At 41.7% G+C, this 144,179-nt stretch overlaps 2 protein-coding genes across 2 annotated transcripts; both read right to left on the bottom strand.

Annotated features, from left to right (window-relative positions):
• Positions 1-42,622: 42,622 nt before the first annotated feature.
• LOC122460029 lies at positions 42,623-91,501 on the bottom strand. The gene is made up of 10 exons (XM_043513791.1): positions 91,441-91,501; positions 63,833-63,910; positions 63,136-63,197; positions 59,551-59,715; positions 56,205-56,269; positions 54,595-54,658; positions 52,588-52,637; positions 49,254-49,313; positions 48,327-48,374; positions 42,623-43,000 (listed from the first exon to the last, which is right to left on the bottom strand). The coding sequence occupies exons 4-10, from the start codon at positions 59,654-59,656 to the stop codon at positions 42,773-42,775; spliced, it is 621 nt and encodes a 206-aa protein (XP_043369726.1). The 5' UTR covers positions 59,657-59,715; positions 63,136-63,197; positions 63,833-63,910; positions 91,441-91,501; the 3' UTR covers positions 42,623-42,772.
• On the bottom strand, positions 89,878-142,838 carry LOC119855082. The gene is made up of 9 exons (XM_043513851.1): positions 142,775-142,838; positions 128,374-128,581; positions 123,845-123,956; positions 122,667-122,741; positions 115,960-116,048; positions 108,591-108,753; positions 108,318-108,395; positions 107,350-107,432; positions 89,878-91,505 (listed from the first exon to the last, which is right to left on the bottom strand). The coding sequence occupies exons 1-8, from the start codon at positions 142,836-142,838 to the stop codon at positions 107,364-107,366; spliced, it is 858 nt and encodes a 285-aa protein (XP_043369786.1). The 3' UTR covers positions 89,878-91,505; positions 107,350-107,363.
• Positions 142,839-144,179: the final 1,341 nt, after the last annotated feature.

The raw sequence follows: 144,179 nt of genomic DNA, 5'->3' as shown, positions 1-144,179 counted from the left end.
CACTTGCTCATGAGGATCACTGCGTGTGATGGGATATTCAAATCACACACTGGACCAGGGTCAGAAAGGGTTACTAGTCTTCACTGCAGAGTGGTGCTGCAGTTGGCACTGCTGTGCAACATCTGTTATAATGTCAGGTCTGAAGGGATGAAATAAGCAGAAGTGGAAGAAGGGGAAAGCAGATTTCATGGGGCTATTTTCCCTGGTAGAAGAAGGAGGTCTCTTGTAGTCCTAGGAAGGATTGGATCCTAGATCCCTGAGAACTACAGTAGAACTAGAAGAGAGTGAAGGAGCAACAGAGCTTCCCTGAGGGGAAGAAGAATAGTCTGTAGCCTGAGTTTATTTCTACTGGAGATGGAATAACTGGCCAAATTTCCTGCAACAGCTGGGAAAGTCTGAGGACCAGATGTACATGCTGTTTTTCCGGAGATAAATTCACACATTTGAAAGCCCAGTGAATGGAAGAGACTTTCCAGGCCAAAGGAAAGCCTGGGAATGGATGAGAGGGATTATACTGATTCTTGTGTGTCTACAGCTAGCCCCAGTCTATACCCAGCCCCAAGAGCTGACCTTTTTTTGAATGCTCAGTTTATCACTTTGATAAAATAGGTTTCTCCTTTAAACCTCCCTGTGGCAAAAATTTTCCTTTTGGCTTCTGCTGTGGTTTTTCTTGTCCTAAATTTCAAACACTGCATTTACCATTGGGCTGGAGGGATCAGTGTGTAGCTGCTAACTAAAGGTCCATCAAAGTATTATATGGAATCACTGAGGCTGAGGCTATTTGTGGGGTAGTGGAAGAGGATATAACCTAATATCCATATCTAATTTTGGGAGGTGGACTGAGACTGTAAAAAGTAGAAGTTATCTGAACTGGATTTAAACTTGTCTTGCCATTCTCTTCCAGTATCCTACTGCCTCAATAATGAATACAAGGACTTTATAGGGAACACATTGCTTCATCTTCCCCAAAAATGTTAAAGGAGCTCTGGTCACTCACATTCACTCTCTTTTTCTCTTTCTTTCTCTCTTCCTTCCTGGAGATACAAAACCCATTCAGGTGAGGGAGACATTCTACAACTTGACACAGAGATAACCAGCTTTTAGTTTCAGAGCCAGGTTTGATCTTCCCACGTGCGATTGCTCAGGTATCTAAACTATACTGTGAAAGAGAGGTTGAGAACCTGCTTAGCAGGGCTGTCTATGCTGTCAAGGCAAGTGAATATTTTGCTTATCTTTTATTTCAGGATTTCTTCTCTCCTACTGTAATTTGCCAAGAAGCAGGATTTGAATTATGACAATGTGACCAAGGGCTTGGCCACTGTTAGTGAGGGACAGTGAGTAACTGACACACTCTGGGCCTGATCAACTCTCATGGAAGTCAATGGAGGGGAATGATGAATTGCAATTTCCATGCAATAGTAACGCAACAAGCAAGAGGGTATGCACCACCCAGGGCATTGAGAACTGACTGGCCAAAAGGGAAGAAGCCTGATGCTGTTGCTATTTGTGCCCTTTATAGATAACATTCAGCAATATAGCTAAAACAAATGAGTTTTCCCTGTACATTCTCAGTGTAGTCTTGAGGAAACAGTTCCATGAACTTCCCAAAGATCATGTGGCTGATGAGATCTTTTATTGAGAATACTTAGCTCAAGCTTTTGTTTAGCTACAAAAACTCATTAATTTATAAAATGTGAATTGTGGTAGGGGAAGGGGAGGAAGGAACACTGCTGTGAACTATATTTTGCAAAGGTTTGTGAACTCAGATTTATTCCGCAAACCCAACAGAACAGACAGAGCGTTGGAAAATCTTCAGGTGTTGCCCATCTTTAGCCTGCTTATATTAATTACTGAAGGCAATCTCAACTCACGAACAAGCTGAGTTAACTGCTAAGTGATTTAGGACACTGGGATAATTGTACCTTCATATTTAAGAGTTTAAGTAACAATATTTGAGTTCTTATTGGGCTGTGAAAGCCCACTGACTTCAGTGAAGTTGCACTGTCCTTACTAAGAGAATTCAACCATTGGTTTAAATTCACACATGGTTTAAGAGGGTGCATCCTCAATTACTTCTGCTAAGTCACATCTACTTACGTCAGATCTGAATTGAGCTCATTGTCTTTAAGAACAGACAACCCTGTGAACAAGGAGTTGAGAGCTTTGCCATCCTATTAAATGATATCTGTTCATATTGTATTGTCATGTCAGACAGAACCTATCCTGATTGAAGTCCTAGGAACCTAAGCCACATGATCAGACACATGCCAAGGATAGGGAAAAAAGCACTTGCTCTGTTTGAAGAGACAGTTAAAGTAAACTGGAGTTGAACAACACTGATTCTTGCAATTTTATTTTTGTGTTGGCTGAGAACACTGGCAGTTTGTACTAAGAGTTGCAGTATCTTTGTGAATAAATTAGGGTATTTACTATTTATGATCCATCTATGGTCAATGTTATGGATACACAGGGGCAACTGTAGGTATATATTTGTACATAAAATAGAGTAGTATAATTTTGTGGACTCACACATCTCTGCTAACAGATATATCGCTTAGAGATTACTAATAAAAGATCACTATCAGCTCTGCTATTCTGTGGTATCTTAGTTATCTCAGTGATTTCCTGATACTTCGGTGCGATAGCAGTTGCCAGTTGTTCACTTGTTTTAAAATGGTGGTTCCTGAGTTGCGTGAAGTCATGACAGTAACATCTGGGCTGACAAAATAAGCAGACCTGAACAGAGGAAGCAATTCTGCATTACTAGAATGAGCTTTCCACTACATCTACAAACCCGTTTCTTTCTCTGTTTTCCACTCAAAGTCTCTAAAGAGATTATTAGTGATAAACAGATATGAATTTCCACAGGGTTTCTTGTTATTTCCAATAAGCTTTAGTGAAAGCAAAGGTACGGGGGGAAATGCCTCTCTTTTTTGTGTAGAAGAGATTTCCAAAATAGCCATAGAAGTACAAACATTTGTATCACTGTCACACTTTGGCTTTTTGTGGAATTTAGTTAGTAATACCCATTGTGGACCTAAATGGAATAATCATTTTAAGCATTGTTTGAATGCCTTTCCTTTATAATATTAATAACGCATGTACATTTTTAACAATTTCAGTTGTTCTGTTTGGCATGGTAGGACACTAAAGAATATCTCAGATTTATAGTCTTGACTCCACAGACTAATAGTCATCCCTTTTTTGATACTTTGCTTTCTTGGCACAACTAGTAAATATTTAACAATATACTGGCTAAGGGACTATATTGTATGATGCAAATTAATTTCTCTTCACACTGCTTATAGGGCTTTTTTGTTGTGCTCTGTGGAGATACTACATACACAAATGTACAGTATTAATTTGTCAAAGTTCCTGATGTCTGGCAAGAGTTGGTGGAGAAGATGTGCATAAATAACTTGGGAACATCCAAATTGGACAGCTATAACAAAGCAGACCTCATTAGTCTTTAAATAATATTTACTGACCCTCAGTGAAAGGCCTGGAAAACCTACAGCAAGTTTTCTCAGTGCCAGAAGCATTACAAGGAAAACACAGCAATGATTTGTCCCTATTACACCCAGTCCTGACCCAGAGTGGCCTTTTCTGACAGCAAGCACAGAGATATATTTCAAACAGCATTAAAAAACCCCAAACCTCTCTCTTTAATTGATATCATTTGTTTTAACCTTATGCCTCTTCTGGAATGTGGACTATCAAAATCCACCAGGCTTGTGTTGCATCCCGGACTGTCCAATCCCATCACTTTCTCTCCATGCTACACACCCTTTTAAGAGATAAAGTTTAAAACCCCAAGTCTGTCATGTTTGAAATCTTTACCCTCTCTTAACAAACAAAATAAGTTGAGGTGTCTCTTACACTTCCTTTCCTGGTCTCCCCTGCCTTATTTCCTCTCACGTCAATCCCTTTTATGGCCCCTTTCCCTTTCCTTATCTTTTGGTTTAGTGAATCCCCCTCCTAAGTAAACCTTACTCAAAGAATTAAAAATAATTGTGGAACTAACATAATATTTCAAAACCATCCACCTATTTGTAAGTTTTTTCCCTTTCCCCTACCCTCTGTCTGTCTTGTCTATTTTAATTGTAAAGTCTTAGGGGCAGAGACGGTCTATTGCTTGATATTAGTAAATGCATACCACAATGGAGTCTCATTCTCAATATGCTCTTCGGCACTAGCTATAAATAAGGCCCTACCAATTTCACAGTCCTAAAAATCATGTCACAGACTGTGAAATTAGCCCTTCCTCATTAAATCTAATCTCCCCCTTGCTGCTGGGAGTACCCCAGCTGGGGGGCTCCTAGATGCAAGTCGCTGCCGGGCTGGTGAGGGACACGACTGTTCTTCCCCTGAAAGGCTAGTGGGGAGGGAGATCAGACCCACCTCTGAGTACCTTTTAGGTTGGAACCATCTGAGTTACACCATGATGAAATTTCAGATATAAACATCTGAAAATGTGAAATTGACCAATTGTAAAACCCTCTGGCTGCGAAACTGATCAAAATGGACCATGAGTTTGGTAGGACCCTACCTATAAATAAATAATAATACAATTGAGAGCAGCAGATTCAATAAGATCTCAAGGAAAATAGTGATTTTTTTCAATCTTAATCCTCCTTATATTGCTAGAACACATGTAAGCCCTGTGACCTAAAGCTCTCTGGGTAATGAGCTCTCTGCTCCCACTTGTCAGTGAACAGGGAGAATGACCACAGAACTGCTTCATCTGCATAAGTTATTTTACCCAGAATGCTAGATGAGCAGAACTTCCACGGGGGAAGGAGCTCTCTTCACGCCCATCTATAAGTGAACAGCAGATGAAGAAGAGGGAAGTGATGTTGTAAAGGGATATTTGCCTATTGGACATTCACACTAGCAGGCGGGGAACAAAATTAACCAACTGCCAGAGTTAGTGGGTGTGGGTGTGGTGACAACTCCCTGTCATTTGCAAGCTCTGAACTAGAGGCAACTACAGTCTCTATGCTTGGGAGCACAAATCTACTGCTCCCTTTGTGTGCTTTCATGGCTTCTCCTTGCTTTGGCGTTCAGCGTAGGTCAGGCATACAGGGGAAGCAGGCTGCACTATCGGACAATGTGGTGCAAGCTCTACACTCCCCTTGCACCTTAGAAGGGATTGTTCTTCCCCATATTCCCCTGGGACAGTGTATCTTCATACTACCCCTTACTCAAGGCAGTACCTAAGTGACAATCTAGTGCTTACTGTCTAAGCGTTGTTATTTATATAAGAAATAAATGCTAGTGTAGAAATTACTGCAATTTCTAGGCTATTAGGAGAAGATATACAGGATCTGTGGCATTTCTAATCTACATAGTTCCATGTGGAGGCCCCATGCTTCACATCTGACCAGCAAGCCATAGCATTATCTGTCCATGTGTCTGCCCCAGGGGCTGCTGGAAGAAGGTGGAATAGAACTAGCATTGCTGACTCTATCTAGCCAGGGATACTCTCCCACTAGGTGAATCCCCACCTGTGAAAGGAATACAAAGAAATTTTATCACAGGCCAATTTGGTCTTGAGAGCTGGGGCACTTCCACAGATCCATTATTTTGAAGTTTGTTATAAATACTGTAAAGATACATTTCCACATGAAAGAATAAATACACACTTTGCTTTGAAACTTTAACCTACACATTTGTCAGATGCAACATTACACATCTCCACATGTCAGCATTTAGAACCTGTAGGGCTGGAACCTGCAACCATAGGTTTCAGGCCACTGAGGTCTCTGCATCACCACAAGAGGCTGAGGCTGGACTCCTGTGGGAGGATGCTTTGGAGCTGGGCTCAGCAGGAAGTACCACCAAGCAGGACTGGAGTGGCGGCCTCAGACTGGCCAATACCAGTGTATAAACCAGGAAGTCATGAAGGGGAGCTGTCGGAGGAACAATCTAACTGCCTGCCTCTGCTGCCGACCTTGCTTGTGAGACACCCTAGATTCTGGTTCTGACCCTGCCTGCCTCCTGATGCCTGACTCTTGGTTTTCCCTCTGGCCTACCTGGACTCTGACCTCCTGGTACCTGACTCCTAACTCTTGCTCCGACCACTAGGTCTGACCACCCACATCCTGGTTATGACAGCAGCAGTCTATTTGACTCCCCAAGTCTATAAAAGATTTAGCCACACCTGAGAAGTTTCACACTGTAACAAATTCTTAACTTGAGTTCTTAAGGACTCCTGATCCATATTTCATCTCAGAGTTCTCTCTGGATAGGGCAAGTAATTAAAATGCAACAGAAATTAGACAATTTTATTATAAAAATGTACAGGATTTGCCATCTTACAAATACGATCCCACACTGGAGATTGTAAATAACCTATGCTCATTCAGACTTTTTTTTAATATTGTAGAAATCTTCTAAAATTTTGATGATGAAATGAATTGAGACTTACATGTAGAATAATGTGTAATAAAATCTCCTCCCCTGTGGACTCAGGGAAGACTTGATGTACTGTATGAGAGGGCATTGCAGAGATAGAGCACCTTCTGGACAGCCTGGGATGTTTTATGAGATCTTACCACTTTCCCTCATCTTACTTTTTCTGTGATGGACGAGTCTAATAAATCATTCCCACTAAAATATGGAAAGTCTAGTGCTTTTGGTGCTAAATCACTGACATTAAAACCTTAAAACAATTCTCATCTTGCAATGACATTGGTCTGACCAACAGGCCAGTGGTGTTCTATTATTTTCCTTGTTGGGCCTGTCCTGTAGTAAGTGATTTCTGGGTACCTGTCTCACTCTGTCAATCTTTTTCCTCACTTCCCAAGGTGGGTATTGTAGTTTTAAGAATGCTTGATAAAGATCTTGTAGGTGTTTGTCTACATCTGAGGGATTGGAACAAATTTGGTTGTATCTTAGGGCTTGGCTGTAGACAATGGATCGTGTGATGTGTCCTGGATGGAAGCTGGAGGCATGTAGGTAAGTATAGTGTTCAGTAGGTTTCCCGTATAGGGTGGTGTTTATGTGACCATCTCTTATTTGCACTGTAGTGTCCAGGAAGTGGATCTCTTGTGTGGACTGGTCCAGGCTGAGGTTGATGGTGGGGTGGAAATTGTTGAAATCCAGGTGGAATTCTTCAAGAGCCTCCTTCCCGTGGATCCATATGATGAAGATGTCATAAATGTAGCGCAAGTAGAGGAGGGGCGCTAGGGGACGAGAGCTGAGGAAGTGTTGTTCTAAGTCAGCCATAAATGGCAGTGCCATTGACTTGAAGGTATAAGTTGTCCCCAAATCTGAAATGGTTGTGGGTGAGGACAAAGTCACAAAGCTCAGCCACCAGGTGTGCTGTGGCCTCATCAGGGATACTGTTCTTGACAGCTTGTAGTCCATCCTCATGTGGAATATTGGTATAAAGAGCTGTCAAGAACACCATGTGCAGTACTGAGTAAGTCATTTGGTCCTTCCATATATACTGTTTTGAATTAATCAGATACCAAAACTTAGGTGCAGCTACATCATTACAGCAATTGTCCTCTCTATGTGTGTACAATTGTTTTTTCCCTTGAGTCTTTAGTGACCCAGAAAGTTACAAAGTTCTATGCTAGGTACCTCTGCTAATTATTGACCTTTATAGCTCTAAGATTCAATCAGATACAATGTACCAAAAAAGTACACACAGGTACACGGCATAAAACCATAAAGAAATCATAACATCAGCATTTCACTTTTTGTTATGTTTCATTTTGGGTATTTTCAGGCAATCCCATAGAACGAAGGACATATGGAAAAAGCAAAGATCGCTGGGTTTCCTGGTTTTTCAGGTTCTGGAAGGCTTCAATCCAAGTCACCCTCCTATGTGGGGAGGTAATGCAGTCTCTCACACGGTGCCCAAGAGTGCACCATTATTGTAGAGTTTCCTCACGAATCCTTTCTTTTGGGGAGGGAAGTGAATGCAATGTGGCTGTTGTGGGTACTGATGTAAAGGAGGCTTGCTATCAGTCAGAAGTTTCTAAGGTTCCCATTTCCTTTGGCGCAACCAAACAATCCTATTCATTCCCTTTAACTTCAGTTTCACTATCAATGTTCTTTTGCCTTCTGATTTTCTCTTGGTATTGCAGTCTCTGCTGGGGTGTGTAGAAGAGCTCCTGCAATATTGGATTTTCCTTGCATTTGTCACCATAGTTAATGTGCTAAGCACCAGTGGGTGACAGCTAAGTAGCCCAATTTCAGTAAGGTCAATGGATATTGAATAACAGCCATTTTCCTTTAGATTTGATGTCCAAATTTAGTCTTTTAGCTTCTTTAATTTCCCACGTGAAATAAAAATATATATTTTGTTAAAAGTGGTCAGTGTAATTTAAATATTTAAAGTTTATTATAAAACTGGCCCTTGTGCAAGCAGTATGAGTGTGGTTCATCTGTGTACAAGTATATACACATACTCAATAGAATATATATATATATATATATATGAAACCTCTGAGTACATGGTTAATCTGTGTAGGCATATTATACATATATAGTAGAACTTCAGAGTTACGAACTGACCAGTCAACAATACACCTCATTTGAAACCAGAAGTACACACTCAGACAGCAGCAGAGACCCTCTCCTCCTCCCCCACTATGTTAACTGTAAATTACTAAAAAAAAAGGGGGGGGAGTTTTTAAAAAATTGACAAGGTAAGGAACTGTTTCTGTACTTGTTTCATTTAAATTAAGATGGGTAAAAGCAGCATTTTTCTTTTGCATAGTAAAGTTTCAAAGCTGTATTAAGTCAATGTTGAGTTGTAAACTTTTGAAAGAACCATAACATTTTGTTCAGAGTAACGAACATTTCAAAGTTACCATTCCAGAGATGCTCATAACTCTGAGGTTCTACTGTATAAATCTGATACAATACTCATGTTACTGTGAGTAACATGATTTGAATATATTCAATATGTATATTGAATACATATATACTGTTTATACTCAATCTATTCTTGGGGGTTGACTTCATTGGCAACATAGAAAATAAAGCTAAGCTTTCTCCCTGAATATGACTGTTCTTAGGGTGTCTCCACAGTGCCTCTGACCATACCCAGTGAATACATTCCACCGCTCTTCTACAGCTAGTCTGGTGCGGTGCTACATAGACACACCTGATTAAACCTCAGAGTCACTCAGCAAAATTACATCTATACGTTGGTCAAGCATGTGATATCAGGATACGTTGTATACATGTATGTTATGCAACCCTTCACTTAGCTCTACAGAAATATAGTATAAAGCAGAAGTATCTTATGAAAAAATAAAGTTATTTGGGAAAAAACTTGATCTACTGTTAAAGACCTGGGATGCAGTACACATTTCAGACCATATATCAATTCATGTATAAATCTTAGCTGTCACAGGCTTCAATTTTATGTAATGTGTGGCTGATTTATATCACTGAAATGGAAAATAAAAATCTGTGAAGTATTAAAGGCACAGAGAAGCTCCCCCCTCAAATAATAGGTCAATTACTCACCCCTAATTAATGTATAAATGGGAAATGTCCAGGGCTGGTAAGTCATCTAATTTCTTATTGCTTTGAAGTTTTTCAAAAGGTTTATCAAAAGATTTAAATTTTAGTCCCTAATATTAAAATCAGAGTGTATGAATGGTGCAATTTAGTATCAATGACCTTTCCTCCTCCACATTAACAGTTATCCTTTCTTTGGACCCCATTTCTGAGTGGTGGCCTTAGTTCTATGACAAAGTACCTATATAAGAGTTCTGTCTCCCTCTACATTCCTTCACTGGTTTGGATACACACAAGCTATCCCCCAATCTCTAGGAATTAAGTTATTCTACAAATTCTGCCCTTTACAATTTCATAGTTACTGCATATATCTGTTCTTTCACATTAGGTAAGTGGTTAGTAAAGTTCTCCCCATCCACCCTCAGAAGCTATTCTTGAGTCCTTAAAGGCCTTCCATCAATATTTCTTTCTACAAGGTTCTAGCTGGTGGCTTCTCCTTTGAACAATTCTGTGGAATTAAATATAAACATTAGGCCTGTGATCTACACCAAGTGGTGATGTCTGTCTCCTTGAATTCTTTACTTACATTATATTATTATTTAGTGAAATAGCAGAGTGAAGGAAAGCAGCTGCATTACAGAGTTCTTGTTAACTTTTTCTTCTTAAATGTATATACTGATAGTGAATGAAGTAGGTTTCAAAGGAGGATTAGAGATGATAGAATTCAATTAGCCTCTAAAGCCTGAGGGGAAGTTGAAATGCAAATATACAAGAAAAATTATAGAAAGATTAAAAGGTTTCTGAAAGCTTCAAAATCAGCAGTTCTGATAGTTGGATAAGAACCTGTGTGCCTAGGATAAAAAGCCTGATTTAGGCAGGAGCCATTCTCCTGATGCAGGGAGATTGAGCTAGGCAGAATCTGCTCCTGAGACTGGAAGCCTGAGCTAAACAAAAACTGTGCTCCCAGGGCAGGAACCTGGGTTAAGCAGAAAGTAAATTCCTAGGGTAAAGAGCCTAAATGGAGGTTCTGGAAACAGAGAGGTTCTTGGGGAACCTACCAGCCAGGGAACATGGAAAAAATACTTCAGGACAGGGGAGGACTCAGGAGGGAGAGTCACGGTGGGCAGACAGCCGAGAGGCCCCTGCCTAGTATTTGGGGTGGCCCCTTTGAGAGACCTCCATGAACCCCCATGTCAGAGGGAGACTCCACTCAGGCAGCATCAGGAGCATTGAGGTGAGAACAACCAGATGAAGTACCTGGATGGAGGTGACTACTAAACTCAAGACAGGTGACAGACAGACTGGGACTGATTGAGTCCCTCAGCCAGGAAGTTGAGATAAAACATGTCCTTTATGCCTGTGCGGGACACTGTTAAATAAAGAGAGATCCTCCAGGTAGGTTGCCCTTTAATACCAAAAGCTGGTCTGCACTTGTTCATGTTCCGCATGAAGAGAAATCAAGGCAGGACTCACCTGCACTGCCATGCCTTATTGTATGGGGATGTGCTGGTGTATGCTGTCATGTTTGAAATTTCATCCATAGCTACAGTACTCAAAGTAGATTTATCTTATTCCAGTCATGATACTGAAGGGTTTTCTGAGTAGTGAGACTAATTTTAAAAATTATATCAAGTCTCAAGAGGCATCTTCTACTTCTAGAGCCACATTGTAAAAGAATTAGACTCCTTAAGTCTGTTTCTTCAAGTAGCTCTTTAAAGGGTTCAGTGGAAAAAAATAATTTGGCTTTATTTAGTTCTCTCTTCTTGAGTTGTGCTGTTCTATATAGAGGTACATTAAAGTATCTTGAATGTGACTTTTCTTTTTGGCCTGGCTCTTAAAATGGCTTTGCATAAAAATTGAATCTGTTTTTCAATGCTCTGACTGTGAAACATTTGGAAATCTGACTTTCTAACCCCAATAGTGCATGTTTCATTATATCAAATGTGACTGTAGAGTAGCTTCTGGTGGCTATACATTGTAAAGAGTCTGTTTCACTTGCCTTATTCATGGGGAAAAGGCACATTATAGATTCATTGTGAAGAAAATTGAATTTCACTCTTCCCTTGGTCTGTCCTTCTTTTCATAGGAAAGTCAGTTTTGCACTATTCTTGTCTCTAGGGTGGCAATTGCTCTTCATTTTAAAGACAGGAGAAAACCAGAAATTTCATGTATTTCTTAATCAATGAAGTGTCTGGCTTAAAATCATGAAACTTAAAAAAATATATATATTTACCCTCACATTGTCAAGCTTTTCTCTGCAACCATTTGGCCTAGAAACCTGCATTGGGTTTTAATGAATGCTGAGATTCTTGCATGTTCACAGGACTTCAGGAGACAGGGCTTTAAGAAACACTCCAAATATCACAAGAGTTGGCAGTACTGATTATGAACTAAAATGTGTTCCCTGAGCCAGGCCCTGTGATTTTAAATCAGGCTCCATGTCACCCCCAGAACTGGGGTTTACCAGCTCCTGTAGCTCTGGACTCATCCTCTAGCCCCTTCCACCCCCCCACTCAAAAGGACACAAACTATAATGTATGCAGTGTTGTAGATATTTGGTCCCAGGGTAGAGTGTTGTAATAAGCCATAAATCCAGTGTCTCTATTCAATACAAAACTTTTAGTGTCTAACAAAGTTATGACTTTACGCTCCCAGACTTGTCTTTTGAAGGTGTTGTGCAAGTTTTCTTTGCGGATGAGCACCAAGAGGTCAGATAAAGAGTGATCACTTTGTCAAAGTGTTCACTCACCGGTGATAGGTGTTTTTATCTTTTAGCATTTTTCTGCGAATTTGAGAGTGTTGTGAGTGTCTGGTTTCCCCCCACATAGTTATTGGGGCATTTAGTGCACTGGATGAGGTACACCACATGTTGATAGGTATGTGTAGGACTCATGGATCTTGGAAAGTTGTGTGTGCTGTGAGGAGTGTTGATTGTTAGGGGAGATTTTGACAGCCCAACAAAATGCCTAGGCCACTGCCAGTGCTGGAATATTGATTATTATGCTTATTTCCAAAAGCAGCTGTAAGGCCTTTGTAGCAGCCTTAGCATAACTCAGCAGGCCAGGAGGGGAGGGAGAGTGACCACGAGAACTGAGCATGATCCTGTGCCATCCTGTCTTGCTACTTTCAAACTGGTGAAGTAAGTGGTTTTGGAAAGACTGGAAATCTGTCTGTATTTGACTTCTGTTGTGTGTGTGTGTGTGGGGGGGGGGGCATGAGACTGTGGACTCTGCAAAAACGTATCTATATAACTAATAGCTTGAAACTTCTTGCTTAACAAATTGCTTGCTCAGTGGTTATTGGTGATTGACAAGCTATGTGACTTTTTGAATATAAAAAGAGAAAGATCTGAGTGATTTGGATTTGACCTTCTGAATATCTCTTGAAATCTCCAGGCGGATAGCTGGCCACTTAAACTTTGTCATTTGACCACACAAGGCCCCTCCAGACCCTGGATAACTATTGTTTGGGGGTGCTTTAACACTTTTGCATATCTCTGTGTGCTGGAGATCTAATAAAATAATAATTTTGGAAAAAAGCACTTTGGGTTTATGCCAATCTTAAATCAATGGAGACATAGCCCATCCATCTGATTGATTTCCTGATACCACCTCGCAAAGAGTAAAGTTAAAGAGTAAAGAGCTTTGGGTTGAGAGAACCGCAAATAACATTGAGCAGTGCAGATATGTCTACAGGTTTTGCATCTGTTCTGGCAGGGTGTGGTGCTGCTTGGAGTTGGTGGGTCCTGGTCTGTGGGTATCTTGCTTCTGATGGTGTTTGGGGATTGTTTGAAGGCCAGAAGAGGGGATTCAGAAAAAGATTCCTTTCAGGATGTGGTTCTCATTGAGTTTGGGTTGTAATTATTTGGTCATAAACTGTATGGATTCCACTGTGGGGTGGTAGGTGACAACTAGAGGTGCGTGGTCAGAGGGGGTTTTATTTCTGTATTTTCTTGGGGTATTTGGATGGACCATTCCATGATGCAATCTACCCCTCTGGAGGAATGTCCTTATCTAGTGAAAGCAGGTTTACATGTGTTAAGGTATATATCCCAGACTTTCTCCTCAGCATATATTCTCTGGTATCTGAGTGCCTGGCTGTAGAGAAGAGATTTCTTGATGTGTTTGGGGTGGTTACTGGGTCTGTGAAGGTAGGTGAGATGATCTGTGGGTTTCTTGTATATAGTTGTCTGTAGCGTTCCAGTGCTGAAGCTGATTGTGGTGTCCTGGAAGCTGATGCTAGCATGGGATTGCTCAATGAGAGTTATATTAGTGGTGTCAGTGGTTGAAGTTGTGATGGAAATCTGAGGGAGTTTAGGTCATCTGTCCAGAGGATGAAAATTCAGGAAGTTGATGCTAGTGTGAGGATGAAAAACTCATCCTCTAGGCAGATGACCTAAATTCCCTTTTAGATTTCCACCACAACTTCAACCCCTGCCACCCATCCATTAAACTCTCCCTGGAACCATCCCATCCGCACTAGGCAGGCCATTGGCTTTATACCAGACAGTCCTCTTCTTGGCTGGTTTGTTTCCACCATCCATTACTAGGACAAAATTAGACATGGTTTTGTCCAGTATCAGATGGGGGGACACCATTTTGAATAGTAAGCCACTCTGTCCCCACTAGTGTGACATCATACGCACGCTGCATTCGAGATCATACTGGTAAGGACAGGGCAGGGCACTCTTGAAATAGCATCCCCTATGATATGCACACACTGTGTATACCAGGTGACACTGGCGGAGTGGCCCATGCCATTCCCAGAAGTGCCACACTTCTGGGAATGGTATGGGCCACTCCACCAGTGTCACCTGGTATACACAGTGTGTGCAATATCATGGGGGATGCTATTTTATATATATATATATATAGCATACTGATAAAATTTGCAGATGACACAAAGCTGGGTGGGGTTGCCAATACTTTGGAGGATAAAGCTAAAATGCAGAGGGATCTTGAAAAATTGGAGAACTGGACTACAGACAACAAAATGAAATTCATGGAAGACAAATGTAAGAACCTGCACTTAGGAAAGAAAAAACAAATGCACAAATACCGAATGGGGGAAAATTGGCTTGACAGCAGCACTGCTGAGAAGGATCTGGGACTTGTGAAGCATAACCTCTGCATGAGTCAGCAATGCGATGCTTTTGCAAAGAAAGCAAGTCAGAGGTGGTAATAGTACCACTCTACTCAGTGCTGGTTAGGCCTCAGTTGGAGTACTATGTCCAAATTTGGTCACCAATATATAGAAAAGATGTAGCAAAACTGGAAAGGATGCAGAGGAGAGCAACAAAGATGATCAAAGGGATGGAATGCAAGCCATATGAGCAAAGGTTGAAGGAACTGGGTATGTTTTGTTCGGAAAAGAGGAGATTGGGGGGATATGATAGTGGTCTTCAGATACACAAAGGCTGCCGTAAAAAAAATGAGGAAAAAAAGGTTCTCTCTTGCCACAGAGGGTAGGACAAGAGGCAACGAGTTCAAACTGCAGCATAGCAGATTTAGATTAAATTTCAGGAAAAAAATCCTAACTGTAAGAATAGTAGGACAATGGAACAGACTTGGGAGGTTGTGGAAGCTCCTTCACTGGAGGTTTTCAAAAGGAGGCTGGATAGCCAGCTGTCTTGAATTGTTTAGACACAATAAATCTTGTATCTTGGCAGGGGGTTAGACTAGATGACCCTTGTGGTCCCTTCTGGCCCCCTCGGTTCATGGCTCAAATGTTGTGATGGGCAAGTCTGCAGCTGGGCTCACTGGGTAAAAGGTTTGAAGTACAATAACGTCCTCCTGTGAGAGTCTGATTTAAAATATCCCTGATAAGAATAGGGAGGGTTTTAGCATGAATGGAGCTTCCCCAACTGCAGTGAAGCTATTGAAGGAATTGGTTTTTTGCAAGCCCCTACCCACAACAGGCAAATAGCTTGAAAGGCTACTACTGCATGAAATGAAAGCCCTAATGGATTATAGAGCTCAGCTCCTGGACAGTTGCATCAACTTCCCTTGAAAAGCACATGACAGAGGTTTTCAAGAGCTCTGGCTTGTACAAGAAGACAGAAAGGGAAACTTTTTTTCTTCTTTTCCTACACAACCTAGCTACTAACAGACGACCCATGAGAAATGGGAGTGATGGTGAGGGTAAGCGTTGGAGGTGGTGAAGATGGGAACATGAGTGGGAACATGAGACAGTGTCATTACAGAAAGATAGGGATTCAGAAGAAAGAAGAGGTGGAAGATGGTAGGAAGCAACTGGTGGAGGCAGTGTTAGTTTGTGTTTATTGGTTGTACAACTAGAATTGTTTAGAGAAAAACTCTTAACAAGGAAGCAAGTGCCCCACTTTCCAGTTCACAGTTGAGAAAGCTCCTAATATTATAGAGGAACAAACAGCAAGATAAGGATATGTCCTGGGATTGAATGTGGGGGAGTTGAGAGGAGTTGTGCTGCTGGACAAGGAAAATAGCAGAGTGGAAGTAGGAGAGAGCTGACTTGTAGTGGACATAGTCTCAATAGTCATGGGATTGTCTCCATAATGTCAGCAGCAAGAGTGAAACAAACAGAAGTTGGGGGTAAGGCAGGATTGGTGAGATGGTCCTTTCAGGGAGAGAAGTGAAAGAGTCAGGCTGATGAAGAACGTTATCTCCCCTCTGTAACAGGGGTGTTAGGAGGTTAAATGCATTGACTGTCAGTCATTCAGCTACTACAGAGATGGGGCCAAAGAAAAGCCAATAAGTAAATTCTATCCCCTTCTTCCCCTCAAATAAATCCTCCAGTAATACCAAGGAACATCAGACTTGACACTTTTCGGAGAGTAAACACAGATTTCAGGCTTTGTGTGTAAGACAGTAGCAAAAAAGTGCACAAGTCCAGGCTGATTTTCTCTATTAACATCACAACACAGGCTGAGAGTTAAATGCCAGAACTCTGTTTCTGCTGGGTCTCTTTAAACCCTGCTTTCAAGGTAATGAGCTCCAGCTAATAAGACTTAACTGACTATTGGATTTCTTCAACGTGCACTTCAGCAAAACAGCAAATGCCTCATGGGGGGGCACTGCAGAAATAAACAGCTAATTATGCATCAGTCTCAGCTAAACTGCTTTGTTTCAAGGCTTAACTCTGAAGAGACTTGGGACTCCTGTCAAATTCATGGGGAGCATGCAAGGAGCAAGGTTCCATGTCTGTCAGAAACTCATTGTTCAGTGCCATGTTCTGACACTTTTCAAACCAATTACACAGCCTAACTTCTGGAATACATGACATGCTGAAACTGTTAATCCCTTTTTCATTGCCTTTGACTACCCTTTGGCTTATTTGTCATGTGTCCTAATCACAAATTAATCATGTGGAAAAGCACAAGACAAAGCAGCCTGGGTGAGCTGGAAAATGCTTTAATGGAGCCTCATTTGGTGGCCTCGCTGTTGGCATTCTAGAGAAACGGAAATTTGCTTTCTTCTCCCTGAGTTGCTTACACAAACCCATCAATCTGGACAACATGAATGCTTGTTATTTTCCTAAGGATTTGTGAGATGTCCTTCAAATATTTTTTTAAACTTTCTTTCTCTTGAACTCCTTTTTAACTTTAGACCCAGTGACCATGAAAGCTTAATTTATACTCAGGCTGGTATCTATTATATCAATACTATCATCAGATGTGTTTGACTACAATGGAAAGCTCTAATGGCACTGAAGTGTTGTATATAAGTTCTTTGGAGATAGACATCTTCTCTGTAAAGTTGCTAGGTGGTGGTCACTTCCATGGCTATTGGTACTGGCTAACATTGCACCAGCAACTATCCGACGAGATGTTGGACAATTAGAGAGTACATAAAGATCATGGCAAATACCACACGACCACTCCTCCGTGACCTAGAACACTCCCCTCAATGCTGACTTCTGGTCTCATGACACAGCCCTCTTTGCGGAAGATAAGGATGTTCTCAGAAGATCGTCTGAAGCCTGGTCAGCTGCTAACATACCAATATAAAAAAATCTGCAAGTGCCAGGCTTCTTCTCCACATGGCGTATATGGACAGCTCTTAATTCGTATCTGCACTCAACATGATACATATACATACATATACAAGATACATATATTTACTCCATAGATGGAAAGTGAGGGAATTACTGAACTGCAACTGTTGTGTGGTGCTCTGGGCTGGATAAGAGACCTTAAGATCCACCTTTAGTCACACCATTGAGTTCAGTGTGACACTATTGCCATACGAAAAAAGAAGGTGGCACTGGTTGCATCTATGGCTCAGCACAAATAAGAAATAAGTAAATGCAGTTTTCTAATTAAAGCAAGATCACAGAAGGGTATGAATCCAATGTCTCTACAAGTGTATGCTCAAAGCTATCAAAGAATTCCCCAGTGGATCATGTCATGGTTCACATTTATCCCTGGTAAAAAACTCCATTGACTTAGTTGGAGTTACACAAGGCATCCATGAAGCACAATGGATTTAAATAATCCCTCTTCATGATGTCAATATGATGAACAATAAAGTTAGCTTAGAGTGCAGTGTTGATGGTTCTCTCATTGTTCTACTTCTTGGTTACTCAAATTAGGAAGCATTTAAATCCATCTGTTGCAAGAGCTCCACCGTGTACAAATACAAATCTGCAACACCTGCCAAAGTCCTTCAATACACAGTTCAGCCAGAGACAGAGCTACCTCTTCCACTTTCCAGCTCTAAGACGGTCTTCTCAGAAGAAGTGACTGAGAGTTTGGCCTGTTTTTATTTGTTATAACTTCTTTTCTTGTGTGACTGCCAGTTCCAATCACTTTCAGCTTTCTTCCCATGTGAAATGCTTCCCATGTTTCTGGTATCTTCCCCCGCCCACACACACACTTTTGCTCCATAATCACCAGAAAAGTAATAGTAAAGTTTTCCAGCAACATGCACTTGTTTTGTTGCAAGAACTCCCTGACATTAGTAAGGTATTTTAATAATATCTTTACAGTAATGCAGAGATGCTGGGATGAAATTCACCGTTTCTGCTCTTGAATAACCCACAGAAAATTTCTACTAATTTCAGCGCAACATTTCTGATCAAAATTCTGATTCATCTGAAATGCACCACACACTTCAGTGAGCAAGACTCACCTCAGACTGTGATAGCAATCGAGCTGAGCCCCAGCCTTGGTAGGAATGCCCCACTGAGCTCATGGAGCTGAAACACGGATTGTCGTACAATTCTCTGCGAGGTGACACCTCAGAATGGAAAGTCAGAGCCCAGAAGAAGAATGTTTGAGTGAGTGAAGACAGGGAGGTATAATACACTTCAATTACAGGCTTAAAAAGAAGCAAATCAATAGAACAATTGTAAACTGCCTTGCAGCTGGTAAACAGCAAATATGCAGAGATACCCCCTATGTAGTTCACAACTACACAGAACATCAGCTGGGCATGTTAGGAATTATACATTTTAAAAAAAAACTATACAATAAAACTAAAATTGTGTTACCTTGCTTAAGTGCACACATTTTGATGAGGAAAGTTACACAACCTTCTATCAAGTTAGGCAAAACTAGTACCAGTAAAAAGGTAATTTCACAAGTTTCTAGTTCTCATGGTTTTTCTTCCATTAAAAATGTCCACTGAACTGAGAAAATAAAAGGATTTTTTACAACCAAGTTCCTAAGTCATGTACAAGGATAATAAACCCTTCATACTGGGCATTCTTAATTAACTTCTACTTGGACAGGTCACAATAATTTACAAACATTAGTGAACTAAGCCAGACAAAGCTCTTGTAAAGTAGGTAAGTGATGGTTTTCCCATTTTACAGATGAGGAAACTGAGTCTTAAAGAAGGTGACATACCCAATGCACACAGTAAATTGTAGAGTCATGACTAGGACCTAGAACTCATGACTCTCAGTCCTGCTTTTTAGCTGCTAGGCAGTGTTCTGCCAAAAAAGTACAGTATAGTCAGCTTGAATGTTCTAAACAGAGGGACAGGAATACACTCAAGATCCCAAGCTAGCCTCATAACATCCAAACACTCTCCTGTCCCTATTTCTGGCAAAATGCCTCCAGTGCTCCTTTTTATATTTTAACACTTAGCTATGTGTCCTAAGGGTTATAAGGGTGGCCTCTCACACAAGTAAAGTAAAAAGCAATCAGCAGGTGCTGGCTTCATCTTATTTGCTTCAGACCATCCACTGGGCAATTACTCATTGAAGAGAATTAGCCTTCACTTATCACGGAGTACATTTTCGCTGGTTCCATTTGCAAATCTCTGGAACTTGTCACTTGTTCAATTTTGGCCCATCCTTTCTCAGATAGTATGTACTAGAAAGTTAACACTTCTTTTGCCAAGGGTTCTGCTTGTGAATGACCATCAGCAAACATACATCTATTCCATATACACCCCACAAAGACTATTAATAGCCCTCAACAGGCGTATCACATTTCATATCTTTGAAGCAATGTATAAAGGCTACATAATCACCTCCCGACCTTGTGAGGTGATTAAGTACGATTATACTTTCCTGTACAGGTGGGGAAGCTGAGGCAAAGGAGCAAAGAAACTTGCCCACAGCATCATTAGAAGACCCAGGATTAGAACTTGTGTTCTCCAGATTCTTAACCGTATGCTCAATGCCGTCATACCATGCTGCCTCCCTAAAATACTAAATACACCGTTATACTTCCTTGTCTAGGATGGTTGTTTCTTGCAGTGGGGGTACATACACAAGTATGTAAAAGTACAAGGCATGTGTATAGTCAATCATCTCTTTCTGCTATGTTTTACTGCCCATAAAATCTTTATAATTTAACTTGTGATAATTCATTAATAATTTCATTTATGCATAATTTATTCTTAATTTAATAGTTAGCTCTCTAGACAAAATCCATGTTAAAACTTTTCATGTATTAAACTTGTATTTTAAAACTGTCGTGTGCTAATTTGTTGAGAAGATCTGCTACACTTTATAATGCATGAAATTAGTTTTTAATCCAAATAAACCTACTCTGAGGTCATGATACACATTTATTTTTATCTTGTCTATAGGAAGCACACAATTTTAAACAAATCCTGGTCCATATGGACATATTCTTTTATTGTGTATGTATAATGTCATTAAAATTTGAGATGCAGCATCTTAATCCAGTCTCATCCTACTGCAATGATAGATCACTAAAGCACACACAAAAATCAAGTTGTTTGCCTCCGATTATGGAGAACTTGGGGTTTTTCTGCCATCTGTCACAAAAAATAGCCCTCTCGAGTGGTTTGATATAATGTATTAACTTTGTTTTACTACAGCTGTCTTCATTTCCAAAAGCAATTATGTATTGTGCTTACACACATCAACAGTTCCTGACCCAAAGAACTCACAATGGACAGTCCTGATCCTGCAAATTATTCTGCATGGGTGGATGCCGTGCTTATGCAGAACCCTATTGATGTCAATGGGGCTCGGCATCAGCAGAGATGTCCAGCTGTACAGAGCAGATAGCAGGATCAGGACCTCTGACATCCAAACCCTTAACTCAGAAGGTATGAGATCCAGAACTTCAAATACTTGATATTGGACTACTCTTCTTCCAAGAAGCTAAACCAAACTTCCAGATCTGAGCAGCCCTGCGTTCTGGAAAAGTTGAGATCCAGATTAAAATGTAGTGGCTATGCCTCGAACGATAAGTTTTTACTTTGTAAGCCAGTGAAAAAAATGCAGGGCGGTTGCTACCAGGGGTATATTAGGACAGACTTCTGTATCTTCAGGTTCAGACCCTGTGTCTGGAAAAGGCACTTGTGCTTTTAAATGGTGCTAATAAAGATCTAATGGGGGGAGGGTCCCCAGAAAATGAACCCTTTAGGTCTGGAAGAGTAGCAGGAGGCACAAATGGATGTTGATGTTCTAGGTTGCTGCCTTCCAGCACTTTGCAGTCCTGCCCTGGTGAGCCAGCACAGAGTGGGCAGGCTGTTGGCACCTGTGGGAGAAGAGGCTTGCCAAAGACAGAAACAAGCCTCAAGAAGACACAAGGTCACAGGGCCGGTCTAACTCCAATTTCCCTCTGGATGGGGAGGAGGATTAAAAGTGCAGCAGGCAGCAACATAACCTGCCCTACCAGAAATACTCAGCTTGCCTGCAGGCTAGCTACATCTCTTTCCCCTCAGTTCAAAGGTTCTGAAACTGCATTTTCCAAATCTATTTCTATTTCTCATTTTTTACAAATAATTTTTAGTTCCCTGTTACAGTGTCTAACTCCTACAATTCAGCATATTCATTGCATTCATTAACATCACATAGAAATTCCCTACTTACTGCCCCCTTCCCTGTTTAGCAATCCCAACAGCATTAACATTTTCTCCTGAGTTTCCCCAGTAGAATGGTCAAATATTACATATATCCAAACTCTTCCCTTACCTCCCATCCATGCAAAGTCATTTCATTCAATGAGATGTGCATAGCATCTCAGTCAGGCCAGCCTTTGGTTCATACCATTATGTGTTTGTATATAGGATATATGGATATATATTCTTTTGACATATACAGTGTCTATTAATAATTCTCTAGGTTCAATCCACTGAAATTTGTATACAATAACTGACTAGTGTTGAAATTATACTAAAAGGATCTCTCATCCCCAACTAAAACCCTCTTCTCTCAAGAAACACTGGAGCATATACAGTAGAAGTGTATTTGCAGTATGCCCAGATTGTCAATGCACTCATATTTGTTGGACCTGTGGGAAAAAAGCAAATTCCAAAGTCCAGAGGCCTCCATTTTGACTATCCTTCCCCAAACACCTGGGTTCATAGAGATGGTGAACTTGAGCAGTTCAGTAGATCTCAGATGGTATGGTATTGCACCAAGTGGCTGCTTCCCTAAACCAGCATTCATACAAGTAGTTGCCGTCAGTGGGACTACTCACATAAGAAAATGTTTGCAGGATGGAGCCCAAAGAGAGAGGGTCTCTTAGCTACTCAGGGGCAGAACTTCAACTGGTGTGAATTTTCATAGCTCTGGAGCAATGGAACTATGACAATTTACACCTGTTGCCAAGCTTCCCTTGTCACCCCAGGTTTAAGTCACAAAGGGTTTTATAGAACAAATCTAAAACTTTGGAATGCACCTGGAAACCCACTGGCAGCCAGTGCAGCCTCTAGAGTTGCAATATGCCTTCCGTGCACACTGCTGCTGAGTAAGTGGGCAGATGCTGTGACGGTGCCCCTGTCAAGGTTCCTTCCCCACTTTGAACTCTAGGGTACAGATGTGGGGACCTGCATGAAAACCTCCTAAGCGTACTTTCACCAGCTTAGGTTAAAACTTCCCCAAGGTACAAACTATTTTACCCTTTGCCCTTGGACTTCCACTGCCACCACCAAACATTTGACTGGGTTTACTGGGAAAACGTTGTTTGGGAATGACTTTCCCCCCCAAATCCTCACCAAAACCTAGCACCCCCCTGCCTGGGAAAGGCTTGATAAAAATCCTCATCAATTTGCATAGATGATCACAGACCCAAACCCTTGGATCTTAAGAACAATGGAAAAAGCATTCAATTTCTTACAAGAAGAATTTTAATATAAGAAAAGGTAAAAAGAATCACCTCTGAAAAATCAGGATGGTAAATACCTTACAGGGCAATTAGATTCAAAACATAGAGAATCCCTCTAGGCAAAACCGTAACTTACAAGAAAGACACAAAGACAAGAATATTCATTCTAGTCAGCACAGCTTAATTTCTCAGCCATTTAAAGAAATCATAATCTAACGCATATCTAGCTAGATTACTTACTAAATTCTAAAACTGTTCTGTCCCCAGCAAAAGCATCACACAGATAGACGACCCTTTGTTTTTCCTTCCCTCCAGCTTTGAAAGTATCTTGTCTCCCCATTGGTCATTGTGGTCAGGTGCCGGCGAGGTTATCCTAGCTTCTTAACTCTTTACAGGTGAAAGGATTTTTCCTCTGGCCAAGAGGGATTTTAAAGGTGTTTACCCTTCCCTTTATATTTATGACAGCCCCCATAAGGCTTTATGGAAATATGCTTATGAATATATATGACATAACTGGAATATATTCTATGCTACATATGCCATGTAACATATCTATGTAAAGGTTATGATCTACTGAATCTATTAATGCTATTTGTATCCACGTGTATCATTTTTGTATTCAAAGTTATGAATATTGGCCATATACTGGCTTGATTTCTAAATAACCTTAGTAGAGCATTTGGTCAGTTCCTGGAGAAAGGAATTCACAAAATTAAGTGCCCAATCAAAAAGAACTTAAGGAACAATGCATCTTGGAATGCTCCAATCCACATAAGAAATCTTCCTGGAGACATTCAAGATACCATGTGGGCAATGGCTTCTGCCTGTAAAAACTGTGAGTCATGCATGGACATGTGACTTGCCCAGGTGACTCCAGAACTCCATCTTGGAGCTGGACTTTGCATAGGAGAGAGGAGGGGGGTCTCCACCCACAAGAGAAAGTCTATTTAAGCCTGTGGGAGATGCCTCCGTTTTGTCTTCAGCTGGCTAAAGAGAAAGCCTCCCCACTCTCAAGAAAGAAACTGGAACAAAGGGCAATGGAAATACAGGGGGTGTGAGTGATTGCTGGACCTGGACTAGAAGGAGATCAGTTTGTAAAAGGAAGCTTACTGGAACTGGTGAGGTTTTGTCTATATTCAGTTTTATTAGACATAGACTTGTGGGTTTTGTTTTATTTTGCTTGGTAATTCACTTTGTTCTGTCTGTTACTACTTGGAAACACTTAAATCCTACTTTCTGTATTTAATAAAATCACCTTTTTTATTAATTAACCCAGAGTATGTAGTAATACTGCGGGGGGGCAAACAACTGTGCATATCTCTCTATCAGTGTTATAGAGGGTGAACAATTTATGAGTTTACCCTGTATACGCTTTATACAGGGTAAAAAGGCTTTATTTAGGGTTTGGACTCCACTGGGAGTTGAGCATCTGAGCGTTAAAGACAGGAACACTTCTGTAAACTGCTTTCAATCAAGCCTGTGGCTTTGGGGCACGTGGATCAGACCCTGGATCTGTGTTGGAGCAGACTGGTGTGTCTGGCTCAACAAGACAGGGTGGAGTCCTAAGATGGCAGGGAAAGCAGGGGCAGAAGTAGTCTTGGCACATCAGGTGGCAGTCCCAAGGGGGTTTCTGTGATCCAACCTGTCACAGATGCATTTTGCACATGCTAAAGTTTGTACTGGTCAAGGATGGGTCCAAATTAAAAATGGTGCAACAATCCAGTCTGGAATGACAAGGGCAGGGAAGATTTACATTGCACTTGCAAAGCACAGATGAAGAAGGCACTCTTGCTTCTGCACCTATTTAGAAATTGAGATGCAGTTATGGGTACAATAGGGCTCCTTTAGTGTGTGTGTGTGTGTGTGTATATATACACACACACACACCATGGACACATGTATAGATATATGGTATATAATTAACACCTGGACTTTTTTAACCAATCTGTAATGACAAAATATGGTAATTTAATGTCAGAAACAAGATCTGTGCTCTTCCCCCGTAAGAGAGCTCATAGCATCACTGACATCAAACAGCAGCTGCAACTAGCCAACATGGCAGCTGACTGACCTCACACTTCCTGCTGGGAAGAGGAACGATCATCTTCCCCGATATTTTGTGCAAGGAGCTGCTGCTTGCCCAGGGAGCTATCACAGCCTGTTTGCGAAAGGAGGGGTTGGACTGGACAGCTACACTTAGGCAGAAGACACAGTTTGCTTGCAGAGTCTCACAATCTTCAACACATATCACTAAGTCACTAGTGGCTCCCTTTGTATACTCCACTTATCACATCCATGACAACTGCAAACAAAAAAGGCTCAACACTGACCCCTGATGCAGGCCAACATTTACCAGAAATTCTCTCCTGTAGCCTCATTAGTTTTGACTATGGTAGTCTTTCCATCACACACATCCTGGATAAGACAGACATTCCTTCAGGCACTCCCCTCCAGCACAAACTTCACCAAACTAGCTCTCTTGGTATACCACAATCATACGCCTTCTTCAGGTCCTCACAGCTCATATTCAGTTGCCATCTCTCTTCTCTGAACTTCTCCCATGAAGATTCATAGTGGAAATATGGCATAAACTGTGCTCCTTCCAGGCATGAATCCATACCGACCCTTCCAAATTTCAACCATTCCATGGAGACAATTTTCAATAATTTTCTCCCATACTTTCATAGTATGTGACATCAGCTATAATTTGCACAAAGTGTAATATCTCCTTTGTGTTCAAAAATGGGCACCACAAAGCTTTTACACCATTCATTTGGCATTTTCCTTTTCTAAGAATGTCATTGAACAAACTTATAAGATATTTGATGCCTCCCTTCCCAATAGCTTCACCACAGCCACGGCTAGTTCATCTGTCCCAGATGCTTCCTCCTTTTTCATTTTCCTAAGTACCTCTGCCACCTCTTCCTCATGTATGCAATCTCTCATGCCCTGGTTTGGCTTACATATGCTTACTTCCTCCCTGGGATTCTCCTCATTCATCATTCTTTCAAAATAATCACTTCAAACTTTGTTGACTGATTCACCATTCATTTGCAATATACCATATTCCTTTCTAATGTAAGCAAACGATTATTCATCATTTCTCATATTGTTAAAAATAAATCAATTTGAACTTGTGTCCTTGTGATGCGGTTTACAGACCCCACGCTAAACCAGAGCAAGGAAAAGAGCAGTACTGGGCTATGGAGGCTCCACTCCTCAAGAGTTGCGGGGCATGCTCCAAGTGGAGGGGTAGTCTAAAAGGGCACTGGAAGCCCAAGGGAAGGAGCTATATCCTCACTTCCTGGTGCAGTCTAACTCCAGGAGCTGTGAGAAAAAAGGGAAGAAGGAGAATCTGGGGAAATTCAGACCGGTCAGCCTCACTTCAGTCCCCAGAAAAATCATGGAGCAGGTCCTCAAGGAATCCATTTTGAAGCACTTGGAGGAGAGGAAGGTGATCAGGAACAGTCAACATGGATTCACCAAGGGCAAGTCATGCCTGACCAACCTGATTGCCTTCTATGGTGAGATAACTGGCTCTGTGGATATGAGGAAAGCGGTGGATGTGATATACCTTGACTTTAGCCAAGCTTTTGATATGGTCTCCCACAGTATTCTTGCCAGCAAGTTAAAAAAATATGGAGTGGATGAATGGACTATCAGATGAATAGAAAGCTGGCTAGATTGTTGGGCCCAATGGATAGTGATCAACAGCTCAATGGTCTAGTTGGCAGCTGGTATCAAGCAGAGTGCTCCAGGAGTCGGTCCTGTGGCCAGTTTTGTTCAACATATTCATTAATGAAAAGGAGGACTTGTGGCACCTTAGAGACTAACAAATTTATTTGAGCATAAGCTTTCATGAGCTACAGCTCACTTCATCGGATGCATTCAGTGGAAAATACAGTGGGGAGATTTATATACACAGAGAACATGAAACAATGGGTGTTACCATACACACTGTAACGAGAGTGATCAGGTAAGGTGAGCTATTTCTCTCCTGCTGGTAACAGCTCACCTTACCTGATCACTCTCGTTACAGTGTGTATGGTAACACCCATTGTTTCATGTTCTCTGTGTATATAAATCTCCCACTAAATGCATCCGATGAAGTGAGCTGTAGCTCACGAAAGCTTATGCTCAAATAAATTTGTTAGTCTCTAAGGTTCCTCAATTCCTCCTTTTCTTTTTGCGGATACCCACTAGCACGGTTACTACTCTGAAATCTTCATTAATGATCTGGATGATGGGATGGATTGCACCCTCAGCAAGTTTGCGGATGACACTAGCTGGGGGGAGAGATGGGGTCCAGAGTGAGGATTGGGCCAAAAGAAATCTGATGAGGTTCAACAAGGACAAGTGCAGAGTCCTGCATTTAGGACAGAAGAATCCCATGCACTGCTACAGGCTGGGGACCGACTGGCTAAGTGGTAGTTCTACAGAAAAGGACCTAGGAATTACAGTGGATGAGAGGCTGGATATGAGTCAATGTGTCCTTGTTACCAAGAAGGTTAATGGCATATTGGGCTGCATTAGTAGGAGCACTGCCAGCAGATCAAGGGAAGTGATCATTCCCCTCTATTTGGCTGGTGAGGCCACATTTTTAGTATTACACCCAGTTTTGGCCCCCCCACTACAGAAAGGATGTGGGGGGCCCAACTGGAAAGAGTCCAGCAGAGGGCAACAAAAATGATTAGGGGATTGGGGCACATGATTTACGAGGAGAGGCTGAGAGAACTGGGTTTATTTAGTCTGCAGAAGAGAAGAGTGAGGTGGGATTTGATAGCAGCCTTCAACTATCTGAAGGGGGGTTTCATAGCAGCCTTCAACTATCTGAAGGGGGGTTTCAAAGAGGATGGAGCTTGGCTGTTTTCAATGGTGGCAGATGACAGAACAAGAAACAATGGTCTCAAATTGCAGTTGGGGAGGTCTAGGTTGGATATTAGGAAAAACTATTTCACTAGGAGGGTGGTGAAGCACTGAAATGGGTTACATAGGGAGGTGGTGGAATCTCCATCCCTTAGACCTCCTGAGGTCTCTTCCAACCCTAATGTTCTATGAGTCTATGAGAAGAATGGCTACAGCATTGTTAAGGCTACTCTTGAAGTAGTGATCCTGATTCCTCCCACCTCTTTGGGAGTTTGAAACACACAAGACAGCGTTAGTAACAAGACATTGTCCCACTGGCAGATTTAGGAGTGTCCGCATAGTCTATGATCAAGCCCCAAATGGAGGAGCCCCACTCCAGTTGAAAGCTACTGGAGGGGAATATAACTTGAAGTGGACCAACAAGTGGTCCAGACACTGTAACATCCTTGGATTGGGACTCAGTAGAGTGGGCATACCTGCGTCCCCTTCCCTTGGTCCCCCACACATGTGCACTGTGACAGAACCCTAAGGGGTGTGAAAGGGACATTCAGGAAGGATTGAGGCCCACCACATACCACCCAGTTGGGGCTTCCCTTAGAACAATCAGGCTGGAAAAAACTGGGAGGCCATTGCCTGACCACTAGGTTAGCTAGCTATCAGACTGACTCATACAGTTCTCCACTCGTATAAATTGAGATATAGCTTCCCCTTTTCTAGAGTGTGTGTTTGCGAGCACCAAGTCCAGTGCCAGACATAATTAAATTAAATACGCCATTGGTATAATTAAACCACCACCCCCAAAGACTGGATGTTAGTGGGCCATTGCCCCTGTAAGGGGTCAGTATACAACACTTTTTGCTTCTTTAACTGGAGTTACCAAACAATGCAATTTAAACACAACACTGAATTAGTTTTGATTAAAAAATAAAACAAGTTTATTTAATTACAAAGAGATTTTAAGTGAGTGCAAGCGTAAGGTATTAAAGTCAGAAATGATTACAAGGGAAATAAAGAGAAAATGCTTTCTAGTAACTAAAACTTAACAAACTAGACTTGGTCCAAGGTAAACCCTTACCACATGTTCCCAGCAACAGGGTTGACCAAATTCTCAGGTCAGAATCCCTCCAAAAGTGATTCTTTTGTCATCTTAAAAGAAGGGAGCGGGGAAAGAGAGAAAACCTGGGGTGTCTTGCCACTCACTTTTATAGTCCAGTCGCCCTTTGAAATGCATTTTCATGAGGGTTACCCTGAGATAAAGTTCCTTCCCATGCTGAGGACACATACATGGAGTCTCATGGTGAAAGAGGTTCCTTGTTGTTGTTAGCTAAAATGCAGATCTATCTGTTCCTGCCTGCTTTTGTTGCCAAAGAATGGCCACTTGACCTGTGATTGCCAATAAACTTTCATGACACCTGGCTAGAGGCATCAGCTTGTCCTTTGTCTTTGAGAAATACATTTACCCCCTCCCCACACTTGTCTGGTAAACTCATTTCAGGAAATAGCGAACAGGGAACAACAAACAGAGGAGTTTGAGTGGGGGAGAAAGAGAACCTCCTGCTGAATGAACAAGGTGCGAGTACTAATCTTGGGGTGTTTTTATTTCTTTTTCAGGTTATTTCAGATACAGGGTCAATTGGGATTATGCGTCTGGGGACTGTTTGAGCCTTTGTTCCCTGGATCATCCTTGATCACCCTCCCCCTGTGTGATTAATCAGGGGGTAGGGCTGACCTAGGAGAAAAGGCCTTAAAAGCCAGGGGCTAAGCAACCAAGGGGAACTAGAGAGGAAGTTTGTGGGAGGGAGATGTAATATAATTGCTACATTTAGAAAGGCCCATCGCCAGTGCCAACACTGCTCCTGTCTCCTCCACCTGCACCTGTATCCAGACAGAGAACCTAACCATGGGTGCCTCTACCTAGATCCTTGTGTGGATTTGTAGAGACTGTGGCCTGCATTTCCCACTGACAGAAAACCAGGCTGGGGGAACCATCCAGTGCAAAAGGTGCCTGCTGGTGAATCTCTCAGGAAGCAGGTGGGAGAACTACAGGAGGATGTGGCTTGGCTGAGGAGCATCCATGCCCACAAGGAATTCCTTGAGAGTATTCACATGGAGACATTCAAGGCTGAGGAAGCTATCCAGCTAGAGAGGACTGCTGTTACACAACCAGGGGAGGAGGATATGGCTCTGGTACAGGGAGGACACTGACTGCTGGTTACTTCAGGCAGCAGGCAGTGCTTCAGCCCTACTCCCACCCCACCCACCATGGTGATGCAAAACCATTATGCTGCCCTGGCAACGAGCAAGGAGGAATCACCCTCAAAGGTGAAGGAGAAGAAGCCATGTACTGCCAAGGCTGGGGGGATCACAGCCACCACTCCCAGGAGGAAACGTAGGGTAGTGGTGGTTTGTGACCCTCTTCTTAGGGGGACGGAGGCACTCATGTGTTGCCCTGACATGACATCCCGGGAGGTATGCTGCCTGCCAGGGGCCCGTATCAAAGATGTTACAGAAGGATTGTCAAGGATCATCTAGCCCTCTGACTACTACCCTATGCTACTCATCTATGTGGGCACTAATGATACTGCAAGGTATGACCCCTGTGGATCAGAAGTGACTACAGGGCTCTGGGAGTAAGGGTGAAGGAGTTGGGAGTGCAGGTGGTGGTCTCTTTGATCCTTCCAGTCAAGGGTAGGGGCCCTGGCAGAGACAGTTGCCTCCTGGAGATGAATGCCTGGCTGTGAGGATGGTGTCACCAGGAGGGCTTTGGCTTCCTTGACCATGGGATGCTGTTCCAGGAAGAAGGACTGCTAAGCAGAGATGGGGCCCACCTTTCGAGCATATTTGGATACAGACTGGCTAACCTAATGAGGAGGGCTTTAAACTAGGTTAGAAGGGGGCAAGTGACCAAAGCCCACAGGTAAGTCAAAAACGGGGAAATCAAATCAGTATCTTAGATATCTGTATACTAATGCGAGAAGTATGGGGAATAAGCGGGAAGAACTCAAAATGCTAGTAAATAAACACAGCTATGACACAGGTGGCATCACAGGATAATACGAATGACTGGAATATTGGTATAGAAGGGTGCAGCTTGCTCAGGAAGGACAGGCAGGGAAAAAGGGAGGAGGTGTTGCCTTGTATATTAAAAATGTATACACTTGGACTGAGGTTGAGATGGAAATAGGAGACAGGCTTGTTCAAAGTCTCTGGGTAAGGATAAAAGGGGTAAAAAAACCCCCAAGGGTGGGGTCATGGTAGGGGTCTACTACAGACCACCTAACCAGGAAGAAGAGGTGGATGAGCCTTTTTTTAGTTGCACACATACAAAACTGGAAAGGGCTGCCTAGGAAGGAGTGCTGCGGAAAGGGATCTGGGAATTATAGCGGACCACAAGTTAAATATGAGTCAACAGTGTAAGACTGTTGCACAAAAAGCAAACTTCATTCTGGGATGTATTAGCAGGAGTTTTGTAAGCAAGACACAAGAAATAATTCTTCCACTCTACTCTGTGCTGATTAGGCTTCAACTGGAGTATTGTGTCCAGTTCTGGGCGCCACATTTCAGTAAAGATGTGGACAAATTGGAGAAAGTCCAGAGAAGAGCAACAAAAATGATTAAAGGTCTAGACAACATGACCTATGAGGGAAGACTGAAAAAATTGGGTTGTTTAGCCTGGAAAAGAGAAGACTGAGAGGGGACATTATAACAGTTTTCAAGTATATAAAAGGTGTTATAAGGAGGAGGGAGGAAAAATTGTTGTTAACCTGTGAAGACAGGACAAGAAGCAATGGGCTTAAATTGCAGCAAGGGAGGTTTAGGTTGGACATTAGGAAAAACTTTCTGTCAGGGTGGTTAAGCACTGGAATAAATTGCCTAGGAGGTGGTGGAATCTACATCATTGGAGATTTTTAAGAGCGGGTTAGACAAACACCTATCAGGGATGGTCTAGATAATACTTAGTCCTGCCATGAGTGCAGGGGACTGGACTAGATGATCTCTCCAGGTGCCTTCCAGTCCTATGATTCTATGATAATTTCAGTTTTTGTTCATAACGTTACACACAATGTTGCTACTTACATTTCACCATGATATAGATTCATAGATACTAAGGTCAGAAGGGACCATTCTGATCATCTAGTCCGACCTCCTGAACAACGCAGGCCACAGAATCTCATCCACCCACTCCTACGAAAAACCTCACCTATGTCTGAGCTATTTAAGTCCTCAAATCGTGGTTCAAAGACTTCAAGGAGCAGAGAATCCTCCCTCAAGTGACCCGTGCCCCATGCTACAGAGGAAGGCAAAAAACCTCCAGGGCCTCTTCCAATCTGCCTTATTGATCACTGAGCTATTAGTTTCCAAATGATACCTCACAAGGCATATTTTGTACAAAGATTATTATTATTAGTGTGTAGGGTGTGCATCGGGGTGCATTTGGTCACTGGGGACCACCTCTATCAGTTTTTCTTCAAAAAGGACTAACTTGGCTTATGTCCCTAATTTCAGGAGAAGATTCACCTTTGTGAATCCTAAGTGGAGGGAGGCATCTCCAGCACAGAATTAGACCTTGTCTACACTACAAATGCTTTGCTGGTATAGCTATGCCATGTAGAATATGCCAAAAGGAGTTTTTCTGTCAACGTAACTATACTACCACCCCAATGACAGCTATGTGAACAGAAGCACTCGTATGGTGGCATAGCTGCATCCATGCTGGGGGTTTTGCTAGCAGTTATGTCAGTGATGGGGCGTTTTTTTCACACCTTTGACTGTGGTACCTATGACAATAAAACTATGTAGTGTAGACCTAGCCTTAGGAGTCTAACACTCTTGGAAGTGCAGGGGTTAGGCCACCCCCTCCCCTCAGCATTTCCAACTGGTTAGCTTAGGCAGTTCCCTGCTCTGTGTGCTGGCCTCTGTGAATCCCATTTTTATGCACTTAATGCTCCCAATGCCTTGTGTGGGGAGCCTGGGCACATAACTCGAGGCTGAGAATTCCCCTTGATAGCAGGGCCTCTAGAAGTTAGATGCTCAGCCTAAATCCCCCTTGAGAATCCTAATCTGTTAATATGCATATATGCCCTGGATTTTCTGTAGCAGTAGACGAACAGTTCTGCAATTCTGCACTGTACTTAGGTCTCTTATTCATATGAAATTGTGAGGCTGGGTCACAGGACCTTGTGGGGTCCACTCCCTCATTGTAGAACTGCTCCATAACCAGTTCTTCTGGCATTTGTTGCTAGGCATCCTGTTTGCTTTTTCTAGTGTGGCCTCACATTGGGCGGAAGGCTTTAGATATGTATATTCAGTTATCAACTTGCTACATTGATATTTGCACATATTTCTATTCATCAACTGTTCTTTCCTTCATTTTTCTAGCTCAGGAAAACAGTTGCTCATATTAGAATACAAATAAACATCTCTATATGAGATTAATAAATACAGGCAATTATTCCACTAGTTGGAAGATAAAATTAAAAGAAAAACAAGACTCGATAAAGAGCATTTTTTTTAATAGATGCTAGTGATTTTGCTCTAATCCTCTTTTCAGAAGAACTTGCAACCAAAATTACCAGCAGTGAGTTTCCAGATGGAGATAATTTGCTCACAAGGGAATGCCTCATGGAAGCAGTTTTGTATGGTCCACAACACTGAGTCAATGGACAAGGCAAGGCTGTTCTCTGAGAAACCTTGGAGTAATAATAGTCTCATATCCACAGCTTCTGGGTTTCTTTTCCGAGGAAATCCAATAATTCTATACAGGGCCAACGGAAGCAGGCAGCTAAAACCTGCCTATTGCTGGGGGGGGTGGGGAGGGAGAGGAGAAAGGAGGTCAGCAAAACATCACTCAGTAATCAATGTTCAGTTGCAAAACTTTTTCATTGTTGGTTTTAGAGGCATGATTGGGGAGCAGTGAAGGGATATGAGTGGACGTTTTATAGCTGAGTAGAATCTTTTCCTAAGTTTAGGGAGGGGGGGAATTCAACCTTTCATAGCTTTCAATAGATGTATGCTGTATTCTCCTTCTGTGAATGTAATAGTGAAACACATCTTACATGGTAATTAAAATAATTGTGAAAAAACAAATTTGCAGGTAGCATTATGCTGCTCCATCACTGTGATAGAGGACTCACCTCCAGATCACCTCCAAGCAGCAAGGTATGGTACTAGAGGTTTTTTTTCTTGCCCCTGGTCCCCCTACAGGCTATTAGTCAATCTTGGAGAGTCAAACCACTGAAGACCCTGCCAGCCAAATCACAAAATCCAAATGAACCCCTTCCAGAGTATTGAGTCTATCAATAGACAATCTATTTGCTCTCATTAGGGTCTTCAGCCCTGGCTCTGGGCCCTTTAAACACAGCCCTTTGTTCAGGCAGCTCCCAACTAAGCTCTGTCCCCTCATTTGTTGCTGCTACCAGGCTGGCTTACAGGACAACTGACACAGTTGCTGGTAAAAGCACTTCATTTCCCTTCCCACAGCAATATATATACAGCACTTGTTTATTCCTTTTCTGTTTATCACCCAATGTTCTCATCATTCTTATCTTTGGGTTCCATTATCTTGTGGTAGTAAAGACTCTCAGGTGCTGCTTATATCATTAGTCCTTAGTTCAGCCAAAGTTTAGTCCTCAGTCCAGCCAAAATCTTCTGGCCTTGTCCTTTATCTCTTGTACTGTTATTTTCCATTACTTGGCACACATTTCTAAAACATCTGATACTCAGCATTTCCCACATCTCCCCCTTTTTGTTAAAAAGCAGCTTGAATCATCCGTGACATTCCCCAACGCATACATTGAACTATATATGGACCACACAAACAAATTATACCAATACAGATACCAATTAATAAAAGTGTGCTATAATGATGTTATTCATATTTTGTTCTAATTTTGCAAGTAACTCATGAACAGAGTGAGAATGATCTGACAAATTAACACAACACATACCCTCAATCTTCACATCCGTGTCCATGTGCTAATAACAAAAATTCACTCGCAGCACTATTATATAAAACTGCATGGCAAATGCTATCTACATCGATTAATAACTCAATATTTCAAAAATTAAATTAAACTGTTTAATACTCCAACACACTAATTTCTCTAAATTAAAAGCATTTTCCATAATAGCAACACCAGGGATGCTTAAGCAATAGAAAATCAATCGCAGCTCGATTATCTAAAATGGCATCTCTTAATTTCTGTTGTTCCATACTTAAAAGAGCAATTGCCTGTGATGTAGCATTAAGCACTTTAACAGCAAAACAAGCTAATGCATTCAAAGTTTGCACCATATAATAAGTTGCAAAGCCAGGAATGCCTGCAACAGCATTCAGCAAAGCCAAATATTCTGAGTGACTATATAAGGTAACATCGGCGGAACACGTATTTTGCAGGGCCGTGCTTTGCCGATTTCACTGCTGATTCTTTCCGGGCAACAAAAGGGTCATTCGGCTAAGACAACACAAGGTATTATGACTTAGATTGGCAGGAATATAACTAAAGGTTCGTTCGCCGCAGGTAAAAAACCAACCAGACAGCAAAATATGTCCATAATTAAAAGAAACATTAACCGCATTAGTACAATTCAAAAGGGGGGGCACTTACGGTTTGGCAGCCCATGGGTACTTTTGCGCGTGTACGATTAACCACTCGCGCACACGTTACATTATCTGTCCCGGCTGGGTACGGGGTATGTAAAGATAGGGCCCCAGGGGGCAAGGAGTAATTGGCGGGGCCCCAATTTGCCATATTCGAATACTGTGAAGACAAATTGGCATAAGCTGCAAGCATGGTGTGACTGCCAATTTCTTTGGGATGATGACATATGGGCACAAGACAAGTGCCCAGTAGTTCCCCGGCTGCCACAGAATCAGACAAACAAAAGTGTGTGACATTGGCTATCAATGCTAGGCGTTCCCATAGGTTATACGTCATTCGCACGCGTAGGGGTACAAGGAGTCCCCCCGTAACCCAAGCAATAACACTATAACAATATCGATAACCCACATCCTCATTTTGGAAATAAACAGGATATGGCCACAAGCACAACCTCCTCTGATGCTCCCTCTCCAAGCACGGGATCTTGTTCTCCAGGCGCCGGGTTCAAGGGCGAGCGAGGTTGCTGTAGCCACGGCCGCACCCACTTAGCAGGTATCCACCGAGGACCCTCAGCAAGGGAGACACAAGCATAACCCCATCCCCAGGTTAGCAATTGTGCTGGCCCCTTCCATTGTTGAGAGGCATAATCAAACCATTTCACCTTAGGTTTCTTCTGCTCATGTTCTATCCCAATACTTCCTAGATGTCTTTGCATTGGAACATGATTGTTATCAGCACTACTAGGTTGCAACCAATTAAGGACATATACTGCTTTAGCTAATCGCCCAGCTGGTGTCTGAACTACTGCATCCTGTCCAGTTTGTGCCTGCTTATCCAACATTCCTTTCAAAGTACCATGAGATCGTTCAATAATGGCCTGGCCTGTCGAATTGCCTGGCACCCCTGTTTTGTGTGTTATCCCCCACATTTGTAAAAAGGTTGCGGTGCGCCTGGCCATATACCCAGCTCCATTGTCTGTTTTTATCGATCGGGGCACCCCTAATGCAGCAAAACATGCCTGCCAATGTTTTATCACATCCTTACTGCCCGTGGACACATGGGGTGTAGCCCAGATAACTCCAGAGAAGGTGTCTACTGACACATGGATGTATTTCTGCTTTCCGAATTGGTTATATTGGGTGACATCTGACTGCCATAATGTTAAAGCCTCTAGACCTCTGGGATTAACCCCGGCGGGAAAGGTGAGTGTCAACCTATTACATTCTGAGCAAGAGGCTACAATACTTCGGGTCTGGGATATAGGTAGAGAGAATTGTCGCGCTAGGGCTTTCACTGATTGATGGAAAAATCCATGAGACAGGCGAGCTTGCTCAAACCGATTGGGTACTACTACGGATCCCACCAGTGCATCCGCCTGATCGTTGCCCGTGCTTAAGTATCCAGGCAGGCCAGTATGGCTCCTTATATGGCCTACAAAGTATGGATACTTTCTTTCATTAAGTCGATGCAAGAGGCGCAAGAGTATCTGTTGCAATGCTGGATTATGAACCTTTCCCAGCATAGCTCTCTCCAACCTGTTTACTAACCCCACGGCATATTTAGAATCGCTCATCACGTTGAGCGATTCTTGATTCCAGTGATCAAATGCCAAAAGTATAGCCAGGAGTTCTAATATCTGTACCGACCCCTCGCTAATAACCTTCTTACGGGCCCAAGTATGTCCATCCCACCAGACTACCCCTGCTCTCCCTGTTCGTCCCGCCGCATCGGTAAATACTGTTATTCCTGTCACTGGATTCTCCTGTCTCATAAGGTGTTTTTCCAACTGCAACGGGGAAGAAAACAGGCGGTGGGGAGGGTAATGACAACTCAATTGTCCCTGATAATTTGCTAGGGCAACAGCAAACACAGTGTCATACATCAACAGATGTGTAATCATCGTTTTTGAAAATGGCAACAAAATCTGATGCGGATCAATTCCTGTCATTACGGTTACTCTTTTCCGCGCTTGCACTATTAGCATGGCTATTGCTTCAGTTCTGGAAGTTACCGTACGCACATTTTTACACGGTGAAAATATCCATTCCAAACCGACTAGGGGGTCTTTATCCCTTGTATCCCACTGAAATAATAGCGCTTCCAATACTGCATCTAGGCTAAAGACCGCTACCACAAAGGGTAAGTTTTCCCGATATCTCCCGGAATAACCCTCCCCCACCTTCTGTCCTATTCGTTGTAATGCTTGCTTCTGTAGTACCGACAGTTGTCGTTTATCTCCAGGGGCTCTCCCCCCTTCTAATAAAGGAAGAAGAGGAGTTATATCCTGATTTGTGATGCCACAAAGGGGGCGAAGCCATTGCAGTTCACCTAGCAGTTTCTGTGCATCATACAGTGTGCACACATGAGGAGAGATTTTCAACTGCTGGGGGCGTACGGTGCAGTCAGTGATCCGAAGTCCCAAATACAAAAAAGGGGCTTTGGTCTGACCTCTTTTCTTGGGGCAATTCTGTTTTAAATGACCCATCTTTCCACACTAATAACACGCCCCCTCCCTTCCTCTACGCCAATTCGACTTGGAGGTATTCAAGGCTACCACCAAGGCGCATGCATGAATCTTTGCCTTATCCTCCTCCTTCACCAAGGGGGCACAAGTGCAGGCTTCAATCATGTCGACTAGAGAGGCCGATTTTGGTAAAGTCACCAAAATCTTCTTACACGTGGGGTTAGCATTTTGAAGGGCTAAATCTACCCCCAATGCTGATCTGGCGTCTGGTGTTAAATTAGGGGCCCTATCCAATGCTGTCCTTAGGCGGTCCAAAAAGAGGGCAAAAGATTCGCCCACTCCCTGCGTGACTTTTAAATAGGGAGGTGACGGGGCACCCAAATCAGGGAGCTCTTTGAATGCCTCCAATGCTAGAAGCTGAGACTGTTGTAATATTTGGGGTACCAATCGTGCCTGTAGCTGAGGCTCTTCAAATCGCCCCTGTCCCAACAACATGTCTATACTTGCTACATGGAGAGGGTCGTCCTGGGGTCTATCTAAATTAAGCACTGCCGCGTGCTCAGCCTTCTTTCTCCATGAATCCTTCCATAATAATCTCTGTGTGGGTGTTAACAACATATCTGCAAATTTCTGGGCGTCAAAGGGACACATCGCTTGCCCCGAGAATATTTGATCTAATAACGCTTGTACATACGGATTTTTCAAGCCGTATGCCACAATAGCTTTCTGAGCCTCCCTCATCAATTTCCAGTCTAACGGCACCCAAGATTTAACCCCCTCCCTTGATACCGATACCGGGAAAGTAGCCGGCATGGCATCCAAAAATTCCCCTTCAATTATAGCATCCTTTATCAATCTATGCCAGCGCTTAATTGGGTCAGGAGATCCCACTCCTCCCCCCCCATCCCTCCAAATCATCCCCGTCCCCCGTTCTTCTTGCCCTCGTCCAATTGAAGAACACGTAGGTGGCGGAGGTTTCACTTTTGGTCGAACCGGTTGCGTAGCGGGGGCATAAATTTTGCGATATTCTTCCTCTGCTGTCGGTCGCAACTCTCCCTCGGGAGTGAGGTGCTCCGTACAACCATAATACCCACACAACCTACAAATATGGGGCAAACGTGAGGGGTCAGGTATGCCGTGCTCTTGAAGCTGTTGCAGCAAATGCGATCGTGACGATCCTTGCGGTCTGTTTTCCTTTCTATCCAGCTCATCCATCATCTGTTGAGCTGCAATACCTTCCTTATATAACCACCGAATTATCTGGTCCTGCGTCAAGTTATCAAACTCTCCAGTTTTAGGCAAGTCAATAATCCGAACGTGTCGGGGAGGGGCTGATGGCACAACCGCGGGTGGCAATCCTGACCCCCCTTGTAACAGGTTCTCTGGATTGCCCGATGACAATTCCCCCGACACAGGCTGATCCACGGCCATCGGTTCGCCCCGATCTGAGTCGTCATCCTTCAAGGGCAACGGTACCTCACTGGGGTCCAATGGCGCCAAAGGAATCATAGGCATTGTTTTACCAAAAAAGTCTTTCGCTCCTACCGTGAAGGCCCCTTTCGCTGATGATTCTAATGCCTCGCGTAAGGCAATACGCGCCCCTGCCTGAGCCGCTGCAGTGGTAATGGCTCGATGAACAGTCTGCCAGATAGGGCTCAAGGCAGCAGCTTCTTTATTTCCGACCCCCACAAAGTCCCACAGGTCTTCCCCCACTGTTTTCCACACCGAGAAGTCAAACACGTTCTTTGTATTAACCAGGACACCCTGTCGCTTTCCCCACCGAAGCAATTTTTGAAGAGCTTCTGGGGAAAATTTTTCTCCCTGGTTATTAAGCAGATTGCTTAAGACCTTAAACATGGCCTGCTCATCTGCTGATGCTGCCGCTCCCATTATGAGAGAGAGTCCCCGCCGCTCACCTTTCAGTGGGAGCTCCCCCTGCCTCAGTTGGGCATCCCGGTTCCTCACCCGAACGGAGGACACCGGCAGCGGCGGTCCCTGCTATTTCTTCCTCTGTCCGTGGTATCAAATTCACAGAATTCTATCACGTCGGGGTCACCATTTGTTGCTGCTAGCAGGCTGGCTTACAGGACAACTGACACAGTTGCTGGTAAAAGCACTTCATTTCCCTTCCCACAGCAATATATATACAGCACTTGTTTATTCCTTTTCTGTTGTTTATCACCCAATGTTCTCATCATTCTTATCTTTGGGTTCCATTATCTTGTGGTAGTAAAGACTCTCAGGTGCTGCTTATATCATTAGTCCTTAGTTCAGCCAAAGTTTAGTCCTCAGTCCAGCCAAAATCTTCTGGCCTTGTCCTTTATCTCTTGTACTGTTGTTTTCCATTACTTGGCACACATTTCTAAAACATCTGATACTCAGCATTTCCCACGCTCATTTAGGCCCAATTTATGCCACTTTACTTGTGGCCAGTAGAGGAACCCAAGCCCAACCACCACCCCAGGTTCCAACCTAGGGACCCTAAAACATCAGCTACATACTTGATTTAGTTTATTGCTACTATTTCCCTGGGTTTCTTCCTGCCTTTAGCTTCACCCTTATCTTAGGGTTAAGGTTCTCGGGTCCTCTTCTCCCCTATAAACCCAGCTATGCAAAATGCAGCCAGAAAAAAACCATTAGCTATCCCTCAAGCATCTTTGGCCAGAGACAAGCACCCTCCCTCATCTCTCTGTTCCCACCCAGCAACTGAACTGTTAATGCCCTGCAGCTCCTTTTATCTGAGCCTGCTGGGCTCTGATTGGCTGTCATTTGCCCTGTTAGCCGTTTGAGAGCCAGGTCTCTCTAGTTTCCAAGATGGTTGCTGCAGGGAGGCCTCTTTATGCAAGCCTGGAGGACCCACTTTTGCAACTCTTTCCCTCCCATTTTACTGCTTCTTGGGGTGGGGAGTAATAGGGCTGTGGGGCCTACTGTAGGAAGCTGCAAAGGCCAGGTACACCCTGTTACAATCACCTTTTCACAAATAGATTTTCAAAATTTCAAGCACAGAATTCCCCCCTCTGTCACTTGATCCCTTGTGAACAGTGATTTAGCAGAGCTTCTCTGGTGTTAAGATAGTAACAAAGGTTCTGTTCAAGGTAGGGCTCCATTATTAACTTAATTTAATCACTTTTAAGGTTTGTTTTTTAAACGTGATACCTACTTGTCGCCTAGCAACCTTAAGTGCTTTTCTTGAAACTAAATGTTTTTTGATTTTGCAACATATTTCTGAGGATATCCCCAGGAAATTCTTATTTAAGTTCTCCATTCTGTTAGGAGGATAACTTAAATAAAGCATGGGGAACAAATTCAGCCCTAATTTAAAGTAGGTACCTAACACCAGGGCTAAATTTGTCCCTTCTTAATAAGATGCTTTTTCCCTTTTTAAATCAGGACAGTTGCTCTTCCTGAAGACCTGCTGTTTCTGAAGGGATGGCATTTACTCCACCTCTGTTGATTTCTTCTGCTTCTGTCTCTTCCCTTCTTTTGAGTTCACTTCTGAGCAAGCATCATGCTGTCAGGAGCACTGAGGGAAGGTACACAACAATGACTGTTGCTACACCCTCCAACAGGGTACAGTGTCTGGCTAGCTCTATTGATTGAGATGGAAGGGAAGCCACCCCATAGAGTTTCTATTTCTACATTTGACCACTGAGCCAGGTGCAATTGTGGTCCTTTGCTCTCCTGTCACACAAGGTGAGGACAAGCTCCTTTCAGCCTTCTCTTGCAGTTCTGCATGCTGTCACAGGGTTAGGCACAGGGATTATTAACTCTAGCAGAGCCATTCCTTTTTGCAGTTGCCATAAACTGGGTCTTTCCTGTGCACAAGAAATGCTATAGAAAGAGCAGAAGACAGGCCTGCTAAGGCCTTGCAGAGATAAAATTTAATCCCCACAAGGCTGAATATACAGAAAGCTGCATTTTAAGATTTACTGGCAGCCCTGCATACTGTATATAATACTTGATATGTTCAAAGCACTATATAAATGTTCAGTAATTTATCCTCACAACATTTCTGTGATGTAGATTGTTATGCCCATTTTATAAATAGCAAAAGTGAGGCAAGGAAGTGAAATGATTTGCTTAAGACCATGCAGTGAATTAATAGCAAGCTCAAACTCAGACAGACAACCCTGTAGTCGGAATCATTCCTTCCTATGACAGTGGAAAGAAGAAATATAAAGTGTATACCTATACAATGCAGAACTCCTTGTTTTATTCTAACATTAATATCAGCCTCAGCTCTACCTCTTCTATTGTTCCATCCATTTCCCCATAATGGTAAACTGGCACCACACGGTATTTGATTGTCTGCTCCCCAGACTTTTGTTTACAAGAGGCTTATCAATGTTTTTATAATGGCATCCATCTAACATGAGTTTTTACAGTGTAGAAGAAAACTAAAATCTCCATTACAATGTGCTGGCTGGTTTGTTTGCACTGTGGCCACAGCAATGATACTCGGATACTGACTATAGCCAGACCAATAAGAATTGTGGCAGACCTGGAGTGCTAGAGGAGGAGCTAGGAACTTCAACATACTATTTAAAAGAGAAGTGTAGGACAAAAACAGGTGATTTTTAGGCTCTGATCTTCAAGGGCAGCAACTCCCATTGGAGTCTTTGTTGGCTCTTAGGATCAGGTCTATTGAACAGAAACACTTGCAGTTTTATACAATGGAACAAACTTTATTTAAAAGGCATGTAACATGTCTGCATTATCCTGTGTGTGTATAGTTATGGACAGTGTATATTTTCCCATTAGCACATCCTTGAGTATCATCATTATCTCATTCACTAAAAGTAGTAGTATCTGACTATAAGGAACCACCATAGACATTTTTTAAAAAGAAAAGCGAGCTGAAGTTGGCATAGCTTGTCTCTCAAGCTGTTGTCCAATAAGCTTGGCCTTGTAAGTATTCCAAGCTTGATGCCTAGTATAATTTTCCATAATCATGCTCTCTGAGGAGTAACTTTTCACCAGCTCAAGAGCCATCTTTCTCGACTTGACAGGTGCTTTGTCTAGAAAAAAATTTTTGGGAATAAAAACGCACTCCGCTCCTTCACTGATCTGTGGGAGAGCAAAAACAAACAAAACCCCAGAATAACTCTGTTGGTTTCTAGGTAGTACTAAAACTTCATACTGTTCTCTCTTCCTATATCTTCACTGTAAATTATGAATTACAAATAGGTTTATAAATGCATCTTAATTTATTACAGTGTGTTCAGTATTTACGTTACGTATCACATTAAGAATTCTTTCAAAATCAGTTCAGAAAGTTGATAGACAACATGTAAGAGTTGCCCAGCCATTATGTTTTATTTCTGTAACTCATAGATGGAAAAGACCAAAAACACTATTATCCAAAATAAAATGTTTTCCTCCTTTAAAAAAGGTTGGGTTTATTTTTTATCTTAAGGATAATGAAATCTGAGTTCACATTTATGAATTTTGTGATAGCTTAAACTAGGATTAAATGGAATTATCATACTGTGCTCCGCATAGTGATGCCGATTCAATTAGACAAATTGCTTGGATTTAAAATGATAGCAGGGAAATAAATACATTCTCTTTAGCTTTTAAGGAAATTTGTCAGTTTTCAGGCCAAACCAGATTTGCTAATCCAAGTTTATATAGGGTTTATAATGGATACTGGCTGCAACCTTAACAATAGAAAGAATATCCCCCTCTAAAACAAATGTCATATGTAGCATGTGTGTAACACTGTTTTTTGAAGTTCTCGTAGCAGTGTGGCCTGCCCCATCAGGGTGAGATTGTTAACTAATCAGATGTAGCTGAGATAAAACTGGACATGGTTTTGTCCAATATCAGATGCCATTCTGAAGAGCGCATTGCTCTCTCCCAGCCACTGTGACCTCTCATGCATCGTGCATCTGAGGTCACGCCGGTTGGGGCAGGGCAGTGCACTATAAAATAACACCGTTCGACATGCTCTTAAAAATGGCCCAAGCCCGAATGTCTACACCACAATTAAACAACCCCTTAGCCTAAGCCAAGTCAGCTGGCATGGGCCAATTGCGACCGTGCAATTGAAGTGCAGACATACCCTTACAGCTCTCTATTCAGTTTTAACTAAGGACTCATCTACACTGTGCCTCGGTGTGGAATATGGGAGCTATGGGGTAAATTGCAAAGTGCATTAAAGTGTTGCATTGTAATTGCCCTGCATGGACAGTGCTAGCGCAAATGTAGAGGTTCCTAGTTCTTGGTAACGTACTCTTTGAAAGGTTTGAGTAGCAGCCTTGTTAGGCTGTATTCGCACTCTTTGAAATGGGACTATGAACAAGGCACCTCTGTTCATGCCAGCAATGTACACAACAGGTAGTTATACCAACACTCTGATGCTCTCTATAATTTACACACACCACTCCACAGTCCGCACTACAGTATAAGATGAGAGACACCGGATGAATTCAAAAGCAGAGAAGGGGAGCACAAGCAAACAATGAAACAATACTGGTCAGCATGGTAAGCCAGTCACATAACTTCTATCTTGACACTTTTTTTTTTAATATTCTTAATGGAAAATGTCACTTTCTGTACTTTTCATTTTTATCTAATGTTAATCTCATAACACCACTGCCCTCACAAGCAAACATTCCTTATTTAATTTATTATCCATTTATTACTATTAAAAGCACTGTTAACATTTTTATCTCTACCATCTCTCTCTAAATCTATCATGTATATCTATTTATATATGTTCATGAAATTAAGAAATCTGATATTATTTTATAATGGATCAGAATCTCTATTTTCCCACAAAACGAATGCTTCTGAGTAGCCTTTCAGTATGACTATAACCAGAACCTACTGGTTGGATTTTCAGAGGTGTTCCTAGTAAAGTCATTGGGAGTTGTATGTGCTCAACATCTTGAAAATCTGGCCATATAGTCTATGTATGATTTAATGGCAGCAGCCATAAAACCTTGAGAAAGAGTCCCATATTTACTAAAAGAAAAGGAGTACTTGTGGCACCTTAGAGACTAACAAATTTATTAAAAAAAATTTTTTTTTCCACCAAATGCATCCGATGAAGTGAGCTGTAGCTCATGAAAGCTTATGCTCTAATAAATTTGTTAGTCTCTAAGGTGCCACAAGTACTCCTTTTCTTTTTGCGAATACAGACTAACACGGCTGCTACTCTGAAACCTGCCATATTTACTAGATTCATGAAAAGTTGAGCTCTTCAAAACTTTGTCTTTGCTTCATTATTTATTAGCAAACAAATACCCCAAGTACTCATTTTCTTAACATACGGATAAATACAACAATCACAAGTAAACTCCCGACTATGGCATAATAAAAGAAATTTGCTCATAACGTAAAAACTCTACCAGTTCCAGACACTAAGAATCTTAATACAATTGTGTGCATTTATAGAAATGTACTGGAGAAACCAACACAAAATTACTGGGAAAAAAATGATGGTTTTAGAAGACAACAAGCAAGTCTCCTTGATCTGCTGGGACAAGTCAAGCCCTGATTCTGCAGCATGAATCATTAGTTGTCTCTGCACTGATGCATATGTACAACAGTACAAGGCTCTGAAGAGAGAGCAGAAATGTCAACGCTTGCCAAATAGGATGCAAACTGAGCAGTTAACATCATCCCTACCTCTCCTACTCCTAGTCCCTACTTCAGTACTCAATCTATTTTCTTTATAGTTGTTGTTTCCCAACTCATAATAGCTTGAAGAAATGACATTTCTTTGTGTTTACAGCTTTGTAGGAGTTTATTGAGCAGCTCTTAGGCCAATGAGGAGAGAAGTATCTGTGGTTCTTTCTTCAGTACACTGCTCATTATTACCAAACAAGTTTGTCTGCTAATGATGAGCAGTGTACTGAAGAAAGAACCTGACCAGGCTTGACATACTTATTACACCTAACAAACTGTTGTCATGATATATACCCAATGGGTGGCATGATATAATTCATTGGAAAACTAATAACTCACTGATCATTAATATTTTTGCATGTAGGTATGGGGTATGTACAAAGAGTTATGGATATGTGCTAGAATTATATTCTTAAAATGTGTTTGGCAAGCACTGCTTAAGCCCAGTCTGCCCTAGACAAAGGAATGACAAAGTATCTTGTGTCTGACCTGCTTGGTTGTCAGGCAGAGACAATGAAGGCACATTTACTTAGAAGGTAAACAAAGCCATCAATCTAGCGAGTGGAGGAGATAGCCTCTGGTGTATAAAGACAGAGAGTCTGAACCGCTACATGAGGAATTATGAATATTCAGTGATACTATGCTTTAAAGTCTGTGACCTAACACAGGGAGAAACAGGTTTCCCCCAAACAGAAGGAAAGGCAGCTATTTACCTGTCCCCATTGAAATTAAGCAAAGTGTGACCAAAAACAATGGAAACTCCATTTACATACAAATCAGCAGGAGGATGCGAAATCCAGAGGAAGGAAAGGACAGCATGAGGTAATCCTAAATCTGGGGACAAAACAGTGAGTTTGTTAAGATATAAGGAAAGAGAAGGAGCCATCTTGACATCCATCACTAGACGGACACAAGGGGCTGGAGCTCTTGCAAGCCTAGAAAGATGGGCCCTTCAACCAAGTGGGTGGAAGTCTCTGGGACTGGAAGACTGATGGGAAAACTACCTTGAACAAAGGTTGCTGAAGTTAAGTCTTAGTAACTAGAAATGACTTTCCACATTTATTTGCTTGTAACCAATTCTGACTTTATCCCTTATACTTGAACTCATTTAAAATCCACTCTCTTTCCATTAGTAAACTTGTTTTACTTTTATTCTAAACTAACCAAGTGTTTGTGTTTGAATTGCAGTGATTATTAACTCCAGTTAAAGCAACACATTGCTGTTTTTGTCTCTTTAAAAGAGCAATGGACATTACTATTTATCTAAACATTCCAGGAGTGGACTGGACATTTCAGGACAGACAGTTATGGGGAAATCTCGGACTGGAGGTATATTGGGGTCACTAGGCTAGTAGTAACCAAGGCTGGTGGACTCCAGAGTGTGGCTGTTGTGTAACAAACAGGCTGCTAGAGTCAGAGCTGCTGAACTAGGGTTGCTTAACACACAGACACTCAGTGCATGCTTATCTGCTGGCTTGGCATATCCAGACAGGAAGCAAGAGCAGCAGAGCATTTTAAGGCACTCGGGGTTACAGGACAAGTGGTGAAACAACCTTTCACTGGTCTGGGTTGCACCCCAAAATGTGACACCTGATCAGTGATGATCAAACTACAGGAAATTGCACACAGATGTTAGGAGGCTTTGATAGTATTTTAGCTGTAATGCAATCTTTGTGAACTCAAGAGATGCAAAGTGCAGCTTGTTTTTGAAAACCATTGAATAGCTGAGACAATTGCTTTTTGGAATAACACCCACTTGTTGAGCTAGTATGATAAGCCCCATCTAAACAGTTATAACAACTGTGTTGTGACTACCATGTTTAAATGTGGTTTAAACTCTATTATAATCTAGGCAGGTCAGACTAGTTTCACCAGACAGTGTGGATGTGACTAAAGTTATGTTTTAACCATTTAACAATCATGCTTTATCCCAGGTAGAGACCTAGGATAGAGCGTATTCTTTTTGAAGAGCTTTGGTCTCATCCAGATGTGTTTGCCAAAATATACTGAAATCCAGCTGGGCCAAGATCAAGTTTATATCCTTCTTGAGTACGGCTTGTGTAGAAAGGGCTTTTTTCTCTTTCTTTTCCCCGTGTCTTTTATTAAGTGGGATATAATGGTGTACAAATTGCAAACTATATTCAGGAATATGTTGGAGAAAAAGAGCTGTCACAGGTAACCACAAGCCATAGCTTTGTCTATTTCAGTGACCATTGATGCAGGTAATGGAGGGGATGAGGACTATTATCATCGATTTCCTCTTTCCCAACCATTGGACCAGTCACGGTTTTCTTCTTCACATCTGCATGATCACAAGGAGGGAGAGAGCCCAGTGGTGATGCCTACAGAGCACATAAGCAATTCAAGATGACTTCCTCAAGATTTTCTTCTTCTTTTAGTTTTCAGGCTCATTTTTCTTATCAAAAGAAACAGGAACATTCAGATTAAGAACAAGTCCTACTGGGGGAATGGCAATTACCACACAGGCTTTACTGTGACAGGCTCACAATTACTGGAAATGCCTATTTTTATATACATTTTGGAACTGAATATGGTCTCAGCCCAAACTACAGCAATTTTAAGTTCAGACTTACATTTGTCTAAATACAAATTTTTTAATTTCAGTGAAGAATGGCAGCTGCCTCTGTTTAAATAATACATCCAGTTGGTTAAAAACTCAAAAAAAAAACCCCAAAAACAAAACAAAAAAAACCAAAAAGCCCCAACATTTTACCACCCTCACTTCCAATCTTCTTACCAAGCTGAACTGAAGGCAACAAAACTTGTCCATTGTTTCTCCCAAACCCTACAATGATAAAGAACTTTTTAAAAAGTTAACATGATTTAATATAGGGCCAAACTATATGACTTTTTTCTAAGTGGAAACCATTGCAATTTAATACAATGCAAGAAAAGTATAAGCCAAATGATGTGCTCTCTGATGGAATGTCTGCTCCAGGGTAGTGCAATATTTCAATTTTTAAAAGTTGTTTTCTTCTCCTTGGTAATCTAGGAGAACTGGATAAGTGACCCCCTCCCCCTCCTTGCTTGATGTATGGACTGATTTGAAAGTGACCATTACAATAATTTTTAATTATCCTGCTTGTTTGTTTTTTTGGTGGGGTGGGATAGGACCAACTGCTAAACACCAACAAAGTAATTTTCACATGGCTCTAGATGTTATGTAGAGGAGAAACTTGTACCCAGGGACTAGCCAATATGGTCTCTGCCCTCCCTGTAGCTCAAGCACTACACAAAGGTTGTTGTCGGTGTTAGTCTCTCAAAAGTATGCAAGGAGGAGCCACGTAGTGTTCAAAACATGACCACTCATTTCTGCCACTGCTGCCTCATTGCTGCACTCTGTGATATGAAAAGTTCTCAGGACAACCATAGCTTAACCAAAGTTTTTTCTTATGCCATTCATGGCAGATGCTGTTTCTCCTTAGAGAAATATTTTGCTAAAGCACCCAATGACTTTTGGTATGGATTGCCCAAATTCTAAATGGACTATTATTGGTATAAAAGCTAAGAGTAAAGGAGGGAATATCCTGGAATCAGGACTCCTGGGTTCTGTTCCCAGTTCTGTCAATGACTCACTGTGTCACATGGGGAAGGTTACAGCTATTTTTTAAATACACAAACCCATACCCACAACTTCACAACAGATTTAATCACAGAAACTCACGAAAATGCCACCTTGTTCCAGAGCCCTTATCTTCAGGACCTGAGGAGCTGATGAAGCCACCTGCAGAGAGAAGACCACCATGAAATACTTATGACCATTAACTGGAAAGAGGTAAAGTCAGAGGTAAAATAGGAGCATGCTTGACAAAATATCAGAGATCTCTTTACACCATTAAAGATTGTGTATTGTCAGTATTATTTAGATGCTGCAATCCAAATGCATTGCTATGTTAGTTACACCAGAATATTAAATCTAGGGTTACTGATATGTATGCCTGTGTTTTAAATACGTCATGTTTTGAAACAGAGTGGGGCCAGATCCCCTACAAGTGTAATGGGCATAGCTCTGTTAGCTGCATTGGAGCCATGCTGATTTACACCAACCAAGGAGGGTCCTGTCTGTAGAGTGTATATGGTACAAACTATTTCCTTTATAGTACAAGGTAATCACCAGAGAAACTGATTTCTGTCCGAGAATCTAAGAACCACTACACACAATTTCACAGTCACACCAGTATATAAACCCAATCTTTACAAATCCACACATCAGTGTTACTTTTACAAGGAGAAACCATCAATAGTATGTATTAAATCATTTGGAAAATGACAGCTAGTATTCTTTCAGCTCAAAAGATGTATTCTTAAAACTAAACCATTAGGCATGTGACTTTCAAAGCAGTAGGAGTAGCAATGTCAAGTTCTGAAGTATTCTATTAAGTTACAGCAAACTATTCTTCTGGTACAGATTTATACAATTTTTTTAAAATATATCAATTACAAAACTAGCAAAATTTAATTATAGGATATTCTAGTAATTAGGGTAAGGAAAGGAATCTAGACAGAGGAAACATTGTTTTGTAGTAGTTTTGTAAGTCTTGGGCCCCATTTCTGCAAAGAATTTAAGCACACGGGTAGCCCCATAGAAGTCAATGAGGCTGCTCACTTATACAAAATTAAGCACGTGCCTAAATATTTGGAACTGTGCTCTAATGGTGTCAAGAAACAACTGTACTGTGATCAGGTCACTCAGGAACACTGTGCTTGTAATGCAGATGGGGCTTACACTAGAAATCGTGTTAGAAGTTTAGTATCGGATAATATAAAAGGAGGAGAAAATGATAAATGCAAAAATGGGATAGCAATTTGCCAATAGTAGTTATTTAAATATGAGGTGAAGGAAAGTTAGTAAGCAGAGATTTAGATTTGACTAAATTGATGCAACAAATCCTAAGGAGGAAAATATCATTACAATGTAATTGGAGATTAAGAAGGAAAATTGTGTACATTTGTTTTAATCATCATAAGTAATAGGAAGAAAATGTCTTGGGAATGAAAGATTACCAGGAAACATATTGATTGTTCTTGTGGTAGAAGATTACAGTGCATACAGAAGATAACTGACCAGACCTATAGCTATATGATGAACATTGGCATCACTTTTCAAACCTTGTCTGGGAACAAGATAATAAATTGGACTAACTGAATGATCAGTGTTAATGTTTGCAGGGGTGCAGTATGAAAAGAAGAAAAAATGAAACCATTAAAATACTTTATGAATGTAGAGAGTGGTACAGATATTAAGGAATAGGTTGTGTTATAGAATATATCCTGTAGGATATTAAGAATTTAGGTCCAATTCAGTAAAATTCTTAAGCATTTGCTTGAAATTAAGTGCTTGAAATTAAGCACATTAACCCTATCACTACTGAACAATGCACTTAAGTATGTGGCTAAAATTAAGCAGTCGCTTATGGGAATTGCTGAATCAGGGCCCCTGGGATTAACAAATAATTTGTTTTGTAAATAAAATTATTTTGACATTATGATGTGTACTAATTTTTTTCCCTCCCTTATTCTGTTGGTGATACCCTATCAGGTAAGATCACAGGAAAAACAATATAAAATATGCTATGTTCTTTCCATCATTCCCAAAAGTTTGTCCCATACAGGAGAAAATTCAGAAAAATGTCACAGCAACAGCCAACTATAGGCTTGCACAATTATGTCATTGTTGGAAACAGACCTTTCTCCTCTCTCCAAGAATGCTATGTCTGGTAATCAGAAGGTTCAAAGTAGTGAATAGTTGTAATACCAGTTTGGAGTGAGCATGGTAAAATCCCTGGTTGCTCCAATCCAAACCTAGCTATATCCTAAGTTCATTGATTTGAAATCAATGGAATGATTCCCATTGACTTCAATGAGCTTTGGCACTGACTCTATGGGCTCAATCCTGTGAGGTGCTGAGCACTCTAGCCCCAATCCAGCAAAGAACTTAAGCATCAAGGGGGCCAATACATGCTTAAGATTAAGCATATGCTTAAGTGCTTTGCTGAATTGGAACAGAGTGCTCAGCCCCTGAAGAAGTTACTTAGCCATAAATTAATCAAAATCTTTTTCATGTATGCATACATCACATATAGGGTTTGGTTACTCAGACTAGTAAACTATGCTTATTGCAAGTACAGCGTTCACAGGGTGGGATTTAAAGGATGCCTTGTAATGATTTGCTGTACTGGCTTGTGCACCATTGCCTATAATGTTGTTAAAAGATCTGTTAAAAATTCTGGCTCAAAGTATGACAAACATTAGTCATAAATTGAAATACAGATGCTTACAGGATGATGATACTAAAGTTAAATATTTGTATTTAACTTGCAATGTGCATAATGGATCAAGATATTATGCTTATATGTGATTAATCCAGTGATCAAGGTATGACTTGCGTGAGAATATACACATGAATAAAGCTAGGTATAGTCTTAAATCTTTGCAGGATTGGGCCCCATAAGGTTTGACTGGCACTTACTAAGGTCCTGTATTATAGGTTCCTAGTTTCAATATTGTAAACAAAATTATCTTCTCAATATAGAACTGAATTAGATCCCAATCCCACAAAGACTTTTGCACATGTTTAACCTTACATAAGTTGTGAGTAGCCCCACTGAAGCCATTGATAGTGCGTAAGATTAAGTACATGCAAAGGTCTTTGCAGGATCAGGGTCTTCAATAGGATTACTACTTTTTGATAATACTTTAGTTATTCTATCAAATTTAATTATCATTTCTTGATAAATTTGCACATGACAAGTTAAATAAAGATGTTGATCTTTCTTACCATCATATAGGCATCTTTAGTTCTACTTTTATTTCTTTTAAAGGTTTTCTTAACCAAAATGTAAATTTCTTCTACATTTTTAACAGAGAATTGAAGTAAATTTATAAGAAAGTTTGGTATGGTTCATTTATTTTAATTCTATGTTGAAAACCTATTCTCACTTTCTCATTTAAATGTTAAAAAAAACAGATTCAAGCGAAAAATGCAATATTTTACATGCCTTTTGTTTCCTGTCACCTCTCTTCGTCTCAGCATCTTTTTCACCTAGTCCTAACAAACAAACAAACAAAAAAACCTCACAATCATAAATCTACAAGAAACCCTAAAGATATCAGAAAGATGAAGAATATGAAATGTAAAATCACCTCTAAAGTTCCTAGGTACCTAAAGTGTAGCATAGTAACACATACAGTTTGGCCAGGAGGCTCAACATAAAATCTAATAGATAGATAGATTCATAGATACTAAGGTCAGAAGGGACCATTCTGATCATCTAGTCAGACCTCCTCCACAATGCAGGCCACAGAATCTCACCCACCCATTCCTGAGAAAAACCTCACCTACGTCTGAGCTATTGAAGTCCTCAAATCGTGGTTTAAAGACTTCAAGGAGCAGAGACTCCTCCATCGAGTGACCCGTGCCCCATGCTACAGAGGAAGGCGAAAAACCTCCAGGGCCTCTCCAATCTGCCCTGGAGGAAAATTCCTTCCCGACCCCAAATATGGCGATCAGCTAAACCCTGAGCATATGGGCAAGATTCACCAGCCAGATACTACAGAAAATTCTCTCCTGGGTAACTCAGATCCCATCCATCTAATATCCCATCTCAGGGGATTAGGCCTATTTACCCTGAATATTTAAAGATCAATTAATTACCAAAATCACATTATCCCATCATACCATCTCCTCCATAAACGTATTGAGTAGAATCTTAAAGCCAGATAAATCTTTTGCCCCCACTGCTTCCCTTGGAAGGCTATTCCAAAACTTCACTCCTCTGATGGCTAGAAACCTTCGTCTGATTTCAAGTCTAAACTTCCTGGTGGCCAGTTTATACCCATTTGTTCTTGTGTCCACATTGGTGCTGAGGTTAAATAATTCCTCTCCCTCTCCTGTATTTATCCCTCTGATATATTTATAGAGAGCAATCATCTCTCCCCTCAACCTTCTTTTAGTTTAGGCTAAACAAGCCAAGCTCCTAGTTAAAAATATATATTTAAGAAGCACCAAGTCAGAGCTGTAAGTGGTTTTTCACTTGCTTGTTGTTGTTTTTTTTTTTGGTTTGGATTTTTGTAGAATATGCTGTTAAGTGATCATCAGCAAAACCACAACTAGAAGCTCCATTTGTTTTAATGGTGTCATTCTTGCTGCATTGCTACAGTACAGTCAGTATATTGAAACTAGTTTATAGGATTCAGGTATTCTTGCTATTCTGTTAGAGGTCAACAACTTTTAGCATGTGTAGATAAATGGTCAGCGCAAAGGCTTCAACTACTTTACCAACATATAATCCCAAAGAAGATTATAATTTGACTGGTAAAAGAAATATTTTAAGAGGCAATCAGATTCACTGTGCTCCTCACTAGGGTAAGAACCAGATTATAACAGAATAGAGACAACTCATGACTTAAATTCCCTTGTTTTCATAGATTCTGTGGGTGAATAATTTGTGAATTAGAGATTTTTTCAGAATAATTGTTTTAAACTGCACAGAGTAGAAAACTAGCTATCGCTATTTTTGTGCAGAGAAATATTTTAAAATACAGAAAGGTACATCTACAAAAGGTAGGTGACCGCTCCAGTTGCAGAAGAGAAAATTATAATATGCAGAGATAGAATTAGGATTTTTACTTTCACTATTTCCATAGTTCCACACTTTTGATTTAGATTTGCTAAATTAGTACTTAAATTAATAATTTATAAAATTCTACTTATTTTTTTATCAGTTTGTCTTCAACTATGTGGTAGCTATAAGGAAAAGAAGTTCCAACTCAGAACTTCTCAATATGCTTTTCAGCACTGTACGTAGCTTTCTGACTAGAGTGACCAGACAGCAAATGTGAAAAATCAGGATGGGGGTGGGGGGCAATAAGTGCCTATATAAGACAAAGCCCCAAATATCGGGACTGTCTATAAAATCGGGACATCTGGTCATCCTATTTCTGACACACTTGTCACTTCAGACCATACTTGCCTTCTATTAGATTTGCATGCAGTGCCTCATTACCTTTCTGTTCCAGGTCACCAAAGGCTCTTCTATCCCTGAGCGAATAACATAATACCGCAGCTGTCTATTAAATCAATTAAGGAAGATCTTAAAGGAACCTGTATTTTAAGCAACTTGTTCATTTGTTTCAGGAAAGTATCCGTCTTCTTAATTAACTTTGCCACTATATTTAATTAACTAGGGTTTAATGACAATTGGTAAGTGATGCATTAATTAACTTAGAGATGATTCATTTTCTCTGCCTTTTTATAATATTCTTGTAATAAAATCAAGTGTGGCATGAGTAATCCAGTTAAAGGCACACTGTCATTTCATGCTATGTAATATTACAATCTGAACACCGTGATAAAGACAGTATATTAAATCAGAAATCAGTGAATTGTGCTATATAATCACGAGTAAGGTATAGGAAAAGAAGAATATTTTCTTTTCACAAATTCTCTACTTGCTTAGTTCTGCCCAGCAGATTTCTTATTGTTAAAGTATTTTTGCATACTCAATATTATCAAAATGCATGCTTACCACCTTAATATCTTAAACATATTGTATTTGATTACGATTATTTGTTAGTAATTATTCACAACCTTCCTTTCATTTATGTGCACACCGTTGGTGCTCTCCAAATAAACAAACAAAAAACAAGCCTACTATTAATGGGACCAGACCAGCCCTGCTCCCATTATCTTCAGTTCTACCAGCTTAGGCACAAGGCCCAGATTCATAAAAGTACTTAGGTGCCTAACTCCTCACTAGAGGTGCTTACGTCCAAAATGTAGGCACCAGTCAGACCCTCAAAACCCCTTCTTGGCTGCTACCTAGTCCTGTAGGTACCTAAAATTCCCCAGCACCTAAATTCTCTCTATTAAAATTTCTGCCACTCAGCATGTGCACAATGCCTATCTCGTGCTTAAGGCCCAGCATGATCCTCAGACCAGGTAAAGATAGCTGGGGCAATAATTATCTTGCCTGTGGGATCCAATCCAGAGGGTTTGTTGAGAGCATGCCTATGGGATCAGGTACCACCCAAAAATCCAGCTGGATGAAGTGATGCCTCCTTTATAATTTTTAGCTCACTGCTTAGAGCACTTACCCAGGATATGGGAGACCCAGGTTCAATTTCCCCCTCTGTCTGATAGAGAGGATTTGAACAGGGGTTTTCCACCTCTGAGAAGGGTGCCCCAAACACTTGGCTTTGGGATATTCTGATGTAGTCTCTCTCCATCTCTCCTGTTGTCCCTGTTCCACTTTGGATAAGTACTTAAATAGTCATTGAAGCAGGGGGATTAAAGCCTGGGTGTCTCCCTCTCAGGTGAGTGCCCGAACTGATATAGAATCATTCTCATTCTCTCTCTCAATGACTATGTAAGTGAGGCAAGTAGAAAAGTTCTGTCAGCAGGTATCTATATTCAAGGGCTTTCACGATCCTCTTTACTGGCTGTTGCATCTTGAACTTAAGGGATAAACTATAACAGAAGATCCTCTTCACTGGTACATGAAGAGTTTAAAAACTTCTGCAAATCTGCACCATAGGAAGGGGATGATCCCACCCTCCTAAGAAATGATCCAGAAAAGGAAAATTCTAAACTAAGTAATAGAAATGGTTGTCCTACTTGAGGTCTTTGTCTTCTGGGCATCTCGGTAAGAGGAGTTCTCTGAGCAGCTGAATACAGAGATCCTAAAATCAAATCAAATATGACTTTTGTAACAGCAATTTGATATATTAACATAACAGATATTATAATAAATCCTTGAAACTACATCAATATAAAAGTCAGGGTGACTTAATTTTCTTTTGTTTTGTTAATTTAATTCCCAGTGTGTAGAGAGAATTTGACAACTCACACATTGTAATTTGTAGGACTTGATTTGATGTTGTTTGCTGGCCTCAATATAATTTTGTTTTAATGAAAAATTGAGATTTTAACAAATAAAAACAAGAAGAAAATAAAAGTAAGTCAAGTCACTTATATTAGTGTTACCATGGAAATTATAAGCAGTACTTGTGGCACCTTAGAGACTAACAAATTTATTAGAGCATAAGCTTTCGTGAGCTACAGCTCACTTCATCGGATGCATTTGGTGGAAAAAACAGAGGAGAGATTTATATACACACACAGAGAACATGAAACAATGGGTTTATCACACATACTGTAAGGAGAGTGATCACTTAAGATAAGCCATCACCAGCAGCAGGGGGGAGGAAAGGAGGAAAACCTTTCAGGGTGACAAGCAAGGTAGGCTAATTCCAGCAGTTAACAAGAATATCAGAGGAACAGTGGGGGGTGGGGTGGGGGGGAGAAATAACATGGGGAAATAGTTTTACTTTGTGTAATGACTCATCCATTCCCAGTCTCTATTCAAGCCTAAATTAATTGTATCCAGTTTGCAAATTAATTCCAATTCAGCAGTCTCTCGTTGAAGTCTGTTTTTGAAGCTTTTTTGTTGAAGGATAGCCACTCTTAGGTCTGTGATCGAGTGACCAAAGAGATTGAAGTGTTCTCCAACTGGTTTTTGAATGTTATAATTCTTGACGTCTGATTTGTGTCCATTCATTCTTTTACGTAGAGACTGTCCAGTTTGGCCAATGTACATGGCAGAGGGGCATTGCTGGCACATGATGGCATATATCACATTGGTAGATGCGCAGGTGAAGGAGCCTCTCATAGTGTGGCTGATGTGATTAGGCCCTATGATGGTATCCCCTGAATAGATATGTGGACAGAGTTGGCAACGGGCTTCTGGCTATGTAGACTCCCTCCTCAGGCCCTTTGTTACCAGCACTCCTAGCTATCTTCGAGACACCACTGACTTCCTGAGGAAACTACAGTCCATTGGTGATCTTCCTAAAAACACCATCCTAGCCACTATGGATGTAGAAGCCCTCTACACCAACATTCCACACAAAGATGGACTACAAGCCATCAGGAACAGTATCCCCGATACTGTCACGGCTAACCTGGTGGCTGAACTTTGTGACTTTGTCCTCACCCATAACTATTTCACATTTGGGGACAATGTATACCTTCAAATCAGCGGCACTGCGATGGGTACCCGCCTGGCCCCACAGTATGCCAACATTTTTATGGCTGACTTAAAACAACGCTTCCTCAGCTCTCGTCCCCTAATGCCCCTACTCTACTTGCGCTACATTGATGACATCTTCATCATCTGGACCCATGGAAAAGAAGCCCTTGAGGAATTCCACCAGGATTTCAACAATTTCCATCCCACCATCAACCTCAGCCTGGACCAGTCCACCCGAGATCCAATTCCTGGACACTACGGTGCTAATAAGCGATGGTCACATAAACACACCCTATGCTGGAAACCTACTGACCGCTATACTTACCTACATGCCTCTAGCTTTCATCCAGATCATACCACTCGATCCATTGTCTACAGCCAAGCTCTACAATATAACCACATTTGCTCCAACCCCTCAGACAGAGACAAACACCTACAAGATCTCTATCATGCATTCCTACAACTACAATACCCACCTGCTGAAGTGAAGAAACAGATTGACAGAGCCAGAAGAGTACCCAGATGTCACCTACTACAGGACAGGCCCAACAAAGAAAAGAACAGAACGCCAATAGCCATCACCTTCAGCCCCCAACTAAAACCTCTCCAACGCATCATCAAGGATCTACAACCTATCCTGAAGGACGACTCATCACTCTCACAGATCTTGGGAGACAGGCCAGTCCTTGCTTACAGACAGCCCCCCAATCTGAAGCAAATACTCACCAGCAACCACACACCACACAACAGAACCACTAACCCAGGAACCTATCCTTGCAACAAAGCCCGTTGCCAACTCTGTCCACATATCTATTCAGGGGATACCATCATAGGGCCTAATCACATCAGCCACACTATCAGAGGCTCCTTCACCTGCACATCTACCAATGTGATATATGCCATCATGTGCCAGCAATGCCCCTCTGCCATGTACATTGGCCAAACTGGACAGTCTCTACGTAAAAGAATGAATGGACACAAATCAGACGTCAAGAATTATAACATTCAAAAACCAGTTGGAGAACACTTCAATCTCTCTGGTCACTCGATTACAGACCTAAGAGTGGCTATCCTTCAACAAAAAAGCTTCAAAAACAGACTCCAACGAGAGACTGCTGAATTGGAATTAATTTGCAAACTGGATACAATTAACTTAGGCTTGAATAGAGACTGGGAATGGATGAGTCATTACACAAAGTAAAACTATTTCCCCATGGTATTTCTCCCCCCCCCACCCCACCCCCCCACTGTTCCTCTGATATTCTTGTTAACTGCTGGAATTAGCCTACCTTGCTTGTCACCATGAAAGGTTTTCCTCCTTCCCCCCCCTGCTGTTGGTGATGGCTTATCTTAAGTGATCACTCTCCTTACAGTGTGTATGATAAACCCATTGTTTCATTTTTTTCTGTGTGTGTATATAAATCTCTCCTCTGTTTTTTCCACCAAATGCATCCGATGAAGTGAGCTGTAGCTCACGAAAGCTTATGCTCTAATAAATTTGTTAGTCTCTAAAGTGCCACAAGTACTGCTTTTCTTTTTGTGAATACAGACTAACACGGCTGCTACTCTGAAACCTGTCATGGAAATTATAGCAGTAAGCTTTGACATCACTTTCTTTCATTCCTTCCATGAGGGGAATACAATGTGGAATGGACCAATATATTCTGAATGTTTAGACTTTTTAAATAACCTATAATATGTTTCCAGACTATATTGTGTGTTGTTGTAATTGCCATGTGTGGAATTTTCAAAAGCACCTACATGTCTTAGAAACACAAGTCAGTGAGACTTGTAGTCCTAAACAGCTTAGGCTCATCTGAAAATCCCACCCCATATTCATAGCATTTACATAGAGAAAGAGATTACAATATTCAGAACTGCTGGTTATCTAGCCTCCAAATAAGGGTTAAAGTATTTTACACTGCTACTTACCATGACAAAGACACTTGCTTTCCCAAAGTCTTCTAGTCAAATCCTTCTTTTCTTTTAAGGATGATATTGTGATAAAACTATTACAAAGAGAAAAAAAATTCTGCATTTCATTGGAGTGTACATATATTCTCTCTTGATCCAGTTGTGTCACTATCAGACATCGACGTTGGAAATGTATGGAGATTATAATTAGATGGAAATAATATTTAGAAATGTTTGTGTTATTCTACATTGCCTAAAATGTTACCATTACTCTTTTCCGTGTCTGACCTACAATTTTATTTTGACAATGTGCAGAATAAAATGTGCAGATTAAACCATCATACTGATACTAGTTGATTTATTTAATATGATGTTCTGTGATAGAAGCTTTTGTAGAAGCAAATTCATCTTCCAAGAATAAAGGGATACATTTTCAAAACATTGCACAAGGTTTCCACTGTATGATTCTCACTTAAGTTTTAAATGTTACAGTAATACTGGAAGTTGTTATGCAATATCTATCTGAACCATTGGAAAATTTACTTCCCCTGAATTACTCAGGTAGCCTGTCTGATTCCTTCACAAGTGAGTTTTGCTTGCAAGTAATAGTTTTATCAAACTTGCTAAAGCAACTCCAAGCAAGAATGTGTTCTAAAAAAGTTCACACTGTAAAAGGTAACTAAAATGCATGGTCTGTTCTACTAAGCACTAAAACTTATTTTTGACTGTTCAAATTAAACATAAGGCAGCTTTTTCAAAATAAATTTCAGCTGTCTGAAACTGTGCTAATAAAGGCCCCAATTCAGGAGAGCATTTGAACATAGTAATAAGTGAGCTATGGGATAACCACTTATTTATACCTGTGCCCCCAGACACACAACCTATTCAAATACCGATCTCCGGTAAAAAAAAAATATTCACATCTGTGAAATACAGCACTTTGGAAAAAAAAATTCACTTGATGCAAAGGGTAAATGCGTAAATCACATTACTGTTAATACCAGTTGCATTTGCCAATCTCCATAATTTGATATAAGAACACATCTCCTTAATATTTCCTAACACAGTAATTTAATTATATAACTATTGGGGCAAGAACAACAGTCCATACAAGTTTTATTAAACCTTTTAAAAGGTTTTTTGCCAGCATTTAAAACACAATTACTTTTGCCATTATTTATAAAAACAGTCCTAAAATTAGTTTCTCCTAATTTTGGTTACATAGTTCTTGCAGTTTATATCAGACTTTCTAAACCATCTGTGGATCTTACCTTGCTTCCCCAAACCCAGGGCGGAAATTTAACTGCTTTCCAAGTCAGGAAAATTATTTATATACATATATATTCCATAGTGTATATAAAAGCACACCAATAAATTTTAAATAAAGAAGTCTTGATGTCCATGTTCTTACTTTCCAGTAGGAATACACATGACCAATTTATATAATAGGATATGAATTCCCCAGCCGTAGTTAGGATCAGATTTATAGTTTTCACATAACTCAAAACTCTGTTTCAAGTCCTGATCAGCTTTTGTATGCGTTTCCTCTCTAAACTTCCAGTTTAGCAATGAACCAAAGGAAAGGTGATGCAATTAGCATACTAAAAATTAATTAGGTGGCTGTCAGACAACAGCATGAAAAACAGTTTGCAGCACATGAGCATTTTTTAGACAGCATTAATATCTCATTTATGAATGAATCAAAATATGTAGAAAAACAAGCCTTTAGAAGGAAAAAAACAGAGCCAGACTGCATCCCTTGATGCTCTGCACACAGGAGACCTTCCCTGCAAGGACTTCTTGCCTAGCTGATAGGGGCAGGAATGCAGTTTCCATGATACCATCCCCACTCATTTGTCCCATGCAGATTCCCCTTCACTGGACTCTGTGGTCTTCAGAGAGGAAGAGATGGGTGATCTGTAGGGATGCAACCTGCCCAAAATTTAGAAGGCTATTTTAGCCTTTCCACTGAGACCCTTCTGCACTATGGAGGCCTCCTTTAAAGAGAGTTCCAGTGGCAGAAGCTGGCAGACAGAAGGAAGGAAAAAAACCACAGTGGGCTGGAGGGTGTTCACAGGGTCTCCACGTGGGCAGAGCAGAGGAGGATTTGAGGGGCCCTGGGCCAGAGCAAGTGGGGGACCCTCCCCACCCCTTCCGCTTGCATCTCCACTCCCCACACTCCTGCCAGGGAAATGGGGTCAGGGTACAGGGGTTTGCCCCTCTCTGCCCGGTGCTCCTGCCGGGGACCCTATAGGAATGCTGGGTGGGCAGGCAGAGTGCGTTGGGGCACAGGGGTGCCCATTTTTATAGGGGACCCCAATTGCCCAGGGCTTCTGGGCAAAAACCCCATTGGCCCAGTAGCTAATCCGCCACTGGGGCAGACTAACCTCAAGTGGATCATGGGGAATGCACATACTATATTCTGGGGCACGTGGGGTCGGGGAGTTAACCTCTTTACCCCAGTGCAACAGTGTGAGGGAAACTCCACAAGATGAACTTCACATACTATTCTGGCCTCCTTCCTCTCCACCACTGGTGTGTTTCCCTGCAAGATGGGCAATTTGGCCTTTAATTCTTAAAGGTTTATTGTCATGATTTATAAACTAAATAATACTTAGATTGTGTATGGTGCTTTGAATTTTCAAAGCACTGTACAGACATTAGTTAATCCTCACAACACCCATGTAAGGCAGCTAAGTATTATTATCCCCATTGTGCTAAAGCTGAGAAAGAAAGGCTAAGTGACATGCACAAAGCCATGAAGTGAGTCAGTGACAGAGCCTGGAGCTAAACTCTGGACTTTTTGTCTCCTAAGCCTATGCTCATTCTGCCAGACCACACTGCCTTAGAATTCTGGGTTTGAAGAAAGGACTGATCTGCTAATAACATATATAGAAATACGTATGTTAAATAGTGTTCCATAAACATGCAATCCTTTTAGGACAAACCATTATAAACTGTACTCTGTGAAACCATATTCAAGATCTGAAATCTGAGAATATCATTTTCATGTCTAGATATTTTTACAATACTTTAACTGCTTGATTCATACATGAATATTCTGGGCCAAGTTTTCAGCTTCTGTTTTGTGAGTGCACAAAACCAATACAGGCTAAAAATGTAGCCCAATATGACTTGAGGTAGATTTCTTCATATCTATAATGACTGAAAAATCTCTCAGACATGCAATGGATTAATAACATCTTTCAAAACACTGTTATGGAAAAACAGGATCCCCATGCTACCTCAGAATAAAATGAATTTACAGTATGTTCCTGATCCTGAGGTCCTTTCTCAAGCAAAACTTCCCATTGTTGTCAAAGAGCTGAAAGTGAAAGGAAACTCATTGAGAAGCTATTGTCTGAATGAGGAATACAGGGTCTGACCCACAATGTAAACTAAAAAATGCAAATAGCTCCCTATTGGCTGTATTCAAAGATTACATCCCCACATGAGGCTAGCACAAGTTTTCACATGCATCATGCTTACAAATTTTTCTTATGTTCAGTTTTATTCCTTAGTCTGACCTCCAGTTATCTGAGCTTTTACACCAGGAATTATAGGATGTCATTTCTGCCATATGATATGTCTTTAACATACTTACCGATTTTACAACTACTAAGAAGTAAGAGTTTAAACTTTCTGGGACAACAGTTGTTCCTGTCCTGAAGACAATAGAAAAACGAAATAGATGTCAGTGTGTCTACAAACTCCTTCCACAGATACTCTGAAACAAAAGGGTCAGTGATGTCAATATCCAAAACTTTCTTATAGCAATTTAATACCATGTAAGTGGACAGTGCTGGAGCTCTGGAAACAAGCCAAAAGCTTCAGTGGCTTAACATAGAATGTTTACACAAATGCTTTAGTTTCCCTTGTGGTAAAACTTAATGCTCATGAGTAGAAAAATACTGCTGTTCCCCTTTTTGCAACAGTGTTAGAAGTTATGTGTTATATGTTCTAGTTATGTAGGAAACTGCAGGTTTCAGGAGCAGATTCTCCATTCACTTAGCTCAGGAGTAGCTCCACTGAAGTCAGTGGGCTGCATTCTATTCCTAGTTACACCAATGTAAATCCAGAATAATAATATGATATCAATCTTATTATTAATGTTTATACTGATGAAGTATAAAGTCCACACAAATACAATCTAATGTCTACAAATACAGATCAAAACAAACATTTCTTGAGTTATTAAAATACGGCTACATTTGCACCTGCCTATAAAATAGCCTGTCTGTAAAACAGGAAAAGTATTATCCATTCTTATTAAATTTTGTTGCATTTCCCTAACAACCACCTGTAAAATCTCTGTAGGGAGCAGTGAACAAGAAAGTCTATTTCTTCTGCTGCCCATGAAGAGAATAATGTGAGTTTCCTGTAGAGAAAGGAAAAGAGATATTAGAATTGTTAATAAACTCCTGCTCTACTTCTGAAATCCTCAGATGAAATTCTACTTTCTCCTGAATTAGAAATAAATTACTGTATTTAATTGAGACCTCTAGGCACTACTGTAATAAAACAGTACGTAATAATACTGAAAACTGTACTTTGTTGAACAAAAAACATTTAAAAATCTGCACAATAGCTTCTTTCAGTGCATACATTTACTCAGCCCATCCAGTTAAACATACAAATATGTATTTTGAGGTTTTTCTTTAACAGGTGAGGAAGGGAGAAAGAGGTTATTTGTACTGTTTGCCTCCCTAGTAATTAAAAATCAATCACACATTAGAGATATAATGAGGTCCATATAAGTACCTAGAGAGAAAGACATTGCCTGCAGGCACCACCCCCCGCAGCGCCCATTGGCCACGGTTCCTGGCCAATGGGAGCTGCGAAGCCAGCATTCTGGGCGGAGGCAGTGCACAGAGCTGCCTGGCCACGCCTCCGCGTAGGAGCTGAGAGGTGGGATGTAGCCGCTTCCGGGGAGCCCCCCAGGTAAGTTCTGCCCAGAGCCCACCTCACCCCGTCCTGTGCCCCAACCCCACACTCTGCTGCTGGGAGTGGAGGGGAGGCACGGAGCCAGGTAGGAAGCCTGCCGATCCCACCAAACCCCCTCACACCAGCAACAGCGGGGGTCCTGGGCCACATGCTGCCACCCAGCCCCTGCCCCCTCCAGCACCAGCAGGGATCCCGGGCCACATGCCGCCACCCACCCTCTTCCCAGCACCTGGGACACCCTCCCCCTGCACCCACGGCGCCCCCAGAAAGCCCCCCCTCCAAGTTTTAGTCATTGGTATTTTTAGTAAAAGTCATGGACAGGTCATGGGTCGTGAATTTTTGTTTACGGCCTGTGACCTGTCCGTGACTTTTACTAAAAATACCCATGACTAAAACGTAGCCTTACTAATGATTTCCAAAGACAGCAACAAAATATCAGGGCATATTTCAGTGGCTCATCAAAATGCAAAAGAGGGAGAGGGAGTTACAATTGCAGTATCATACCCACAAAACTACAATATGCAAGGTTTGCTAGGAAGAAGTACTTTACAGCTGAATCACTAAGATCACATGAGATACTTTTAAGGACTACAGGCAGAGGCCTGAATTCTGATTTATACTACTGCCTTTTTACACACAGCCTAAATTTGTATAGCCAGAGTGATACAAAGGGGCCTTACCGTAAATAAGAATCAGACCCAGAGTGTTTTCCCCACTATGGAAGTCACTCACTCAGTCCATAGGTACTTATCTTAAATGTGCAGCACAAGGCAAATAATTTTGATCAAGCATTTGTTCAACTACGGATCAACTAGAAGGAACTTTCTTCCCATGATGCAGGCTGTATGTTGTGGGGAACTGAATTTAGTTAGTTAGTTTTAAATATATCATATGGTCAGTAGCCAGACTGATTGGTGCACAAAATTAAATACATGAAACAAGGTAACCTTTAACAGGAACTTTTAAATTCTATCCCAAAGTATCTTTCACTGTATAAACAATATCTATTTTTCAATTTTACCAATTTTATTATACTTAGCATTTATAAATGTGTCAGAACAATATACTATGAGTTTTCCATGTGACTGATGGATTTCCAGCTAGGCTGCAGTGCCTGGAAATTATACGTTCACAGGATAAATTTAAAGAGATCTGCAGAGGAAGGATCAATGTTCTCATAAGGTGCCTGATTCAATTTTTTAAAATGTCCAGAAGCCATTAAAAATTTAATTTTTCAGGGCTTCTGTCATGAGAAACCCAGACATATTTTTGTTTTAAATTAAATTGGACACCGGGAAAGGAAGAAAATCTCCCTAAAAAGACTAGGCTATTATGGAATAATGATAGAAATTACCTGATAAATGATTTATGAATTCTAACTTCATTATACATCTGCTGCTTAACTAAATAAAATTGCATTATAATGCATGGAGATGACAGTTCAATCTGATAATCATCCTGGTGTCATTCTTCATAAATGATTTCATACTCAACACACATACAGCATGTTCTACAATGAAGGAACACAATGGCACTCAACACATTAAACAGACTGTGGCAGGGCAGAAGTAAACCCTGTGAATGCCCTGCTAAAAAGGGCTGGCCGCACCTGCTTCCTGGCAGGGTGGCCAGGTACAGGGGCCCAGGCACTCAGCTGGGGGCCGAGGGCTGGCCCAGAGGAATAGGCTGAGCCAAGTGGAGACAGCTGTATATAAGCCCTGAGAAAAGCTCAGTCAGGGCTAGCCTGGTAGGGGACAGGAGGGCTGCATTTCTGCCTCTTTACCAACTGAAGGAAGGCTCAAGGGCCAGAAGACCTTGGGAATGGTGTGTAGGGGGATAGCGGTTGGAGGAATTAGGGGCTAATGGGAGCACTGTGAGGGAGGGGAAGTCTGAGCAGACCCTGTGACACAGACATACCCCTGAATTTCCTCAAGGGCTCACTGATATAGTAACTGTCATTATTTGTATTAACCCAGCACCTAGGAGCCCCAGTTATTCACCTGGACCCCATTTTGCTAGGCATTGTACGAACACTGAACAAAAAGACAGCGCCTGCCCCTGAAGAACTTAAATTGTAAGTATAAGACAAGACAAGGGACAACTGATAGATACAGATAGATAGTGTGCATATGTATTGAAATACTGTAGGATGAGCATAAAAAGTTCAGTGATGTTTAAAAAGAATCTCCACCCCACACAGCATGAGACAATCTTCAAAGGGGAACAAGACCATACAATGGAGAGTTTATAATACTCTTTGGTGACACTTCTTAATACTGATGCTTTGACTAGACAGAGTTTTCAAGGAAGGATTAAGAAATGGAGCTTACTTGTTTTATTTCTGATTATATTCGTTGTATTGCTGTTAGACTAATAATTTAGGCTCAGATTGTGACTAGCTTTTGTACGTGAGGGGGATGGGAAAGAAGCCTGTAAGCCTTTTTACACCCCTGACACGACGACATCTCATAATTTCATTCCCCGCATGGTTCACAAGGGGGTGAAAAGGCCTTTGGGGATAAACACTGCACACATTGGTGGGAGTTTGCAGCTCTTTGTAGTCAGGACTGAGCCCTGAGATAGAAACAGTACAAAGAAACAGCAAAATATTTATAAAAATGAACAGAAAAATAGGCAGGGATTTAAAATAATAGATAGGAAAATCAAATAAGAAGCTACACACACTGTATCAATCAGAAAGCACAGATCAAACTAAAAAGACCAAAAAAAATATGGACAGACTAGGCTAGACAAAATAAAAGGAAAATCGGAATATTAAAAACAGAACTCTTTTCTTTGGAAGAAGTTTTGGTGACATTAATGTGACACACTGAAAATAACTTGAGATCTTTCACTATATCTAAAAAATCTGGAAACTGTGCACAATAGTCAATACATTTTAAAAAACTCTCTGGTATGAAATTTGTCACCTCCCACCCCAAAATATAATTAATATAAAAATATTAGTGGGTTCATATACTTTTGGAAATCTATAATTGATATGATAAAAATATATGTAATAAATCAATATTTTTGTGAAGAGGCCAAATGATAATGAATCATGTGCTTTTGGGGCAGACTCGAAGCCCAACTTGAAATCAGTAGAAAACCTCTCATCGACTTCTATAAGCATGTCACAGTGATTGTTACCATGCAGACTTTAGGAGGATTTATGGTATGCTCAAGTAATCAGTTTCTTTTCCAGTAAACTGTGATGGTTGCCCTTGATTGGAGATTAGAATATGGCTATTATTGTGCTTGTACATGATAAATGAAAGATTTTAAGTATTCCTGGATGTGACACATAAAGGCTTTGTGGCACTGAAGTGAAAAATCGGCTTCTTTAAATTTACTAAATATGAATTTCCATGATAGATTGCACCATCCAAACAAGACACTTCGGTTTAAAAGTAAATTAAACATTTCAAAAGTTGTTAAAGCTGCACTTATATGATAAACATACATTTCAATGCATTTACATATCAGATATAGCAAATATTATATTTATCAAGTAAAAAAATGTAAAAGATGTATTACTTAATAGTGGAAGGCCTGTAAAGACCTTAATATAAGCTTGTATATGAACCTAAATTAACTAGCAAATTTAGAGAAATAAACACTGAAATAAATTTAAGGTGATAACACTTTTTTTGTGAACTGCATTAGACTCTTGTTTCTGTGACCATTTACCATGTTATTTTAAACAGTCATTTACAGATAAAGCTCATTTTTTGTTTTAAAAATAAATATGTAAAACAAACACTGTCTCTTCTCATATAACTCCATCAAATAGGTTCGTTTAAAAAAAGTCAGGGGGAAAAGCTGCACAAAATTTAATATGCACACACAAACTATGAGGAAAGGTTCCACAAATGCAGATTAAAGACTCAAATTCTATCATTTGTCCATTGACATTATCATTGTCCCTGAAGACAACAGATTTACACCAACAATAAATTTAGCTCAGTTAGATTAATTCAGCATGAGATTTCAGCTTTAACTCTGCACTTAAGGTATATGAAAAAAAATCCATTTTACAGAAATTCAAGGATCAGGTGGAGGGATTATGGACATTTACCTGAATACGGACATTGTCTCAGGACATAAATGGGATAAAATGCTCAATTATGGTGAACTTTTTCACCTGTGATCCACAAGTGCTTGTCAAATTTGAAGCCAAGGAGGAATAACCCCCCAGACCTCTGAAGAACTGAGCAGAGACTATTCCTTAGGTGCTCAGATAAGATGATGGGTGGCTATATAAAACATTTAAGGGTATGTCTTCATTGCAGAGTTAGCCTGGGGTCTAGCCTAGGTGTCACCCCAACCTCCTTTCCATACACTTCTAACCGAAGCTTGAGAGTGCTTTAATCCTGAGCTACAGGCATGGCTGAGGCTATAGGCTTGAGCTCAGGTTTCACTCCAGCTCTGGCTAGCAACCTATCTACAATGCCATGTAAATGCAAGCTAATCAAGCCTGGGTTCTGTTAGTCTTCCAGTCCTATTCCACAATTCCACCTGGGCAGTACATTCTTGTCTATGTCCTTTCTTCTGCACTGAACTTACTTTTACTGGATCAGCATTTTAACCCCACGTTTGCCAGCTCATTTTCTGAAGCGTTTCCACAGCATTTGAACAGATGCCATCCAAGAAATCCTCCTTTCTGTGCTGCCCATTAGCCAGAGGCTGACACCAGCCTTCTGGTAAAGCTGTGGTGTGATATCAGTAAAACTCAAATTGGGGAAGTGTCCCCAAAATCATAATTTTATATTCAGTTGACAGGAAAGAAAGAGAGACAGAGAAGCCAGGCAGGTACATTACAAATCGCTTTACAGTTTCCAGTCTGTATTCCCCAATGGTATTCTCATTAAAAGTTATTGCTGCAAAACACTGTTCGCTTTCGCCTTCAGAACTGCCTGTGCTAATAAATAGTAAGTCCAGTTGGAAGTTATTTACATAAAGTATTGTTCTCATGTCATTACCATGGACAGCAGTTCCCGCTTTGGGCGGGGGGAGGGAGAAGAGAGCCTCCTTTGAATGAATTCATAGAGCAGTCCAGTTTTATGCACCACTAAGAACCACAGGATATCCCACCAGAAATCCATTCAAGCACACAGGCCAGTACAGCACCACTGTGGACTCTGTAATACAGGTCTGGCACAGGTAGCACTTTGCAGTGGGGATGCTCCTCCCCTGCTGGACTAGTCCTGGCTAACTTTGCAGAGAAGACATACACCCACTTGAGTCTATCTTAGGGTATTTTACGTGATTGGATTCCTATTAATAAGGGGAGGGAGGTGGCAGGCAGCAGAGGTCCTCATTGTCTTTGTTTCTCCAAGGAAACACTCTTTAACAGTGAGTAGTACGAGTCCCTCTATGAGGCAACAAGAAGGAAAAAAATACAGTCAATCACTATCATTTAAAGATCCAGTCAATCCACTTCTTTCTTAGTAGTAATACAGTCAAGTATTCATATAATCTCAAGTCCATTTAATACAAATGTTTTTTTTCCATGTAGCAAATAATTTAGCAGATGCATCTACTTCAGATCTGTCTATCACAATGAATTCCCCAGGTATCCATCACAATAATACCTGAGCACCAATTTATGTTAAATGATTGATGATCAATTGACATTAAGTGATTTTCTGTTTAATGTCAATAAAAAATCATTAACTCCCTGATCTAAACAGAACTTCATGTCAATAATTTTACATGATGCCAGAAATATCTGAAAGATGATCTGCCAGTAGAAGTAGGATTTTATTTTTTCTTTTATGACAGGTTTCAGACTAGCAGCCATGTTAGTCTGTATCAGCAAAAAGAACAGGAGTACTTGTGGTACTTTAGAGATTAACAAATTTATTTGAGCATAAGCTTTTGTGGGTTACAGCTACTTCATCGGATGCATAGAATGGAACATATTGATTATCACTACAAAAGTTTTTTTCTCCTGCTGATAATAGCTCATCGTAATTAATTAGCCTTTTACTCCACCTTTTCATACTCTCTGTATGTATGTAATATATATCTATCTTCCTACTATATGTTCCATTCTAAGCATCCGATGAAGTGGGCTGTAGCCCATGAAAGCTTATGCTCAAATAAATTTGTTAGTCTCTAAGGTACCACAAGTATTCCTGTTCTTTTTATTTTTTCCTTTGTCTCCAGGGGGGAAAAAATTGGAAAATTCCACTTAATGGAAAATATACTGTTGGCAAACTGTTATGGATAATAAGGTCTGATTGTGCAACCATGGGAGCTGAGAACAAGCCAAAACATAGAGTTTGGGAAAATTCAGTGACAGACCCTCAAAAATATGCATCCTTGAGGTCTATGGAGTAAAGGAGATCCTCCAGGAACCAGAAAAGCAGAATGGAATGGAATGGAGGATTTCCAGCTGGAAATAAATCCTGCAAATTCAATTTCTGAAGTGGTTTAAGTCCAGCATGGGTCAAAATCTTTCCAACTTGTTTGGAACCAAAACAGGCTAGGACCAACAAATCTCCAGCCTTGCTCCTCCAAAGAGATTATCACAATAGACTTTAGGAAGCCCCATGCTGGAATTTCCAATGAGGACTTGCCTATGAGAGAGTTCCAGGGCTTGTCTAGGAAAAAAAATGTATAAGTCAGGCTGTCTCTCTAAATATAAAAGGAATACAACAAGGGACAGATTCTAGATTTTTCCTTGTGTAACCTCCTCTCGAGTCTAGGTATCTGAACAAACCCGTGGCAAACTGTAAGCAAACTAGTAGGGGCTATCCTTCAAAAGGTGTTTGGGGAGACTAAGAAGAAATTGATCATATTTGTGAGGCTTTTAATGAATCTTATAAGGTTACCCCAGCTCAAAATAGCCTCTGCAAAAAGATGAAAAAGTGCTGTGACAGGAGAAGGTTGTGGGTCTGAGTCAGAAGGACCTACGATGCTGAAGAAGAAGAAGAAATGTGAGAGAGAACTCTCTGGCTACCTTCTCTAGGTCTTCTCCATATAGCGCTTCTCTGAAGGAGAAAGCTGCTATATCAAGGCAGTAGCCCTTTAAGAGCCAAGCTGAGTCTGGTGCAACCGCTCTGTTCATCGAGGTCCCTTTAAAACAAGGTGTTCCATGGCTGAAAGCCCCAATGGAGGGCATGTGATGTGACAGAGAGCAGGAGACAGAACAGGTGCCACAACCCCAGTTCTGGGTATATCTTCTTCCTTGCTGAAGTCCAGTAAATATATTTGGAGCCTATTCTAATGGAAATTGTCAGCGTCTCTGTTACAAAAAGCAAGGCTGCTGGATTCACCTAAGAAGCTCTCTCTTTACATTGACAATATGGTTAAGATTATTGAAAAGATTGCAGCAAGACAATCCCACAGCATCTAGATAATTCAGATTTCCTAGAACCTTGCCATTCTGAATACCAGCACAAAGCTGGATGCACTGGTTGACAACCTCCTACTGGCCATTAATGAAGATCAGCTGTCCATATTGATATGGCTAGATTTATCCACTGCACTTGATACTACTGATCATAAAGTGTTGTTGACCCATCTGCAGACCTCCAGGAGGAGTGCATGGCATTGCCCTTAAATGGCTTCCATCTTTTCTCTCAGATTTTGAAGAGCATCACATTGGGCTGTTGCTATTCTTCCCCCAGGGTGTTCTCATGTGGAGTTCTACAGGGTCCCATCATGTCCCCCCTTCTATTAAAAATGTATGTGGGGCTAGTAGTAGGGATAGTGATAACATGTCATTGTGATGCCTTCAGTACACACACAAGACCTATCTGTTTCTTTCTCTTCTGAGCCAGATGGTACAGTTGTGTACCTTTACCCAGTGACTGGATGAACATGAGTATGGGGGAGAGTGAGTAGACTAAGGCTCACGGAGTGGTCTTATCCTAAATTTACTCATGTCAAAAAGAATCTTTCCATTGATTTTTAACATGCTTTGGAGAAGATCTTCAATTTATATTATACAGAGGGAATATTGGTGGGTTGGGAAATAAGGTGAGGATTATGTCTGTTTGAGGCTACTTGTATTTACAACTTGAGAGCCTGGTTAGATTCCCAGTTGTTGAATAGGCAGGACAACTTTCTTTTATTTGCATCAGGTTAGGAAACAGCAACCTTTTCTTTTGGATGTGGACTTCACTACGATTCATGTCCTCATTGCATAAGATTAGACTACTGCAATGTGCTCTATTTGTGGCTACATCTTAAATCTACCAGATGCTGAATACTGTACATAATACAGCAGCACACAATTTGCTGTGTATAATTCGATATAATTGCTGTCCTCAATTTATATCCACTCATATCAGCAGGTAGTCTGGTGGCAATATGCAAAACCCCAGAAGATTTAAGAATGTTATTGCCTTGTGAAATCACATGCCTCTGCTAGGAATATACATAAATTTGTCCCATTTTTCTAACGATTGTGGATGGTGGTCCCTACTTACATGATAATTTCCTTCAGAGGAATTCTTTATGCTCAGCTCTTCACAAAATGAAACACAGCCGTGTATTTTCCCTGGCTGAATTATTTCATTAGCTATTGCATAGCACCATCTGGCGGTCATTTTTCTAGCTGTAATATAGAATTGTATTTTTCTTAAATAATTTGATAAGCCAAAATTAGAGCTTTATTTGTTGAGAGGTGTGTGATCTAGTAGTTTGATCACAGGCTTTCCCAAGTTCTAATCTGAACAGACACTAATTGCCACTATAGCACTAAGCAAGCCATTTAACTTCTCTGCCTCAATTTCCCCACCTTTAAAAAGAGAATACCACTACTTGTCTCCCTCTCACACTGTTGTTGAGAAGATTAGACAGTAAGTTACATTCTACTCTCAATCTTATTAGTGTTAATTCAAAGTAACTCCATTGACATAAAATAATAGGATTTGGACCAATGTCAATAAAGGCCAGGAAGAGTGCTCTTTGAATGTTAATTACTTTTACTGAAGGCATAATAGTTATTTTTAGAAACATTCAACAGGTAAGTTACATCCCATGATGAGCTCAGTGCCTGAGGCAAATAGGGAAAAAAAGCTCCCCACCAACGGGTGTTAGTGTTACTTGAATAATATACTGTAAGTCACAACCATGTAATGCTCAGCTCAGCAACCATAATAGATGTCGTGGAAGTATTTCTACTCATCAGTGATGGAATGCCACAGCTTGGGAGGGCAAACCTATTCAGTAGAAACCCAGTCATGCAACATACATTTGTTTCTCATCATGAAATATGTGGCAGGTGGGACTGCTCTTTAGCACGCCCTGTGGGAAGCCCTGCTTTGTAACACCCCTTTGTGTGTAGCCCATGTTGTAAGTGGGGCTTCAGTCTCTCAACAGTTAAACAACAAAATAAACTCAGGATTTGACTCTCTGTGCTTTTAAGTAAAGAAACAAAAACCTTAAGTATAAGCCCTTTGTTGCAGTGCTTGAAGGCAAGGCCCTCAGCTGGACCTCAGTTTCTCGGCTACAACTGAGAACCTCCTCCTTTGATCCAGTTTCTTGCCAGCTCAATCACTGAGGTGAGAGCAAGCAAGCAAGCCTTATTAACTGGCTTTCTGACTCTTGATTGGTTAGTATGTCTTCCAACCCTTTCTGGGCCTCTGGAAGAGTGTCTTGTTGGGAGTCAGTTTGAGTGGATTTTCCTTAAATGGGGATGTCAGGGCACAGATGCCTCCAGTAAGGGGATAAAGAAGGCCTGATAGACCACGTCACAGAGTAGAACAGGAAACCAGCTGCCAAGTCAGTGGATTTTTATTTTGGGGAAAAAAAAAAAAAAACAAGAACCATTTGCCATAGTTTTAGAATCTTCATTCATAGCTCCAAGGAAAAGTGCCTCCAATTCATCTTCTCATTTAAGCTTTTAAAAAGCCATTATATTTAGACAGGCTGCTGGAATGACTATGCATGAAAAGGCTTGTAGCTAATTAACCATGTTTATTTGTTCCTGAGTAAAAGTAAAGAAAAGCAAGATTTGGAGATGAAAGTCTAGCAAAGCATTCTATAGCAGTACTCCCTGGGGTCTGAATGCCAGCTGACAATGAAACAGATTCTGGCTCTGAGAGCACCATAAGCCATGCAAACCCTCCAGTCATCTGGTTTTTTGTTTGGTGGTGGTTTTTTTCAGTTAATTTCATAATGTTGGGGTAGGGATCGGTGGGGTAGAGAATAGGGAGGTTTCAGTACCACTACTGGTACAAAATTAAAGACTCAAAGTGTAAGTAATTTATCGTCACTCTCACTTGTTGCATTATAGAGCTCTGTAGACAAGACATTTGACCTCACTGCAAACCATTAGCAGCACTGACTACATGCATGTAAGCACCCTGTAGGTCAGCTTCAGGATTAGAAATGGGTCAGTAATAGCAGCAACTTGATACAAATTTTCTGTCTCTCCTAGATTCTCTCCTCATTTACAATACACAAAAAGAAAAATATTTTAAGACAGCAACTATAGCACTTCTACTGCAAAATGGCATGAGCACAACACGGAGCTAAATGTACATTGTTTATTTTATTGTATCTTTTGAAAGAAAAAAATATTAAATTGCCCAAATATTTTGCAAAAAAATTAAAATAACTAAAAGTATTAATTAACTAAACAATTCTAGTATTATAAACCATTGCAAAAAAAGCTCTGCCATGTTACAGTTCTTATAAAAGAGGGAAAATATTCAAGAAAAACCTCAAATATGGCAGAAAAATCCAATAGATGAGTTTTTACATCACATTTCTAAAAATAACCCTAACAGTGCTTCATATTTTACCTCAGCAAACCTTGATTATATACCTAATCACAGAGATACATTATGTACCTCAAGTCTTGAAGCAAAAATAACCTAGAAATATTAAATGCCACAGAGGTGCTTAGTTTACTGTCTTAGACAGTCATGGTTCAATTCGTAGTCTTGCCAAAATATCAGTTTTCTGAACTCCAGCAAGCATGAAAAGAAGTCAGCCATACGGTATAGGGAAGGACGTTCCAGAAAAGGAACTTTATTATGACAATTGCCAAGAAATAAAGTTACTGGATAATTGTATAGATACATTCTGATGTGTTCACAGATTTCATAATTCTTTTGTACTAACAACAGCACAATGTGGACAAGGCCCTGGGGAGACCCTGGTTGGCGAGGAGCTGAGCCCAGGATCCACCCCACCCCATTATCCCCCTGTTGGGGCAGGGCCCCCTCACACACATGCATATGTTCCAACCAGTGGCGGCACTGGCTACTATGCCGAGTACGGTGTGGGGAGATGGATCCCAGTCTCCGCTCCATACCAGCCTCCCCTTAGCAGGGCCAGGGCTTCTAATCACTGCACTGTTAGCACCGCCCACCCATCTTCCTGCCAGTCAGACAGGAATCAATGACAGCAGCCTGGGCCGGAGCACAGCACAAAGTGATCCGGGCCCCAATCCCTGCCCCATGCCGAGTCAGCTGACACCATATGATCCATCTATGCATGAGCAGACTCTCATTCCTCATCCAGGTGGCATTTGTCAAGCTGGCTGCCCCCACTTACCATCCCTGCTCCACTTCCTGGGATGAGACCAGCCTGCTAGCCTCACACATGCAGCTATAGCAGGGGTGGGCAAACTTTTTGGCCTCAGGGCCACATCTGGGTAAGGAATTGTATGGTAGGCCATGAATGCTCACACAATTGGGGTAAGGGTATAGGAGGGGGTGTGGGCTCTGGCTGGGGGTGTGGGCTCTGGGGTGGGGCCAGAAATAAGGAGTTCAGGATATGCAAGGGGACTCCAGGCTGGGGCAGGGGGTTCAGGTGTGGTAGGGATGAAGGCTCCAGCTCAGGATGGGGCTGTGGATGAGGGATTTGGAGTGTAGGAGGGTGCTCCAGGCTGGGATCAAGGGGTTCAGAGGGTGGGAGGGAGATAAGGGCTGGGGCAGAAGGTTGGGGTATGGGAGGGGTGAGGGCTGTGGCTGGGGGTGCAGGCTCTGGGGTGGGGCCAGAAATGAGGAGTTCAGGGAGAGGGAGGGGGCTCCAGGCTGGGGCAAGGGGTTGGGATACAGGGGTGGGAAGTGCTCCGGGCTGGGATTGATGGGTTCCAGGGCAAGAGGGGGATCAGGGCTAGGGCAGGGGGTTGGGGCACGGGAGGGGCTCAGGGACGTAGTTCCTGGCCCATGGGAGCTGCAGGGGCGGCGCTTGGGGTGGGGGCAGTGTGCGGAGCCCCCTTGCTGCTCCTAAACTTAGGAGTCAGAGGAGGAACATGCTGCTGCTTCTTGGAGCTGCGCAGAGCTGTGGCATGAATGCATGGAGGGGCCCCCAACTCTGCTCCCCGGCTGGAGCACGGGAGCAGGGCAAGCCCCAGACCCCACTCCCCAGCAGTAGCTCGAGGGCCATATTAAAATCAACTGGTGGGATGAACGTGGCCCACAGGCCGTAGTTTGCCCATCCCTGAGCTATAGTCTAGTTAGAGAGGTGGAAGTGTGGATACCTGCCTCTGCCTCCCTGCTTTGGGGATGCGGGTGGAAATCACATTGTTGGGCTAATTTTAAAAATTTCCATGCAATCCCTGAAATTGAAGAAGAGGTTACTTGCACTGTACAGAAACAAACATCTCAAAGAGTTTCAGTCCCTATGGGTGCTCCATTTCTGATATGCATGCACTGAGGAGCAATGGCATTGGAAGAGATTCCTCAACTATTACATGAGGAAGATTTCTCCTAGAGATTGATGGCTTAGACCCCCTATCGAACAGGCCTTCCAGCACTTTTTGTTGATGGCAGTGGCAAAGAGGTCTATTTCTAGAAAAATCCAGATGAGGGAATATTTGCTTGAGGTTGTTGATCTCCCTCTCGCCCTTGCAGAAGTTTCTGCTCAAACCATCAGTAAGACAACCCAGTAAGCCTGAAGTGAAGATGAAGATTTGCTGAGCTATGCACCAGTTCCATAGTTTTATTGCTTCTGCACAAAGTGAAGGGGATCTTGCTCCTCGACTATTTGTATAGTACGTGGTGGCTGTGTTGTCTGTCATGATGTTTCTGGACTGGCCCTTGATCATGGGAAGGAAGTGTTTGCAGACATATCTGATTGCTCTGAGCTCCAGGAGGTGGATATGAAGAATGGACCTTTGAGCAGTTCATTTGCCTTGAATGGTGCGCATTCAAAATTGAGTTCCCCCTCATGAGAGATGCATCCAATGCCATAGTCAGAGAGTGGGGAGGTGGAGCGAAGGGGACTCCAGCACAGATCTTCTCCGAGTCATTCCATCAACTGAGCAACATCAAAATCTGATGAGGGATTGACACTAAATTTGCATTCTGTGCGTGTTAAGAATGTAAACAGTTCTCAACCATTCTTGGAAGCAACATAGGAGCAATCTTGCTTGAAGTGTGACAAAATTGCAGGTTTCCATGTGACCTAGGAGCCACAGACAAGGGTGTTGTCTGTGCACTCATTTGAACCTCTGAAATCACATTCTTCAGTGTCATAAATCTGTCAGTAGGTAAAGTGACTGTTGTGGCATCCGAGATGGCTTCTACAAACACTATTGATTGGACTGGTGTCAAAGTGGATTTTTCTCTGTTGACTTCAAGTCCTAATTTGTCAAATAAGGTCATAGCTTTCCTTATTGAGGAATTAACTTCATTGCTTGAGCAGCCAATTGTCGATACATGGGAAGATGATTATTCCTAATGGATGTAGTTAAGAAGATACCACCACCAGAACCTCCATAAGGACGCTGGGGGCAGTAGAGAGTCCAAAGAGCATTCTATATTTCAAGTACTCCCTGTCTGACCGTGAAGCATAGAAACAGGGCCGGATTAAGATCTTTAGAGGCCCTAAGCACTGAAAAGATTATGGTGCCCCCCCATATGTAATTCTAAAGAAAAAATACTATACCGTAAAATAAAATTTTATTTTTCTAAATGACACAAAACTTACATGTATCCTGAAATTAAAATAGCTTCTTTCTAGATTTTCTGATTGCAAAATTCTGGATACGTTCATCGAAGCTGACTCGATGAAGCATGTCCGCTTCCATACACGACAGGAAAGTGAATCAAATCTATCCTGACACATTGCTGTTGTCTGAGAGTTTTTTTTTTTCCCTCAGCTGAAAAGAATAGAGTTCTGCGGAGCAGTTAGTAATCAATGTTAGAAAAATACATAATGCGATCTCTATATTTGGAAATACACTGTTTATATGTGCGCAAAATTTAATGAAACAGGAAAAATGAAATTCAGTCACATTGATCTTCATGACACAATATTGAAAGATGGAATACAATGTGTAACTTCTCCATACTTCTCCACAGAGATTCATGTTCAAGTCAACAGGGTACGAGTCAACTAGCTTTTGGGAACCTTGTGAATATTGTTTGTCAGATAAGTCCATATCGTTTAGAAAAGAAAATCTACTTGATATTTCTTTGTACACTTCATCTCTCCTCTTCATATGAGCTTCAAGTGTACCCATTATAGCGTAGTAAGTAGATACGCGAAATGTGTCTCTAGGATTCAATGCTGTTTCTGTTGCTCTGCTATCGTTTGCTTGTTTTTTCCTGATTCGCTTGCGGCACTGGGCTTCTTTGTAGTTAGTAGCATGCAAGATATCTTTTGATACGTCTTCAAATCTTTCGAAATCATTCCTCAAAGTGTGTGAGAGGTCTGCTAATGATCGACAGAGGTCTGCACATTTTCAAATCCAATTCTTTTTCTTGGAGAGCTTGACTTGACTTGTATGGTAAAAAAAAAAAAGTGTTGTAAAATTTCATTCCACATGGTCAACATGAATACAAACCTAGTTCTTGCATCTTGTTTGCAATGTTTTCTGCCTCTCGTATAGTTCTCCCTTTTGTGATTGGTCTTCAGCTATACTTTCTAATGCAGCCACAATCTTGTGGAGTAGGACTCCAGAATTGCATTTTTTGCCACTACATGTGCCTCCCAGCGAGTATTAGAAAGAGATTTCAACACACGATCATTGCCCAAATATGTTTTAAGAACTGTCCATCGGTGCGTTGAGGCAGAGAAAAATGTATAAAGTAACTGGACTGCTGAGAAAAAAAAACAACACCACTTACTGCCACCGGACATCCATCAACAGCACTGCAGCCAACAAGATTGAGAGAATGTGCAGCACATGGTATGAATATGGCATATTTGTTCTGTTCTAAAAGCTTCTTCTGCGTTCCTTGATAACACCCTGACATGTTGGCAGTGTTGTCATAAGATTGACCTCTGCTTTTTGAGACATCTATTTTGCAAACTTGGCACAGATAATGCAGTACTTGATTTGCCATTTCTTCACCAGTGTGGCTTTTCAAATTGAGGAATGTTATAAATCATTCAACTGGTTTTCCATCTGTGGGAGACGTATCTTAGTACAATACTCAATTGATCAATATGTGAAAGATCTGGTGTAAGTTGACAGATAAACTGAAGTACCCAGCAGTATTATTTCATCCACAATAGCTGAACGAATTTTGTCACTCATTAGACCAATGAGTTCATCGTATATTGTCTTGGATAAGTGTGATGGGTTACCTTTGCCAGCATTCCCATATTTTGAGACATGGCCTGCTAAATATGCGTCAAACTGAGCCACAAGCTCCAACAATCTTAAGAAATTTCCATTCTGCAATGATCCAAATGTGTCATTTGATTCCCAGAAAGGCAGACCACATTCAGCTAATGTTTGAACAACAGCTATAACATGCTGCAAGACATGTTGCCAGTATTCATGCTTCCCTTTGTTTTTCCAATTTGTGTGTCAATCCAAAGCCCTGTCTTCGATTTAAATATGTCAACATTGAATCTCTGTGGGTCGTGCTATTTTCATGTTGTTCAACTAAAACAGTATTCTGCCAGTCCCTAAATCCATCTGCAGCAAAAAAGGATGTTGAAGGTTTATATGCAAAAAGTTTGCAAACAAAACAGTACACAGATCCTGTTGATGGTGAACACAGTAGCTATTCTCAAGTGTATTTCTCACCATTCGCTTTCAGGCAGAAAAATATTTTTGTGGACAATATCTTGTTTGTTTGCCATTGGTAAAAGTCTGACATGATTTTTCAAATGGCCCAGTGTGGTGTTGACAGTCATTTGGTCCACGATCTAGCCAGTAAGCTACATCATCGGTACTGAAATCAACCCACATACCAGGATCTTTTCTCCTATTATTTACAGAATGAGCAGGTTCAGTCTCTGACACATCCACACCTTCTAGAACGATGTCCGTTTTACCACCAGGAGTAGGATGATCAGTTACAGTCTCTGACACATCTACATGTTCTGGAATGGTGTTTGTTTCATCACTAGAAGAAGGGTCAGTCTACGAAACACCTACAGGTTTTGGAACGATGTCTGTGCTACTGAGAGAAGATGTTGCTTCTGATGGATTCGCTTTGAAAAATGTCAGCTTTGGAAGATTTTGGAAAATTTCACTAGTTTTTTTGTTTCTTTCCTTCCGCCATTTTACATTTCCGTGCTCCACTCAGTTGGTTATGTTTCATCCTGCCTCTTATCTCAGTTATCTGAACTTAAAAAAAAAACAAATTACACAACGTACACTATTTTTTATATATATAAGAAAAGAAAAAACGAATCAAGTACGTATAACTCAGAAGAATATATCAATAATAAAACAAATGTATTGCAATACATGACAGGATCTGATTTCCTCACATTATTTCGATCTACATTAGTAGGATGCCCCCCTGGTTTAGGTGGGGATAAGTAATAAAAAGAGAACAAAAAATGGGGGAAGAGTGTGGAGTGGAGTGTAAGGAAGTCTAACAAAGTTTCACTTTTTCCCATGACGACTACTTCGGTGCTTTTTTTGAAATAATTTTTTTCAAAAAAAAAAAAAAAACCACCTCTTTTTTTGGTGCCCCTGATTTACTGGTGCCCTAGGCACGTGCTTAGTCTACCTATTGGGTAATCCATCCCTGCATAGAAACCTCTTGTGAGATGGATAAATCATAATGTGAAAATACACATCCTATAAGTAGGGGGCTGCAAACAACTCCCCTCAACCAAGACATCAACATTTACTTTACAATCAAGTATTCCGTAGTTGGTGCGGTTATATTTTGCAATCAGAACTTGGTAACTGATTATTCTAAGTTGCACTAAAGAAGATGCGACCAAAGAGGCTCAGGTATCTTTGGTCTTTATTGTGTGGGGTGGCTTTAGAATGGTGTTACTTATTATGACACTAAGCACCCCTGTATTCCCACCCCACACACTACTGTAAAAACCTTGTACAAAATATCCTTTGTGAGGTATCATTTGAAAACTAATAACTCAGCTGTAGCTCACGAAAGCTTATGCTCAAATAAATTTGTTCGTCTCTAAGGTGCCACAAGTACTCCTTTTCTTTTCACTGATCATTAATATTCTTGTATGGTGTATGTACGTCATGGGTATTCAGAGTTATGGATAGATGCTATAATTATGACTAAAGTGTATGTAAACCAGACTTGCCAGCAGGAGCTGATAAACAGGTCTACACTAGACAAAGGAATGTATTTTCCCCACCTCGGAGTTACATTCAAAGTATTTTGAAAGACAATGGGAAATTTATTTACATATTGGGTAAACAGACCCATCCAGCTAACAAAGGGTGGAGGCAAACCTCACACTAACAAGTGGGGGAAAGGACAGCATGGTGTCTACACCCAGCACGAGAGAGAAGCTTGGTCTGGGTTTTACTTTTCAAAGAATATATTGGAAAGGTTTACTGGTCTATAAAGACAGGAGGACTGAACCTCAAGTGCTAAGCAACTGAAGGTATACTACATTACTGTATTATAAAAGTGTATAGAGTGAGATCTTTCTGAAAGCTAATGACACACTGGTAACTAATATCATTGTGAAATGTATGTATTAATACTATATAAGGAAGTATGGATATTCATTGATACTAGGCTGTAGTCTGCCCAGGCAGGAGGGAATGTCACAGCTAATTGCCTTCCATGTAAATTAAGAATGGTAGAATCAGAAATAACAGAAGCCCCATTTACATATAAATCATACAGAGAGATGGGAAGCCCACAAGAAGGGAAGAACAGTATGAGGTCATCCTGCCTCTTGAAACAAGGTCATTGAACTTTGGAAGATATAAATAAAGACAGAAGCCATCTTTGGCATCCATCATTAGACAGACAAGAGGACAGAGCTGAGAAAGATGGGTCCTTCAATCAAGGAGGGGTAGAAGTCTATGGAACTTAATATAGGTAAGAAACCTGCTTAGGGAAAGGTCTTTCACCTAGAAAGACAAGGGAAGCCAGTACTTTGTACTTTTGTGGAAGTTACTGACTGAGGGAAAGTCAGTCCTGGCTGGGAAAAGAATGCCTGGTGAGAGAAAACATCTTGAACAAAGCCTGTATCTTGCTAGATTAAGTTTTAGATTTTTAGAAGCATGTTTTCACTTTTATTTTCTTTTAATCCTTTCTAACTTTATTCCTGTTACTTACCATCATTTAAACTATGTCCTATTGTTAATAAATTTGTTTTATTTTTACTTTCAACCAACTCAGTGTGGTGCTTAAATGAAAGGGTGTATTTAACCTAGTTAAGTTAATGAACTCTGATGTGCTTTTCTGTCTTTACAAGAACAAACCACCCCGATTATTTCTCTGAACTGTCCAGGATAGGGCTGGACATTACAGAGCACATGGTTTGGGGAAAATTTGGGACTGGGAGCGAGCTGGGGTCACTCTACAAGTAATAACCCAGGTTGGTGGAAGCCAGAGTATAACCGGAGTGTTGCTGGCTGTCTGTTGGGATCAGAGTCCGCTGGACCAGGGCTGCAGCTATATACAGATACCTGCATGCTTCTTGGCAGGCTGTAGGCATCCCAGGCAGGGAATTAAAGTAGAAAGGCATTGTGAGGCAACCAGGGGTACAGAGTAAGAGGTGACACAATCCCTTACTGGTCTGGATTGCACACTGAACTCCGTCACACCTATTAAGTTTGTTCACAGCATCAACCACGAAGGAATTGGGTGCTGGGTGTATGAACAAAAATTCTGCACTTTTGGCAGGAACAGAATACTTTTTATCTACCCTTTTACATCTTGGAGGCGTGGTGACCAGGGTTGCTGGATTGTTTTGGCAGGTTCAAGTAAAGCCTCATTTATGTGCTTACCTGACCAGAGGAGGCAGCATGGAGAATGTCCAAGAATTTATGCTGAGTCTCATGGACCTCCTCCAGGGGGATTTGGAGGGAGTCAGTAATCCTCTTCATAAGCTCCTGGAACTGCTTAAAATCATCCACATATGAGAGGGAGGGAGATATGTCCACATGTGACAGAGATGTGGAAGGACATGAAGAGCAGATAATTGATGCCTCTGGCACTCCACAGTGTGTAGCAGGGTGCTCTGGAGAATTGTTGCCGATAAGCAGCCCACAGGTCCCCCCAATATGGCAATTGAGGGGGGCCATAAGGAAAAGAAAGTACCCAAAATTAGTTATACCAGGAGGAATAAAGAGGGACTCGAGTCTGCCTGTGTCTTGGAGTTTCTCTCTCAGAAAAGATCTCAGCAGAGGTAACTCTAGGTTGGTAATCACATGAGCCTCAAATGGAAATCGTCAGAGAAGTTATGTTCCCCATAGCCCATGGGAGGGGCAGTCAGAGGTGTTTTTTAGACAAGTTGTCTGTCCTTTCTAGTGGGTACTGGGGAGCAAGGCTGTACCAGAGAATGATGCGATAATGGTGACAGATGAAGTGCCAATACGAAGAGTCTCTTGCACCCATAGCAGAGGGGACTCAGATTCATCAAAAACAAACAAGTCCCTGGATAATCTAAACTCCCATTGTACCAGGTGAATCTGTGCAGCAACCTGGAGAGGCCTGGCAGTGAGAACTAGTGGTATTGATGGTGACTTTGGCTTCAATGGCACCGGTCAATCAGTTTGTGATTTCAACTTGGGTATGGTAGATAACATGGAAGAAGCAGAGGCTGCAGCCAGTACCAGCTTCTTCAACACAGAGTCCTTAGAGATCCTAGCACCACGATCCTAGCTGGCTGGTACCAGGGCTGGCTTCAGTATCAAGCGATGCTGAGTACAATGGGACTTAGAAGTACCTGAAGCCTTAGATGAGGAGGGACCCTCAGTACCAGGAATCATAGAATCATAGAATCATAGAATATCAGGGTTGGAAGGGACCCCAGAAGGTCATCTAGTCCAACCCCCTGCTCAAAGCAGGACCAAGTCCCAGTTAAATCATCCTAGCCAGGGCTTTGTCAAGCCTGACCTTAAAAACCTCTAAGGAAGGAGATTCTACCACCTCCCTAGGTAACGCATTCCAGTGTTTCACCACCCTCTTAGTGAAAAGTTTTTCCTAATATCCAATCTAAACCTCCCCCATTGCAACTTGAGACCATTACTCCTCGTTCTGTCATCTGCTACCATTGAGAACAGTCTAGAGCCATCCTCTTTGAAACCCCCTTTCAGGTAGTTGAAAGCAGCTATCAAATCCCCCCTCATTCTTCTCTTCTGCAGACTAAACAATCCCAGCTCCCTCAGCCTCTCCTCATAAGTCATGTGCTCTAGACCCCTAATCATTTTTGTTGCCCTTCGCTGTACTCTTTCCAATTTATCCACATCCTTCTTGTAGTGTGGGGCCCAAAACTGGACACAGTACTCCAGATGAGGCCTCACCAGTGTCGAATAGAGGGGAACGATCACGTCCCTCGATCTGCTCGCTATGCCCCTACTTATACATCCCAAAATGCCATTGGCCTTCTTGGCAACAAGGGCACACTGCTGACTCATATCCAGCTTCTCGTCCACTGTCACCCCTAGGTCCTTTTCCGCAGAACTGCTGCCGAGCCATTCGGTCCCTAGTCTGTAGCGGTGCATTGGATTCTTCCATCCTAAGTGCAGGACCCTGCACTTATCCTTATTGAACCTCATTAGATTTCTTTTGGCCCAATCTTCCAATTTGTCTAGGTCCTTCTGTATCCTATCCCTCCCCTCCAGCGTATCTACCACTCCTCCCAGTTTAGTATCATCCGCAAATTTGCTGAGAGTGCAATCCACACCATCCTCCAGATCATTTATGAAGATATTGAACAAAACGGGCCCCAGGACCGACCCCTGGGGCACTCCACTTGACACCGGCTGCCAACTAGACATGGAGCCATTGATCACTACCCGTTGAGCCCGACAATCTAGCCAGCTTTCTACCCACCTTATAGTGCATTCATCCAGCCCATACTTCCTTAACTTGCTGACAAGAATGCTGTGGGAGACCGTGTCAAAAGCTTTGCTAAAGTCAAGAAACAATACATCCACTGCTTTCCCTTCATCCACAGAACCAGTAATCTCATCATAAAAGGCGATTAGATTAGTCAGGCATGACCTTCCCTTGGTGAATCCATGCTGACTGTTCCTGATCACTTTCCTCTCCTCTAAGTGCTTCAGGATTGATTCTTTGAGGACCTGCTCCATGATTTTTCCAGGGACTGAGGTGAGGCTGACCGGCCTGTAGTTCCCAGGATCCTCCTTCTTCCCTTTTTTAAAGATGGGCACTACATTAGCCTTTTTCCAGTCATCCGGGACTTCCCCCGTTCGCCACGAGTTTTCAAAGATAATGGCCAAGGGCTCTGCAATCACAGCCGCCAATTCCCTCAGCACTCTCGGATGCAATTCGTCCGGCCCCATGGACTTGTGCACGTCCAGCTTTTCTAAATAGTCCCTAACCACCTCTATCTCTACAGAGGGCTGGCCATCTCTTCCCCATTTTGTGATGCCCAGCACAGCAGTCTGGGAGCTGACCTTGTTAGTGAAAACAGAGGCAAAAAAAGCATTGAGTACATTAGCTTTTTCCACATCCTCTGTCACTAGCTTGCCTCCCTCATTCAGTAAGGGGCCCACACTTTCCTTGGCTTTCTTCTTGTTGCCAACATACCTGAAGAAACCCTTCTTGTTACTCTTGACATCTCTTGCTAGCTGCAGCTCCAGGTGCGATTTGGCCCTCCTGATATCTTTCCTACATGCCCGAGCAATATTTTTATACTCTTCCCTGGTCATATGTCCAACCTTCCACTTCTTGTAAGCTTCTTTTTTATGTTTAAGATCCGCTAGGATTTCACCATTAAGCCAAGCTGGTCGCCTGCCATATTTACTATTCTTTCGACTCATCGGGATGGTTTGTCCCTGTAACCTCAACAGGGATTCCTTGAAATACAGCCAGCTCTCCTGGACTCCCTTCCCTTTCATGTTAGTCCCCCAGGGGATCCTGGCCATCTGTTCCCTGAGGGAGTCAAAGTCTGCTTTCCTGAAGTCCAGGGTCCGTATCCTGCTGCTTACCTTTCTTCCCTGCGTCAGGATCCTGAACTCAACCAACTCATGGTCACTGCCTCCCAGATTCCCATCCACTTTTGCTTCCCCCACTAATTCTACCCGGTTTGTGAGCAGCAGGTCAAGAAAAGCGCTCCCCCTAGTTGGCTCCCCTAGCACTTGCACCAGGAAATTGTCCCCTACGCTTTCCAAAAACTTCCTGGATTGTCTATGCACCGCTGTATTGCTCTCCCAGCAGATATCAGGAAAATTAAAGTCACCCATGAGAATCAGGGCATGCGATCTAGTAGCTTCCGTGAGTTGCCGGAAGAAAGCCTCATCCACCTCATCCCCCTGGTCCGGTGGTCTATAGCAGACTCCCACCATGACATCACTCTTGTTGCACACACTTCTAAACTTAATCCAGAGACACTCAGGTTTTTCCACAGTTTCGTACCGGAGCTCTGAGCAGTCATACTGCTCCCTTACATACAGTGCTACTCCCCCACCTTTTCTGCCCTGCCTGTCCTTCCTGAACAGTTTATAACCATCCATGACTGTACTCCAGTCATGTGAGTTATCCCACCAACTCTCTGTTATTCCAATCACGTCATAATTCCTTGACATCACCAGGACCTCCAGTTCTCCCTGCTTGTTTCCAAGGCTTTGTGCATTTGTATATAAGCACTTGAGATAACCTGTTGATCGCCCTCATTCCCAGTATGAGGCAGGAGCCCTCCCCTCACAGACATTCCTGCCTGTGCTTCCTCCCGGTATCCCGCTTTCCCACTTACCTCAGGGCTTTGGTCTCCTTCCCCCGGTGAACCTAGTTTAAAGCCCTCCTCACTAGGTTAGCCAGCCTGCTGGCAAAGATGTTCTTCCCTCTCTTCGTAAGATGGAGCCCGTCTCTGCCCAGCACTCCTCCTTCATGGAACACCATCCCATGGTCAAAGAATCCAAAGCCTTCTCTCCGACACCACCTGCGTAGCCATTCGTTGACCTCCACGATTCGACGGTCCCTACCCAGGCCTTTTCCTTCCACGGGGAGAATGGACGAGAACACCACTTGCGCCTCCAACTCCTTTATCCTTCTTCCCAGAGCCACGTAGTCCGCAGTGATCCGCTCAAGGTCATTCTTGGCAGTATCATTGGTGCCCACGTGGAGAAGCAGGAAGGGGTAGCGATCCGAGGGCTTGATGAGTCTCGGCAGTCTCTCCGTCACATCACGAATCTTAGCCCCTGGCAAGCAGCAGACTTCTCGGTTTTCCCGGTCAGGGCGGCAGATAGATGACTCAGTCCCCCGGAGGAGAGAGTCCCCGACCACCACCACCCGCCTTCTCCTCTTGGGAGTGGTGGTCGTGGAACCCCCAACCTCAGGACATCTCAAAGGAGAGCTTTGAGCCTCAGCAGTACCCTTTTTGGGATGTGAGCTCTCTGGATCCACAGGTCTCTGTGGTGACCCAGGCACCTGTTTCTCTCTGGGGGTATCTGGAGCTCCTCTTTCTGGAAGTCTTGGTACTATCTCCCATGGTTCTTTCCTGCAAAGATCTAATGGGTGAGTTGGCTGCAGAGGCTACAGGGGCATTGTGTTCACTGGAAAACTGCTGTATAGGGGGGTATCGGGGCGTGGATCAGAGGCAGGTCAAAGGGAGTGCACCATAATGAGAAGCCCAAGCTTTAGCTCCCTGTTCTTTCTAGACCCACTCATAAACCCTGAGCAAAATTTACGCTTAGATGGGACATAGGTATCCCCTAAGCAGTGGATAAAGTGAGAGTGACTGCACTAACTGGGATAGGATCCCAGCAAGTAAGGCAAGGTACAAATCCAGGTATTTAGGCATAACCCAAGATAGCCTCCTTCAAAGGAAGAAAGAAACATCGGGGGAGTCTACCGAAGAAGTCCCCCCTCAAAAAAACCTGCTAATATGGATAAAAAAACCTAGAAAGAGCTAAAAGGTAAAACCCAAACCCAAAACCAACAATAGTTAAACAAGAACAGCTATTTCCTAAGGTAAACTAGCTAAGAAGAGGGCACTACAAAACACTCCGTCTCAGGCCAAGGCTGTTGAAAACGAACTGATGGCAGTTTGTCCCTCATGGCTCTGTATATCCTTGGTACAGGGCACAAGGATAGCTAGGGTGCATGTGTAGACTGTATGGGCATTGTTACCAAACATTTCCAATCAAAGGCACATGGAGCATATGCGCACCCAAAATGGAGCACCTGTAGGGACATTACTTGAAGAAGAACAATACAAGGAGGGGGGAGAATAGAAAAAGCATAATTTAATCTGGAAAAATTTGGAAAATAAAACAGTAATGTCCTAAACCAAACATTTTGGAAAGACTGGTCAGATACCACTGCCTACAAAATGAGCATCTGACAGGTAAAGCAGCTCATATTACCAAAAATACATTCAAAGCAATAAACCAGAGGTTCTCAAACTGTGGTCGGTGGACCACTGCTCCATTCAGGTGTTCCGTGGATAGTTCTAAGGTGCACACCTGGGCGGCCGCACATCAGAAAATGAAGGGCCACCCACCTAATTAGTGGAGCCGTGCATGGGTAGTTCCACTAATTAGGTGCCTGGACCCTGGAGAAGATGCACATGTAAGGTGAGGTGGTGGCCTTGGGGGGAATAGAGGGTAGGTGGGAGGGGGGCAGTGGGGTGAGAAGAAGGGATGGGGTGGAATTTGGGATATGCAGGGCTCTGGCAGCCAGAGAAAGAGGTGACTTTCCCCAGCTCCAGGGCTGTGGCTGCCGAGGAGAGACAGCACTCCTTCCCAGCCCCAGCTGAAGGCTGCTGCAGTAGGGGAGAAAGGGAAAGACCCCCCCGCTCCTTCCCAGCCCTAGCTTGGGGGCTGCCATGGCGGGGGAGAGAGGGCACATCCATCACGTTAGAAAGATAAGACTACTGATATTAAAATATGAGTTGTGTGCTTTTATTTGTAGAACAAAAAAAGTTTATTATTATTAAGGTTTTTTTTAATATATAGTGCTTTTATCCAAAGTGCTTTATAATAATAAGCTAATGGGACAAACAACATTTGGAAAGCTCATTAAGTGGTCTGCTGAGACCCTCAGCAATTTTCAAGTGGTCTATAAAAAAAAAGTTTGAGAACAACTGTAATAGACAAAACCAAAAGATTATATTTGTTTTGGAAAGAAATTAAAAACAAATGTTTTCGAACAATGGAGGGGTTGAATAAAGCCTTCCAGAATTTCAGTTTGGAGCCAGCATTTTATATTCAGTCAAATGAGTTGAAACTGCTCTGTGTTGCCAAACTAGCATTTATCATACAACTTCTCAAAGTGTACAACACTAATAGCTAGCCTCTATACAAGCAAAACTATACTGCAGGGCCTAGCGGGGACCTAGTAATGACAATATGAAAAGAAGGCAGACAAATGATGTTGCTAATGCATAGTCCCTCATGCAATTAGCCAAAGTAAATGGTGATTCAAACAGTAGTTTAAGTTACACACATGGATGGAAGTGGGTCAGAAAGCAGGCATGGGTAGGAGCAACTGATATTCAAATATGGCCAATTTTGCACACTCAGTGAACGCCCGATTAATGCAGGATAGATTGCTTTATCATTTAAGCCCATTAAAGCCAGGTCTATACGGAAGATTGCATCTGTTAAACTAAAAGATGTGATATTAAGGTGATTTAGTTATCGTAATGAAAAACCATGTCTGAACATTCTTAATTCAATTTACAACTTGTTTATATTGGTTTAGCTTGCGTTGACAAATTTACAGGCACAAGCTAAACCAAAATAATCAGCTTAAAACCAATATATGTGTAACTACACAGGAGTTTGTACAAATTTAACTAAATCAATGATAATCCAACTTAATTAAACTGATGCAATTTGTGTTTTTGAAGCTAACACTTTTTTCCTGATCCACATGTACCTCAGTTTAAATCATCCATGAATCTGGTTCTGCGTCTCATGGAATAGGCATCAATAGCATGCCTTTGCCTTCTTTCCATTTATACTGGCATAATTGACCTCAAACTCTGACCCAGAAAGTGCAAATAAAACAGATAAATGATAAAAGGATCAAGAGGGAGTAGAACGAGTATAGCAAGAAACAGGAAAAGCAGCTAACAAGAAGATGCAAGATAAAATTATCTATTTTTACATTCCCTTTCTAGCTGATTTTCCTGCTATATCCCTCTTTGTGCTTCTGACGTGTAAAATACATTCATTTTACATATCCACTGAATACCAAATTGGTGCAGGTTACATTATATCATCACTAAGTTACCTCCATTTTCCAGCCCACTTACACTCTACATGTAACTTGAGTCACCAATCAATTTATCCCAGACTCTTCCATGGATACCCAGACACTTCCATGGGAATGGTGCCAGCTTACACCAGAGATAAATTTATCTCAGTATGTGGATGGATGATGGATCCAGAAGAAAATCTATCAGCACCCTCCTGTCTGTCGTTTAAGGCCTGGTCCAAAGCCCAAGGGAGTCAGTGCAAAGACTCAAATTAACTCCAATGCACTTTAGATCAGACTCAATTCATATAAATGCCAACAGGAGGGGAAAAAAAAAAGCAGCTAAAATACATGAGTATTTTATGAAACTCTCATGACAAAATTGAATTGAGTCAGATACAACTGAATTCCAGACATCCCCACTACTTTATCTCCAATATTCAACATTTAGAGAAAGAAATTTTACCTTAGAAAGTTACATGTTGCGCAGTATTGTTCATGTAGTAAATCTGCAAGAATACAATCAAAATCCTATAATAAAAGAGAGAGAAATGTGCATCTGAACACAAGCTACAACTGGAAACAAAGTATCAGTATCCATTAAACTAGATACAAACTGATGACAGCTTTTGGAAAGTCTTAATTAACAAATAGTTTCTTGTTTGCAAAAGGTTATGTCTATACAAGGGGAGTGCTTTACCAGTATAGGAATATCAGTATACTTCACCAGCAAAGCCTCCTATTGTGGACATAGCTCTACAGGCAAAGCTGTATTTTGCACCAATATAATAAGAACCATCCCACACACATGTAACACACACTGTGTACCAGTAAAAGCACACAGTTTGGCCTAAATGCATCAACACTATAGACTTCTGCCAGCACAGCTATGTCAGTCTGGGATCACCTCTCGGCATCCCTGACCAACACCGCTGTGCTGACAGATGTCTGTAGTGTACACCTAGCTGTAGGCCAGAATTTTAAAAGTACCCTTATGAGCTGGGTGAAACCTTGTTATAGGTTGCGTTAAGATCTTGTTCATAGTGACATGTGAACATGATCCCCATTTAAGTTTTTAGAATAGCAGCCCTGTTAGTCTGTATCTGCAAAAAGAAAAGGAGTACTTGTGGCACCTTAGAGATTAACAAATTTATTAGAGCATGGTGACCCCGTGGTCGCCATGCCCTAATAAATTTGTTCGTCTCCAAGGTGCCACAAGTACTCCTTTTCTATTTAAGATAGTTGTAAGATACAGTTAAGGGGACATACCTAAAACAAAGCCTAATAGATTCTGCCAAAAACTAGCTCCAGGTGGGCGGAGGGTCTAACTGGTTATTTCGACCAGGTGTGTGGGTGTATGGGAGAGCACACAAAAACTGAGGTGAGGACAGACAAAAACAGAGACAGAGGTACAGGCAAAAAGTGAGAAAGCCAAACAGTAGCCTGTAAGCATAGTGTGTCCCTGGAAAAAGTGAGGAGGAGAGTTTTTCGGCCTGTCGGCTAAAGGGGTTTGGGGCTGTAAACAAAAAAAAACTTCCCCTTTTGTTCTTGGTTCCTTCTGTGTTCAGAAACACAGGAGTTTGAACTTTTTTTGGTAAACAAACAAAACTGCATTCCAGAAATACCTATCACTAATTTCTATTCCCAACTAGAACATCCCCAAGGCCCCCAAATATACTAGCCACTTGGGTTGAAAAAGGGCAACAGTGTTTAGGCACCTAAAGATGCAGTTAAAAACAACAAGAAGTCTGGTGGCACCTTAAAGACTAACAGGAGTCCTAACGGGATTTTCAAAATCACCTATCTGCATTTTTAATCACCTAAATACCTTAAAAAATCTGGCCGAGGCACATGGTTAACATCCCAACTTCAACAGTACTATTCAGAGTGGACAAAAATAATTGTATGCCTAAATCTTAGCAGGATCAGTCTAAAAAGCCAGAGCACACACCATAAGGACAAGACAAGACACGCTTTTTTATGCTGTACCCACATTGCCAGTTTTCAGTATGCTGAACATTTTTTTTTTTAATTTACAACGCATAATTGCATCATGAATGGTGACAAAGGGAAGCTGAAGATTTAGGCAACTCAATAAGAGACTGCTGGGACTTTTGGCATCTGGGGGAAAATGAAAGGCAATTTGGGATTGTGGGATAATTACATTAGATGTATATATCTGTTTAAATCACTGGAAGTGAAACACAATATGAGAGAGACTAGGTAGATAGAGATAATATCTTATATTGGACCAACAGAGAAGCAGAGCTCTGTGTAGCTTGAAAGCTTGTACCTTTCACCAACAGCTGGTCCAATAAAAGATATTACCTTGTAAACTGGAGTAATAGTAATAGGATGAAATTTAATAGTGAGAAGTGTAAGGTTATGCATTTAGGGATTAATAACAAGAATTTTAGCTATAAATTGGGGACGCATCAATTAGAAGTAACGGAAGAGGAGAAGGACCTTGGAGTATTGGTTGATCATAGGATGACTATGAGCTGCCAATGTGATGGCTGTGAAAAAAGCTAATGCGGTTTTGGGATGCATCAGGAGAGGCATTTCCAGTAGGGATAAGGAGGTTTTAGTACCGTTATAAAAGGCACTGGTGAGACCTCACCTAGAATACTGTGTGCAGTTCTGGTCTCCCATGTTTAAAAAGGATGAATTCAAACTGGAGCAGGTACAGAGAAGGGCTACTAGGATGATCCGAGGAATGGAAAACTTGTCTTATGAAAGGAGACTTAAGGAGCTGGGCTTGTTTAGCCTAACTAAAAGAAGGTTGAGGGGAGATATGATTGCTCTCTATAAATATATCAGAGGGATAAATACAGGAGAGGGAGAGGAATTATTTCAGCTCAGCACCAATGTGGACACAAGAACAAATGGGTATAAACTGGCCACCAGGAAGTTTAGACTTGAAATCAGATGAAGGTTTTTAACCATCAGAGGAGTGAAGTTTTGGAATAGCCTTCCAAGGGAAGCAGTGGGGGCAAAAGATCTATCTGGCTTTAAGATTCTACTCGATAAGTTTATGGAGGAGATGGTATGATGGGATAATGGGATTTTGGTAAGTAATTGATCTTTAAATATTCAGGGTAAATAGGCTAAATCCCCTGAGATGGGATATTAGATGGATGGGATCTGAGTTACTATAGAAAATTCTTTCCTGGGTATCTGGCTGGTGAATCTTGCCCATATGCTCAGGGTTTAGCTGATTGCCATATTTGGGGTCGGGAAGGAATTTTCCTCCAGGGCAGATTGGAGAGGCCCTGGAGGTTTTTCGCCTTCCTCTGTAGCATGGGGCATGGTTGACTTGAGGGAGGCTTCTCTGCTCCTTGAAGTCTTTGAACCATGATTTAAGGACTTCAATAGCTCAGACATGGGTGAGGTTTTTCATAGGAGTGGGTGGGTGAGATTCTGTGGCCTGCGCTATGCAGGAGGTCGGACTAGATGATCAGAATGGTCCCTTCTGACCTTAGTATCTATGAATCTATATCACCGCACCCACCTTGTCTCTTTCATATCCTGGGACCATCACAGTTGCAACACTCACTGCTACAAACAGACAGACAATACTGACATTTAAGTATAATTATTTTGTTCCAGAATTCAACCATTGAGATGAATGGGGCAGTTCACACCTCTTAGGCTTTTATTGTAGACTCTCTTCATATTCACAAATACAGTATTGATTCAGTTTACACACTTCACATTTTCAAGGTGCTAGAAAGTTTTTGAAAACAAATGAAAATTTAGGAGATTTTTAGCACAAGTCTGCTGAAAAAGGCAGGCAACACGTGTGTTCTGCAGCTGCATAATACATAGGGTCATACATAAGTGAAGATATATATTTGACCTTTCTGTGCATCTCACAGTGCATTTTGCATAACATGTCCATTTAGATTAAAACACTCCTCAGGAAGAATTGTCTCTTGTTCAGCAGTCAGTGCCTAACAATAATAAACAATATAAATAATACAGCAAAGGAAATCTCAGTAAAATCTCTTAAAGCCACATTTGTTAAGTGTACATATTTTTTTAAATCCTATGGAATGCAAAGAGTCAATTACCTGTGGTAGAATGAAAAAATGCATTATTGTAACATACAGTTCTTATACGATGCTTTATATTTTCAAATGCTGTATAAACATTCAGATCCCCAGACTCCCCTAAATCCAAGGGTCTGGAAAGGACATGAGTCTGCACTCAGAAACTTTTCTCTTCATTCTTCTACTGGGGCGATGGGAGGTTGCACTTCTGCAGAAACGACAAAGGGAGTGGTCCACACATCTAATGAGATCTCAAGAGAGCCACCAGAGGCCTGGGTCATCTCCTTAGATGCCCTCCTTACCTGTAACCCATTGACAGCATGAATCCAATGTTACTTTGGGCTCTGTCAAACAGCATGGCTCCTTACCTCTCCTTCAGGTGTTGAGAGGATTAGAATGCGGATGGGGAACCTACTGAAGATAATGCTGATTGAATCAGCATTACTTGTGTTAGTTTGCCCATCCAGGTGTTTGAAGGTGGCATAATGCAGTTGTGCATGACAACCACCTCCAAAACTTGCTCCCTCCTTTTTCATCCCCCACCCACAGAGCCTACATTCTGCTAAATGGCTTACATGGGGTTGTGAGAAAGAGAGAGAGCATGTTACGGAGCTAACAGCCCCACTATTGCATCCGGTCAAATTCACCTTTGCTTACATAGAGGGACAGGAGCATTGGATCTTAACTAAATTCATCCTCCAACCTCAATGAAGTAGGGAAGTATTATTTCCATTTTACAGATGATGAAATGGGCATAGAGAGGTTAAGTGATTTGTTTAAGACAAAGGGAATCAGTGTTAGGGCCATGGCTAGAATTTGGCTCCCTGCCCCTTGCTTGGTCCACTAGAAAAAAGCTGCTTCTCATTACCGCTTCATTCATAACAGCAATCCGGTGCAAGCTTTTATCTTTAACATACAGTTACACTGAGCCCTGACTAGCATAATACAAGGGAAACCCACAAATAGTTAGATTGACAACATTTCCCTTAATGTCCTTTATATCAAATACATTTAAATGAAAAATGTGGTCTATGCAAAAGAGTAAAGGTTCATCTACATACAAAGGGGATCCCAAACAACTAAAATGGTTTTAAATTAACAAATTGATTTATGTCAGTTCAAGTCTGTGTGTGGACACACTTATTCTGGAATAAGACTACCCTTTTCAATTTACATTATGTCATTTTTGTAAATTTTATTCTAGAATATGGCTGTCCACACACAGACTTGCACCAACATAACTGAAGGTTTCAGAGTAGCAGCCGTGTTAGTCTGTATCTGCAAAAAGAAAAAAGGAGGATTTGTGGCACCTTAGAGGCTAACAAATTTATTTGAGCATACGCTTTTGTGAGCTACAGCTCACTTCATCGCATGCATTTCCACTGAATGCATCCGACGAAGTGAGCTGTAGCTCACGAAAGTTTATGCTCAAATATATTTGTTAGTCTCTAAGGTGCCACAAGTCCTCCTTTTCTTATAACTGAAGGTATGAATTAAAACATGATTTTGTTCCAAATTGTGCATAAACTAGCCCTCCATGCTAGGAATTCCTAAACTCAAAATCTGACTCTAGTTTTCTCTATAACCTTGGGCAAGTCATTTCATCTTTGTCTCAGCTTCTCCAGCTGTACAATGGAGATAATAATTACCTGCCAAAAGAGTACTGTGAAAATTACTTAGTTTATGTAAAATGCATTGAAAATGAAAAATGCTACATTAGTACAAAATATTGGCATTATATTTAGGACAGATGCATGAGTCTGTATATTCAGATTCCATAATCCAACAAGGCCACAAAATGCAGCATTATGTCACATTGTAAGTTGTGGCCAACCATCTCCTTGGTTTGTTCTTCCATTCACTAATTCGCTCCTGTCGTAAATATAAAGGGAGGCTAACCACCTTTAAATCCCTCCTGGCCAGAGGAAAAAGCCCTTTCACCTGAAAAGGGTTAAGAAGCTAAGATAACCTTGCTAGCACCTGACCAAAATGACCAATGAGGAGACAAGATACTTTCAAAGCTGGAGGGCGAGGTGGGGAACAAAGGGTTCTCTCTGTCTGTGTTGCTTTTGCCGGGACCAGAGCAGGAATGCAGGTCAGAACCCCTGTAAAAAAATCAGTGAGCAATCTAGTTAGATATACATTAGATTCTGTTTTGTTTAAATAATTGATAAAATAAGTTGTGCTAAATGGAATGTATATTCCTGTTTTTGTGTCTTTTTGTAACTTCAGGTTTTGCATAGAGGGATTCTCTATGTTTTGAATCTGATTACCCTGTAAGGTATTTACCATCCTGATTTTACAGAGGTGATTCTTTTATTTTTTCTTCAATTAAAATTCTTCTTTTAAGAACCTGATTGTTTTTCATTGTTGTTAAGATCCAAGGGTTTGGGTCTTTCCCGCCAAATCCCCCAAGACATTTCCAAGCGGGCTCTTTCCCGGTTATATTTTGTTAGACGCTTGGTGGTGACAGCAATAAAGTCCAGGGACAAAAAGGTAAAATAGTTTGTACCTTGGGGAAGTTTTAACCTAAATTGGTAAAAATAAGCTTAGGGGGTTTTTCATGCAGGTCCCCACATCTGTACCCTAGAGTTCAGAGCGGGGAAGGAACCTTGACAGCTCCTTTTTCAAAAACAACCACCACAACAACCAGTCCTAGAGGTGAAAATACTATACTGTAATTAACAAACAAAACCCAAAAATAAATCTTTGACTTAAGACTAAGTGGAAACTAAATTTTTTACTTCTGCCAACCTCAGTCTATGTGCCAGGTACTAAGGCATGCCTTTGGTAAGATAGAATTCTTTACTTTTAAAATGTGCCATAAATTCTATTAGAGAAAGCATAAATAATTAAAGTTAATGCCTGGAAACTGGCACCAGCTACCAGCATGATGACTCAACCTCTTAGAGCTCCATTCATTATATTCAGCTACAAAAACTAGAAGTTATAAAATATGTATGAATGAATTCTATTAGTATTAACACACTACTTCCTTAAATGTTCATTCTGACCCAGGTGGTACTGATAGAGATTCGCTCCCCTCAGGCATCTTTTTACTTAAAATAACCCAAGATTATTGTGCTGCCTCTAAGGATTAAACAAATTACAGTCTTAAAAATGTATTATAGGACTCTCCCACTTTCCAAGGCATGAAATATAGTTAATGCGAAGTTTGCTCTATGGCATCAATTGTTACATTGATTAAGAAGTGCTGGACTTGACGGTATAGATCATCTTCATCTTTCTCCTTTAATTTTAAACATTTGAACCAGAGTCTTCAGGCTGCTAAATTCAGTCTTATGCAGACCAAACTGAACTAAATGTGGCAAGAGATCTGCACTGAAGAATTCCCCTTTAAAGGAGGAATCCTCATAGGCACAAAAAGCTGGCAGAGGCAACTCCGTGACTTGACTCTATTTTAGGATTTTAGCAGTATCAGAGTACTTTCCACCTAAAATCAATAGTAATTGCAAAAACCCTAGTCAATTCCATAGAGTGTCTGGCACTTCTTTTTCAGGATAAAAACTCTGCTTGGGGTACAGATTGTTTTGATTCTTTTAGATTTCATTAATGTATGTCTTGTTTTAGGTTGACTTCTTAGAGGAAAAAATGCTTTCATGTAACTGGTCTGTATAGGTTACATAATAGGCCAAGTTTTGAAAATCTGTGCCATACTTAATCACTGCTACCAAGGTTTAGAAGGACCCAATTTTTCTTTGTTTTGAAAACAAATACATTTTGAAAACTCTCTCAAACATGCTGTCAGTTTATACATTGCAATTATTGTCCCAACCTTCAGATCACTTCTCACCTCAGATGTCTCATAACAAATCTTTTATTAGCCCTGATCCTATTGGTTATAGCCTTTTTTCCCTCTGATGACACCTGACATTTGTCTTTGTCTCTCCTGTGACAAAATTGCCACAAAGATGGGTATTTAATGCAATACAAGTAATTATCCCTTTGTTAATACATCTATGACTCAGTGGTTGTCAGCATATTTCACGTAATATGAGTCTTGTTCATGTGTATTAGAGGGTTCAAAAAAGAACTAGATAAATTCATGGATGACAGGTCCATCGATGGCTATTAGCCAGGATGGACAGGGATGGTCCCTAGCCTCTGTTTGCCAGAAGCTGGGAATGAGCGATAGGGGATGGATCACTTGGTAATTACATGTTCTGTTCATTCCCTCTGGGGAACCTAGCATTGACTACAGTCGGAAGACAGGATACTGAGCTAGATGGACCATTGGTCTGACCCAGTATGGCTGTTCTTATGTACACTGTATACCAGGGATCAGCACCTTTTGGCATGTGGCCCATCAGGGAAATCTGTTGGCGGGACAGGATGGTTTGTTTACCTGCAGCATCCACAGATTCGGCCGATCATAGCTCCCACTGACCGCACCGTTCAAGGCCAATGGGGGCTGTGGGAAGCGGCGGCCAGCACATCCCTCAGCCCACGCCACTTCCCGCAGCCCCCATTGGCCTGGAACAGTGAACCACAGCCAGCGAGAGCTGCGATCGGCCAAACCTGCAGACGCTGCAGGTTAACAAACCGTCCTGGCCCGCCAGCGGATTTCCCCGATAGGCCCCATGCCACAGGTTGCTGATCCCTGCTGTATATCATGTGTTATTCTTTATACTTAAAAAAAAAATTCTCCAAACAAACAAAGGGCCCCAAGAGTCACCGAGTGAACCTGCCTGCAAGGTGCTGAGCACTCTCAATCTCCATCAAAAGTAATGAGTTAAAGGTGCTGAATATCTCATGAAGGGTATTCAACGCCTCATTGGATCAGGCCCAAAATGAGGTGCAGGAGGGGAGGGAGGAAAATTTTTCTCCTGTGAGCACTTCCACTTTTATAAAACCATACAAACAACTCTTCTTACAGCTAATAACATAATCAAAGTCATATCCCTACATTGTGCACAACCATTCACTTCTTTTGGTAACCACAGCAAAAGCCTTGCATCCCACTTAATGTTAAGTAATTTTAATAAAATTATGTTTACCATAACTCAAAGTCTTTGGATCCAAGTACCTTACCACAACACTTCCAGCAAAGAAGGGAACTATTTAAAGTGTGGTTACAATCAGAAAAGTGGCTTTATAACAATGACACTTTCTTATCTTACAGTACTGGTCCCTTTATATAATCATGCAACACCTGATTATTGGCAAAAATAAGATTTTTTTTTAATTGTTTACTACTCTTAGCTGTGACATGTTCCTCAAAATAGCACCCTATAATCCCCATGTTCATCATTCATATATGGTTGTGATATTTCATACAAAGCATACCATGTAAGATATCGTATGAAAGGTCATGATCTGCTGAAACCTGTTGTTCTGTACAAATATGTATATCGTTTGTGTGTGTGAAGTTATGAGATTTTGCTGTATGGTTGTTACTGAAATATGTTATAAGTTTGCTAGTGACATACAACGAAGGCAAACTCCTCCCAGGAGAGTGCTCAAGGACCATTAATCAGCAGGGGAGTTGAAATCAAGGAATTTGCAATTCAATGAGGGCTGCCCAAGCACCACACAATGGGGACTACTGAACTCTATGACTCAGTTGCACAAGACCACACCAGGGGGTTTGTTCAACCCTGTGACTCAGCAAACCCCACCCAGAAATGCCTGGGCTAGTGTTTTCTAGGCATATGGACTAAGGATATAAAATAGGGAACAGTGGCATCATGCTTTTGCCTTTCTCCTCCCCTACCTAGGCTACAAGCAACAAGAATACTGGGAAAACAGAAAACTTCAACTGAGGAGACTGGTCCAGGCTAAGGGAGAAGCCTGTGTATTAAGAACTATACTATCCAGTGGGGTGAGAAAATTGCTTGATCTAAATGCTGTCTAGTGTAATAAAATATAAGATTTAGATTGTACGCTTATCTTTTTTCTTTTAATGTCTATCTCTGACCTTTTAGGCCTACCATTTATAATCACTTAAAATCTATCTTTCTGTAGTTAATAAATCTGTTTTATATTTTACCTAAAAGGGTGTATTTTCCTTTAAGTGCTTGGGAAATCTCAGCTCAGGTTACAAAAGGCTAGTGTATGTTCTCTCCGCACTGTGGAGGGGTGGACTGGGTAATAAACTTACACTGGTCAGGCTCCTGACCAGGGTAAGATGATACAGCTCTGGGGTGCAAGGCTGGGGAGCTGCATGGTCTCTGTGCAGCTAGTCCCTTCTTGTCCATCTTCCTGGGCCTAGTTGTCCCATCCACCAAATGGCTCATCTAGGTAGCAAAGCGTCTTAGGACATGACTACACTGCAGTTAAAAACCTGTGTCAGCTGACTCAGGTTCCCGGGGCTCAGGGTAAGGGGCTGTTTAATTGTAGTTTAGACATTCAGGCTCAGGCTGGAGCCAGGGCTCTGGGACACCTCAGGCTCTTGGCTGGAATCAAGGCTTCCCTTGTCAAGCAAGTAGCAGAGCTCTGCTCTCCTTCCTGGACATATTTTGCAAGTATTGGTAGGGTGGGGTCAGCTGGGCCCACAAGTTCTCTTCAACCCCTTGATGCCAGTGTGGGGCCTATCCGGCCCATCACAGGTGACCTATATGAAATGAGTTGGTGAACACAGTCCATTTATTAGTCGACAATATCAAAATCACAAAGTTATAACTACACTAATTGGCATCTTTATTGGCTGTCTCAATTAGGGATGCAATTCATTTTTGCCTCATTTCAAATCCATTTAAACATTGAAATTCATACTGTTTAAAGAATTACTGGGCTCATGTTTCATTTGGGACACTAAACTGAAATGACAGTTTTGATAAATGTATATACCACAAAATCATATACATTAGCTACAAGGGAATTACAGCTAAGATATAGGGTGAAATCCTCTGAATTTATTTCTAGTCACGGAAATCTGAGCAAAGTTCAAGTACACTATACAATGTAAAATCCCTCTTTTACACAGGAACAAGATGCAACTGCACTATAAATTAAGGGTAATATTTTCTAAAGCACCTGCATGATTAAGAAGCGTAAGTCCCACTTTCACTTCCCACTTAGGCACTTGAGGCCAGATTTTCAAAAGGTATATAGGTACCTAAAGATGCAAACAACTCCTAACTCTTTACAAAACGCTTTGCACCATTAGATCTCAAAGCTCTTTACAAAGTAGATCAGTAAGATTATCCCTATTTTACAGATGGGGAAACTGAGTCATGCAGAGGTGAATTGACTCTGCCATGGTCACACAGCAGGTGAGTGTCAGACCTGGGAATAAAACCCAACCCTTGTGAGTCCCAATCTAGTGCTCTAGCCACTGTTCCACGCAGTGGTACCTAAGCTGCATAGTAGCCAGGAAAAAATACATAATATTGACATAAAATAGTTCTATGATTCTGCTATCATTCAAACAACAGAATTGTCTGATATATTATCTATGGGCTGTAGTACATGTACTTAACTACAGTGGAGCTATTTTTCATACACACTTTGGGACAGAAAGTGTCCAACTTCCATTAAAGTTCGGGGGAAAAGGGTCCCATCTATTTCAATGAGGGGGGGCGCCTTCAGGATCTTTATCTACAACATATTATTATTACTAGAAATCACATATTGCACAGTCAAATTACATTAAACCTAAAACAGAACAAAATTAAAACAAGACAAAACAAGAAAAAATACCCACTCACTCACTCACCCCATCCACACTACATATTTATTTAACTAGATTCTGACATGTTCATCTGACCCATTTTCAACAAACATGACTGTGTTGCATACTACAGCATTTCCTCCAGCCTAATGGTACTTCAGCTATGTTTGCTGCATGCTCTTGCTTTTGTTTTTCACTTGCCTTCTAGGCAACTGAAACAGCAACAATTGTACACAAATCAATCTGAGGTGGTATATGGAAAAAAAGGTGGCTACATATGAGAAGGTAGTCATATCTTTATGTTGACAAAATGAACAGCAGAGGCAAGACTTGAAGCCAGTTCTAACCAAAGTTGGGATACTATTTATAGCTGAGTTACTGGCTTAGAAATCTTTGGCTGATCAGACATACTTGAACTTCTCCACATGGAGTTAGTGACATATGACCCATATGGACAAGAGAATTCTTAGCAGTCTGGAGGTTGGCCCACAGCACTGATCACCATGCTCTGGTAGAACTATTTGGAGTGGGAAAGTCAAGTGTCAATGCAATTGTTTTTAGATTTACAGTATACAATAAGGCCTGCTGACTACATGATCACCATTGTTAAAGTACTGGAGAAGTCTATGTTTTTTTGTTTCCATTCTACTGTTTATTTGCAGTTCCAGAGGTGATAAAATGAAAGCATTTAAGAAGAGCCTCCCTCTCTTTGCCTCTCTAAGTCCCAAGAGCTGACAAGGCTTTTAAAGTATCTTTTTATTTCTTTATTCCATTATTCAATTCCCCTAGGTAGACTGATTCTTATGCAGTTTAACCTTCAACCTCTTGCAATATAAAACAAACAAACAGAGAACCAGAAACACTGCTGAGTCAAAAATATTAATAATATATAAAAAGGTAGATGGGCAGCTCTATATTTCTGTATGTGACTGGCTGACACTCTGTTTTGAACGGAACCTGCAAAGTCAAAATATGCATAAAGGACTTCACATAAGATGAAGGAGAGAGAGAGAGAGAGAAACAAACATTCTTTTTAAATGGCTAGACTATTGTTGACTGACATGAATTTATAGACATACTAGCCATAGTGCAAAAGTGATAAACACATTATATAAAATCCCAGATGGCATTTCCTGGCAAAAAAATATGCTGTACCCAGGCCATTCTACCCCTGACTTTAGTCCAAAGCACTAATCTTTTGTTAAATTAGGTTCAATAACCTTTATTACATCATCATATTACCATATTTTCAGTGATCACACTGTAACCTCTATAAACTCTGAAATAGCCTCTGGGGCTATGGGGCTGGTATAAATGAAGACACCAGTTAATGTGTTTCCATTTTTAAAAATGGTGTATAAATTCCTCTTGTAACATTAAAACTATGTCTCCGTGGTGAGGAGTTGCAGAGTAGCTTGAAAAAGAGCTCAGTGGCTTGGGAGAAATAATCATCATCCCAGGTGGAGTATGCACAAGTTTCTTCAACCCCAAGGCGGGAATAATGGGCTATTTCAGAAGTCTTTCTAAGTGTGGGGTGGAGATCCAGAGAGATGGGGAAAACGAACTCTCTACCCTCAGTGAAAGGTGTTCTCAGTGGCATCGTGTACTCCCCACTGTTTTCAGAATGGGGGAGAGGAATCTCTGGGCCACGGAGACTTTCTAACTAACATTTAGCTAGACAACCCAGAAACAACTCACCCTTTCTATCTTAAGAACATGGGAGGGAGGATCATCTGCATTTATTCCCCATTACCCAAACTGCCATTTACAATGATCAGACTGGGTGGACATTTTTACTCCCGTGAATGGAGCAGTCTCAAATGGCTGGGAAATGCCTGAACTAGTACAGTAGTTAGGGTGACCAGATATCCCGATTTTATAGGGACAGTCCCGATATTTGGGGCTTTTTCTTATATAGGTGCCAATTACCCCCCCACCCCCATCCTGATTTTTCACACTTACTATCTGGTCACCCTAACAGAAGCATGCAACTTCTCCTGGGAGATGGGTACTTCCCCCTTTAAACCAGTAGCAGTCCAGCTCCTTGACAGCTTGGGGCTAAGTAATTTGGGCTAAAAAAGTACGATATCCCCAAAAAACAAATTCAAAGCAAGGAAATGCCAAGTTATAGGACATTTCTTACCCATTCCTTAATGCTCAGGCAGTGTATTTCAACTGACAGTGACAGACATGCAATTTCACAAGGAGCTCCCTTCTGCCTCCAACAGGCACATTACATATTAATTTTCTTCATAGGGTAACAAAAAAAACTTCTGTAATTGCAACCTCCATGACATAAGCAAATATTCACTGCTAACATATGTACACAGGTAAAGTATGCAGTTTGTGTTAGGTGTTTGTGAGGAAGTCAGAGGTCATAATTTGTGTGCTTATCCTTGTGTGCTGTGCAATGAAACCCATTTGGTAGGCCATGGGGAAAGAGCAACACTTACTTGAACATCCTGTCTCTCATACTCCAGAGATACAGGACTTGCCTGACCTCACTCAGATGAGCAAAGGTAACACACCTTCTTGAAAGCTTTAAGAGCAGTTTAACCCAGCAAGTACAAACAGATATATGGAAAACTGGGGTTTATGTGAAACTCTAAAGAGAGACTGTGGATACAGATTAGACACTGCAAATTAAAGCTGCAGCCCCCCTAGCTTGAAGTGGATTTCATTATAGAGAGGGTTTACGGATTGGTTCAATGGCTCCCAGCCCCCCACTATACAAATTGTTCCAGCACCCCTGGCAAGCTGGTGATGTCTGTCTTCCAGAACAATAAAATATCCATTTCAAAAGCAGCCCTATCATACTGAAGCACATTTCTAAAAAAGAGAATGAAACTAGTGGCAGTGGAAAACAACAATTGTTCTGCATCTAAGTGAACTGAAACAACAGCAGTGGATAAAATTCCAATTCCCTTCATGAATAAATGAAAGTGCTGGCAGAAGGAATACTGTTATATTGACATAAACAAATGGTATAAAAGTTAACACTGGGGAAAGGAGGAAGCCTTCCAGATGCAAAATATGAACAATGTTTCTTCTCATATAGGAAACTAAATCATTGTGCCTGTAAAACGCTGCTAAAACTCATTGAAAAGCTTCACTGATGAGCATGTAACAACCACTGTTTGGGGCACTACATATACATAACATACATAACTTACTGTTTGAATGTTTCCATTAGCACTCAGTTATTCTTTGTAAAAAAAAAAAAAAAAAAAAAGTCATTGGATTAATAGAGCTCTCTCTTTCCTTTTTCTATTTTATAAAAAATATAATGAATATCATATTCAAAAAGAGAAAACCAAATCCAGGGCATGATTTTATTTATGGTGTATTTTTGCAGTATCACAATACTATTTTATTACATTAACCATTCTCACAGTTGTTGCAGGTAATCAGATTCCTAGGGCTTCTGTTGAGTTTTTAAAAAATAAAGTGATTACATTAAACTAATAAGATCTTTGAGTGCTAAACAGTCAGGATATTTCCTCTAACATTTTCAAATTGAAATGCATCAAACTTGCATAGCTCTACTATTATTGGGAGAAGGAGAATATCAGCCTGATTTATCTTGGCAAATATCAAGTATTGATTTGTTATATAACGAGTATTGACAAAGGTGTCTGGAAAAAAAATCTAACCTTTTACACACATCCAGAACCATTATTTGCTTTCATAAGAGTAAAACACCACGATTGTCTTTTTTTCTCTTTGCTCTTTTTCCAGGCCATACTGGCAACCACACCCACTTTTGGGCTACAGTCTAATGCCACAAAGTTTCCTACAGATAATCTATAATGTTCCAGAACAGCCAATGAGTTTCCCTATTCCCCCACCCTCAGCAGAGACAAATCAAGGCTGTTACTCAAAGTTCCCTAGAGAGGGACTAAGCAATAAACTCCACAACCTGGCACATCAAGATAGATAAACTATTGTCATCATTACATCAGGATTCATGGCCTAAACAGCTTTAGAAAGCCACATAAAGAGACTTATAGCATTAGGCGATCACTCTGCGAATTAAGACTTACTGCCTCATGAGATTTACCTTGTAAATATTTTTAAAATAAAAAAAGAGACCCAGAATCTGCAATAAAAATTGTTCTTTATTTATAATCCATCTCCCAAAAACACTGAAAAACTTAAGCTTCAGCCCTAGAGACTTATATGCCAAATTGCGATACAGCTGCCAATACAAATGTGATCAGATGCCTTTTTTGCTGTAACATTAGCAGTTCATGCACCATTACATTGTATTGTTAGATATGACTCTCAGAGGGGTTCTAACTGAAAATATAAAGAAACCACTGTAACAAGCCACACTATATAGTTCCTAAAAAATAATATACTTTGTAGCAGCTTACCTCAGGTGCCTTTTTTCTTCATCACAATACTTTGGCTCCTGGAATGCTGTATCTGCATTATTTTTAACATCTAATGGTATCATCTGAAACTACCCCAATACTGTTGATTATACATTCAGAGTTCATTCCTTGTAAAGAATTTGCACAACAATTTACTAATGAAATTAAATATCAGAACATTAATTGTTCAGAGATTAATTTTTAAATGGCCATTTTTGTCTTCAAAGATGTGAAATGTATTAAAAAAGTATTTACGAGAGAATAAATAAATAAAGAAACCACTTATTTCGCCATTCATTTTTTTTTCCAAGTACCTCTTTGTTTATCACTAGAAGTTCCACATCGGATTTACATATAATGGAAGTAGATCGTTTGTATTAGTCAGAAGACACATTTCCTGCAAAACAAAAACAAGCAGCATATTCTTCTTCAGCTCTACAGTTTACTTTTGATAATAAAACACTTAAGATTGCATAGAGGATTGTACAACTTTTAATTAAAGGTATAAAGATAATTAATAATAGTACACTGGTAAGCACCCAGTCCTATAAGGAACTAAGTTCTATCTATTTCCATTGACTGTAATATATTTCTTTATCCTAACTGCCCCTTGCAATTAATATCAAATGCATTCTGCTCAAGGACACATTTTAAAAAGCTTGAAATTCTAAAGTAAATGTTGGGAAAATAAGATTATTGCAGGTAAAGAATCAGAGGTCTTTCTACATGTAAACTACCTTCTAAATGGGCATCTAATTTCAAAGGGCCAAATGCTGCCTTCTGTGGAAGATGCACACTTGTACTTTGGGGCAAAAATCCATGTTTTTAGGGTGCAAAACTAAAGAGAGTTACCACCATTTGTATTGTATGAGGAACAAACACCTTTAAATGAAAATAGATTTAATCACACAGGTTCATTTTCCTTTAATCCCGTTAGGCAGGAAGTATGAGACAAGAATTCTCTCATAGCAGCATACTGCATTGCTACTAGACAATCTATTGGGCACCTCAAATTAATTTTTATTAACAAATGTCTAAGGGCCTGATTGTCCCTTACTGAAGGAAGAGGCTAAGGAGAAGGAAGGTAATCTATATAAAAGATTTCTTCCAAACATTCCTACATGCTATTTCTGGTCTCCAATGACAACCTGTCTCCCTTCCCTCTGCTCCCCGCCCCACAGAAACAAACAAAACATGAAAGTCTGGATCAATTGGAATGTACTATGGTGTGCAGTCACAGAAAGATAACAGGACCTGGAGCCAAGTTCTCTCTTCTGCCCACCTCCTCGTCCATGCCCCACATCTGCTCCAACTTGCCCCTTTTTCCTGCACAGATCACAGGATTCATGGAACACTTCACCTTAGGAGAAATTTTTACCACATTATTTTAATTTTGTAAATGTTATTAAAAATACTTATCAAAAAAGAGACTAAAGTAATTAGGTATCCAGGTTCCACTGGACTTTCTTTTTGTGTCTTTGGAAATATCCCCTTTAAACATTTTAAAGCATATTTTAATTAAAATAATATTAAAATTTTAAATGAAAATATTTACCCCTATGAAGTCTCCTTCTTCAGCTTCACATAATATTTCAGAGATGAAAGTTCGGTCTTTGAAATTTGCATCACCCCATATGACTTTTAGTTTTCCAGATAGTATTAAGTAACATTCACTTGGAACATGTCCTTGCCTTATAACTATAGTTCCAGCTTCACATCTAGAAAGAGAATTAAAATCCCAAAGATAAAAGTTATGTAATGTTGACAATAAACAATGACTGCAATATGCAAAATGTAAACAGAGAGATACAGACATCAGAACGTATCCTAGTAGACTGAATGAAAATTATTCCATAATTAACATGACACACTGAAAAAAATATAACCGCTAATAACAGACTAACTTGATATTATGTCAGGAGGAGAACAAAGCTGTAGAACCACAGCTGGTACATACACTTAATCTGCACATGCTGTTACCATGACTATGATAATCATGATTATATCATAATATGATTATCATGAGTGTGAAAATACTGAAAAGCAAATTTGAATGCACATTTCCTGCAACTGCATCAGTCATGCACGTAAATTAAAGACAAAAATGGTATGTACTTTTGCACATAAACTGTGCACACAGCATTCTAAAAGTCTAAGCCATTGATGCCAAGATACTTATCAGCAAGGATCCCTGATAAACCTTAGAGGAATTCTATCAAAGTAGTTACAACACATGATTTAGCCTGTGTTGAGACCCATCCAATTTAAAGTTTTCCCCTTCAGATATCTCACCATGTATTTATTTTGTAAAAAGGATCCTTCTAGTATTAGATATACAGCTTACTAGTACATTAATTTTAAATATATTACGTTTTCCATGATATGTGAAATATAACATCAACCATTAATTAATGGTTGATTTGTTTAAGTTTCAGGATACAATAAGGATCCATCTGCAAAACAGAGAGTGGAATTCCTAAAAGATGACACAGTTACAACATAAGGTGGTGTTCTTGCACACCCATGGTAGTTACCTGTCACTATAAAATGCTTAAATCTCTGTGCATGAAAAGTGCTATTTAAGTGCCAAGTACCAAACAGTAATTAATATAATATGTTACATACATGAAAGAAATCAGAAGGTCCTTCCCCTGAACGACAGAATCCACTAAATAATTATCAGGACAGCTACTCTTTACTGTCAACTACCTAACTTTTCAGACTACCATCACCAAAGCTCAGACTCTAATGCAGTAGTTCCCAAACTATTTACCATTGTGGGCCGCATCCAATACTACCTGTATGGCCCCAAGGATGTCACATGGGCTGCAGCTGTGCGCTGATTGGGCCGCTCGTGGAGAACCACTGCCTAATGTATTCAGCTGTGAAGAGCTTCCATCCTAGTTCACTGGACAACTAAACCCAGAATCTGAGTTGATGTCACCAATAACAAAATAACACAGTGGAACAAAGCTACTTGCCAGCCTACTTTATCAAAACATCAGCTGCACTAACAGAGACCTGAAAGCAGTCAGGAAAACTGAATTCTATTCCCAGCTGTAGGAGACTTTTTCTATGTGAAATGAGGTGAATCACTTCACCTGTTTTTGCCCTAATTTTCTCATCTGTCCAATGGAGACATTAGTTACCCGCTACACAGACTTGTGGTGGGGCTAAATGCATGATGCTAAGGCAATTTTACACCATCCCCACCATGTAAAGTGGCGTTAAAGTGGGTGTAAACATAATTTACACCCTGTTTAAGGCTCCTTTACACTGGTACAGCAGCATAACATAGCATTAGTGAAATGAGAATAAGACTCATTAATGTTAATAAGGCACTTTGGGATGTTAGGTTGGAAAGTGCTATATAAGCAAAATATATCACTTATTATGATACAATGGTAGGTATGGCATAGGTAAGGCTGCCTTACAAAGCTCAATTTTAACAGAAGCTTTACATTATTTTGTAAAAATCTCATTGAAATGAAAAAAAAAAGCATAGAATATAAACTTTGAGTTCTATCTGGATTTTTTCATGGTGGTTTGATGAAAAATGAATTGACACAGAATGAATAAGAGCAGTTCCAAATCACCTCTTCTGGTGATTTTTTGGTCATTGATTGTCTCACTTTCTTTGTAACCCTTTTGCACTTTAAGACACTCTGGGATTTGTCCTTTGGCATCATTGTGGCTTCTTGTGTGCTGAATCACAGAGTACATTATGCATAGGAACTGTTTATCTATAGAGAGTTATATACCTTTTTAGTCATAATGGAAAATATGTGCACTAAGGCAAACCCACCAATATTTAATTTGACAACAAATCTGCTGCAGGCAAATGAGAGAGAAAGAGACTTCCCAAATACACTTGAAGCCTAAGGAAAGTTTCTTGAGCTGGCAAAGAGGAGGCCAGGTGTTCAAATCCCACCTCTTCTAAGTGTTGTTTAAATTCCCATGCATTTTACTACCCTGATTATTGTTACGGTCCCAAACATTAGTCTAAAAGACAGTTAAGGAAGAGCTAAACACTCACCCACATTTTTAAAATAAATTAGCAAAGAGTTTATACAAGATCACTACAGGCCCAAAACTCTAACATGAGAAACCATAATATTTTCCAGAACATCACACTGCATTTTAAAGGGAGTAAATCCAACTATCCTATCTCTAATTACTGTAAACCCACACTCCCTTCCAAGAGCTACGTATAGAATCCAAGATTCCTAATCAACAATATTTTACTGCTGATGAGTAAATAATTAAGAAAATACGTTTCAAGACCTCTTCAGGGGTTCATCTAGAGTTACGCCTACAGCTCAAATAGTAAGAGCCTACATTAGGGATTCTGAAGATCAAGAGATTCAGATCAGCATAGGATTTATGTGGGGTGATGGTATGAGAGTTTCACAATTGAAAAAGACCACTTTAAAACAGATTTGCACTTTAACTATGATATCTTAAATTATGGCGTTAATCACCAGAATTCACATTTCACATTTCAATCATTTGCTAAACATTTTACTTTTGGAACCCACTAGTTAGTGTGCATATATGTCCCGCTATGCCCAATTCATAATGGATGTAAATTCCGTGACAGCTCTCTACTTGTGAGCCTCACTCCTTAGCACATTATAAAATTTACGCTTTTAGCTCTGGGGTTATCACTTCAATCCCTGATGTTGGCCAAGATGTCAGCTATCAGATTTGCAGCCGTCTCTCCTTGTATATTTAAAGGCTGAAAGTAGGGCTGGTCGATTAATCACAATTAACTCACGCAATTAACTGAAAAAAATTAATCGCAATTTAAAAAATGTATCACGATTATCGCACTATTAAACAATAGAATACCAATTGAAATTTAAATATTTTGAATGTTTTTCTAAATTTTCAAATATATTGATTTCAATTACAACACAGAATACAACTTGTACTGTGCTCTCTTTTATATTACTTTTGATTACAAGTATTTGCATGGTAAAAATGATAAACAAAAGAAACAGTATTTTTGATTCACCTCATATAAGTACTGTAGTGCAATCTCTTTATCATGAAAGTGCAACTTACAAATGTAGGGTTTCTTTTGTTACATAACTGCACTCAAAAATAAAACAACGTAAAACTTTAGAGCCTACAAGTCCACTCAGTCCTATTTCTTGATCAGCTGATTGCTAAGAGAAACAAGTTTGTTTACATTTACAGGAGCTAATGCTGCCCACTTCTTAATTACAATGTCACCTGAAAGTGAGAACAGGCATTCGCATGGCACTGTTGTAGCTGGCATCGCAAGATATTTACATGCCAGATGCGCTAAGGATTTATATGCCTCTTCATGCTTTGGCCATCATTCCAGAGGACATGCTTCTATGCTGATGATGCTCGTTAAACAAATAATGTGTTAATTAAATTTGTCAAGCTTCACAGGGGTAGCCGTGTAAGTCTGGATTTGTAAAAGCGGCAAAGGGTCCTGTGGCACCTTATAGACTAACAGACATATTGGAGCATGAGCTTTCGTGGGTGAATACCCACTTCGTCGGATGCATGTGACAAAGTGGATATTCACCCACGAAAGCTCATGCTCCAATACTTCTGTTAGTCTATAAGGTGCCACGGGACACTCTGCCGCAATTAAATTTGTGACTCCTTGGGGGAGAATTGTATGTCTCCTCTTCTGTTTTATCTGCATTCTGCCATATATTTCATGTTATAGCAGTCTCGGATGATGACCCAACACATGTTGTTCATTTTAAGAACACTTTCACTGCAGCTTTGACATAACGCAAAGAAGGTACCAATGTGAGATTTCTAAGGATAAATACAGCACTCGACCCAAGGTTAAGAATCTGAAGTGCCTTCCAAAATCTGAGCGAGATGAGTTATAGAAAAATGCTTTCAGATGTCTTAAAAGAGCAACACTCCAATGCAGAAACTACAGAACCCAAACCACCAAAAAGAAAATCAACCTTCTGCTGGTGGTAATCTGACTCAGATGATGAAAATGAACGTGTTGGTCCGCTCTACTTTGGATTGTTATTGAGCAGAACCCATCATTAGCATGGATGCATGTCTTCTGGAATGGTGGTTGAAGCATGAAGAGATATATGGATCTTTAGCACATCTGGCATATAAATATCTTGTGATGCCGGCTACAACAGTTTCATGCGAACACCTGTTCTCACTTTCATGTGACATTATAAACAAGATGTGGGCATCATTATCTTCCGCAAATTGTAACCAGATTTGTTTGTCTGAGCGATTGGCTGAAGTAGGACTAAGTGGATTTGTAGGTTCTAAATTTTACATTGTTTTATTTTTGAATACAGTTATTTTTTGTACATAATTCTACATTTGTAAGTTCAACTTTCATTATAAAGAGACTGCACTACAGTACCTGCATTAGGTGAATTGAAATATACTATTTCTTTGTTTTTTTTACAGTGCAAAATTTGTAATCAAAATAAATATAAAGTGAGCACTGTACACTTTGTATTCTGTGTTGTAATTTAAATCAATATATTGAAAATGTAGAAACATTCAAATATATTTAAATAAATGGTATTCAATTATTATTTAATAGTGTGATTAATTATGATTAATTTTTTCATCACGCAATTAATCGCAATTAATTTTTTTAATCACTTGAGAGCCCCAAAATAAATGGCATTCTATTATTGTTTAACATCACGATTAATTTTTTTAATCATGCAATTAATCATGATTACTTTTTTTAATCGCTTGACAGCCCTAGTTGAAAGGTTTGCTTCATAGTGGCAGGAAAAAGGGAGAGCAATAGGCAGATCTACTGGTGTAACATGTTGCTGCTACAGGCTATAGCAAAGCTATTTCTATGTCAAGTTTATTAAATTTGGAACTGTAATGCAAAACCTCAACCCTCTTTTATATTGATTTTATCAACAGGAGTTCATCTGGATGTCACACATTCCAAGCAAGTGGGAAGTTATTGTGCTTTATCACTGCTGAGGTCACTGTTAAGGCTCTGAGGTAAAGTGCATATTTGATGAAGCTGTTGTGTATCTGTTGGAGATGGAAGTAAAAGCCTTATGGAGGACTGGAATGTGTTAATCAACAGAGTTGTAGGCCACAGGAGGGTGGAAAGAAATGCACAAGTCACAATGCTTAGCTTATTTCCACTTTTTTAAGGTTGTGGGTGGGGTATGCTCTGCCACCGCCTTAACTGTCACTAAATGTAGAGTTTGTTTGTTAATTATGTATATTCCTTTTGAACAAAACATCATGCTCCCACAACATTTCTGATACAGGACAGCATGTAAGAAGAACATATTTATAATCTGAAAATGTACATGCTGAAGTTGCCTGGCTAGAGGGATTTGTTCTCAAATTTTAATGCTGCTCAAACAAAAGAGAAGATTTCATAGCCAGAATTAATATTGTCTTGGGGGCGGAGGTGGGGGAAGCACAAAAGAGGTCTTAAGATATCTCTGAGTCCATGTTTCACTGTTCCATGGTATATTTCACATCAAAAGGTCCAGTTTCTGCACTGCAAGAACCTGCCTTTCCCAAAAGCCAGCTATATCCACACATCAGTGTGATGTCGACTTCATTACAGGATACAAGAGGGCCAAGACATTGAAAGGTAAGGTGGTTTTTTGGGGGGGTCAGGCAGGTGGGAGCTAGGACTTACTCCAGGAAGTGGTTAAATTGCTTGGATCCTGGGGAGATCTTTTAATTTAAATAGTTATGTCTTTATTTTTGTATTTTCTTGGGAGAAGCTTTTTGTATTAGCACACTGATGATCTTGCATTCCAACTGGATTTTTAGATCTCAAGTATGGAAGCTCTCCATTTCAGGACTGCGGTCCCAATCACCAAATACCAGAGGAGTATTATATAGCTCTGGGTGACGGGGTGCATTCGCCTTGCACTGGACGGGGGAAGGGTTAACCCTACACTGTGGGTTGAGGAAGCCATGCCCACGTTACTCTACTGGGAATTCTCCAGGTGCACTGCTATAAAAGGGAGCAGTTCACCTCAGTTGGGGTGGACTGCTGTGGAAGAAGGACGTGTGCCATCCACTTCAACCAGGGCTCAGTGGAAGTCTGGGACTGAAGAAGCTGGGGATGCCGCAGCCCATGCAGACTCCAAGGCAAGCCCAAAGGCCACGCTGGGTGTAGAGATGCCGAAGAAAGGGCAGACTGGAGAACCTAAAGGTAACAGGGATGCCCAGACCACAGCAGCAGAGACGATGGCAGGAAGCAGCCCAGGGGAATCAGACGGCAGACAGGTGAGCCAAAGCCTCGAGTCAGTGTGTTTTTGTTGGAGCCTTTCCCCACTGACTCAGTGGCCCACGCTATAGCCATTAACGGGGCCTTGGGCTGGGGTCCGGTGGAGAGGGAGGTTCTGGACCCCTCTGCTGAGGGTGCAGCCCCTCCCTGTGTTCGGCAGTGCCTGCTAGGCCTTACTGCCCCGCTCACAATGGCGAATGTATTGACCCTGGCCGCTAGGCCTTATTGTTCTGCAAAAAGGGATGAAGTTATTGACTTGGGCCACTAGGCACCTTACTGCCCTGCAAAAAGGGACGGATTGACTGACATTAGCCCCTAGGCCTTACTGCCCAGTTGACAATGGCGAATTTATGTACTTGGGCCACGGGGCTGCACCACCCTGCTGATAAGGGTGAGTGTCTGGACTCGGGCTGGAAACAGAAGTAAGGTACATATGCCCCCCCCCGACATTCCCTAAGAGAAGTAGCCACACTCACCCTACACAGAATGGGGTTTCCCCCAACACTGTCACACTCTGCTTGTCAATATTTTATTTTACTGGGGTGAGTGTTTCGGAAGTATGATTAATATTTAATTCAAAGAGTTACAGTTTTGTTGAAAAATGTGCATCTTCTGACCTCGGTTTCTGAAGGAAACAGTAGCATTCTTGTCTCTTACTTACTCTTGGTAGACTACAGCATGGCAAAGTTGGAGCTGTGTTTTATGAGGTAAACACTGAAATGTTCTGTTCTTCTTCAGACATGTTTGTATCTGGGGGGGAGAGGGGGGGAAAAAAGACAGCACACTTCAATTTAACAAACAGGCTCAGATATCACACCAAAGAAATTGTAAACTACACTGTGGTCAAGTTGAGCCCCTGCGTGTGTGCCCAGGCAGAGGAAGAGGAAGAATCTTCCATTTCCTTGGCCCTTGTGTAGGACCCGGGCACAACAGCAGTGCTTGAGCTCTGCAAGACTAGTATGCTGTTAGCTTCCATGGCCCTGCCCCATTTTCCACACCAGCCAGTACAGAGGAGAGTGGGCGATTTTCTCTCCTTACGGGTTATAGGGTAGCCACACTTTCCTTGCCCTCAAAACAGCACCAAGAAGCCTTGGGCCTACTTTAGGTATCATGCCTCCCACAGCTTCCACTAGAATGGCTGGCCTCCATCCCAGCTCCAGTTCAGGGTTTTGAGAGCCAAATTCTATACTCATTGGGGGCTCCAAGCACCATTACACTCAGCTCCTGTCTCCCACTGTGTGCATATATATTCAGGACCAAATTTGTGACTGAGAGGATACTGCTAACAAAGTCTTCTCAACCCCTTTAAAGTAGGGATCTTGTTCATAAGGAACAAAGGAAAATAGTACTTTTTTTTTTTTTTGCATCATGCTTCTTCCTAATGCATTGGGCTTTCTCTAAATTTTAAGATTTTCTCAGAACATAATGGATTCTCTGTTGTGAATGTCATGATTTAGTAACCACATTATTGTATTACTATTACCATTTCCTCTCCTCACCCTGTCCGTCTCAGAATGTGACTCTACTCTCGAGCTTGCCTGATAGACATGGGGCCAAGTTCTGCCCTTAGTTACTTTGTATTTACACCACTAGTACCTCCACAAAAATCAGAGTTGCTCTGCATTTACACTGCTGTAGCTGAGAGCAGAGTTTGGCCCCATGATGTTACTCTAGACATAATTAAAGGGTGCCACATGCACATATCTTAGTATAGAATTTGGCACTAAGAACGTTTGTTGCATGTCAGAATTTCACTTTCAGCAGTACAACCAGATAATTTGTCTGAATTAAAAGTTATACAGATGAAAAATATTCTAACAAATTTGCTACTTTTTTTAATATACATTCTGATATCCACCAATTTATATTATGATAAATGGGATTTCTAGGATAGGACTATGCAATATACAAATTTGAAAGTTTCTAGCTAGGTCAAGTCTGGAAGAGAACCATGTAAGGATAGATTACCTATGGATCCCTGTGACAGGGATCAGAATTCAAAAGTTCCAGTACTCAAGCAGTTATAGTAGCTGGTAGTGAATCAGAGAGATGCAGAAAAGCAGCAGTAGATGGACACTTCACAGCTAGATTTTGCTGATTAGCAGCATACTGGTAGGAGACCAAATTTAGGTGCAGGGGAGAAGGAAAAGTGAGCTGATCTCTCTCATATCAGGAGGGCTAAAGGAGGCAACAAGCCTATTGACCGATTGCTGCTAGCCACACACCTGATGCTGCTGCAGTAGGATAATGCAAGTAAGAGGGGCACTATGAACATTGACATGACTTGAAAGACTGAGAGGAGAGACATAGCTTGGGGAAGGAGGATAAAGGGAACAGGCCATGCTGATGCTCATCATGCTCGCCACATTGCCATTCTGCCTTATGACAGTTTATGAAATACCCCATTAATAGTGAATTTCATTCCATCGGTACCTTAAGGACAAGACCGGTTCTAGGCACCAGGAAAGCAAGCACGTGCTTGAGGCGGCACAATTTCAGGGGCGGCATTCCGGCCATCTTTTTTTTTTGCTTGGGTGGCATTTCAGCCACCCTTTTTTTTTTTTTGCTTGGGCAGTTGCGCTTTCAGAGCTTGGGGCAGCAAATTTTTTGCTTGAGGCAGCAAAAAACCTAGAGCTGGCCCTGCTTCAGGAGAAGACAGACTGCCAGCTTTGATAGAAAAGAGTCAGCTCTGACTGGGTCCTTGAAGTAGGAAATTGAGCAAGGACCCAGTCTGTCCAGGATGGGACTTGGCAGGGTAGGATAGGCTGCCTGTGTAGGAGGAAGAGCCCCTACACATGGGGTTGTTGCCATCATGGGAAAGCAGAACTGAGGGACAGACGGCCGTCAGTGTAGGCAGATGGATGAAAGGGTCTGTCTGAGAAGACTCAAAAAATTAGGAGGATGAAATTTTGGTGGATCCAGGAGCTTGAATCCATCCCTAAGGCCAAATCTCATTCTAAAGCATCCCTAAGGCCAAGCTACTGCTAAAATTCTACACAATGAACTGGAAGGCACTACAGATCCATGGTCAATCAGTTAATGGAGTTTAAATCATTAGCAGATTTATCAAATTTAGAAAAATGATTTATTTTTATTATACTGTAGTAACAAGTGGCTGGCAATGACTCAGACCTGAAGTGTGAGCTCTGTAGCTCATGAAAGCTTATGCTCAAATAAATTTGTTAGTCTAAGGTGCCATAAAGTACTCCGTTTCTTTTTGTAAAAGGTTATAGCTAACAAAATGAAATGTACGTTTCTTTGTCCATTAGTATGTGAGAGATGATTACCCAATTTACTTAGGGATATTAAAATTTAAAGTGCATAAAAATACGATCCTTCCCTTGTTCCCACCCAGTTTCTAAAGGGGAAAAGGGCTATAATCCTATACATGATCTCTGAAGTATGATCAAAGTCTAAACAACTACATTTTCAGAAAAGAATTTGGTCTAATGTGGACATTCATCACCATAGTATCTAAACAGTTTTCACAGTTCTTTAACTAATTACTTTACCCTATATATTTGGTATATATGTAAAGATCCAGTGCAAGATTTCAAAATTATTCATAATGAAGTCATACTCTTCTCTCTTTATTGTTCATTGAGATACGTGGGTAAATAGAAACACACTTTGTTCTTTATTTACCCTGGATAGTTCTGCGACTCGCAAGATCACACATCAGTACAAACAGGAATACGGAACACTCCCTAAGGATCAAATTCTACCCCCTTATTCATGGCATTGAAGAGTTCCCCTGTAGCAGAACTGATGTGGTTCCATGTCCCAGTGAGCAAGCAGCACTTTGGGGAGGAGTGAAAGGGAATGAACACCATGCAGGGCAGTTGCCTCCCTCCCAACACTGTAGCACAGCACTTTAATTAGATCTGGTAAAATCTGATGGGCAGTGTTTTCACACAGTGATAAATGTGGTGCGGTATCTAAATCCATATTATTAGATACCTAGCTTTAGGCATCCTAGTTTGAAAATGCAGGCCTGATGCTTTTTGGAGTTTGCATTAGTGTGGTAAGTGTTAAGTACTTTTAATGGATAAGTCAACAAGTTAAACAGATGAGCTGACAATTTGTGTCAACTGATTGACATCACAGCAGCTAGAGGCTCCTTTGACTCATCAAAACTGCAGTTTTCTTGGGTGCAGAGAACACCTTTTACACATGGATTACTTTTACATGCTTGCTAAACTGACTGCCCAATTTATCTCCTACATTAAACTTCTTTGTATGAATCCCTCTTCCAGGGCTGTCACCCAGGGCATTACTTTAAAACCATTCCCCTTTCACCAGGGGTGAAAGTAAGTCAAGTGACTTATCGGAAGGGGCAAGGCCTAGGGCGGAAGGGGTGGGGTTGAGGGGGCCAGAGCCAGCCCCAGCCCACCCTGTAAGGTAAGTGCCCCCACCCACCAGGGTAGTAGCAGCAGCCCGGGGCTCCGGGGGCTATTTAAAGGGCCTGGGGATCCCTCTTCTACCGCCCTGGCCCTTTAAATAGCCGCTGGAGCCCTGGGGAAGCAGCTGGGCTCCAGCGGCTATTTAAAGGATCGGGTCGGCAGAGGCAGCTGGAGCCCTGACCCTTTAAATAGCCTCTGGAGCCCCCGCTACTCCAGGGATCCGGGGGCTATTTAAAGGGCCCGCAGCTCCCCTCTTCTACTGCCCCGGTCCTTTAAATAGCCACCAGAGCCCTGGAGTAGCGGCAGCGGGGCTCTAGCGGCTATTTAAAGGGCCCAGGCAGTAGAAGCAGGGGAGCCCCAGGCCCTTTAAATAGCCCCCGGAGCCCTGCAGCTGCTACCCCAGGGCTCCAGCAGCGGGGCTCTGGAGGCAATTTAAAGGGCCTGGGGCTCCAGCCACTACTGGGAGCCCCAGGCCCTTTAAATTGCCCCCTGGGGAAGCCCGGCTGCCCCAATACGGTGCACCGGCTCTTACCGGTATGCCATACCAGGGCGTACTGGCTTACTTTCATCTCTGCCTTTCACCTTTGCTGTTTGACCTAGCCCTAGAACCTTTAGCTGCTGCTAACTATACAAGTCAATACATACATGGCATCAGGATAGGCCAAACAGAGCACAAGATCATGCTTTATGCGGATGATGCTTTTGTTCTTGTATTTAAAACTGAAGATTTTGTTCCTAGCCTATTAAATCTAATTAGGGCATTTGGAAACCTCGCGAGATGTAAAAACAATTGGAAAAAACTGGAAATTCTGGGTACAAGTAAACATGCTCATAGGGGAAATTTATGATAATTGGAATATTAAGCGCAACCCAAATGGATGAAATATTTAGGGAAAATCATCCCCAATGAGATGGAGAATCTGGTCAAAATTAATTTAGAGCCCATTTTAGCTCAAGTAGCGAAAGTTTGGGGCATATGGAGAACCCATGCTCTTAGCCTTTGGGGCAAAATTAACGTCATCAAAATGAATGCATCCTTCCCTGAACATGGTGTATCCTGAAAGGGTCTCCCAGTTTCTATTCCAGTGGGTGGGAGGACAAGACTGGCTTTGTTTAAACTGCAACTCTCAATCATATTCGCAAAAAGAAAAGGAATACTTGTGGCACCTTTGTTAGTCTCTAAGGTGCCACAAGTACTCTTTTTCTTTTTGCGATCTCAATCATATTGGGAGGCTTCCAACTTGCAGCACTATGATACAGACTTATCCGCAGGCAGGTAGCCCTGTCGCTCAGGAACATAACAGAGAAGATCACTCCCTGGGCTGCTGGTGGAACAGGAGTTAATCCATCACCTTCCATTGGCAGGAATTTTAGGTTCAGCCTACTAACATTTTGATTGTAAAATGTCCCCTACAATATTGGCTACCAGACAAACATGGGCCAGTTTGGCTAGAAAAATGTAAATTCCACCTCTTCTCATTCATTGATGCTATACTTTGGGGCAACCCAGTGCTGAAAATGATCAAGAAAACATTAATGCGGAGAGAGTGGATAGATAAGGGGATAGCTTGGGTCTCTTAATTGAGGATCAGTTTCTCCCATTCCAAGCACTCCAAAACCAATACAACCTACCTGGTGTAACTGCCTGGCATTGCCAGCAGCTTAAGCATCTTTTGAAGGACATATTTGGTCCTGATGTGCTGGGAGCACCAGAAACTCCTCAATAGGTGTTGATATGGAGAGAGCTCCAGAGGTTCACCCAAACATCTGTAGCCTGTTATGACCTCCTGGTCCAAAAGACACTCCCTAATTTAGATTGCCTGTGCCAGGCCTGGAACAAAGATTGGCATACATACTTGAACCCTAGCCCATGGGGAAGTGCCTTGCAAAAAATTAGAAACCTCTTCTACTGATCCATGATTAAGGCTGATCCAGCAGAAAACATTTCATTCATTCTGATCCCCGCATAGGTTTAAGTGCCTGGGCCTTACCAAAATGGAGTGCTGCTGGAGATGTGGGGCTCCTGAAGCCACCCTGGCTCACATGTTTTGGGACTGTCCCAGGATACAATCCTTTTGGCTAGAAGTAGGCAGGAGGATTAATATGATCATGGATACTTCCTTAAAAATGACTTCCCAGAGCTGTGATCCATCCCATCACCTGAAATTCTGAAACTCACAAAAAGCTTGGGTCTCTAGAGCAGTGCTTGTAGCTAAAGGGCTCAGACTGAAGAAGAGACTGCCTCTAGGGATAGGAGATTAGCACAGAGGCTTGGATGACTTGGCAGCTAAATAGCACATAATGTTTTGGAGAAGTGGACTTGAAAAGATTTGATCTGACATTTTAGAAATCTTTGATTCCTAGCGGATGGAAAATGAGATGTCGCTCTCCTTTCTCCTCCACTCCTGTCCTTTCCTTCCCTTTATTTTTTTGGTTTTTTTTCCTTTTTTCTTCCCTCCCCTTATTTGATACCAATCACCCAACCTACTTTATTACTTTTGAAGTAGGAAGTGGATTTGCGTATCAGAATTTACCTTCATAAGCTTAATAGTATAGAATTTTCGCATAATCAAGTAGACCCATATGGGTCAAGTTTCTCCAGGGCCACCCACATACACTGCTAATGTAGTGTGTCTACATTGGAGGCCTGTGATTTGCTATCCCTTAACACCACAGTAGAAATAGTTGGATGGAGTTCCCACAAAATCTGGAAACTGACATCAGACAGAATAGTCCTCAAATACTCAAGTCTGAACAGATTGGAGTAGTAAACAGTTTCAGGTACAGCAGTCTAAACATTCAGTGCAATCATTACTTTTGCATGCTGTACTAGCACAGTTTTCTTCTTTTTAAATTATATTTGCATAAGTTAAATGGTTAGCTACAAAAATAAAATGACATAAGAAAATCATCACTGTGTCCTAGTATCATTAATTGATCAAATAATGTGCTTTATTTTCCTTACCTGCCTGAGATCTTGCTGGCTTCTTTCTTTAGGGCAAATATACAACAGACGCTTCAGCTTTTCAAAGTCTCCCCTCTACAACAAAAGTAAAAATGTAAACATTATTCTATGTAGTCCTGTTTACTGTATTCTACTTGTCCCTATGGACACCGAGTGTACTTTAAACAGAATAAAGGTTTCTACAGTAGTCATGGGTATCTGTTTGAGTTGTGTGTTTATTTTGGTTTTATTTTTGTTCCACAAATGTAGGCTAACATTTCCAAGACACGCATTCATTAAGTAACATAATTCATACATACTGTAAAACTCTTAAGGAAATCATTTTATTTGAATGCACTGAAATATGCAAACAATTCTAGCAATAGCTAGATTGTTCTGTGAAGGATTTGGCTGGGAATTTTAACGTACTTCATTGTGAGTTTGTTACAAGTATGTTCCACTCTGACCCCACTGAACGACTTGGGGCGGGTGGGGAGAGGGGGAACGTGTTTGAACATGTTGACAACATTCTTCTTTTCCCCATCTTTTTGAGGTAATCTTAAAATACTTCTGATAAATATTATATTTTCAGGATTCAGAGTAGCAGCTGTGCTAGTCTGTACCCGCAAAAAGAAAAGGAGGACTTGTGGCACCTTAGAGACTAACAAATTTATTTGAGCATAAGCTTTCATGAGCTACAGCTCACAATCGGATGCAATCCGATGAAGTGAGCTGTAGCTCACGAAAGCTTATGCTCAAATAAATTTGTTAGTCTCTAAGGTGCCACAAGTCCTCCTTTTCTTTTTATATTTTCAGTTATCTTAAATGAGAAGTTTTAGAATACTCAGATATGCTTTAAGATTATACAGGAACAAATATCTAATTTTAGTTAGACAAAAGATATACAGGAAAAAAGCGTAACAATCCCTCATTAGAACTAGATTAATAATTGCATAAAGCCTGATCCTTGTATACCCAGATGTCCTGCAGAAATTAATAGGAATTTTTGCCACAAAAATGCATAGGCACCAAACCTGCAATCTGATCTGCACGGGCAGGTCCATACACCTGTGCAGAATCCAGTGAAGTCAATGAGGCTCTTCATGGACACACAGGTCCATGGGCATATCTAAATGCAGGATTGGGACTACAGGTACCAATTATGGCAGAGTTATAGCACAAATATCAAAAATACCAACAAGATTAGTTGTAGAATAATCGTTGATGTTGAATAAGAGATCACTTCCAAGACGTGTTTGCCTCCTCAGGTGAAATATTGCCCACTGTATTACTGGACTCTTTCCAACATATCTAGACAGAAAGCAGAGTATTCAAAAAGTTTCTTAAATAAATGAAGAAAAACATCCTAAGGCCTTGAACATTTACGAATCTGCTTAATTATAAACATTCTGTTATTTTGATTGGACTATTCATTTGGTTAAAAGGTTAAGCAGCTTGCTAGGGCCCTAAAAGATCAATGAAGTAAGAGCCCATGTTTAACATTACATATACATTCCTAGAACAGTTATAGACACTCTACAATACCTACATGTATAATTTATGCCAACATGAATTTTCTGTGAATTTTTCTAAAATGTTTTTGTTTTTGGCTGGTGTGGTGAGAGTTCCCCATTAGGGTGACCAGATAGCAAGTGTGAAAAATTGGGGGGCGGTAATTGACACCTATATAAGAAAGCCCCAAATATTGGGACTGTCCCTATTAAATCAGGACATCTGGTCACCCTACTCCCCAACCTGTTGCAATATACTTGAATACCTTCAAAGAACATTTCACCATATATGCTGGGTTGTTAGTCTAGCCAGAGTACTGAAATATTTTATTTGTTTTTTAATCATCATTACTTGGCTGTCATCCATTTGGAATATATTGCAAAAAGTGAGTGAAGGGCTGCATTGGCCCAGGTTAGGGGCATTCTTAAGGAGATCAAAACTGACAAATTTGAGGACAAGTATTCATGATGGACATCAGCAACATTATAAGTGATGTGTTTTACTTTGCAAGGAGATGATCTCTTGTTGTCTGAGGTTTTGCAAAAGCTATAAAGTGCTATGCTGGAATGAAAAACAGAGGTGGCCCGTCTAGCCAATTATCCTTAGGAAAAGGCAAATATAAAGGTGACAAATTTAAAACACTTCTGGATCTCTAGAGGAAAACGAGTACAAAAATCAGATCTATATGCTTGAAGCTATACATGGATGCCAGATTCATCACGCTACCTCATCAATCATTCACATTGTTTCAATGTTTTGTCTTCACACTGTGACCTAGTAATAAAAAATATATATTGCCCATTCATGGCAATATACAATTGACATAGTGCTAAAATCACTTTACACTGATACTGAGAGAGTAGGAAAAGGAAGGTGACCTGCATCAATGATTTCCCTCTGAAATCACATTTAAATACCAACTAATTAACACAAGACAGTGCACAAGCATGTTTAACAAAGTTTTTTATGACCAGGCCACCTGACCTTCAGAATGTATTGCTTTGATGGAAATATTTCTCACTGTCTCAACTTCTGCAGTGCTATGTTTCCCCCAACCAATGTAATCAAAGCAAGCCTATGGAGATAGATATAGATATACACACACACACACACAAAAGGGCATTCCAGGACTCTATGCATATATGAGCAAATGGCCCAAGTGTACAGCCTTTCCAGCTCCACATTCTCCAATGACTTGAAGAGGAGGAACCAAGGAAAAACATATTCATGGGCAAAGTCACAGTTATTGCTAAACATCAACAGGCAGCACTAGTGAAGGATTAGACTAATTCCACTCTACATGATCAGATCTAGATTTTAAACCAGATGGACGGGCACTGTCCATAGTATTATTTACATCTTAGTATTTTGAATTTAAAATAAGTTATTTGGTCTCTCATTCCCAGATTAGTGATAGAAAAGACATTTATATTAAAACTCAACTTATAAAATTAAGTGAGAGTCGGATGCACTACAATCCAAGGGAATGAAAATTAGAAACCCTGGCACAATCATCCAAACTAGAACAAGCGGAATGCAGAGAAATGTCCCTTGACCACCTTAGGCAGCAACAGTAAAACAACATTTTAATTTTCTTGAGCAAAAAGGCTCACAGCTCCAATAACCAAATTTGAAGTTTTGGCTGCCACTGAGCAAATAATCATTATTATTTTTATTTATGTGTATTACCATAGTGCCTGGGGTCCTTAATAAAAGGACCAGGACCCCATGGTGCTAGGCATTGTACAAATAAAGAATAAAAAGACACTCCATGCTCTAAAGAGCTTACAGCCTAAGTTTAAGACAAGCAACAACAGACTGATGCAGACAAAGAAGAAGAGGGAGTATAAGGAAACAATGAGACAATATTGATCAGCGTGACAGGCAGTGATCTCAGCTTGCTACCTGCCTGTTAAGTTTTTTGTATGCAGTGTTGTTGTAGTGAAGTTGGCCCCAGGATATTAAAGAGACAAGGTTGGTGAGATAATATCTTTTATGGGACCAACTTTTGGTGGTGAAAGAGACCAGGTGTCAAGATTACATAAAACTTTTCTTCGAGTCTTCTTTAGACCTGAAGAGCTCTGTGTAAGCTCAAAAGCCTGTCTCTTTCATGAACAGAAGTTGGTTTCACCCACCTTCTATCTCTACATTTTTTGTAAGCATCAGAAAAAGGAGAGAGGACAATGAGGTAGATCAAAAACAGAAAAAAGGGTGCAACTGTGGGTTTGCTAAATAAAATGAGAAAATACTTAACATGCAATGTTATTTTTCATGGAAGAAAAGTAATTACAGAATAATTAATAGATGCTAATACAGAGCTGTTGGATACCTGCTGAAGTCTCTATATACTCCTGGGGGAATTCTGCACCACTGCGCATATGCAGGATTTATGTCCCCCACATATTTCTATGCTTCCCCACAGAAAAATGACTTTTTGATGGGGAAAGCAAAGGGAAGCCACGAGAGCAGTCATACGACCCTCCCCAGCAGTATGTTTTGGGTGCCCATGGCAGCAGGCAGAGAGGTAAATCGCTGTGGGGTATGGGGCAGGACTGAAAAAGACCCGGCTGGTGGCTCTTATGTTGCGCTGGGCTCAGCTGCTAGTCCCAGCTGGGCTGGAGAGGACAGGACTTCCTCTTCCCCTGCACAGTATCTGGGGCTGTGTCAGACCTACCCCCAGATTTCTCCCCGGCTGTAGGAAGCTCTGCAAACTCTTCCCCGCCCCACGCTTCCTACACCCGTCACTCCTCAGCTGCAGGGGGAGGGATCCTTGTACAGGGAGCTGTTCCCCCATCCACCCAACCCCTGTGCATCCGGACCCGCTCATACTCAGATCCTCCCGCCAAGCTTCACCTGCACCCAGAACCCCCCCAGGCTGAGCCCTCACCCCCTGCACCTGGACCATCCCAAGCCACACACATACACCCAGAACCCTACCCTACTGTGCCCCAACCAGATGCACATGGATCCCCACCCCACTGAGCCCCACTCACCCAGCATCTGGAACCTCCCACTGAGTTCTCCACACCCAGAGCCCCCAGCCAAGCTCTACACCCCCCCTGCTAAACCCCAACCATCTTCACCTGCATCCCCCTACAGGGTCCTATTACTGTTGCACCCAGAACTCCCCAACAAGCCCCTGTGCATCCAGATCTCCCCCCGCACCCAGATCCTCCACTGAGCCACCCGCACCCAGAATGCCCCACACAGAACCCTCTCAACCCACACCTGGATCCCCCCCACACTAAGCCCTTCACACTTGGATCCTGCCTTGCAAAGCCTGCCTGCCTGCACCTGGCACAGAGGGGCAGGGCTTTGGGGTGTTTCTGTGGCAGGTGTGGTCCTTGTGCTGTGTCGGGGTTAGGTGCAACTTCACCGCTGACTCCATATCCCAGGGAGGAGCTGCACAGTGATCCCCCAAGTCCCACCTCTGTGCAGCCAGTGGCCTGTGCGCCCCAATGCCAAGGTGGAGCTTCCACATTTATTTGACAAATAAAATGTGCAGAATTTTAAAATATTGCGTTCAGAATTTTTATATATATATATATTTTTTTTTGGCACAGAATGCCCTCAGGAGTATCTATAGCTGTAAGTTTTAAGAGACACTGCCAGCTTAGGCCCGAGTCCGAGTTCCTGGATGTGGTGACAGCGGCGAATCTCTTCCTCAATCTCAGTAGCCTGGGGCATGTCTCAGCAGCAGAGTGCCGCGATTTCTAGGGGAAAGCGATTTTAAAATTGGTGGTGGGGCAGAACCCGACAACGGCGGCAGTGATTTTTGTTATGCTGACAGACACGATCAGATCACCCCGCCGACAACCACTCGAGCTACGGCTACTGCTAATTCAACGCCAGCGACGGCCGTGGTGCCAATGACTGAGACAGGGGCGGCCGCTCCTGGCCGCCTTCCGCCAGGCGCCTTCACACGGCGCTGCCCCCTGCCCTCGTCCTGCAGCCCCCTTCCCCGGGGCCAGACCTGCGCCCGCCCACCTCAATGGCCAGCATCCCTTTGCGCTTCGCGGGGCAGGGCTGAGCCTAAACTGGGGAGCTGCCGCCGCCGCCGCCGCCGCCCGGGGCAGTGGCCTGAGCTGCCCTGGGGGCAGCGGGGCCCGCTCTGTGGCGGCCTGGAGGTTGAGCAGACCCGGGGCAGGGTCGGCCGATGGCCCTGGGCCCGACAGCGCCTGCGAGCCCTGGCCCCGCCGCCGCCCGGCCCACGCACCTTTTCCGCCACAGGCTCAGTCCGCAGAGATGCGCCAGGGCTCGGGCCGCCCTGCGGAAGCGCCGCCGCGGCTCGCCCGCTCCCCGGGGGCTCCAGGCACCGCGGGGCCCGGGCGGCCCGCGCAGGTCACGGGCAGCGCCTCCCTGGCCCGGCCCGGAGGCCGTGAGCGCCGCCGCCGTGCCGGGGTCTGGGCGGGCTCGGGGCCGCGCTCAGGGGGCGGGCAGCAGCTGCCTCTCACGGTGCCCGGCCACGCTCTGGCTGCCCCTGTCCCGTCCGGGCTGGGTTCGCTGCGGGCGTCGGGTTAGCGCCTGGGAAACGCTCTGCCCGCCTGTTAATTCATCACAAGCACCTCGGCCGCGTTACACAGCCGCTGTGCTAGGGAGCCACTCCCAGCACCCCGCAGCCTTGCCCCCCGCCTTCCCCGCCCCTCCCTGGCACTTTAATATCCCGCTCTTACACCCGGGAAACTGAGGCACAGAGAAGGTTACTTCTTACTGCCCAGGCTCCCCAGCGAGTCAGTGCAGAGCCGGGAACGGAACCCAGCCAGCCTGGCTCCTTGCCCTCAGTCTCAGCCCCTGTGCTGCCACAGCTGCCGTGGTTTGGTTCGGATCATGTAGATCCGAGAGGTGTACGAGGGATGCAGCTCAACCATTCGCTCGGTGGAAGGGGAGACCGCCGAGATCGCGCTGTGGAGCGGAGTTAAGCAGGGCTGTCCCCTCAGCCCCATCATCTTTAACCTCGCCATGGAGCCGTTGCTGCGAGCGGTCTCCAATGACACAGACGGTTTCAACCTCCACGGCACGAGGGTGAGCATCCTGGTTTATGCGGATGACCTGGTCCTGACCTCAGACGACCCAGAGAACCTCCAACCTATGCTAGATGCCATCAGTCAAGCTGCCGATTAGATGGGGCTCCGCTTCAATTCAAAGAAGTGCGCATCTCTCCACATTGAGGGCAGTAAAAGGGACTTGGTGCAGGCGACAGGGTTCCAGATCCAGGGCGAGCCCATCATCCCCCTGGCAGAGGGGCAGGCGTACCGGCACCTTGGCACGCTGACGGGTTTCCGTGTCTGGCAGACACCCGAGGACACCATCCAGGAGATCTTGCAGGATGCCACCAAGATCGATGCCTCCCTGCTAGCACCATGGCAGAAATAAATGCCCTGAACACCTTCCTGATCCCCCGCATCTCGTTTGTCCTAAGGGGATCTGCCGTGGCGAAGGTACCCCTCAACAAGGCAGACAAGATCGTCCGGCAGCTGGTGAAGAAGTGGCTGTTCCTTCCCCAGAGAACCAGCAATGAGCTGGTCTATATCGCCCACAGGCATGGCGGTGCCAATGTCCCCCGCATGGGTGACCTGTGTGACATCGTGGTGATCACCCACGCCTTCTGCCTGCTGACGTGTCCCAACGCCATGGTAAGGAACATTGCAGCAAGCGCCCTCCATGACACAACAAAGAAGCGGATCGGCAGAGCCCCCTCCAACCAAGACACCGCCAGATTCCTGAGTGGTTCTCTGGATGGCGAATTTGGACGGGATGGTGGCGACATGGCTTCACTGTGGTCCCGCGCTCGCAATGACACGCGTCGCCTGGGGAAGCGCATCGGCTGCCGCTGGGAGTGGTGCGAGGAGCACCAGGAGCCGGGAGTCCTGGTGCCACAGATCAGGTCCGACGACAACACCATCGTCACCCTGAGTGCCAGGGGCATGCTGGAGAGGACCCTGAAGGCAGCCATCAACTCGCTGTACATGGAAACCCTGAAGCGTAAACCAGACCAGGGTAAAGTCTTCGAACCGACCAGCAAGTGGGACGCCAGCAACCACTTCCTCGCCGGGGGCAGCTTCACCTGTTTTGCCGACTGGCGGTTCATCCACCGTGCCCGGCTCAACTGCATCCCACTCAACGGAGCCATCCGCCACGGGAACTGAGACAAGCATTGCAGGAAGTGCGGCTACTCCAACGAGACCCTGCCCCACGTCCTATGCAGCTGCAAGCCCCACCTCAGAGCCTGGCAGCTGCGCCACAACGCCATCCAGAACCGCCTGGTGAAAGCCATTGCATCGCGCCTGGGGGAGGTCGCCGTGAACTCCACCATCCCTGGGACGGACAGCCAGTTGCGACCTGACGTGGTAGTCACTGACGAGGACCAGCAAAAGATCATCCTCATTGACACCCTGAGAGCGAAGGGCTACGAGGTGCAGCTGGATACCCTGATCGTCAGAGCCCTGGGTGCTTGGGACCCCTGCAATGAGCGTGTGCTGCGGACCTGCGGGATCGGTCGACGGTATGCACGGCTCATGCGGCGCCTCATGGTCTCTGACACAACCTGATGGTCCAGGGACATCTACATCGAACACATCACCGGCCACCGACAATACCAAGAGGTGTGAGCCAGTACAATATCGTGCATCAACTATGGGAAAGGGACTGAGAGACTTTTTCCATTGGACCATATGAACTGGAACCATAAACTCACTGAACATTAAATTCCACCAAATGAGGGTAGATCCATCCTCATCATCGTATCTGCTCATTATACTCGACAATGAACATAACCACTATATGGACAACATTCCCCCATATCTCAATGTTTGAACTTTGGCCCATTAAACTTTTACCCCCAATCAGGGAGATTGCAGATTATGTATTCCTTACCCCACCCACTCTTAAACTGAATTTCGCACCCCTTGATAATCTGTACCTTATTCCCTGATAACCAGAAACTTCTATGCCTAAACTCTACCATTTTCTTTTTACTTCAACATTATCTTAATATACCATGCTGGGCCTGACTGTGGGGGCCCGCTGCACAGATCAGTTTGCAGGATCAAGACAAACTGCCAAAGTGAAGAGGCGTTTAGGTTTACAGGAGGATATATACTCAAGGCCTAATTAGAAGCTGTCATCCTTATGCAGAGGTAGCTCCCTTTGGCATATGCAGGGGAAAGATTCCCATAAACTTCAATAGGAGTTGGATTGGTGTCAAATATTAAAGAGTTGGATTCTTATTTGTATAACACTATAAACATGCATGGCTCCACACAAAACTCAGGGAGTCTACTTCTATCTATCCATCCAGATTCTCCATGCTGCCTTGCGCCTTATGTTGTCATCTACAGATATGCATAGTCAGTGTAAAACACTATCATTTTGATCTGATTGCATTTTACATTCACTTTGCACAGAGATGTAAATAATTTCACAAAGTACAAAACAGTGGAGAATCAGGCCCCAAATCTTTCACCCAGCTTTGCGATGAAGATTGAAAGAAAAACAGTTGATGCTATTTTACTCACCTTTAGGAAAAAAAGTAAAATAAAATAAAAGAACACACACATACAGGAAAATACTAAACTTTACACTAAGGAGCATTTCTCATCTGAGGATTTAAATACACTTTATAAACATTAATCAAGCCTCATGCTTCTTTTGTGATGTATGTAGTATCTGTAAGAGATGTATAACTTTGGAGGCATGGAAATCTTCAAAGACTACTATACTGTATGATATGTGGAGCACTATGGCCACACAAAATATCCTTTGTATCAATAAGTATTTATGTATCTAAATATTCCTGTTTTGCTGGATGCATTTCCTGTGGAATTTGGAATCACTAGGGGTGTTTAATTCAGTCTCATACAATAAGAAATTGTTAAATTTAAAAAGCAATATACCCCCATTTGCCTTACTTATGTGAGTATTCCTTTGAAGCTTAGCCTGCTGGGGAAAGGGGCATTGTTTGGTTTTACCTGTTTCAGGAAGCCTGGGAGAACAAAGGCCCCCAATCTGTGTAAAGAGTCATCCTGAACTGACTCAGGTCCCTCAAACGGGCATGAGATTTTAACCATATGGAAGATAAGTGACATGTGGTAAGCTTAGTGTGTGTGTAGACACTTGTTTTGATATTGTATTTTTTCTGACTGATTTTGTCCTAAATAAATCTACTATGGTAAACCCTGTCTTGGCCCATGTTAGGCATCCAAACAGCTGGTGCTAGACTTAGGTCAGACCTGCTGGGGTAAGAACAATGAATTGCAAGGGAACTGCAACCCTAAAACTCTGGTCTGCAGGGAAAGGAATGAGGGTTCCCACACACAAAGAGGTGATAGCTAGAGGCCTGAAACCTAAGCGTGTATCCTTGAGGAGACCATAAAGGAAGGAAAGGTGCAGTTAACTCCAGAACCATGACAGTATTGTCCCCATTTTATGAGTTGTAGCCAATTAGCTTGCATTTGGTAATATGTGATTTAGGACTTGGGGGTGTTTGGGGGGGAATTTATTAATAATAGGGGGAATAATAGGTAAGAAATAAGTGGGAAACCAGTACAGGGGGGTAGAACTGACAGGCGTGTATTAATGTAGCATATAGATAAAATATTGAGATTAAATAGGACTGAAACTACTGGCCTCAGACCTGTGAGATATTAGTTTAGCCAAACAAGGCTTTGGGCATAAAAGAAGTTGGCAAATTAACCGCTATATAACCTTGTTAAGTGTTGATGATTGGGGAAATAAAATAACTGCAAGATACAATTACGACCAGTTGAAATATATTGGGGATTTTCATTGAAGTAAGATGTCAGCAATATATTAACCACAAGCTGCTATCGTGATTAATTGACAGGTGTTAATGAGTAGGAGGAATTGAAAGAACCTATGAAAATTGGGGCACCAAAATTTGTTGGGTGTTGAAGTACAAATATGGGAAAGACATGGCAATCTCTCTGCATGTTTATAAGTCTCAGCGTATACCAGTATATCCTATAATAAAAAGGTGTCAGTGGGCTTGTGTGCTAGGGAGACACATCAAGAGATGCATAATTAACAGCCACCTGATGAGCATCCATATGATTTATTGTAAGGCAGTGAGGTACAGTTATTGTATAACTATGGCAGGTTATTAAAATGCCATGTATGACTGTACTAATCAAACTGAATAGGTGGCTGTGGGCAGGGGTGAAAGTTAAAGGACTTACCTGTACACCAGAGTCCTGAGTGGGGGAACATGGCCTCAATCAGAAGAGGCAAGGCCTTAAATCCCTGGGCCCTTTAAATCAAGATTTAAAGGGCCTGGGGCTCCAGCTACAATAGTGGTGGCTGGGAGCCCCGGACCCTCTAAATCACGCCCAAGCTACCAGCTGCAGAGGCAGCTGGGAGGCCCGGCGGCTATTTAAAGGGCCCAGGGCTCCAGCTGCTGCTACCGCAGCAGAGCCCCGGGCCCTTCAAATCACTGAGGAGCCCTGGAGACTCCCGGCTGCGACCACTACCCCGGGGCTCTGGCAGAGCTTTAAAGGGCCTGGGGCTCTGCTGCTGGAGCCCTGAGCCCTTTAAATCCCCACATGAGCCCTGCTGCCCAAGCCCTAGAGTAGCGGCGGCGGGGCTCTGGTGGCGATTTAAAGGTCCCCAGGGCCATAGTGTGGGCTGGAGCTCTGGGGCCCTTTAAATCCCTGCCAGAGCCCCACTGCCGCTACCCCAGGGCTTTGGCAGTGGGGCTCTGGTGGGGATTTAAAGGGCTGGGACGGTAGCGGTGGCTGGAGTTCCAGAGTCCTTTAAATCCCCGCCGGAGCCCTGCTGCTGCTGCTACCCCAGGGCTTTAAATTGCCATCTAGTAAAGCTGGTCCTGGTACGGCGCACCAGCTCTTGCTAGTACACCATACCGACTTACTTTCACCTCTGGCTGTGGTAAGCATAAACAGGAAAGCCACACAATAGAGCAAAATAAGGACACCCCAGCACAAACTTGAAATATTAGGGAGAGCTGTTGCTTCATGGATCATGGCTCCTTGCTCAAGCCTTGTTTTGCCAAAGCGAGGAGACTGGACTAAAAAGCCAGAAGCTGTCTAAAGTGACAGGCTGACAGAGCCTTTGGGAGGGTGTCTAAAGAAGCTGGTCTTTCCTAGATCCGGGGAATGGTAAGCCTTAGGGGAAAAGCAAAAATATGCATACATTCTGTTTCTATTGTTTAAGATAGTTTTCTCTGAAATATTTTGGTGCTAAATAAATGATACTTTGGACACTGCTTACCACGGTCATTGCTCTCAGAGGGAACAGAACTGCAACGGCTGAGCTCAAGTCAGACCAAGTGAGGTAAACATGGTTAATACAAGAGGACTGTGACCAGGCCATAGGTTGGAGTGGAAGAATCACATAATTCTACTCAGAGCCACGGAACAGCTTGAGACCTAAGGAAGGGTGTTTTCAGAGAGATCTGGAGGGGTTAGAAGTCCTGTTCACATAACTGACATTCCTTATAACATTTTGAAATTGCACCATGCATAGATTCGGAGAGTGTTAAGGTCAAAAGGGACCACTAGCTCATCTAGTCGGAATATCTGTATATCACAGCCTATTACATTTCACCCATATACCCTTTATTGAGCCCAATAACTGGTGTTTGGCTAAAGCATATAATCCAGAAAGGCATGATAAACCTGTGAATTACTGTATAGAATAAAGTGTATTTTAAGGCAGAGGTGTTAAGTGTATTGATCTCCCATATACAATACAGTATATAACATTCACTTTACCTCAGTTTATGGTTTCATAAGGAATCAGGAAACTTTACAAAAGATTTACTGGATGCCCAATACAATCTTACTGTTTTAAGAGTGCTTTGCCCCACATTCATGTATTGATTTTAAACATAACTCATGCATATTAATGTGAAGTTACTAACTATTTTCCATTAATAATTTCACTTTTCATGAGGGAAGAAAATGGTTCCTGGCCCAAGATACATGAACATCTTTACTGTAGGGCTGTAAATAAAAATTAGAGACTTACTACTGAATTTCTAATAATGTGACCCATGGTAACTGCAAAAAACAAAAAAAATCTGACAATCTATATTTACCCAAAGAAAAATGTAAGCAGAGGGAAAAAACAAAAGGGAAGTTTTAGTTAATTTCATAAACAATTATAATTTGCTTGGTTTATTTAACATAATATTATTGGTCTTTTTCTTTACTCTAATGAAAAAGAGTCATAGAATTTGTGGTTTACACACAGCAGTGGGGATTCTGATCCAAGATTTTTATTTATTTACTTTTTTAAAGTGGTGACTGAACCTAGATTTCCAACTGCCAGGAGATCACCACTCACTTCTCTGTCTATATTTAGGCACCTGACTTAGAGCCTAGCTTTAGGCACATTTTTATTTAAAATCTGTCTTTAGAAAGACCTCCATGCAGAACTATATTTATCTACTTTAAAAGGACAGAGAGCTGAGCTGACCATACCACTATTTGATCCTGGTAATTATATAAGGCTGCAATTAAGCAAAGCAGCCTAATTTAGCAAAGTACTTCAGCATGTGTTAAAGTGTTCTGCTGAACTGGGACTTAAGTTACTAACTTGATTTACTCCATAAGGCCCCCAATTCTGAAAAGACTTACATGCATAATTGGATCAATTTGAGTTCAATGGGACTACTCATGTTTAAAATTAAGCACATTTGTAAATCTTTGCAGAAGTGAGGCCTAGGTTATGCTCTATGCTGATAGATTCCATATACTTGCCACCATCTTGATTGTTTTCTAAAAATGTGGGAAGCAGAGTGGAAGGATTTTCAACATGGTAGTGCCACAGTGATATATTTCTTCAGATGTAATAAATTATATTTTTCCTCAAAATATACCATAAATTCTCATATAAAACTTGAATATAGATATCTATGCACACACCCCACAAAATACCTCTATAAAAAGGATAAGATTAAAAAAAAATCAAACTCAGATGTTACATCATAATATAGAAGCCCATCATATTGTCTTTTAAAGTGTTCTGCTTTACCAGGATTGGTGAGTTCCTAAGTCAGACAGCATTTCTGCATCCATAAACCTTGTTATTTTTCCATCTCTTAACTCTTTTCCAACTCTTAACAGAATCTCAAACGACATGCTGTACTAAAGCAGATAGCTGAAAACACTTAACCAGTTGATATGTCCGCTATAACGTGTTCCCATATTTCTACTTCAGCAATGCATGAAACAAGTTAAAAATTACCCTGTTTAATTGTGATTTCACTATTGAAGCATGAAGCAGTTTTACTTCTTTTATTTTAGACTTTTCAATACATCTAAACTAGTTTATGCTAAATTACAGCTATTAATTATTAATTCAGATACTAACCACTTACCATTAAGTAGCCATATAATGGGTAAAGGGCTTCTAGAAATAGTGGGGAAAGTCATGACTGAAAATGAATCCATGAATAAATGAGAATGAAAAAGATTAAATTAAATGACTAGTTTAGTAAAGTCCTCTTAAAATTTGTTTGGAGGGCTGAATTGAGTCAGCTCATGGCAGCACAGCTAATCAGTTTTTTTTTTTAAAGTAAAGATTTCCATCTTGTGCTCCAAAATCAAGCCTTTTAGTTAAAAGTAGGTCTCTAGCCCTTACAGCTGTGAAGAAAACTTTCATAGTGTAAACTGATGCAGTGATGTCTGACTACATCTGCAGACAGCCTGAAACCAATAACTGTGAGGTTTCAGAGTAGCAGCCGTGTTAGTCTGTATTTGCAAAAAGAAAAGGAGTACTTGTGGCACCTTAGAGACTAACAAATTTATTAGAGCATAAGCTTTCGTGAGCTACAGCTCACTTCATCGGATGCATTCTCACGAAAGCTTATGCTCTAATAAATTTGTTAGTCTCTAAGGTGCCACAAGTACTCCTTTTCTTTTTGCCAATAACTGTGAGAGAGGTAAAGCCTAATGAAGATCACTTATAAGGTCTGGTCTACACTGGCGGGGGTAATCTAAGTTACGCAATAAGGTAGCTGAAGTTGACATACTTGGATCGACTTACTGTGGTGTCTTCACCACGGTGAGTCGACTGCTGCCGCTCCCCCATCGACTCTGCCTGTGCCTCTCACTGAGCTGCAGTACAGGAGAGCACTCAGAAGTTGATTTATCGTGTCTAGTCTAGACGAAATAAATCGACCCCCGCTGGATTGATCGCTGCCCACCAATCTTGTGGGTAGTGTAGACATACCCTAAAATGATAGTTCCCCCCCCCCCTTTCAGTATCTAGGGATCGTTTATAGCTTAGACAGATTCTTGAGAATTTCAGTTTTAATTCCTTCCTTTACCTCCAATAGCACTATCTTTTCAAGTAAGGAAAAACATACAAATCTTCAGTCTCATTCAACACTGCTTTCTAAGAACCTAGAACTTCTTCCATTAAAACAAGGGGAGTTTTTCCATTGCCTTCAATGAGAGCAGGATCAGGTCCTATATATGTAGGATTTAATATTGAGCAACAGAGGCACTCCATCTAGTCTTGATCTGTATGCGCTCTCTGTCCCTGTCTAATTCAGGGAGTAAGAGCCTGGTTGGAAGAACTGATTGTAGAACTCCTCCCTACCAGCACAGAATAAATCACTCTAGAATATTGGCTTAGGCCAATGTTTCAAAGCTATTTGTTTAAATTACTAGACTTTTAATGTATATATTAAAAGTAATTACAATAAGCATCAGAAAAATCTGTTTTTCTTTAGCCCAGAATGAAATTCTTATTCACAGCATATTTTGCTGCTCCATGAGGGCCTGATCCAAAACCATTGAAGTCAATGGAAGTCTTTTTATTGACTTAATGGTCTTTGGATTAGGATCCAAGTAATCAGTTAAATGTATATACTAATGGACATTAGTAAGTCCAAAAAAGCTATATGGACACATCATAAATATCTTTTCTAAAGCTGATGAATTACTTTTTCCGAGAACATTGTGTCTGAGAAACCATAAAAGCTTAGTACTAGAGACAATGGTTTATTTTTTTGGGGCTTGCTCCTGCTCAAGTTAATGGGAGTTTTGCTGAGCATAATTAACAAATATACACAAAGTCAGATAAGGTTTGCAAGGAAAAAATAAGGCAAGAAAAGACAATAGTAGTAGTTGTTAATACTTGGCCATGGGGTTTAACTTTCTCATCCATGGTTTCCCCTCATGTCTAGTAACCAGACTAAGTAAAGCACAGTCAATGGGATTGTTGATTTTACTATAAGTTTTCTGCTGGCTGGTGATGAAAGTGAACTTTGCACGGGAGTAGGAAGTCCAGATAGTTGGTTATATTCTCGAGCAGGGCATACTTATTCGGGCCACCTCTGTAACTCACAACCACTCTCCATTCCAAGATGTGCTGATCAGTCACTAGATTTCTAAATATTTTCTTAGTATACAGATGCTTGTCTTTCACTGGCCTGGAACAGAAGATCACACTTCCATTTGCGGATTTCCAAAATAGCAGTATTCTCCACAGGTTGCCCCGCATGAAAGGATTTAAAAACTAGAACTAGTGACTAGACTATCATTGCAAGTTTAAATGATATGTAATGACTAGGGCCCTACAAAATTCATGGTTGTTTCTGGTCAATTTCATGGCACTAGGATTTTAAAATGAGTCAGTTTCACATTTTCAGCTGTTTACATCTGAAATTTTAGGGTGTTGTAACTGTGGAGGTCCTGACCCAACTGTCAAACAGCACTCAGATAGCCATGCTAGGTGTGGGATTCTGCCTTCCACTAAGAACATAATGGCCATACTGGGTCAGGGCAAAGGTCCATCCAGCCCAGTATCCTGTCTGACAATGTCAGGTGCCCCAGAGGGAGTGAACCTAACAGGTAATGATCCAGTGATCTCTCTCCTGCCATCCATCTCCACCCTCTGACAAACAGAGGCTAGAGACACCATTCCTTACCCATCCTGGCTAATAGCCATTAATATACTTGACCTCCATGAATTTATCCATGCAAGAAAACACCTGCTGAGCACTGGCATTTAACTTTGCATTGTCAGGGTGATTTTTGTTTGACTGTGCTTCAGCCCAGAACAGTACAACCATTACTTTATTGTAAGTTTTGTGGATTGTGACATATTAAGATTCAAACCAAATGATTAAGTCCATTAGTTCTGTGGTATTCTTGGCAACGAACTGAACTTCCTCATTCAGCTGAGCACTGTTTAGAAGGGTTGAAAGTTCTGTTAAATCCTGTGGATCTGGTCTCTGTCAGCTCTTCTGAGATGAGCTCAGTAGTACTTCAGGTGAGCTGCATGGTATTGTACAGCCTGAAACCAAAATTCCAACGAATAATTACTGGCTCTGAAGGGAGTATAATTTTTTGTTCCCCGTTTTCAGTCATGCTTGCAATATGCTTCACATTTTGAAGTTTGCAGCTAGGGCAGTGTTTAAAGTTTTTTTAATGTAGCTGACCAGTTTATCAACTTTACCAAACTTCCATCTCCACAAATCACTGACAAGAGAAATTACATATGCATTACGTGTAATATGGACAGCATTTGGCATTAGACCTTAGAGAAAAAGATTTCAAAGATTTAGTCATGTAAGTTCCATTGTTGCTTATGAAACCATATACTCTGTCAAAGTCCGCACCATATTTTGAAATGGTTTTAATTATCTCTTGAGAAACTGTAGTGTAGTTAACAGCATCAAAGTAAATGCAGTGAGCAAGCACTGTTAGCTTTCCTGTCTGTGCATCTTTGGCCTTGTCAGAAATAAAAAACAAACAAAACATGCAATACATATTGTCTTGCTCATCTGCGGACTCAGACGAAATAATTGCAAAAGACTCACAAGTTAATTTGAGACTTCATAGTCTCAAAATGCATAGTACACACTTTTGGAAATTAGAGCTGTTGTAACTTATTCGCACTTGGTAAGCAACCGACATTTTGTACATTCCATGGAATGAATTCATGTAGCTTTGCAGGATAAAGTTTTTCCAATGGTATATTAGTACTTGCAAATGCATCCACAGGTTCCAGTCTAGCTAAATGACGGGTCTCAAATTGCTATCGTCTTCTTAAGAGGAGATGAAATTATTATTTGTTTAAACTTTTCGTTTCCCAGCAATGCGCTATCTGCAGCCCTCTTTCTGCTTCAATGGGTTTCCGAGTGCAAGTGGGACTGAACTGTTGTCCCAAATGTGTGATCCAATGAAACATGGCCACTTGTACAAAACAGTTTGTCACCATTGGCATGCAGAATTTGACTTCCAAGTTTTCACATGATCCGCAGCAATAATGATTGTAGAGGTTTGTGATTTCCTTTGGACACTCATTTTAAAGTCATTTTACTTGTCTTCTGGTAGGCTGCCAGTTTAGATTATGCTACAAAATCACCCCAGCGTCCATATCTACCAATCAGTGAGTTGAGCCCTGAATGTTATTTGCTGCTGTAAAGTGTCGATCAAGAACTCCTGTCAAGTTCTTGACCTCTTTATTTGTATTTAAACAAGCTAATAATTGCATCTGGAGGGGCGGGGGATAGCTCCCTGTACAGTGACTCCTCCCCCCATGGCTGTGGAGCAATGGGGACAGGAAGTGAGGGGGGCAGACGGACATGGGCAGCAGGTGAAACTTCGCTTGGGGGAGGCTAGCCCCATGCCCCAGCTCTTCCAGCTGAGGACCGACCCCTGCTTGCTGCTCTCAGCCCTCTGTGGCCCCAGCCAGGGCAGGGGGAGAAGGGGATGAGAGCTGGACCCTAGGCAGGGTTGAGCTCTCAGCCTTGGCTGGGGCTGGGACTGCGACGAAGCTCTCTGCCCTGGTTGGAGGGAGCTCCAAGCCCGGAGCCCCTCCCCCATTCTGTCCCTTCAGGGACCTCCTGTGGCTGCAGAAAGCTCCAGGGCTGCTGTGCAGCCCCGGAAATACCTGCAGCTGGGGAAGGTACCCGGAAGTAGGTCTAACCTCCCTCCCCTCCCCCCCCAGCCCCTCAAAGCAGATGTGCAGGGGAAGAGGAAGTCCTGTCCCTCTCCAGCCTGGAGAGGACTAGCAGCTGTAGACTGGGGAACAGTAGGACCCCCTCTCCCCACCACCAGCTGGGGCACCGCTAGCCCTACCCCTCCCTGCCAATTCTAGATTTCATGGGAGAGGTCTGATTTGAACATCAGACATGTTTTTCATGGCCATGAATTTGGTAGGACCCTAGTAATGACAAAAGGAAACAGTAACTCAGTTTATAACAAGGTCAGTTGCTGGGAATATGTCCCAGTTTGTCCAGGAATGTAGTCTCAATCTCCTGAGCATCCTGTTAGTGCATCCCACTTAGGGTCTATGAATCGGCCCTTGTGGTCAACGAGGGCCTGCATAACAATATAGTAGTATCTTTTGAAGTTTATGTCCTCATGTGCTCCTTGCAGAGGACAAACTGTTGGCACGTGAATCCCATCAATGGCCCTGGCACAGTTTGTTAAGTCCATTCTCTCAATGCCAGCAACTGTGTCAGGAATATTTGTAATGTCCACCACCTTGGGTACATCACAGTCCCGATTGCCTCACCAACCTCTGCCACAACAGTGCCCAATAGTTGCTTTGCCAATTGCACACTGGTTGGCCAGAAACCTGTAGCAGTCTGGGGTAGCCAGCTGCAAATGGCTATAGGTAAGGCCCTACTTAAATCATGGGATGATTGTCAAATAATTGCAACCGAGTTGTGGCAAGACATGAAAAAAAAAATCATCACAGAAAAATAGTAATGGTCTTTTATTAATTGTGGTAATTTGGAAAAGCCAGAGAAGACCTATTTAAGAAAAATATTCTGGAACAATATAAACTCAAGTATTATGTTATGCCTGCAATTTGTTGATAACCAGGCAATTTTGCTGCAACTCTATTATAGTCATTAATGCATGGGGCTCCCAGCAGGAGCCCCAGCCACCAACCCCATGCATGGCAGGCCTCCTGCTGTCAGCCCCTCCAGCTGACAATTGTAGTAGAAGCCTAATATTGCAGGATCTGCAATATCATAAATTAAGTATGGTTTTAGCTACAGGGTCATGGAATACTGTCCATAGGAGAAGAAATTAAAAAGATTGGGATTGTTCAGTTTGGAAAGGACAATTAAGGGGGGAATATTACAGAGATCTATAAAATCATGAATGACGTGGGGAAAGTGAATGAGGAGATATTGTTTACCCCTTCACATAACACAAGAACCACAGATCACCCAATGAAGGTTTAAAAGAAGATAGAAGGTTAAAAAAAACCAAGAAGAAGTACTTCACACAGTCAACCTGTGGAACTCATTGCCACTGGATGTTGTGAAGATCAAAAGTATAACTGGGTTAACAAAAATTAGATGAGTTCATAGAGAATATTTCCATCAGTGGATATTAGCCAAGGATTGTCAGGGTTGCAACCCCATTGTTTGGGTGTCCCTAAGCCTTTGACTGCCAACAGGGCCTGGATCACTTGATAATTGCCCTGTTCAGTTCATTCCCTCTAAAGCATCTGGCATTGGTCACTGAGAGAGAGAACAGTTGGCTGGATGGACCATTGGTCTGACTCAGTATGGCTGTTCTTACCTTCTTATAGTTACCCATTTCTGGATCGGCATAGCCTTCCTCAAGCGGCTATTGTGAGGCTGGAGAAAGCTGAACACAAACCTCCAGGAACATCTGCTTCTTCACGTGAAGAGTCTGGATCCACTAGTAGTTTTCCTAGGTCCATGTCATCCCATCAGTCTCTGCTTGTGGCCCTGCCTAGGGGGAATCTGCAGGTAAGGCAACAGGCATGAGCGGCATCAGCTGGTTTGCACACCCCTCTGAGAAGTGCCTTTGAGAGGTCAAAAAGTGCCACTGAAATGTCCACCAGCATCTTGCAGATGCTCTGCCTGATTCTCAAAATAGGCCAGAGCATGGGGTAGAGAAGTTCATCCACCAGTTTAGGAGCCATGTGGATGGCTCCAGCTGCTAGGAGCATGCAGGCACAAATAGCTTGGCTGGATGCGTTCACAGTCTAAAACCACCCAACAACCCTTTCAGTCCTGCAGAAGTTGACAAACAGACAAGTTCTAACAAAAGCCACTGTACAAAACCCTAGAGAGTCTACAACTGGATAAGGTTCTAGGATGTGTTGGTATATGCCCATAGAAACTGAAGTTCTGACTCAGGTCCATGCAGTATGGATTAACTAGCACGGTTGTGAGGCCCATGTTTCCAATGCAGGGTGGATGCTCAAACATAGGCTTGGAAACAGTCTGCTGGCATGGGTCACACAGACTCAGGCTTACTATGCTGTGTAGTCCCTAGACACTCTAACTGTGCTAAAAATTTTCCGTTGACTTTTTTCTTTTTAATATGTTGACAACTATGCATAGATCCCATCATAAGTAGCTAGGCTCCACCTCTACAGCAGTGAGTCACCCAGCCCTGCCTGTTTATATAAAGAGTCAGTTAAGCTGGAGGGGAAGAATATAATTATACTGACCATTCCCTAAAGCCTATTTTGTCCATAGCAGTGTGATTATGATGGACAAAAGTCTGCATGCATCCAATGAAGTGAGCTGTAACTCACGAAAGCTTATGCTCAAATAAATTTGTTAGTCTCTAAGGTGCCACAAGTACTCCTCTTCTTATAACAGAATGGGGTCTTGTGAACTGGGACTGAGATGGCATATTACTTTTCACCACTGCTCAGAAGTACTGTAAATACATTAAAAAAAGTTTCATGAAAATTGTTGCAATGTTTTCCCACCCTTCGGACAGAAAAATTTTATGCAAGTGTTAAGCACTTTCTCCCTTTTGAAATGGTTCTCCTTCCCAAAAGAATTTCAAAATACAGAAAACTGTAATTTATATTTCAATCTAGTAAATGTGCCTGAGAGGTTTCAGTAAGCATGAAATAACACAGAACTGATTAATATTTTGTACGGAGCCTGAAATTTGGCTCAAGTACACTGACATTTGCAAGTTTAGGCCTGGATCCTTCACTGAATTGCATGAGCGGACCAGCAGTGGTCGGCACTTACAGTGAGTTGCAGGCTCAGGGCTTATCTAACTAGGCTTTTCT

The sequence above is a fragment of the Dermochelys coriacea genome, chromosome 4 (genome assembly GCF_009764565.3).
Source record: "Dermochelys coriacea isolate rDerCor1 chromosome 4, rDerCor1.pri.v4, whole genome shotgun sequence".
Classification (NCBI taxonomy): domain Eukaryota; kingdom Metazoa; phylum Chordata; order Testudines; family Dermochelyidae; genus Dermochelys; species Dermochelys coriacea.
This window is presented reverse-complemented; position numbering and strand designations above follow the sequence as displayed.

Coding starts and splice junctions, on each gene's coding strand:
- LOC122460029 (XM_043513791.1), bottom strand. CDS start 59,656: ATGCAGAATTTTTTTTCTCTTTGTAATAGTTTTATCACAATATCATCC. Junction 48,375..49,253: donor TGGAACAAGGTGGCATTTTC/GTGAGTTTCTGT, acceptor TTATCATTGTAG/GGTTTGGGAGAAACAATGGA. Junction 43,001..48,326: donor GTTGCCTTCAGTTCAGCTTG/GTAAGAAGATTG, acceptor GCTCTCCCACAG/ATCAGTGAAGGAGCGGAGTG.
- LOC119855082 (XM_043513851.1), bottom strand. CDS start 142,838: ATGGACCTAGGAAAACTACTAGTGGATCCAGACTCTTCACGTGAAGAA. Junction 122,742..123,844: donor ATTATTCTACAACTAATCTT/GTTGGTATTTTT, acceptor CTTTTGTTGTAG/AGGGGAGACTTTGAAAAGCT. Junction 108,396..108,590: donor AAGAAGGAGACTTCATAGGG/GTAAATATTTTC, acceptor ATTTCTCCTAAG/GTGAAGTGTTCCATGAATCC.